Source organism: Mytilus trossulus, chromosome 5 (assembly GCF_036588685.1).
Source record: "Mytilus trossulus isolate FHL-02 chromosome 5, PNRI_Mtr1.1.1.hap1, whole genome shotgun sequence".
NCBI classification, from domain to species: domain Eukaryota; kingdom Metazoa; phylum Mollusca; class Bivalvia; order Mytilida; family Mytilidae; genus Mytilus; species Mytilus trossulus.
In genome coordinates, this window is record NC_086377.1 from 26,406,383 (window position 1) to 26,550,561 (window position 144,179).

At 32.4% G+C, this 144,179-nt stretch overlaps 6 protein-coding genes across 6 annotated transcripts; 4 read left to right on the plus strand and 2 right to left on the minus strand.

Annotated features, from left to right (window-relative positions):
• Positions 1-14,054: 14,054 nt before the first annotated feature.
• Positions 14,055-25,872, minus strand: LOC134717794 (uncharacterized). Its single transcript, XM_063580287.1, has 4 exons — positions 25,624-25,872; positions 23,866-24,203; positions 23,138-23,334; positions 14,055-14,286 (listed from the first exon to the last, which is right to left on the minus strand). Exons 1-4 carry the CDS (start codon positions 25,793-25,795, stop codon positions 14,055-14,057), a joined length of 939 nt encoding a protein of 312 aa, XP_063436357.1. The 5' UTR covers positions 25,796-25,872.
• Positions 25,873-50,892: 25,020 nt separating this feature from the next.
• On the plus strand, positions 50,893-116,571 carry LOC134718708 (uncharacterized). The gene is made up of 3 exons (XM_063581376.1): positions 50,893-50,992; positions 53,568-53,967; positions 114,594-116,571. The coding sequence occupies exons 2-3, from the start codon at positions 53,568-53,570 to the stop codon at positions 115,802-115,804; spliced, it is 1,611 nt and encodes a 536-aa protein (XP_063437446.1). The 5' UTR covers positions 50,893-50,992; the 3' UTR covers positions 115,805-116,571.
• On the plus strand, positions 77,073-89,455 carry LOC134718704 (uncharacterized). The gene is made up of 5 exons (XM_063581372.1): positions 77,073-77,630; positions 82,353-82,466; positions 83,470-83,730; positions 84,499-84,691; positions 87,653-89,455. Exons 1-5 carry the CDS (start codon positions 77,465-77,467, stop codon positions 88,398-88,400), a joined length of 1,482 nt encoding a protein of 493 aa, XP_063437442.1. The 5' UTR covers positions 77,073-77,464; the 3' UTR covers positions 88,401-89,455.
• Positions 91,972-113,499, minus strand: LOC134718705 (uncharacterized). The gene is made up of 12 exons (XM_063581373.1): positions 113,150-113,499; positions 105,615-105,869; positions 104,637-104,866; positions 103,602-103,694; positions 102,623-102,730; positions 101,659-101,760; positions 100,557-100,637; positions 99,691-99,783; positions 98,850-98,984; positions 97,528-97,677; positions 95,631-95,697; positions 91,972-94,098 (listed from the first exon to the last, which is right to left on the minus strand). Exons 2-12 carry the CDS (start codon positions 105,703-105,705, stop codon positions 93,032-93,034), a joined length of 2,217 nt encoding a protein of 738 aa, XP_063437443.1. The 5' UTR covers positions 105,706-105,869; positions 113,150-113,499; the 3' UTR covers positions 91,972-93,031.
• Positions 116,572-121,923: 5,352 nt separating the features above from the next.
• LOC134717795 (uncharacterized) lies at positions 121,924-126,000 on the plus strand. The gene is made up of 5 exons (XM_063580288.1): positions 121,924-122,106; positions 123,100-123,175; positions 123,920-124,265; positions 124,868-125,062; positions 125,826-126,000. The coding sequence occupies exons 1-5, from the start codon at positions 121,924-121,926 to the stop codon at positions 125,998-126,000; spliced, it is 975 nt and encodes a 324-aa protein (XP_063436358.1).
• A 3,957-nt stretch (positions 126,001-129,957) lies between these two features.
• On the plus strand, positions 129,958-133,261 carry LOC134718706 (uncharacterized). Its single transcript, XM_063581374.1, has 2 exons — positions 129,958-131,469; positions 133,128-133,261. Exon 1 carries the CDS (start codon positions 130,208-130,210, stop codon positions 131,453-131,455), a length of 1,248 nt encoding a protein of 415 aa, XP_063437444.1. The 5' UTR covers positions 129,958-130,207; the 3' UTR covers positions 131,456-131,469; positions 133,128-133,261.
• The last annotated feature ends 10,918 nt before the right edge of the window (positions 133,262-144,179 follow it).

Consider the following 144,179-nt stretch of genomic DNA (forward strand, 5'->3'; position numbering starts at 1 on the left):
GATAAAAACAGAGAACTCTCAATGTCAGAAAACACAGTCAAACATCACATATACTATACACACTGATCTGTGTCCACACTTGTATTAAAAAACTTGGGAAAAAAAAGCTGCATATTTCTTATATCATCATATCGATATGGCTGCTACGTGCATCTGTGATAAAGTGTTTTGTTTAAATTCATTTTCTTTCTTTAGTACATCATTGAAATGTTTTTCGACGAATAAAATGAAAAATAAATAAGAATTCCATTTTTAATACAAAATTGTAAATCAATAACAATTACATCAAGTGAAAAAGCTACAGTACAATTATATAATTGATTAAAAACATAATATCATATTTAGATAATGTGATATATATATATATGAAGCATACAAACAATACAAACTATTTACAATTATAATATTCTTATAAAATATTTGACATAAAAAAAAATTATGGTTTAGATTAGTTTATATGTACATAGTTATAAGGAGATATGGTTTTAGTGTCAATCAGTTGATCACATACAAAAACACATATATCGTTCTTATTGTCAGAACATCAGCCGTTATTGATCAAGTGTAAAATTTAAGTGCATATTATCAGCTTCTTTCTATTTTATCGATTTTCATGTTTATTTACAGAAAATCAGACCAAATTTGAATAAATGTCATATGTTTTTTTTTCAGAATGTTGGCAATCATAGGTGTTTACAGAAAAATAAGCTTAATGTTTTAAGTGTTAAACTCGGTAAATGGTCAGAAAGTCACAGAACAATTTTTTTTGGTGTACATAAGCCTTGATTAATTAACATTTATTACCTTTTAATCATACAAAGGATATATTTTTTGACACACAATGAAGCCATTTAGGTACCAAGCCACAAATATTTAACAATAGTGACGAATTTTAGATACAAAGTTGCTTAATATATATTGACCGACTTTAGAAACGCAACACTAGATTATGTTTGAGATATTTTTGAATGAATGCGACAACGTCAAAAGAGATGACTGCCTGTTACAAACGCCAAAATAATTTTCAGAAAGGTCAACAAATTCTGTCTGACATTTTTTGGGTTCTGTTTTACACCTTCTGATTTTCCATTTGTTCAACCCATTAATTAGTTTTGGCAATTATGCGGTTTGAACTTGAGGTATTTACATGTTTTCCTTTAGTCAATTCTTTGGCAATGCAGTTCATGGGAAACATTTATGGCATGAATCTGTACTCAATGACATTCGACAATCTGGTTAGCAGTTGACGTTACGGCCGTAAACATAATTGGAAAATGACGTTGCATAATCAAATTCTGTTGATGTTTCATTGTCACTACACTTTGATCTGTTAATTGATGGCCAGCAACAAATCTTATCTACTTGTACATGTTGTATCATTGTCGGAAGGACAGTAGGACGAGTTTCTGAAGTCATACGGTATAGTTGCAGCACATTTATGTTTTCATGTTTGCAGTGTTCTTAAGGGCTATTTCAGTTTTTTGTTTTTTTTATTTCTCAGACTTGGCAAAATGGAGATGCAACTTTTAAAAAAAATAAGTAATGCAAAGGATTTAAAGAACTGTTTCACAAAGCAAAAATAAGCTGAAACAATCTTTCATGGGACCAGAATTTCGCTTTTAGAAATTCGTGCAACTTCAAAAATTCGGTATGTTCAATAACCACAGGTAAGTCAGTTTTTGATTTTTTGTAAGGAGAAAGAAGCATGATAAGCATGAAAAGTTGTTGTAAGAGAATCAAAAAAGATTTTGTAAAAAGTCGTTCAGTATATAATAGTACAAAAAAATCAACGCACATTTTCATTTTAAAACTAGTGTGTTCAAAGAAAATAATCTCAAAACTGAATTGTGACTTTTTGTACGAAACGTTTTGTCTGTGTCCTTTTCGTTCTGCGGCTTTCTGTCCTACATTCTAAATTTCATTACTAGAATAAGCTTGTATTAGTGTTTAGCGAACCATGAATTTCCTTTTAACCTACTGGATATACAAAAAACTAACGTCTAGCTTATTTCTAAAAATAGTTACAGTACGAATTCTGACAATCAACAATTCTTCAATGCTGATTGATGCCAACAAATTTGTAAAAACGCCAAAGAGCGGATAAAATCAACATAATATGAAGTTAAAGCAATTCTTAAAATCGGAACCAGATTAGTGTATGAGTGAGAAGCACTTCTGAATGTATAATGTTTTCCTTAATCAAATAATTTAAACAATAATTCTTTAACAGTATATTTCAATAACTGTGAATGACATGCACATTGATTCGAAGTGTATAACTATAAGTACTCATAGGACAAAAGAGACGAAATATCAAAGGTACCTTCAAACTTATAATTTAAAATTAAATTGGCACCATGGCAACAAAAAAAGAGAACATAGACGGAATAAAAAAAGCCCACACAAAACCGTAAACTAGACACTGAGCAATATTAGAACACTCTTAACTAGGTTTGTTCGAAGGGAAATCAGACCCCGTTCACATGTGGCGTCAGTCATTGGAAAGATGATAATAAGGGATATTTATTTTCTTGATCCAACGGGTAAACGAATAAAACTAACACCAAAATGCGTCAATTGTTTTACTTGTGCTATTTAAGTGTAATTCCACACATTAATCAATTCGCCGTTTTAGAATCTAATGCATCTTGGGTAATATTTTCAAAAGCGTACACCAAAGCGTTTTGATTGGTTTAAAACGTTACAAACAATGGCAATTCAACCAATGACGTAACGTTATTTACAATTTTGGGTACGAACAATGAAATTACCCATGATGCTCTCGATTCTGAAACGGCCAATTAAATCAAACGTTGACAGTTGGTGCGTTCCCATGCATAAACTTACTACTTAAATGTTTACCAACATTTGAGGGATTGAAACAATTTCACAAAACCTATTCGTAATTTATCTCGGATTTGCCTACCCATTACAAGATAAATAATAAAATTCGATGAGAAGCCAATAACCAAACAGATGTCATTATACTTTGTAAGTCTAATGTACAATGACAATGCATTAAGTATTTCCAAGTTACTAAGTGAATAAGCCAACTGTCTGACAACAAACACAGCCTCTGATAACAAAAATATGATACAAATGGCAACTACGGTTAACGCTGAGGTTCGGTGTCTTTTCTGGATAATTGAGCTATCAGTCCACGGGAGATTTCTCCTCATTATTGTTAACTTACATGTAATGTAGATTGTACATGCAATAACCACTAGGCATGATAAAACAATACATCCGGTAACTATAGTGTATAAATAAAGGTTCACATCATAACCACGACTGACGTATTCTAAATCAGTACAACATCTGCCATTTATCGGTTCAACATATGATAGCTTCTCGACACTGGCAATTGCCAAAAAAATACAAAAACTAAAGATAAAAATTAAAATTGAACATATTGCATTTCTTCCGTTCCTTATTTTTGATTTACTCCACATTGGAAATCGAAGAGCAACAGTTTTCTGTAAACATAGAAGTGTTGTTAAAAGAATAGACACAACATGAAAGCTATACATTGAATGAAAAATCACCATGTTAGTTAAACATTCTGAAATGTCAAAAAGGAACCACCGTAGTTCTTCATTGTAAGTGTCAACATGATGACCATATTTTTGAAAGGCTATTAATGTTAGAACGTTCATAAGCAGCGCTGTCATACTGTCAGATATAGCCAAAGCTGACAACAGAATGGTAACTGGTGTTCGGTTCTCCTTTTGTAGAAATATAAATAAAACAAAGCCGTTTACCAATATAACTATCAGTGCCACTGTTGACGTTACGTAACAAATTGTTGAAGATGGCAGAATAAAAAAGGTATCTGTGTATCGGCCCCAAGCATTGCAGCCTAAGTAGGTTTCATAACAGGCGTTTTCATGAGAAAAATTCATTAAATTATCAAAACTGAGGATAACTGTGTCATCCTTGCTCATATGCAAGCCATTCGTATAAAGGGAGTGAATAAATTGTTCTTCACATGTTTGATAGTTCAGAATGAAAAAGATATCTACTGCATATATGTGTGTCCATAAATCTGCAATTATAATACTATGTGCATTAGAAATTCTTTGCAGCGAATATTCAATGTTTATTTGATTCGTGAAGTAAATTTTATTCCTGCAGCTTTTCTGATTTTTAAAAAATCTGTAAATATCTTTATTTGTTATAACATAAGTGTACTTTTTTACAAATGTTTTGAAACTTGATGTGCAGAGGTTATCTCTATCGATAAAATATATATTTACATCGGAAAAGTACGGAATAGCGTTGTTTTCGATAAGTCTTGTGTTGTATGTTATGTTTGGGTCACATAGGTTATTCCGAATAACTATTTCATTTTGACAAGGTCTAAGAAAGTCTTTCATATATGTATCGTTAATAATTTGATTTAGAACTATATTTATATTTTCTAGTATGAGGCTTGAACAATGCTCGCTAACGTCAATTGTGACGTAATTTGAATCGTTGGACCACATTAAGAAGGACTGACCGGATTCGTGGACAGGATATAATCTTCCCCTCGAAGAAGACGATCCAATATTTGTCAAATTCATTGTCTTGCAATACTCCAGATAACCATATCCTAAAATTTTAAAAATACATTTTGACAAAAAAGAGATAAAAAATAAGTAGATGTTGTTTTATGATTACAAATGAGACAGCTATCCACAAATATTCAACGGAAAAAATATAAAATAAGCAAAAAGAAAACAATTGTCTTAACTACATGCCCGTTACACCATGGGACCTCATAACAGCTCGTGTCTCAAACTATGAAATTTATTTTCTAACTGTAAGGTTTATATGTTTTTCCTCATGGAAATTAATGATATTATGCCTTGACAAATTCAAATATAATTTGTCATGTCGGTGCTGTTGTAGTTTAATCATTGTATTAGTATTTTGATAGATGAACAGTATTTGCTTACCTGTATTTTGACAGCTTATTACATAAAGACGTTTTACGAAGGACGTTCTTATTTATATCAAATCGTTAAAGACTCTTACAATAATTTGCGAATGGCGAGCATTAGTTTATTTTTTACTAGTGGTAGATGGTCATTGCTTCTTTTTCTTTTTAACTCAACCCGATAAGAAGATTTAGGAATTTTCCATTGTATGGTATTACATGAACGATTTGTTGGTCGTAGAATCGTTTTTAAAATTGGAAGGTTCTTGGGATTAAAACACAGTTTAAAACTTTGGTTCATTGACCTGTCTCAGCAAGAAAACTTGTCAGTGGTTATCTGTTGTCAAATCGTACTAAATTTCAAGTAAATACAATGATAACAGACGCGGATCCAGGATTTTAGGAAAGAGGGGTCGCAATCTTGACGTTTGTGTTGTATCGGTAAAATGATGTAAAAAGACTTCCTCATTTATACATAGGACAACCTCTGCTTTGCAATTTTTATGATGGCCGCACACCCACTATGCCCCGCCTTAATCCGTACAAGGATAGTAACAATTCTATGGAAGCAAAACCACAAAAGTTGAAAAAGGAGACGTTTTTTTTTTGGTATTGTCAATAATACTTTTGAACTGAGACCATGCCTTATTAAATCGACCTTCATGTAATAACTTTTCTTTTATTTACGTATCCTGAATATATTTCCATAAAACATGTAAAAGTACAAGTAGAGTGCTATCATTACGAGTTGTTTGGCTGTTATTGAAGAAGCGACTCACAGATGATATTATATGTTCCTTATGTCGTTACTTCAATCCTCTCTCCTTTTCACGAATTTGACCGACCGAATTAGACTATTTACCGGCTTTGTGATGGGTGTCACATGTGGAGCAGGATCTGCTTACCGCAGTTTTGATGGGGTTCGTGTAATTTAGTCTTTAGTTTTCTATATTGTGTCTTTTGTACTATTATTTGTCTGTTTGTCTTTTACTTTTTTTACCCGTTTCTTTTTTATCTACGAGTTTATTAAACTGTCCCTCCGGTATATTTCAATCGTCTTTTTTAATTAAACCGATTGCATGCAAATATTACAAAATTCAGCATTCTTAATATTCAGAACAATTACATTTATGGTACCAATTTTCGAGCATGTGGTTCTCATTTCAACAAAAAAATGTTGCTTTAATGATTCTTATATATTTGAAAATCCAAATGTTTTTTAAAAGATGGTGAAACGACAAGCAACATAACCAAAGCCAGGCAACTTGACATGAAGTTACCTATAAAACAAAAACAATTTAACAAACAACTGATTTTATACACATGTGGTCTCTCTACAGGATACTTTTTTACACTTGGTTCTCACGATACACAATATACTTGCATTGCATATTTGTCTTGCTCTAAGAGTTTATTATTAGATTCATGTTCTCAAAAGTTATCAGGTACCAGGATTATAATTGCGTACGTCCGGCTAACAAAATATATTTAAAACGACAATAACTAAAACTGTATACATTTTCCAGCGACTTACACTAACATTGAATGGGCTTGTAGCCTTATAGTCAGGATTTGTAACGAAACAATGTTTTCTATTAGTAATGACAGAGATATACTAGGTGATTTGGTAGATTAAACATTTATTCGGATAATGGCATATATTCATTAAATTGAGTAGAATGTCATCTACTGACATAAATGCTGTTGTAAATGCTAGTTTAACAGTTTTGGCATTTATCATATAAATCTATCAAATTGTCATATGAAGAATACTTAAATTGAATGTCATGTAATTGTGTCTAAGTTCATATGTATAAATATGTTTTCTTCTTCAATTACAAAAACGACTTTGACGATACTTTTGTCCACGTTTTGAGCTAGTAAAATAAATTATTACCTCTTAGTTAAGATATCCATGCTGCTAAAAGACTTCGACAATAATACGGAAGATTTATTCTGAAGAGTAATATAACTGAGATAATGCAAGGAGCGTGAAATGAAGGATAACAGTAGTATGTTGGATACGTCCAAAGAGAATCGAACGATTCCAAAGTGAAAAAATAAGTCGAACAAAAACTCTAAACGCCATGGGACAAACTGAAAACCAACAATATACAAAACACATCACAGAAATCAAAAGACTAAGCAACACGAACACCTTAAAAAATCGCGGATGATATCATGTACTCCGGAATGGCATGGTACTTATACTCAGCATGTGGCATTTGTCGTGTTGCTAATGTCAATACAAATCTCGTGATAAAGTCTAATTCGGTAGGTTACACGCCGGAAAAGAAGGACTGGGTTGTGGCTACGTCGCAAACATAATTGTGCTATGACAATAAAACTTTCAAAATTATGTATGGCAACATAGGCAAGATATAAATTCATTATTCAAAATATTCAGAATACAAAGTAGACCAGACAAAACGACATTGTCCACTATATCTTTTTTTTTAACTGGCTGCTTTCGGCAACAAGATTTATTTTTATACATGTTTTGAAAACAGTGTAGCCTACACAAAAAAACAGTCGCGCTATTTGTGGATAGGAAGTCAGGGAGTGCGGCGAATGTGCCAGTTATATGGAATATGAAAGACATTTAAAATGTTTGAAAGCTCTTATACGGGACGAATTTGAATTAACCAGATGCGCATTATATATTGACAATTGAGGACTCTTTACTGATGGATATGTTAAAAATAACTGAAATTCTACAATCTATTCAAACGAAGAAGAACTGATAGCACAAAACAAGGATAAAAAAATGTACGAAATACGACAACTAAGAAGTAAGGAGATGTTGTATAATTGTCAATGAGACAACTTTCAGTTATACGTTTTGCCTTTTATTCTTCACGTTATTCCCATGATCCTCTATTTTGTAAGATCATCCAGGCAGCTTTTTTCCATGCTCTTTTCCCATATCATAGTGTTTTATAAAAACGGACACAAAAAGTAAATTATGAATTAGCGTGAGGAGCTTTATATTGTGTATAAATGTTTCTTGAAATTTAGAGAAAATTCTACTAGAGCAAGCAAAACTTTAAAACTAAATAAATTCAATTATTTTACAAAAGACAATTTTCATTATTTCTTTGATTCCACAAACTACATGTAGACCTTACCAATCAAAACGACGTGACAGTTACATTACAATCAATTTCAATATTCAGTTATTCAAATATTCAGATAACAAACTGCATGTAGACCATTCAAACCCACTTAAGGCTTGTCATGTTTTGGATTTTTTGTCAGATTGTCGGAATCTTCTGCTTTTATCCATTTGAATGCCTTGAAAAAAATTGTCCGATGACCCCAATTTGTCTTTTTGTAAATCTTTTAAATGTTTAACGATAAGCCATCTGTTAAAGTCTTATAAAATTTTAATTACTTTTTAACAGTTTTTGAGAACTTCAACCTATCAATGGTGAAGCTATGAAAAATCAAGAGAGAGTGACCTATATATATATTTGTTTGCTCTTAGGATTCCTTTATTAATTCCCTTTCAAAATAAACTAGTGTTTTAAAAAGTTAATTACTCTGAAACTGAGAAGGGGACTCCCTCAAAATAATATTATTAATCTGTAGCTGTTTCATACTCACTTATCTTCTCCAACGAATAATCTGTTACCCTTGATTCAGAAGATGAACTAAAGTCACGTCTGAAATCTTTGTTCTGTTCTGGATGCACATCTTAGTAAGTTGTATTGTCGAAACTAGTTACTCCATATATTGCCAAAACGAGCAAACCAAAAACTGAAGATACTTTCTCCATGACTAATACTAAAAGTCGTTCTGCTTGAATCTACAGCTGTAACATGAACTATTGTGTATATAGCATATCCCAGATATGCATTTAACTGATTAGAAAATAATTGATTGATTAGAAAATATTTTTTATCAAACTGTCAGACATGTGACAGGTTCATATTTATTTATATTATGGGGTCCAACTCTCGACGCAAATCAATTTTATAAACCGTTTTATATGAAATATAATAAAGAAACATGCTATATTATATAAGTGCAATCTAATTAAAAACCGATCTCTCATCGCTCCTGATTTCTGATATGTAGCATGGGAGATCTAACGAAACCCGCTTTTAGGTCACATTTGAGTGAACTAGAAGTTATGAATTTATAATGATATGCGAATGAGTTGAAGACCTATTAATAAGCCAATCAAAAAAGTTTATGAATTATTTTGACTAACGATTTCGTCGTATATAAAATGAGTTTCATCCCTTTACCTTACAATAAACCTTTAAGATCTTTGAAGACTCAATTTCATTGGTCGGAATTGACACACCTACGAGTTCACTCATATATGACCTCAAAGCGGGATTCGTTAGATCTCCCACGCGACATATCAGGAAAGTGGAGCGATGAGAGATCTTTTTTTAAATTAGATTGATATAAATGGTGACTCTAAAAAAATAGTTTTCGGTGATATTGAAGTATAGTTAGAGGCCATACTATGAAATATAACATAACGTTTTAACATGGTTGACTTGTGAAGTTTGCGTAATGAGTGCCGACAACATACTTCTCATTTTAGCAATTAAACTAGAACATAGATGAAGTTAACACAGTAATAACTGACCATTTTATATTCCTAAGTACATGTGTAGGAAGTATATATTGAGGGAATGGATTTATAACTTTATTTCCCCATGTTCCTCTATATTTCTTCATTTTGACAATAAAAGAATAGAATGACCTGTACTCCATGACAAAATATTACTAAAACACACATGTAAATTTCCTAAAGTGATAGACTCTGTATCTAATTTTAATTTCATGTATTTTGTAATTTCAATGTTATATATAAGATTGCAATACAAAAGGGCGACTTGGCTAGCCACAAAACCAGGTTCAACCAAATATTTTTTCTTTGAATGTTCTGAACCTAGTCAGAAAAATGACCATTATTATAGTATAGTTATTATTAGTGTGTGCTACATTTTAGTGTTCTTTTTGTATCGTTGTTCTCCTCTTATATTTGATGTGTTTCCCTCAGTTTTAATTTTAACACGGATCCTTATTATCTTAATCAATTTTATTAATTTCGAACAGTGATATATTTTACTGTTGCTTTTATTTATGCGTTTCTCTGTGAGTCTTTAATCCCCTTCCGAAATATCCCATAAAACCTAGCCATTCTAACGTTTGAACTGGCAACCAGTTGCAATTTGCATGCACAATAACAAATCCGAACCTTTGTAATCGGTTTTGATTGCTATATTTGATTCTAAAGCGTTATAAAAACTGCATTTCCCCTATGCTATCGTCTACATAAATCATACAACGATTGTCATGCCTCTATCTTTTCAATGTTTAACCACCACTCTCTTTACTTTGCTACACATATACCAATTACAGTAAAAATATAAGTTCAGAGAATATTTTAAGATGTGTTTTGTGTTCAAAAATGGATAAAGACATACAAAGTATAATCCTAATGCAAAAACGGCAGACAGAGGTGTCGTTATTAGTGTTTGTGGTTGTTCAAAGTTTGGATAAGAATAAAATGAGCATTAAGATATATTCGATGTAAGTGTAGATAACTAAGAGGATTTAGTTTTAGCAGCTAATAATTAGAAGCATTTATAGGAAAAGAAGAAAAAAGTTGACAATTCGTAATTATGTCTTAAGTGATAAACAAAACATCGAAAACTTCAGTTTTTACTAATTTAAAATCAAAATGTATAGACATTCAAACTGATGTATTCATGGATGTTAGTGTAACACATATACATTGTAGTATCTAACGAGACGCAGTTGTTAAAGTGAAAGTCCATTGCTGCAGTTAGAGAAACCAAAAAATAAAACGACACACAAAGAAACGAACTATATAATATAACAATGGCCTTTTTCCTGACTTGATCCAGGACTTTCAAAAGACAAATGGTGGGTTGAACCTGGTTTTGTGGCATGCCAAACCTCCAGCTGTTATGGCAATGTTAAATATAACATTAAAATGACAACATTACATGATAGGACTCCAAACCAAATAAATGGGTGAACATATAGGACTTAGAAATACACGAATAATAACCAACAAAAGGTACCAGGTTTAAAACTTAAAACTTAGCACACAAGACTGATCAGTGACGCTCAGATGTAAAAAGTCCAAAAGCACAAGACTAAGAGCACTGAGGACCAAAAGTTCAAAAACGCAGCGCCAAACACGGCTAGGGTTTTTCGCCTGGGATAAGAACATCCTTATTATATTTACTTACAACAATTCATACTTTTGCAAACTGAAATTATTATAAAATATCTATATAATAGATATAAACTACAGAATAAAAACAAATACATTACATGAAACAATCTAATCCAGCACGTAAAAATACACAGCCTCAACGCACAACGTGACGTCACATTTGACATTCTCAAAAATGTTTCCAAAAAGTAAGATAGAATTATGATTGATTCGAGATTAGATTTGTTATTCTGATATTACATTTATTAATAACAATGAACATTACGGTGCTTATCAATATTGATTTGTGGTAGTAATTAGATAATTAATTGTAATATGTCGGTGTTTCTTTTGAATCAAACTGTAAACCAAATATATAGTATAAATTTCGTTGAACCAAACTAAAATCTAATAACACACGAATATTACAGAAAAGACGTAAAGACAGTTGAAAAAAATCAGACATAGATTTTCATGTTAGGTCGTCCATTCCTTTTGCTATAGTCTGTATCTCTTAGGTTATTCCCCCGACACCAGTTCGTGTACCATTCCATCTACTAAAGTCGATATCTCTAATGATATAACCCCCTTTTCGACACCAGTTCGTGTACCATTCCCTACATTATAGTCTATTATATCTCTAATGTTATTTTCCCCTTTGACACCAGTTCGTGTAGCATACCCATCACTATAGTCGATATCTCAAAGGCTATTTCCTCCTTGATACCAGTTCGTGTACCTTTCCCTTTACTATAGTCGATAACTTTAAGGCTGCCCACCATCCTCTACCCAGCCTATAACACCAGTTCGTATACCATTGCGTATACTAAAGTCTATATTTCTAAGGCTATTTCCCGCCCAACAGCAGTCCGTTCGTGTACTATTCCCGTTATTATAGTCTATATCTCCAAGGCTATTTTTCCCCAACACAAATTCGTCTACCTTTTCTTATAGTACATTCTTTACCTCCAGACACCAGTTCGTGTACCATTCCCTATGCTATAGTCTAAATATTTAAGGCTTTCCCCTCTGACGCCAGTTTGTGTACCATTTTCTATACTATAGTCTATATCTCTATGGCTATATTCCCCCGACAACAGTTCGTTCGTGTACTATTCCCTATACTAAAGTCTATATTTCTAAGGCTATTTCCCGCCCAACACCAGTTCGTTCATGTACTCTTCCCGTTATTATACTCTATATCTCCATGGCTATATTCCCCAACACAATTCGTGTACCATTTCTTATAGTATATTCTTTATCTCCAAGTCTATTTCCCCAGACACAAGTTCGTGTACCATTCCTTATGCTATAGTCTATATATTTAAGGCTTTTCCCTCTGACGCCAGTTTGTGTACCATTTTCTATAATATAGTCTATATCTCTATGGCTATATTCCCCCGACAACAGTTCGTTCGTGTACTATTCCCTATACTAAAGTCTATATTTCTAAGGCTATTTCCCGCCCAACACCAGTTCGTTCATGTACTCTTCCCGTTATTATACTCTATATCTCCATGGCTATATTCCCCAACACAATTCGTGTACCACTTCTTATAGTATATTCTTTATCTCCAAGTCTATTTCCCCAGACACAAGTTCGTGTACCATTCCTTATGCTATAGTCTATATATTTAAGGCTTTTCCCTCTGACGCCAGTTTGTGTACCATTTTCTATAATATAGTCTATATCTCTATGGCTATATTCCCCCGACAACAGTTCGTTCGTGTACTATTCCCTATACTAAAGTCTATATTTCTAAGGCTATTTCCCGCCCAACACCAGTTCGTTCGTGTACTCTTCCCGTTATAATAGTCTATATCTCCAAGGCTATTTTTCCCCAACACAAATTCGTGTACCATTTCTTATAGTATATTCTTTATCTCCAAGTCTATTTCCCCAGACACAAGTTCGTGTACCATTCCTTATGCTATAGTCTATATATTTAAGGCTTTTCCCCCTGACGCCAGTTTGTGTACCATTTTCTATAATATAGTCTATATCTCTATGGCTATATTCCCCCGACAACAGTTCGTTCGTGTACTATTCCCTATACTAAAGTCTATATTTCTAAGGCTATTTCCCGCCCAACACCAGTTCGTTCGTGTACTCTTCCCGTTATAATAGTCTATATCTCCAAGGCTATTTTTCCCCAACACAAATTCGTGTACCATTTCTTATAGTATATTCTTTATCTCCAAGTCTATTTCCCCAGACACAAGTTCGTGTACCATTCCTTATGCTATAGTCTATATATTTAAGGCTTTTCCCCCTGACGCCAGTTTGTGTACCATTTTCTATAATATAGTCTATATCTCTATGGCTATATTCCCCCGACAACAGTTCGTTCGTGTACTATTCCCTATACTAAAGTCTATATTTCTAAGGCTATTTCCCGCCCAACACCAGTTCGTTCGTGTACTCTTCCCGTTATAATAGTCTATATCTCCAAGGCTATTTTTCCCCAACACAAATTCGTGTACCATTTCTTATAGTATATTCTTTATCTCCAAGTCTATTTCCCCAGACACAAGTTCGTGTACCATTCCTTATGCTATAGTCTATATATTTAAGGCTATTTTCCCCCGACACCAGTTCGTGTACCATTTTCTATAATATAGTCTATATCACTATGGCTCTTTTTCTCCGACAACAGTTCGTGTACCATTTCATTTAATAGTCTATATATCTAAGGCTATTTTCCCCGACACCAGTTCGTTTACCATTCCCTATACTATAGTCTATATCTCTAAGGCTATTTTCCCGCGACAGCAGTTCGTGTACCATTCCCTATACTATAGTTTTTTTCACTAAGAATTTTTCCCCCATCACTAGTTCGTGTACCAATCCCTTTACTAGTTTTTATCTCTAAGGCTAGTTCCCCCCGACACCAGTTCTTGTACCATTCCCTATGCTATAGTCTATATCTCTAGGTCTAGTTCCCCAACACCAGATCGTGGACCATTTCCTATACTATAGTCTATATTTCTAGGTCTAGTTTCCCCAACACCAGTTCGTGTACCATACCCTATACTATAGTCGATATCTCTGGGTCTAGTTCCTCCAACACCAGATCGTGTACCATACCCTATACTATAGTCGATATCTTTAGGTCTAGTTCCCCCAACACCAGATCGTGTACCATTCCCTATACTAAAGTGTATATCACTACTAGGTCTTGTTTCCCCGTCATTATATGTTATTCAGGTCTCAGACAGCGTATATACTGTGACATTCCCGGCTTAGATTTTATATCCCCTGAGCCGGAGGCCTGAGACCTGAATTACACATATATTACGGATTACCCCTGACTTAATGTTATTTTCCAGTGCAAGTATATGTGTTGACAACACATATAGAAAACCCAACCTGATATATTCGGCATACGTGAAGGATTTTCTTATTTGCTGTGAAAATAATTTTATCGTGTATGTTATAATTTATAATATCACTTTTAGCATTAAATATAAGTATTAAACGTGTAAATTGCGTGATATTGTATTAAAAATGTATTATTGACTGAAGCAAGCCATTATTTTCCCTCTGTGAGCCTCTGACAGTCCCATAGCTTTTGACTACGTCACATAGTAACCGGTGTTATGATGACGTTTTTGAGGTTCCAATTGGGGATAAAAACGTCGTATATACCCCGGCAGTTTTCCGAATATATACTGACATCTCTGTGTTGTTATCCAATCACAAACCTCGACACATTTGTAATCCGTAATATTAGTTAGTATACCTTTCCCTATACTATAGTCTATATCCCTAAGGCTATTTCCCCAAAAACCAGATCGTGCACCATTTCCTATACTATAGTCTATATCTCTAGGTCTTTTTGCCCCCAACACTAGTTCGTGTACCAATCCCTTTACTAGTTTTATCTCTAAGGCTAGTTTCCCCCGACACCAGTTCGTGTACTATTCCCTTAACTATAGCCTACATCTCTAGGTCTAGTTCCCCAACACCAGATCGTCTACCATTCCCTAAACTATAGTCTATATCTCTAGGTCTAAATTTCTAGGTCTATTTTCCCCGAGACCAGTTCGTGTACCAATCCCCTTTACTATAGTCTATATCTCTAGGTCTAGTTCCCCAACACCAGATCGTGTTCCATTCACTATAATATAGTCGATATCTTTAGGTCTAGTTCCCCAACACCAGATCGTCTACCATTCCCTAAACTATAGTCTATATCTCTAGGTCTAAATTTCTAGGTCTATTTCCCCTGAGACCAGTTCGTGTACCAATCCCCTTTACTATAGTCTATATCTCTAGGTCTAGTTCCCCCAACACCAGATCGTGTACCATTTCCTATACTATAGTAAAGATCTCTAGGTCTAGGTCTCCAACACCAGATCGTGTTCCATTCACTATAATATAGTCTAAATTTCTAGGTCTATTTCCCCCGAGACCAGTTCGTGTACCAATCCCCTTTACTAAAGTCTATATCCCTGAAACTATTTCCCCCGGCACCAGTTCGTATACCTTTCCCTATTGTATGGTCTATACCTCTATAGTGTATCATTGTCTTTCAAAATCCACATGAACTTTTTTTATGGTAAAGGCCGAAGCATTTCCTTTTTGCTTCAGGGGAAATTAATTGTTTATAAAAGATTTTTTTTTATTACGGAAGATTTTCCTTTCCATTTTTCTTTAAATAAAAGGCACTATCTGTGGATGATTCCTTAAAATCAAACTAAATATGTACCTTCTTTTTACTTCAAAAATCGTATTGGTCTTTTGGGGATAATTGTCTCATTGGCAGTCACATCAAATCATTATATATCATATCGATCGTGTTTTTTTCCTGTCGTTAAACATTTTAAGTACACGAAGTCTTTAAGGAATTGTAGACACTGGAAAATGTTTTTTTTTTAAACAGAAATTGTTTCCTGTTTTTTTTCCAATCGCACCAACCGTATTTCTAAGATCAAGTTAATGGTGTCATACAATAAATGCATGTATATATAGATAACACTGATAAATGAATGTATAAAACAATCAAGTAATCAATTTAACAGGCAATCGATTAATCGGTCAATTAATCAAATTATGAATCGGTATATCTATTGATTTATTCAACAAATTAATTGATCAATCGAAACTTGTATCATTAAAGAAATATTTGTTTAAAGCATTTGCTTAGAAAGAAAACTGAAGTTCGAAAAGTGAAATTTTATTTTGTATATATCAAGAAAAAAGCTGTATATTTTTTGTGTTATGGTATCGATATGACTGTTACCTGCATCTATAATAAAGTTTGTTCGTTAAACTTTGTGTCCTCCATTAAATTCAATCATTGAAACATAGTCCAGAAAAAAACCAATGAAGCTGATTTTTTTATTTTAAGATTTATTACACCATTTGATATCAATAAGAATAACATCAAGGGAAAAGATAAACTACAGTTACTACATGTACTATGATTGATTTAAAATGACAATATTATAAAATTGATGTGATATATTCGAAACATGATGACGAATGTCTTTGTATATCTATGGGATCATCAGTGATCAAAACAATTTTTTTTTAAATCACCTCTCCTGTTGTTTTTTCAATATTTATACAATAAACAGTAACAAAACGTGTGCAAGTTTACAACTTATCAATTTATCCCATTGCTTTTGTTCAAGTCATAACTGTTTTCATCACCAGTATGAATGCTATGTCAATCATATGATCAATAATCATGCTGATTTACAGAATTTCGGAACAAAATTATGGTTAATTATCATGCTTATTTACAAAAGGTTTGCCATGACTTCTCCAATTACCATGCATTTTTTATATTCAAAATAAACCATTTGTTGGTCCATTATCTTTCATATTGTCCAAAAAAAGCAACCATTGGACAATTGACATTCATTTTGTCAGAAATATCAGCTATCACTGATCAGTTATCATGCTAATGTACATAATATCACCTATTAATTGATTAATTATCTTTCATATTGGCAGAATATCACCATCATTGATCAATTATAATGGTAATGTACATCATATCACCAATTAGTTGATAAATTATCTAACATATTGTCAGAATATCAGCCATCTTTGATTAATTAATATGCTAATGTACATAATATCACCCATTAATTAATAAATTATCTTTCATATTTTCAGAATATCAGCCATCATTGATCAGTTATCATGCAAATGTACATAATATCACATATTTATTGATAAATTATCTAACATATTTTCAGATTATCAGCCATCATTGGTCAGTTATCATGCACATGTACCTAATATTACCCATTAATAGATTAATGATATTCCATATTGTCAGAATATCGGCCATCATTGATTAGTTATCATGCACATGTACCTAATATCACCCATTAATGGATATATTTTATTCCATATTGTCAGAATATCAGCCACCATTGATCAATTATCATGCAAATATACCTAATATCACCCATTAATGGATAAATGATATTCCATATTGTCAGAATATCGGCCATCATTGATAAATTATCATGGACATGTACCTTATATCACCCATTAATGGATAAATTATATTCCATATTGTCAGAATATCAGCCATCATTGATCAATTATTATGCAAATGTACATAATATCACCCCTTATTGATAATACAAGTTAAAAGTGTATAAGTGCGGAATACCAGTCCTCATTTGATCAATTATCAGAATGCTTATTTACAGAATAAAAGTAACAGTGTATCAAGAGACTACCTATTGATCACACATTAACCATCAGTCGATCCATTACCATGCTTATTTATTAAATGCAACAACCATTTGATCAATTATCATGCTAATGTTCAGAGTATTGGTTATAATGTTACCTCCTTTACATCTCTAGAAACATGATTGGTCAAAAGGGTCCGCGTGGTGACCGCGTATATTTCATATAAGGTTAGTAGGGAGGCGGGGCTTATTTCGAATCATGTTATCCTACTGTACATAATATCGGTTATTATTTCAAGGATTATTATATTTATTTACAGAAAATTAGCCACAATGAAAATATTATAACAAATAACAACAACTTTACCAAATATCAGAACTTATTACAGCAATCCTAAAGCACTTTGTCAAATAGCACACGTGATTACAGATAATCCTACATCACTTAATCAAAAATCATGCTCATTTACAGAAAATCCTACATCACTTAATCAAAAATCATGCTCATTTACAGAAAATCCTACATCACTTCGTCAAAAGGCATACAAGTTTACAGACAATCATCCTTCACTTTATCAAATATCAGTTCTTTTAACAGAAAATCCTCCATCACTTTATCAAATATCAGTTCTTTTTTACAGAAAATTCTACATTACTTTAGCAAATATCAGTCCTTTTTTTACAGAAAAAAAACCCAATCACTATATCAAATAGCAGTTCTTTTTTTACAGAAAATCCTTTATGCGTTTAACAAATATAAGTCCTTTATATAAAAAATCCAACAATCACTTTATCAAATATCAGTCTTTTTATAACAGAAAATAAAACATGATTCTTTCAAATATATGTCCTTTTTTTACAGAAAATCTAACAATCGCTTCATCAAATATAAGTAATTTTAATACAGAAAATAAAACATCACTTTAATCAAATATCAGTTCTTTTTTTACAGAAAAGAAAACAATCACTCTATCAAATGCCAGTTCTTTTTTTACAGAAAAAAAACCCAATCCCTTTATCAAATATCAGTCCTTTCTTTACAGAAAAAAACCAATCACTTTATCAAATATCAGTTCTTTTTTTACAGAAAATCCTTCATGCGTTTAACAAATATAAGTCCTTTATATAAAAAATCCAACAATCACTTTATCAAATTTCAGTCTTTTTATAACAGAAAATAAAACATCATTCTTTCAAATATCAGTCCTTTTTTTACAGAAAATCTAACAATCGCTTCATCAAATATAAGTTCTTTTGTTAGAGAAAATAAAACATCACTTTATCAAATATCAGTTCTTTTTTACAGAAAAGAAAACAATCACTTTATCAAATATCAGTTCTTTTTTTTACAGAAAATCCTTCATGCGTTTAACAAATATAAGTCCTTTATATAAAAAATCCAACAATCACTTTATCAAATATCAGTTCTTTTTTTACAGAAAAGAAAACAATCACTTTATCAAATACCAGTTCTTTTTTTACAGAAAAAAAACCCAATCCCTTTATCAAATATCAGTCCTTTCTTTACAGAAAAAAACCAATCACTTTATCAAATATCAGTTCTTTTTTTACAGAAAATCCTTCATGCGTTTAACAAATATAAGTCCTTTATATAAAAAATCCAACAATCACTTTATCAAATATCAGTCTTTTTATAACAGAAAATAAAACATCATTCTTTCAAATATCAGTCCTTTTTTTACAGAAAATCTAACAATCGCTTCATCAAATATAAGTTCTTTTGTTACAGAAAATAAAACATCACTTTATCAAATATCAGTTGTTTTTTTACAGAAAAGAAAACAATCACTTTATCAAATATCAGTTGTTTTTTTACAAAAAAAACCCAATCACTTTATCAAATATCAGTTCTTTTTTTACAGAAAATCCTTCATGCGTTTAACAAATATAAGTCCTTTATATAAAAAATCCAACAATCACTTTATCAAATATTAGTCTTTTTGTTACAAAAAATAAAACAATCACTTCATCAAATATCAGTTCTTTTTTTTACAGAAAAAAAAACCAATCACTTTATCAAATATCAGTTCTTTTTTTACAGAAAATCCTTCATGCGTTTAACAAATATAAGTCCTTTATATAAAACAATCCAACAATCACTTTATCAAATATCAGTCTTTTAGTTACAAAAAATAAAACAATCACTTCATCAAATGTCAGTTCTTTTTTTACAGAAAAGAGAACAATCACTTTATCAAATATCAGTTCTTTTTTTACAGAAAAGAAAACAATCACTTTATCAAATATCAGTCCTTTTGTTACAGCAAAAAACATCACTTTATCAAATAGCATACGTGTTTACAGAATATCAACACTAATTTTATTTCTTTTTATATAAAAGATAAGCTTGTAAAACTCGTATGCCAAAAACAAGAAAAAAGATTAAAAAAAAAATACAACAAAAAAACAGCAATGTAAAAACTAAACATAGAAAATATACACTGAGCAACAATAGCTAACTTCAATTTAAAATTGAGCACAGGTCTGTCTGAAGGGAAAGCAGATCCCGCTTCACATAGGGTGTCCCTCAAGGGGTAGGTGATAATAAAAGATATTACTTTCAAGATCCAACCAGCAAACGACGTTTTTTATTTATGTTGTTGAGGGGGTTTCCTCATATGCATTAATCAATTCTAAAAAAAAGTTGACCGCTGGTTTGTGACCATGCCAAAAAAACTGATGCTTATACGTTTACCAACATTTAAAGAATTGACACAATTTCACAAAACCTATGCGTAGTTTATCTCGGATTTGCCTACTCATTACAAGATAAATTACAAAATTCGATGAGAAGCCGATAACCAAACATATGTCATTATACTTTGTAAGTCTAATGTACAATGGTATTGCATTTACTATTTTCAAGTTGCTCAGTGTAAAAGCAAACATTCTAACGACAAACACTGTCTCTGATAGCAAAAATATAATACAAATGACAACTACGGTTAATGCTGATGTTCGGTGTCTTTTCTGAATAATTGAACTATCTGTCCAAGGGAGATTTCTCCTCATGATTGTTAACTTACACGTTATATAGACTGTACATACAATAACCACTAGGCATGCTAAAACAGAACATCCGTTGACTATAGTGAATAAATAAAGGTACATATTATACCCATGACTATAATATTCTAAATCAAAACAACATCTACCATTAATTGGGTCAATTATTAACGGCTTCCGGACACGAAAAATTGTCGTAAAAAAACAAAAACTAAAAATGAAAATTGAAATGCAACATATTGCATTTCTTCTGTTTCTTATATTTGATTTACTCCAGATTGGAAATAGAAGAGCAACAGTTTTTTGTAAACATAGAAGTGCTGTTAAAAGAATAGACACAAAATGAAAGCTATACATCAAATCATTAATCACCATGGTAATTAAACATTCTGCAATGTCAAAATGGTACCACCATATTTCTTCATTGTAAGTGTCAACATGATGACCATATTTGTGATAGGCTATTAATGTTAGACCGTTCATCAACAGTGCTGTCATACTATCAGATATAGCCAAAGCTGACATCAGAATGGTAACTGGTGTTCGGTTCTCCTTTTGCAGAAATATAAACAAAACAAAGCCGTTTAACAATATAACTACCAGTGCTACTGTTGACGTTACGTAAACAATTGTTGAAGGTGGCAAAGTAACGTGAATATCCGCGTATCGGCCCAAGTCGCTGCAGGATAAGTATGTTTCATAACAGGCGTTCTCATGAGTAAGATTCATTAAATTGTCAAAACTGAGAAGAAACGTGTTATCCATGCTCAATTTCAAGCCATTCGTATAAAGAAAATATCAGTTCTTTTTTTACAGAAAATCCTTCATGCGTTTAACAAATATAAGTCCTTTATATAAAAAATCCAACAATCACTTTATCAAATATTAGTCTTTTTGTTACAAAAAATAAAACAATCACTTCATCAAATATCAGTTCTTTTTTTTACAGAAAAAAAAACCAATCACTTTATCAAATATCAGTTCTTTTTTTACAGAAAATCCTTCATGCGTTTAACAAATATAAGTCCTTTATATAAAACAATCCAACAATCACTTTATCAAATATCAGTCTTTTAGTTACAAAAAATAAAACAATCACTTCATCAAATATCAGTTCTTTTTTTACAGAAAAGAGAACAATCACTTTATCAAATATCAGTTCTTTTTTTACAGAAAAGAAAACAATCACTTTATCAAATATCAGTCCTTTTGTTACAGCAAAAAACATCACTTTATCAAATAGCATACGTGTTTACAGAATATCAACACTAATTTTATTTCTTTTTATATAAAAGATAAGCTTGTAAAACTCGTATGCCAAAAACAAGAAAAAAGATTAAAAAAAAAATACAACAAAAAAACAGCAATGTAAAAACTAAACATAGAAAATATACACTGAGCAACAATAGCTAACTTCAATTTAAAATTGAGCACAGGTCTGTCTGAAGGGAAAGCAGATCCCGCTTCACATAGGGTGTCCCTCAAGGGGTAGGTGATAATAAAAGATATTACTTTCAAGATCCAACCAGCAAACGACGTTTTTTATTTATGTTGTTGAGGGGGTTTCCTCATATGCATTAATCAATTCTAAAAAAAAGTTGACCGCTGGTTTGTGACCATGCCAAAAAAACTGATGCTTATACGTTTACCAACATTTAAAGAATTGACACAATTTCACAAAACCTATGCGTAGTTTATCTCGGATTTGCCTACTCATTACAAGATAAATTACAAAATTCGATGAGAAGCCGATAACCAAACATATGTCATTATACTTTGTAAGTCTAATGTACAATGGTATTGCATTTACTATTTTCAAGTTGCTCAGTGTAAAAGCAAACATTCTAACGACAAACACTGTCTCTGATAGCAAAAATATAATACAAATGACAACTACGGTTAATGCTGATGTTCGGTGTCTTTTCTGAATAATTGAACTATCTGTCCAAGGGAGATTTCTCCTCATGATTGTTAACTTACACGTTATATAGACTGTACATACAATAACCACTAGGCATGCTAAAACAGAACATCCGTTGACTATAGTGAATAAAGAAAGGTACATATTATACCCATGACTATAATATTCTAAATCAAAACAACATCTACCATTAATTGGGTCAATTATTAACGGCTTCCGGACACGAAAAATTGTCGTAAAAAAACAAAAACTAAAAATGAAAATTGAAATGCAACATATTGCATTTCTTCTGTTTCTTATATTTGATTTACTCCAGATTGGAAATAGAAGAGCAACAGTTTTTTGTAAACATAGAAGTGCTGTTAAAAGAATAGACACAAAATGAAAGCTATACATCAAATCATTAATCACCATGGTAATTAAACATTCTGCAATGTCAAAATGGTACCACCATATTTCTTCATTGTAAGTGTCAACATGATGACCATATTTGTGATAGGCTATTAATGTTAGACCGTTCATCAACAGTGCTGTCATACTATCAGATATAGCCAAAGCTGACATCAGAATGGTAACTGGTGTTCGGTTCTCCTTTTGCAGAAATATAAACAAAACAAAGCCGTTTAACAATATAACTACCAGTGCTACTGTTGACGTTACGTAAACAATTGTTGAAGGTGGCAAAGTAACGTGAATATCCGCGTATCGGCCCAAGTCGCTGCAGGATAAGTATGTTTCATAACAGGCGTTCTCATGAGTAAGATTCATTAAATTGTCAAAACTGAGAAGAAACGTGTTATCCATGCTCAATTTCAAGCCATTCGTATAAAGAAAGTGAATGAATTGTTCTTCACATGTTCGGTATTTCAGAATGACAAAGATATCTACTTCATAAGTGTGTGTATATAAACTTGCGATAATAATACCATGTACATAAGAAATACTTTGCAGCGAAAATTCAATGTTAATTTGATTAGTGAAGTAAATTTTATCCCAGCAGCTTGTCTGATTTGTCAGAAATCTGTAAATATCTTTATTTGTTATAACATTATTGTACTTTTCAACAAATGAGTTGAAACTTGATGTGCAGAGGTTATCTTTATCGATAAAATATATATTTACATCGGAAAAATACGGAATAGCGATGTTTTCGATAAGTCTGGTGCTGTATGTTACGTTTGGGTCACATAAGTTATTCCGAATAACTATTTCATTTTTACAAGGTCCAAGAAAGTCTTTCAAATATGTAACGTTAATCATTTGATATATAACCATATATATACTTTCTAATAGGAGGCTGGAACAATTCTCGCTAACGTCAACTGTGAAGTAATTAGAATCGTTGAACCACACCAAATACGACTCCCCGGATTTTTTGATAGGGTACAATCTTCCCCGTGAAGAAGGCGATGCAATATTTGTCAAATACGTTGGCTTGCAATTCTCTCGATTACCATATTCTAAAATAAATAATAATAACAAAAATATTGAAAGAACAGATATAAAAAAAGTAAGGAGATGCGGCGTTTTATTGACAATCAAACACAGACCGCTGTACTAAGGAACGAGGTAATACAAAATTACAAGCAAAACCCCAACCGTATAATAAGCTCTAAACCAATCTGGCACGACACAGATGTTTTGTATGGATTTTTTAAGTTCATGCATCTTGAACGTATAGTCCTATTAAGGATGTACTGATGTGTAAATTTAAAAAAAATAAGAATCTAAAATGATAACACAAGAGTATGAGTTAAGGAACAACATGGCTTAAAATATAGATAAGAATTTATCTTAAATATATATTAGGGGCATCAATGGCCAATGGATTGGTCTAAGATGTCGAACTACTGTCTCATAACCCTGTCAATACTGAGGTTGTTAGTTCGAAACCCGCACGAGGAAGATGCCCTCAACTTGAATTTTTACTGACAAATTTTGTAAGTTTTTCTACCAATAAAAACTGACAACAACAAATAAACTCAATGAAGTTTAAAATGGCGTAAAACACCATTCAATCAATCAATAAATAAATAAAATTACACATCATAACAGTTTTATTAGCAATTTGATTCTTTAAAAACGTAACTTATAAAAATCTGAAAGATTCACATCTTGCTCTCTACAAATTCTGATCTTTTTACATATGATAGCTGAAAGCAGAGGAATTGTATTTTGTTGGGTATCACTTGCATTGACAACGTACAAAAATGTATATTTGTTCCGCCTAACAGATGATCTTCTGCAATAATACTTCCTCCTGTTGTAACATCTACCGTATTGTTTATTCCAGTGGAAATAATTTTCTAGGATATGTTTGCAATTTGGAACTTATAGTATGACAGCATTTTCATTTTATAGAGTAGTTTATTTTTACATCCTTAATTGAAAAATGAAAAAAATGAATGGTAATGTAGGCCTGATGTTACTACGAAAATCAAACTATCAAGAACGCGACCGCAATATATACTGATTAAGTCCGAGAGGGAAATATTTGGTTTAAGTGTTCACGATAAAGGTGTATCGAGACAATATTTTTAAACGCACCAGATTTATGTACTCTAGCACCTGCCAAATGATTTGCCTTTTTGTATATATCTTCTTGCACCAGATGCGCACTCTGACAATACATATCTTTAGATACAATGTATACTCGAAACCAAAATGTTTGGAATTGCTAAACTTATCAAAAAGATGACCAGGTTAAAAAACAACATTATAACCAAAGCTGGTCAACTTGACAATACCTTCATTGGAATTGTTGAACTTATTAAAGACTATTAACCAAACAAGACAAAGATTATAGCCATATCTTGTCAACTTGATAATACAAAACCCATTAAACGAAACTAATTTATGAAAAGCTGGTTTTATACTCACTCGTTTTTTCTGCAGGATACATTTCTACACTTGGTTCTGAAGATACAACATAGACCTGCATGTCATATGAGTTCTGCTGTGGATTAACACTATCGTGAATACTGTTCTCATAGCTTGCTAAACCATGTATTGTCTGAATGACGAAAACTAACACTGTAAACATTTTCACCATGACTTACAATGACACCCAATGTGCCTGTAGACTTATTGGCAGGGTGTGAATAAAACATTTTACGAAAAATAACCTATATACAGGATGTTTGGGAAAGGTCGAAAACAGTTTTAGCATTAGTCATTTTTCTAAGTGATAAACAAAATGTTTAGAACACTACAGTCTTCGCTTCATGAAACGGAATTAACTACTTAACTAATACACTAAGTTATATTGTTATACATCATAGATCCGCTTAATGAAACAAGTGTTATTTATAAAGATCTTTTGTTACGAAAACAATGAGTTTAGAACACAGGATGTGACGAACGGGGAAATCTCTGCTTCAACATTCCCCAAACAAAGTCCATTGTTATTTGTAACAATATAAATTAAGAAATTAGTAATACTGTTACAAATTAAACCCACATTTTAGAAAATTCAAAACATTAATTAATTATTTATATCGAATACAACAATAACCCTTTAAATATTCCTTTGTTTGAAGGTATCTTTATTATCCCAGTCACATGTCTCTATTCTAAACCATTGATCTTTTAAAATGGGGATTCTAACTCCCGTACATCCCTGCCCCTCGTTTTCCAGTTATGTAAGGACCGATCCGAGGATGGGGGTTCCGCGGGTTGGACCGACTTTAACTTAAAAGAGTAATGCACATTAATTGTTAAATCCACCCTTTCTCTTCGGCGTGGAAACCTGGCTTGATTAGCCACAGATTGCCCCCAAAAAGTCAGTTCATAAATTATAATAAAATTGAGAATGGAAATTGGGAATGTGTCAAAGAGGCAACAACCCGACCAAATAAAAAAAACAACAGCAGAAGGTCACCAACAGGTCTTCAATGTAGCGAGAAATTCCCGCACCCGGAGGCGTCCTTCAGCCCCTAAACAAACATATACTAGTTCAGTGATAATGAACGCCATACTAATTTCCAAATTTACACAAGAAACTAAAATTTAAATAATACAAGACTAACAAAGGCCAGAGGCTCCTGACTTGGGACAGGCGCAAAAATGCGGCGGGGTTAAACATGTTTGTGAGATCTCAAACCTCCCCCTATACCTCTAACCAATGTAGAAAAGTAAAAGCATAACAATACGCACATTAAAATTCAGTTCAAGAGAAGTCTGAGTCTAATGTCAGAAGATGAAACCAAATAAATTAAACAAAATGACAATAATACATAAATAACAACAGACTACTAGCAGTTAACTGACATGCCAGCTCCAGATTTCAATTAAACTGACTGAAAGATTATGATTTCATCATATGAACATGCATCTTTGTATGTTGAGTGTGTCTTGTAGTCGGATTTCTAATACAGACACAGCTATCCTTATGTATCTCCAAAAATGTTTGTTTATTTTCGAGAAGAAGGGGAGCTAATTTTTTTTAATGAAACCGTATGATAAAAGAAAAAAGTTATGAATACCTTTATTAGAATGCTACAGGTAAGTACTTTAAGTTATACTATTGCCTTTATTATTAGTATCTTCTACCAAACCCAACGCTTGCCACAAAATGTCGTCTGTCTTATACCATGTCCATATTGAAAACTGCAAATACCAGGAGCATGATGTTTTTTTTTGTAATAAGAATACACGAAACGGTCAACATTGACCTGCTGATCCATATTATTACATGGTTTTAACGGGAATATGCAATTGTAAAATATACGCACAGTTGAAGAGTTATATCGTAAATTATGCCTCTGGCTATGTTTATCTAGTTGTAAGGTGTTATACCACTTAGGCGGGCAAAGAATTACATAATTTACATAAAATACTTTCTACGTATGAATCTCATGTTCAAATTATTTAGGTAACTTTGGTATCAAATGATGTCTGTATAACTGGTCTTCATTCCTTAATACTCTTTGATATATAATTTGTCTGTTTGTCAGATTTGCAGAAGCTGTTTTGGTTCATCTGAAATTCCAGGAATCAGTTTTTTATATGCCGTTAAATGTAAGACGTTTTTTCAGTATAAGGCACCATAAAGAGTTGCTCTGACATGCAATGTTTGGTATTTTATTTGAAATTTAAAAAGAACTCATACATTACGATCGAATCAACAAATGTTAAAAAGGCCAAATGAAGTACAAAGTCGAAGAACGTTTAGAACCTGCATACTATTTATAGTGTTGTATGTCCTTTATCAGTTTATATGCCTTTTGTCAACAATAAAACTGTTGGTAGGTGTAAATGAACTATCCGTTGTAAAAAGAGTATATGTTAACGACACAATGAAACAATGTACAAATAAACTGAATAATCATTACATGTAATTTTCAGATTATACATATATATAGATATACGTCTAGTTTAAAGTGCCATGTTGATTTTTGAAAAATATGCATATATTATCGACAACAAAATATAGCATGTGTTTTAATAACTAGACTATGGAAATACCAAATCATAGTTGTGTGGTAAATAATTCAGACCATTCAAGGACTACAGCTATTTGTGTGGTAAATAATTAAGATCAATCGCGGACCAGAGCTATTTGCCCTGCTCTTTATCTTTAAGTGGGGAACAAACCAGTGTTTTTGTATACGCCAAAGTTTAAACCCCAAATAATCCTGAAACTGGTTATTGTATCTTTTCTTCAATACAAGAGGTAACTATTATAAGCCGGAACCGAAACGAAACGTCAAATGCTAACTATAAACATTGAAGTCCTTGACTCAAAGTGATCCTTGCTTCCTAAGGAAATAAATAATTATATTAAGATAAAGCATACTTAGTATGTATATTTTAGCAAATACTTCGTATGTAGTTTTGGATAGATACTTAAGAATATTTACCAAACGGCTGTGCTTTCAACTGTACATTGTAATTTTTTTACATTAACATTTTAGTAAGTAGCTTAAAACTAAACGTTCGCTTCTTGTTTATTTCAAAGGTACAGAAACTATAAAAAATAACATAATATTATATCTTAAACTCTCAAAATACAAAACTGTCTTTTAATTATTACAGTCGAACCACTAGTGCACATTTACGACAAAGAGGGACTAAAGATACCAGAGGGGCATTCAAACTCATAAATCGAAAATAAACTGACAACGTCATGACTTAAAATTAAAAAAAGACAAACAGACAAACAAAAGTTAGACACCACAAATTAGAAAACTAAAGACTAAGCAATTCATTCTCCACCAAAACCTGGGGTGAATCAAGTCGTGTTGCTTATGTAGGTACGAAGCCATTCAAAAGTCTCATTTTGTAGGGCACATTCAAGGAAAGAAGACGGGATAGAGGTTATGACGGTTTGAACATATCCGCTATAGTGAGTGAAACAGATATTCCATAACGGTCAACCAACAAGTCATAGCGTATGTAAAATTTACGAAGGAAGGATTGAAACGTTACCGATTCTAACTCGTGGTTTAATAGCTTGTTTGTGAGCAATACCAGTCTATCAAGAAAATCATGATAGGAAAGAAAAGGAAAAGATTCAATGCAAAAAGGAGCAAACTATTCAAATGTATCTAGGATAACCTTCCCTGAGCTAATTGAAACCTTACATTCTTATAATTTCAAAGTGTAAACGGAAAATTTTTAAATGTCCTGTTATAAATTATAATAGTACAAAAGTACCAAAGAACTGACTATTGAGCTGATGATACCCTCGGGAATGAAAGTACGCCAGTAGAGATATCGACCCAGTAGTGTATAATAAAAAAACAACACGTTCTAACTTTTATACATTATAACATTAAAGGGTTTCAAATTAAACTTGATGAAAAAAACCCATATTAGGCATGCTAATCAAATTATATTCACTTCAGTCAAAACTGTACTGATACAATATAGAAAGTCATTATTAGACGACGTAAACAGTATTGTGCAATTTAGATGTACATGTATATAACCATAAATGATCAAGTTAAACTTTTTTCTAATTCTTGAATATATAATGCTTAACTAATTCCAGCAAGGGTGACTAGGGAATAGAAATATGGTCATTTGGGCTCCTCCAACTGGTACTAAAACTTTTGCTAAAGTGCACGTGGGGTGGCCGTTTGTCTGTTTCTGCGGTATGAATCAAGTTGTCAGCCACGTCCGGTCAGATTGGGGACGTTAAATTTGATGCCTCGTGTAAAGAGGATGCCACGCTCTGTGCACTCTAAGAACCCTTTTAACAACTCTTTAAGGGGTTCGTTGGTGGTCTGGTGCTATGCAAAATTCCTCTCTTTAACCAATATACCCTAGTTGTCCAGTAGCAAGCCAAATTTTTCTACCATCATCCCGGATGACCTCTATTACAACACTCTAATTGGCAAACATACTACATCTTATTATATTTACATATTGGCATATATATTGACATATACAATGCAAGGATTTCTAATACTAATATTTTCATAAGACTTTTTGTTAAATATAAAATATGTTTTTTTTGGCAATATAACATTCATCAATATTGAAAGTTCAACAGACTGCAATACATATAAAGTTAGGAAAATATCAAAACTAATAACTGTTACAACACTTTGCAATAAAAGTAATGAAAAAGAAATGTAATGAGTCATAACCAGTTTTACAATTTCCATGTAGATGTGTTGTGAATCTTTGTGATTTATTGAATTGATGATGTTTGAAGGTATTATTCGATTACATTATTTTGATTTTTTTGTAATCATATGTTATCATAATTAATTTATTATTTTTTTATCATTTCCTTTGAGATTTCATTTAATCATTAGTTTAGAAATAGTAATTTATTAGATTTCATTGAAAGTTATCATACTAATCTCTGATATTTGTTGATCAAAGCTGCATTGTATTATTTAACCAATCGTGATCAATTCGGTATGCTTACGATCAATCTTAGTCGTAAGTGTTTTATAAGACTGACTCCAGGAGTTAGACAAAATGATTGTTGTAAAGTAACAATAGATCAAGCATCACTCAGTTTATGGTGTCGTTTTATTCTATACTTTTTAGAATCCGACTACAGTGAAGTAAACGTGCAAATTAACTAAAAAAATATCGAATACGGATTAGGTTATCTATGCCTAACAATGCATACTATCTGAAAGCCAAGCCGAAACAGCTGAACAGATAACGTAACGGATATTAACAACCAAATCCAATTTCAGCTTAGGAAAAGTAGTTTAAACCATAGATTATCATACTTTCAAAAGATGTCTGAAATAAATATTGTTGCATAATGGTAGCATAAAAGGGAGGTACTTGAATTATAGGGTTTTAACACGGAAATTTAGTTATTCACAATGGCATGAGAAACAACTTTGCATTATGTTGGATTGCTAGGGATGTTGTTGATCAATCTTCTATTATGCTCCGGTCCGATAATAATTAAACAAGTTAAATGTATGTTCATATTGTAGAACTATATGTTTACATGTAAATTGTCATGTTCATATGCATATTGTCAAATTCTTATATGGTCTAGTACACAGTAAACCTGCATTTTATATATGTCCTGCTCTGAATGTATACTATTTACAGAGATGTTGTTATTATAGATTAACCCACATAATTTCAGAATGACGAAAATCAAAACTATGTACATTTTCACCATTACAGTTGATGTGCTTATAGAGTTATAGTCATGATGTGTATCGAATAGATGCTACACACATATACAGGATGTTTGGCAGATTGAACATTTACAAGGAATATGTCAGATAGTCATTAAACTGATTGAAACTTCATCGAATGACTTTTGAAAATTTTTTAAATCAGTATTGCTGTTTCAAATGTCGGAAAACTGTTTTAGTATTTATTATACTACTCAAGCAAACTATTAAAAGAAGGACCCTTACATTGAATGTCATATTGTTTGTTATGGAGATCTGTATAAACAAAACTTGTTTGCATGCAATAAAAATTAAGTAGGAGTATTAAAATGAAAAGAAAGAGGAGAAAGTTAAAATACGTACGTCTTGTGATTAATCAAAAACTTAGAAAAACTACAGTATATACTTAATCAAAACGTATAGACAACCAAGCCATTATATTCATCAATGTTAGTCAACACATATGAATTGTTGTAACTAACAAAACGCAGGTGTTAGATAAAAGTCCATTGCAGTAGTAAGAGAAAAAACATATTGTTGTGAAGAATCAAAAGACCAAGTATCACTCAATTTTTGTCGTTTTATCTAAAATTTATTGAATCCGACTGCAGTGGTATGTGGAAGTTTTCATTATCAATTTAGAATAATCGGTCGGATGCCAACTAAGTACTATTAAACAGCGAAAAATAGCCCTTATAAAACATATTACTGTAACGAAATTTCCGTTATTTACCCTGCTTTGTCCAATAGCTGAGGCGAATAAGATAGTTCATATCTGTAAGGCTTTTTTCCCCGGACACCAGTCCGTGTACCACTCCCTTTAAGAATCCAAGTCAATTGTTATAACGGTGAAGACCAAATGATTTTTTTATTTTTTTTTAGAGTTTTTTTTTAAAATTTTTTTTAGAGGATGATTTAGTTTTATTGATCGATCTGAATATGATATTCTATATCTATCAGGTTATTTTTTCTTCGAAACCAGTTCGTGTATCATTCCTTTTCATTTAACTTTTTTTTACGTTTGTTTTTTTTTATTGATAGCTGTGAGTAGTATAGTCTATATGATTTTTTTTAAATACTGACGATGTTCCTTCACATTTTTCTCTAAATAAAAAGGCTAAACTAAATATAAAGTTTCTTTTCATTTATTGTTGTAAACTCAACTAGTATACATATATTTGTTTAGGAGACACCGAATAGACGCCTTCGGGTGCGGGAATTTCTCGCTGCGTTGAAGACCTTCTGCTGTTGTCTGTTCTATGGTCGGGTTGTTGTTCCCTTGAAACTTTCCCCATTTCCATTCTCAATTTTATAATTGGTATCTCTATATGTAATTTAAGTTATCTAATGTTGCAATTTAACATCTTTTGTTATAACAAATAAAACGTAAGGACTACCTGTGAATGATTACCTAAAACGGACCTAAATATGTACCTTCTTTTTACTTCAAAATCATAGTGTCTTTTTATGAGAATTATCTCATTGACAGTCACATCAAATCATTATGTATCATATCGATTGTGTGTTTGTGTCGGAAAGCATCAAGTACACGAAGTTCTTCAGGAAATGTAATCACTAAAAATGTTTTTTTATTATTTCAGAATTGTGTAGTGTTTTTTTTAAATCGCACCCACTGTATTTGTTAGAGCACATTAATGTTTTCCTAAAATAAATACGTTTCTCGTTTCATATAGATAAGACCGTTGGTTTTCCCGTTTGAATGGTTTTACACTAGTAATTATGGGGCCCTTTATAGCTTGTTGTTCGGTGTGAACCAAGGCTCCGTGTTGAAGGCCGTAATTTGACCTATTATGGTTTACTTTAAAAAAAATGTTATTTGGATTGAGAGTTGTCTCATTGGCACTCACCCCACATCTTCCTACATCTATGTATATATAGATGTTTTTTTTCTGTTTTCTTCTTGTGTGTAAACACTGATAAATGAGTTATGTTCTTCTAATATATGTTGTGATGGTATGATACTAAACCCCTAACGGGAAGGATTGTGTCTGATATTCATATGATGAAATCATAATCTTTCAATCATTTTAACTGAAGTTTGGAGCTGGCATGTCAGTTAACTGCTAGTAGTCTGCTGTTTTTTATGTATTATGGTCATTTTAATTATTTTCTTTGGTTTCATCTTCTGACATCATACTCAGACTTTTCTTGAAATGAATTTTTAAATGTGCGTATTGTTATGCATTTACTTTTCTACATTGGCTAGAGGTATAGGGGGAGGGTTGATATTTCATCAACATGTTTAACCCCGCCGCCTTTTTTGCGCCTGTCCATAGTCAGGAGCCTCTGGCCTTTGTTAGTCTTGCATTTTTTAATTTTAGTTTCTTGTGTACATTTGGAAATTAATATGGCGTTCATTATCACTGAACTAGTATATATTTGTTTAAGGACCAGCTGGAGGACGCCTCCGGTGGCGGGAATTTTTCGCTACATTGAAGACCTGTTGGTGACCTTCTGCTGTTTATATGGTCGGGTTGTTGTCTCTTTAACACATTCCCCATTTCCATCCTCAATTTTAATTTTACTGATAAAAAAATGTATAAAACAATCAAGTTATCGACTTATCAAGCAATCGATTAATCGGTCAATTAATCAAATTATGAATCGGTATATCTATTGATCAGTTCAATAAATCAATTTATCAATCGAAATGTGTATCATTAAAGAAATATTTGTTTAAAGCATTTGCTTAGAAAGAAAACTGAATGTGAAGTTTTATTTTGTATATTTTGGGAAAGAAAGCTGTGTATGTCTTATGTTATGGTATCGATATGACTGCTACCTGTTATCATAATAAAGTTTGTTCGTTAAACTTTGTGTCCTCCATTGAATTCAATCATTGAAACATAGTCCGGCAAAAAAAAAAACACCAATGAAGCTGATTTTTTTATTTTAAATGTTATTACAAAATTTGATATCAACAAGAATAACAACAACTACAAAGCTAAACTATAGTTAATATAATTGATTTTAAATGGCAATATAATAAAATTGATGTGATATATATGAAACATATGAAATTTCAACATATTTAACACGTTTAAAATAATAATATTTTAATAGAATAGTTGACAAAAACAAAAATAAAATAATGATGAATGTCTTTATATATCAATGGGATCATCAGTGATCTTTTTTTTTTTTAAATCACCACTCCTGTTGTGTTTACAATACGTATACAATATACAGTAAAAAAAACGTGCGCAGGCTTACAACATATCAATGTATCCAATGGCTTTTTCAAGTCATAAAAACTATTTTCATCACTAGTATGAATGCTATGTCAATCTCAATTAATAATATCAACCGTCATATGATCAATAATCATGTTTATTTACAGAATTTAGGAAAAAAATGATACATTATCATGCTTATTAACAAAAGGTTTGCCATGATTTCATGGATTTGACCAATTACCATGCATTTTTTAAATTCAAATGAACCATCTGTTGATCCATTATCTTTCATATTGTCCAAATAAAGTCATCATTGAACAGTTGTCATTCATATCGGCAGAATATTGGCCATCATTGATCAATTATGCTTTATTCTTAATATCACCCATGAATTGATAAATCATCTTTCATATTTTCAGAATATCAGCCATCATTGAACAACTTTCATTCTTATGTACATAATATCACCCATTTATTGATAAATTAACTTTCATATTGTCAGAATATCAGCCATTATTGTTCAATTATCTTTCATATTATAAAATTATCTGCCATCAGTGATAAATTATAAATCTTAAGTGTGCAATATCAGTTCTCATTTGATCAATAATCAGGATCTTTATTTACTGATGATAAGCAGCAGTTTATCAAGAGGCTTGCTTATAGACAAAACATCAATCAAATTCGATCCAATATCATGCTTGTTGTTCGGTGTGAGCCAAGGCTCCGTGTCAAAGGCCGTACTTTAACCTATAATGGTTTACTTTTTAAATTGTTATTTGGCTGGAGAGTTGTCTCATTGGCACTCACACCACATCTTCCTATATCTAATTATATACAAACCATCAATTACATTCGATCCAATATCATGTTTATTTATTGAAATGTCGACATCATTTAATCAATTATCATGTTAATGTTCTGAATATTGGTTATCATTTGATTTTTAATGGATATCAGCCACATTAAAAAGTACAAAATATCAACAATCAATTTATTACATATCAGGTTGGTTTTTTTTACCAGGAAATCCAACATCTCTTTATCAATTATGCCTATTTACAGAAAATCCGACATCACTTTGTCGAAAAGCATACGTGTTTATAGAAAATCCTACATCACATTATCAAAAATCATGCTTATTTACAGAAAATCCAACATCACTTCATCAAGTGTCATGCTTATTTATAGAAAATCCTACACACTTTTATCAACTATCAGTCTTTTTTTACAGAAAATCCAACAAGCACTTTATCAAATATCAGCTATTTTTTAAAAGAAAATCCAACATCACTTCATCAAATATCATGCTTATTTATAGAAAATCCTACACACTTTATCAAATATCAGTCCTTTTTTCACAGAAAATCATTCGTCACTTTATCAAATATCAGTTTTTTCTTACAGGAAATCCTACATTCCTTTATCAAATATCAGTCCTTTTTTACAGAAAATCCAACATCACTTCATCAAGTGTCATGCTTATTTATAGAAAATCCTACACACTTTTATCAACTATCAGTCTTTTTTTACAGAAAATCCAACAAGCACTTTATCAAATATCAGCTATTTTTTAAAAGAAAATCCAACATCACTTCATCAAATATCATGCTTATTTATAGAAAATCCTACACACTTTATCAAATATCAGTCCTTTTTTACAGAAAGTCCTCCATCAGTTTATCAATCATCAGTCCTTTTTCACAGAAAATCCAACAATCACTTTATCAAATATCAGTCCTTTTTTCACAGAAAATCATTCGTCACTTTATCAAATATCAGTTTTTTCTTACAGGAAATCCTACATTCCTTTATCAAATATCAGTCCTTTTTTACAGAAAATCCAACATCACTTAAATGAAATATCAGACTTTTTTACAGAAATTCCTACATCACGTTTTCAAATATCAGTTCTTTTATTACAGAAAATCATACAACACTATATCAAATATCAGTCCTTTTTTAAAGAAAATTCTACATCACTTTATCAAATAGCAGTCCTTTTTTATAGAAAATCATTCGTCACTTTATCAAATATCAGTTCTTTTTTACAGAAAATCCTACATTCTTTTTATCAAAAATCAGTTTTTTTGTGCATAAATTCTACATTACTTTATCAGATAGCAGTCTTTTTTTTACAGAAAATCCTACATTCTTTTATCAAAAATCAGTTTTTTTGTGCATAAATTCTGCATCACTTTATCAAATATAAGTCCTTTTATACAGGATATCCCACATTCCTTTTTCAAAATATCACTTAAGTAAAATATGCTTACAATCAACAATTCTTCAATGATAATTAATAACGACTATCAAAATGATGTAAAGTTGAAGCCATTCTTAAAGAAGGAATCAAAGTAATGTATGAGTGAGAAGTACGTCTTAATGTAAAATGTTTCCCTAAATCAAAATGATTTAGACAACAATTCTTTTACAGCATATTTCAATAACTTTGAATAACTTGCACATTAAGATGCTTTGAATACTCATATGAAAAGACAGCCGAAACACCATGGCATATAAAAAAAAACAAAAAACCAACAAAATATCTTTGACCACCTTAAATAAGGTGTATTCGAAGGGACAGCAGATCCTGCTTCCCGTGTGGCGTCTGTCACGGAAAAATTGATAATAATGGGTTATAATGTCACGATACAACGACAAACGAAAAGAAAACCCCACCAAAATGCATTTGAGTATGTTTCCTCACATTAATCAATTCAATCGAAGTTGACAGTTTGTGCGTGACCATGCATGGAATTATTACTTAAATGTTTACCAACATTTGAGGGATTGAAATAATTTACCAACATTTGAGGGATTGAAATAATTTCTCAAAACCATTGCGTAATTTATCTCGGATTTGCCTTCCCATTACAAGATAAATTACAAAATTCAGTGAGAATCCAACGACCAAACATATATCATTATAGTTTGTTAGTCTAGCGTACAATGGCATTGCATTTAGTATTTCCAAGTGACTAAGTGAAAACGCCAACTGTCTAACAATAAACACAGCCTCTGATAACAAAAATATGATACAAATGGCAAATACGGTTAATGCTGATGTTCGGTTTCTTTTCTGAATAATTGAACTATCAGTCCACGGGAGATTTCTCCTCATGATTGTTAACTTACATGTTATGTAAATTGTACATGCAATAACCAGTAGGCATGATAAAACAACACATCCGATAACTATAGTATATAAATAAAGATTTACATCATAACTATGACTAAAAAATTCAAAATCAGTACAACATTGGCCATTTATCGGTTCAGCATATGATAGCTTCTCGACACTGGCAATGGCCGAAAAAATACAAAAACTAAAGATAAAAATTGAAATTGAACATATTGCATTTCTTCTGTTTCTTATGTTTGATTTACTCCAAATTGGAAATAGAAGAGCAATAGTTTTCTGTAAACATAAAAGTGTTGTTAAAAGAATAGACACAACATGAAAGCTATACATTGAATGAAAAATCACCAAGTTAGTTAAACATTCTGAAATGTCAAAAAGGAACCACCGTAGTTCATCATTGTAAGTGTTAACATGGTGACCATATTTGTGAAAGGCTATAAATGGGAGAACGTTCATCAGCAGTGCTGTCATACTATCAGATATCGCCAAAGCTGACAAAAGAATGGTAACTGGTGTTCGGTTCTCCTTTTGTAGAAATATTGATAAAACAATCCCGTTTACCAATATAACTGTCAGTGCTACTGTTGACGTTACGTAAACACTTGTTGAATGTGGCAGTAAAACATTAACATCCTTGTATTGGACCCAAGTTCTGCAGTCTAGGTAGGTTTCATAACAGGCGTTCTTACGAGTAAGATTCATTAAGTTATCAAAACTGAGGAAAACTCTGCCATTCTTGACCACATGAAAGTCAGTGGTATAAAGGGAACGAATAAATTGTTCTTTACATGTTTGGTATTTCACAAATAAATGGATATGTGTTACATATCCAAAATGTTTGGTATATAAAATTGCATGATATTGTGTATTAGAAATACTTTGCAGCAAAACCTCAATGTTAATTTGATTAGTGAAGTGAACTTTGTCCAAGCAGATTATTTGACTCTCAAAAAATCTGTAAATATCTTCGATTTTGATACGATTATTGTACGTTTGAGCATATGCTTTGAACCTTGACGTGCAAATATTGTCTTCATCGATGAAATATATATTTACATCGGAAAAGTACGGAATAACGTTGTTCTCTTTAAGTCTGGTGTTGTATGTTACGTATAGGTCACACAATTTCATTCCATTTAGGCAAAGTTCGAGATTGCTTTTCAAATATGGTATGTCTAAAATAAAGAATAAGAATTACATTGAAAGGGTAGATATTAAAACATAATCAGATATTACGTTTGGTTGACAATTGATCATTAACCGACGGATAATAAGGGACGAGAACATACCAAACTACAAACAAAACTGAAACTATATTGTAAGCTCTGAAGTACTCCGTCAAGACAAAGATTGTTTGTAGACGTTTTTGTTTTGCTTGTTGCATCTTTTACATATATAGTCCTCATAGGTTAAAAATTATTTTAAATATATTAAAGAGGCCTTATTGGCCTTAACGTTTGTCTAAATAGTCGAACTACTGTATAACTACACAGTTAACCCTGAAGTTATAAGCTTCAATCCCGAATCAACGAAATCGCGCAAACATGACAAAACTCGGGTTGAACACCAATCAATCAATCAATTAATAATATAAGACAACGGGACAGTTATTTTACCAATTTATTTCTTTTAAGATGAAACTAATAAAATTGTGAGAGCAGTAATGTAGTGCTTAGTGCATCGGACTTATATCATAAAGTTTCCTGGTTCGATGCCCGTCACGGGATGAAACACCAATTGCGAGTATGGTATGAGGAAACGATGATAGTCCGTCGGAAGGGAACGAAAAATCGCTGACCTATGTTTAGAGAGAGCCATATATCTTGCACGTTAAAGACACTCTTGTAGTTTTTGAAAAAAAAGCAGGCTGATGCCGTTATAAAGCAGCACTCGCACCCGCAAAGTGGAAAGGGATTAATATAAGTAGCAAACATGTTTCCCCGATCCACTTTAAACAAAAATGTTTAAATTAAATAAAGTAATTACAAACCTGATATATTCTCATATTGTTTCGTACAACATCTGAAAATTTGTTAGATCTTTTAACATTTGATACAATGTAGATGCAAGGAGAGGGATTGTTTTTGCATCTTCATTTGATAGAGAAGCTCTATTGTGTAGGACCTATATGCTTAATTGACAATTGTAAAATTAATGAATGATAATGTAGGCCTAATGTTACTTGGAATATCAAACTATCAAGCATGCAATCGAAATATTGCTGAAGCCAGAAAGAGTCCGAGAGAAAAATGTTGGATTTTAGTATTAATAATAAAGGTTAATTTAGACAATAATTTTGAACGCACCATATTTATGAACTTTCTAGCACTTTTCAAATGGGTTGCCGATGTGTACACATATCAATTAGAACGTGATTAAAAGCAATACTGCTCATTGTGTCATTGCATTTAATAATGATTTTGGGACAAATAACTTCCAGATTTTTGCAGACTTAAAAAATGCTATTTCCAAAAAGTCCGAAAACAACTTTCAAACTTGCTAACAAAACTTAGAGCTTAGTTTCTATAGTTGTGCGCCATGTAAGTTGTACTTAAATACGTCAATATCACATCCTGTTTTAACAAAATGCTTTATGTATACAGTTGTTTTAACATGCTTAAGGGGAGACAATTGCTTATACTGCACATAATATTGTAATTTTATGTAAACCCATCATCTCATCTGGAGTAGAGATGATGGGTTTACATAAAATAATCACAGATGTTTACAGAATAAGATGTAATGTATTTGACATAAATAAAACTCTACAAAAGAAATCAAATTCACACAATCTCCATATAGATTAAAAAAAACCAATTAAACAATAATTTAAAATTAAATGTTCAATTCTAACTGTTAGACTCACATACACAAACTACATATAACCTAAACAAGAACAATTAAACAACAATGTTCATTTTGAGCTTTTTTATACTCACAAACACAAACTCAAAAATCGCAAAAAACAAATAACAATACTGACCTACCTTTTTAGTGATTGCAATGTGATAATCCTGACCTTCTGCAAACAGACTAAATAATGCCAATTAAACAATATTATTCATTTCAAGCTGTTTTATTCTCACATACACAAACTACATATAGACTAGACACAACCAATTAAACAATAATCCTCATTTCTAGCTGTTTTATACTCACAAATACAAACTACATATGGACTATACACGACCAATTAAACAATAATCCTCATTTCTAGCTGTTTTATTCTCACAAACATAAACTACATATAGACTAGACACGACCAATTAAACAATAAAATAAATGTTCAATTCTAACTATTTTAGACTCACATACCCAAACTATATATAACCTAAACAAGAACAATTAAACAACAATGTTCCTTTTGAGCTTTCTTATACTTTCAAACACAAACTACATATAGACTATAGTCGCCATCAGCTGAAATTCGTAGCGGTTATTGGTAAAAATATTTATCAACCACGTTCACTCATGAAATAGTTTTCACATTCCATTCAGAAATCGCAAAAAGAATAACACTACTGACCTACCTTTTTAGTGATTGCAATGTGATAATCCTGACCTTCTGCAAACAGACTAATCAATGCCAATTAAACAATATTATTCATTTCAAGCTGTTTTATTCTCAAATACACAAACAACATATAGACTAAACACGACCAATTAAACAATAATTCTCATTTCTGGCTGTTTTATACTCAGAAACACAATCTCCATATAGACATAACAAAACCAATTAAACAATAATTTAAAGGTTCAATTCTAACTTTTTTATTCTCACAAGCACAAACTACATATAGACTATACACGACCAATTTAACAATAATCCTCATTCCTAGCTGTTTTATACTCAGAAACACAATCTCCATATAGACTAAAAAAAACCAATTAAACAATGTTCAATTATATCTGTTTTTTACTCACATACACAAACTACATATAGACTTCACAAAACCATTTAACAATAATGTTCATTTCTAGTTGTTTTATACTCACAAATACAAACTACATATAGACTAGACATGACCAATTAAACAATAAACCTCATTTCTAGCTGTTTTCTACTCACTTATTGTCTCTACAGGATACATATCTATACTAGATTCTGACGATACACCATAAACCTCATTTCTAGCTGTTTTATACTCACTTATTGTCTCTACAGGATACATATCTACACTAGATTCTGATGATACACCATAAACCTTATTTCTAGCTGTTTTATACTCACTTATTGTCTCTACAGGATACATATCTACTCTAGGTTCTGACGATACACCATAAACCTCATTTTCAGCTGTTTTATACTCACTTATTGTCTCTACAGGATACATATCTACACTAGATTCTGATGATACACCATAAACCTCATTTCTAGCTGTTTTATACTCACTTATTGTCTCTACAGGATACCTATCTACTCTAGGTTCTGACGATACACCATAAACCTCATTTCTAGCTGTTTTATACTCACGTATTGTCTCTACAGGATACATATCTACACTAGATTCTGATGATACACCATAAACCTCATTTCTAGCTGTTTTATACTCACTTATTGTCTCTACAGGATACATATCTACACTAGATTCTGATGATACACCATAAACCTCATTTCTAGCTGTTTTATACTCACTTATTGTCTCTACAGGATACATTTCTACACTAGATTCTGATGATACACCATATACCTCGTTTCTTTGTGTTTTATACTCACTTATTGTCTCTATAGGAAACATATCTACACGTGGTTCTGATGATACACCATAAACGTCATTTCTAGCTGTTTTATACTCACTTATTGTCTCTACAGGATACCTTTTGACACTTTGTTCTGAAGACTCACCATAAACCTGCCTTGCATATCTATCCTGCTCCGGATGAATACCATTTACAGTGGTGTTGTCATAACAGGCTGATCCACAAATTTTCAGAACGACGAAAACCAAAATTGTATACATTTTCATCATTACTTAAAGCGACAGTTGATACACTCAACGACTTATATTCAAGATGTGCGGCGGAATAAATATTTCTATGGAATAAGCGAGATATATAGGATGTTTCGCAGATCTAACTTTGATAAGGAATATGTCAGATATTCATTAAACTTATTCGAATAACATAAAATGACTTTTTTAAATGTTAAATCGTCATCGCTGTTTCAAATACCAGAAAACAGATTAAGCATGTATTATATCATTCAAACGAATTTTATAGGAAAAACTGTCAAATTGAATGTCATATCATTTGCTCGATTAATCTGCAAAAATATATTTTTTTCTTTCACAAAAATAATATTCGTCATACTTTTATTAAAACAAAATCTTTGTCGATTAATATTGTCTCATGTTTTTGAAATGGCTAATAATCCATTGAAACACTAAAATACGGGCTACAAAATCACGTACTACTTCATACTCATGTTGCTCAAATGTGAAGAGAAGAATTAATTGACAATACATCCAAATGAGTTGTTAAAATGCGTTAAAATCCTTAATGCACCTCAAAGTGAAGTACCAATGAAATATAAAGAGAATTAAAACAAAATGTATCCGATATATATTGGACATAATGGCTTTTTTTATTTATTGGCTTAGCATTTATGAAAAGCAGACGATTGTACAGTCAATAAAAATGTAAAACATATTTAAACAAAACAGTACTTTAGATATCTTTTGTTTTAGAACTATTTTCACTCGCTGAAGCAGTACTACGTAGAACGGGGTTGTTCAATTTGTGAAATTTCAAATCTCAATCAGTACCCCTATCTGTGAAATTCTTTTTCATCACACAAATCCTTGTTTCCGATCATAGAAGAAGATAGCTACAATTGTCTCCTAACTAAAGTGAATTGCGCATCTTCACCCAAATGATGACCTCGCCATAATAGTACAGTGCCATTAATTCTCTCTCTTCAAAGAAATGTCAAGGTAACAATACAATTACATTAAAGTTCACACTATGATGTCCAATATATCTGGGGTTTGTTAGTTTAGTTTAAACATATTTATTTAGAGTGGATTGGGAAACAAGTTTTGCAACTTATATTAATCCCTTTCCACTTTGCGGGTGCGAGTGCTGCCTTGTAGCGGCATTAGCCTTTTCTTTTTCGAAATCTACAAGGGTGTCTTTTACGTGCAAGATATATGGCTCTCTCTTAACACGGGTCAGCCATTTATCGTCCCCTTCCGACGGACTATCATCGTTTCCTTAAGACCATACTCGCAAATGGTGTCAAGGGAGAGCCGAAAACTGAGTTCCTGAAATTTTCATCCCAAACGGGAATCGAACCAGGAACCTTTGGACTAGTAGTCCGATGCATTAACCACTACACCACGGCTCTGTTTTGCATGGGGTTTGTTAAACAACTCTGTTTATTTGCTTTTTATATCTGCTGTGAACACAAATTGAAACAGGCTATATTGACCATTGCTGAAAAACGAACAAATACACATACTGATGACATTGTACACTGTATCAAATAAGACTGTCTCCCTTCTTGTGGGTTCTATGTCAGGGTATGTGGCAACTGTACCATTTATATGGAATGCACAAGGCATTACAAAATGTAATAAGATACGATTTTTATCTCACCATATGTTTCAAAATCATTTTCACAATAGAGTGTCCATTTGGTGACGCATTAGGTAAAAATACCTTATATTCAACAATATTTACAAAGTTTACAAAGTTTGAACAACTGATAAAACCAAAAGGGAGCAAAGCGTATGTACTGAATATAATAGCACAGAAATAAGGACACGTGGTATTGTTGCAGTGAGTAAACTCTGCTTCCGAGTCCCGTTGTCATGTGGTATTTAAACCCCCAAAATAGTGAACCCGGGGTCAAAATACCATGCGGGGTATTTTTTTCCCATATGGTATTTTGACCCCCTCCCCCTTTTGCGGTATATTGCACCCTCCTCTTTTAGACAATTAAGATTACAGATTATCTAGTTTACAATTTGTTGACTATTTTTTAAATGGAGGTTTTTAGGAAGGGGTTCAATATACCGTAGGGGGGTCAAAATACCATGGCAAAGTAAAATTTCATAAAATCTTTTCCAGCATGTCAAATATATACATACTACTTATTGTAGTATCATTACTATATAAATGAGTTAGAACAGTTAGAATTTTTGAATTGGAGGGTGTATTAAGGGGTTCAATATACCGCAAAAGATTGGGGGGGGGGGAGAAATTCAATGGATAAGTAAAATTTTCAAATGTCTTTTCCAGCATGTTAATTACATACAAACAACTTATAAAGTATTATTGACTATATAAAGGAGTTAAAATAGCTTGATTTTTTTTTGCATAAAAGATCGATAGTTTGGGAGTTCAACATACCACAAAAGATCAAAATACCATTGTTCTCAATCTCTCCATCAAAGTTAGAATCGATAAAAGCATACCATTATAAGTCAAAGTACATATGGAATAGACAAAACCAACTAACCAATTATGTGAATTTTTAGATGTTTTATACTAACAAACACATATAGAATGAACAAACCAGTTAAACAATAATGTTCATTTCTAACTGTTTTATACTTACAAACACAAACTACTTATAGGGGGATGTCACATATCGACTAGACAAAACCAAGGAAATAATAATGTTCATATCAGCTCTTTTATACTTACAAACACAAACTGCATATAGACTATACACAACCGATTAAACACTAATGTTCATTTCGAGCTGTTTTATACTCACAAACAAAATCTTCATAGAGACTAGACCCAACCGATTACACAAAATGTTCATTTCTAGCTGTTTTATATTCACAAACACAAGCTACATATAGACCAGACAAAAACTATTAAACAATAATGTTTATTTCCAGCTGTTTAATACGCACAAACACAATAGTGAAAGACTAGACACAACCAATTAAACAACAATGTTCATTTCGAGCTGTTTTATACTCACAAACACAATCTTCATATAGACTAGACACAACCGATTATACACTAATGTTCATTTCGAGCTGTTTAATACGCACAAACACAATCTCATAGAGACTAGACAAAACCAATTTTACAATAATGTTTATTTATATCTGTTTTATACTCACAAACACAAACTGCAAATAGACCAGACAAAACCTATTAAACAATAATCCTCATTTCTAGCTGTTTTATACTCACAAGCACACACTACATATTTGGGATGGGTTTGGGGGTTGGGGGAGTCGGGGGTAAGAAGGGTCTTGATTCCGAAATCCCAGGCTTACAAATATGAAATCCGAGAATCTGAGGTCCCAAATTTAAAAAAAAATAAATCCCGGCATCCGAAAATTCGAAAAAAGAATTCCTTGATTCCGAAATGGTCAATCCCGAAATCCTGAGCTTAAAAACATCCGATCCCGATGTCCAGATAAATGGCCTATTCCCCCCTCATAAACCTCAAAACCAATTAAAAATAATGTTCATTTCTGGCTTACTTATGTCGCTACAGGATACCGATCTACACGAGGTTCTGACGATTCACTATAGATCTGCATTTCATATGTTTACTGCGCTGGATGCGCATTGTAGTCAGTTGTGTTCTCATAACAGGCTAACCGACATATTTTCAGAGAGAAGAAAACCAAAACTGTTTACATTTTTATCATGAATTAAAGCGACAGTTGATGAGCTCAAAGTCTTATATTCAGGAGGTGTGGTGAAAAAGATATCTATATGGTATATACGAGATATACTGGATGTTTGGCAGATTTAACATTTAGAAATATATGACAGATGTTCATTAAACTGATTAGAATATCATCAAAAGACTTCTTTTTTAATGTTAAACCGTTATCGCCGTAACAAATACCAGAAAACAGATTTAGCATTTATAATATCATTCAAACAATTGTATAGGAAAAACTGTTAATTTGAATATCATATTATTTGCACGATTAATCTGCAGAAATATGTTTTTATTTTTCACAAAAAAATCGTAGGAACTTTTATTAAAACAAAATCCTTGTCGAATCATATTGTCATATGTTTTTAAAGTGTCAAAAAAAACTTTGAAATACTAAAATACCCGTTAAAAAAATATGTATTACTTCATACTCATGTTACTCAAATGTGACGATAAGAATTATTTTACAATACGTCCAAATAAGTTGTTCAACTGCGTCAAAATCCGGAACGCGTCTTAAAGTGAGGTAACAATGAAATATAAGACATTAAGTTATAATTTTAATAAATGACTGAGCATAATAGTTTATGTTTTTATGAAGAGCAGAAGATTGTAAAAACTTTGGAGTGTATAATTGTTTGAACAAACTGAAGTTTACCAATTGTTTTTTTTTTTTTTAGATATTTCCGGTTGCTGTATTGCCCCATTGGAGATCTTTTTCATCACACATATCTTAGTTTACGATATTGACAGAAGAAATACTTCATAAGCTACCATTGTCGCCTACTGAAATGAATAACTCATATTCAACCAACTACTGACATAGCCAAAACAATAAATAGTACAGTGCCAAGTAACAATACAAATACATTAAAGAACACAATACGATTCTGTCCAATATATCTGGTTTTTTTATACAAAAAAAACTCTGCTTTTTATAGATGCTGTGAAAACACATTGAAACAGGCTATATTAAACATGGCCGAAAACGACCAATACAAATACTGTTTACATTGTACCCTAAACAAAATAAGACTGTCTCCCTTCGTGTGGGTTCTAAGTCAGGGTGTGTGGTAAGTGTACCATTAATATGGAATGCAGAAGATATTCATAAGATACGAATGTTATCTCACCAGTTTTTTTAAAATAATTTTGACAAATGAGTGTCCATTTGGTGACGCATTAGGTAATAATACTTATTATCATATACTTAGACTAAATAACATATGATTTTTACCGTATGATAATAGCATTAAATTAAAGTATTTTCCATATTTTTCGAATTGGTGCTTAGCGGGCTGATATGAAATGTTTATCACATGCTTCGATTGTTATCACATGCCTTTCCGTAACGTTATCACATGCCATTCCGGTGATACTCGGCAAATTCCGGAAAATACACTTCAATGCTACGTTTTCAGTGAAAAACATTACAAAGGCGTCGTTTACAAAACAATTATTTGAATACTGGAAATTATATTGTGTAAAATAATAAAATTGAATTAAAAAAATATATATTCAATAAATGCATTTTAAAGTTTTTCTGAAACATAATTTAGAAAGTTACTTTAAAAAAGTTGACTTTTCCAAACAATGTTCATTATGTATATTGTTGAATTATGTTTTTTGTCGATTCGTCCATATTACAATGTGTTTTTTCTCTGTTGAGGCATATGATAGAAAGATTTCATATTGAATCTTACAAATTTTGGGTCCGACGGCCGTGAACTTTTTACTCTTTCAACTTCTTTTCGGGAACCACGTAAAAGGATCAATATATGAATCTGTTATTTTTCTCTACTGATGAAGCATATTATGATAAAAAGATCATTACATGTCATTTTTCATATCACATGTATTATCAGCCCTCGGTCAATATCAGCCCTCGAGCCATGCGGCTCTTGGGCTGATATTGAACCTAGGGCTGATAATACATGCGATATGAAAAATGACATGTAATAATCTGATAATATTCAACAATTTTAACAGAGGTTGAATAGCTGATTAAACCAAAAAGGAGCAAAGCGTATGTATTGAATATTACTTCACAGACGTTATGACAGTGGTGGACAGAACTAGTCTACTTAGTAAAACGCACAAATAATGACTTTATTGAGGGACTTCTTTTCTAAACAAATTACCACGTCCGGCCAGTTAACAGGTTAAAGAAACAACGAAAAGAAAGAAATTAAAACAGTCTATGTAGATATATTTAAGTACCCTATTATTCTCTATCCTTTTTTCCGGGGGGGGGGGGGGGGGGCTCTTTCTTTACATATTTTTTTTTTTTGCCTTTTATTGTGCATTTTTTTCCCATTATTCTCTTTTTTATAACCCCTTCAAGACCCACATTTACCTTTGACCTGCAGAATTAGATTATTTATCGGGTTTGTAATGACACAAGTAACACGGTGGGTGCCACTTGTGGAGCAGGCTCTGCTCACCCTTCCTGGGCACCTGCGATCACTTCCAGTTCTTGTCGCTTAGTCTTTAGTTTTCTATGTTGTGTACTATTATTTTGTGTTTCTCTTTTTCTTTTTAGGTCATGGCGTTGTCAGTTTATTTTTGATCTATGAGTTTGAATATTCTTCCGATATCCTTCGCCCCTCTTTTACCCATTACATAGCGTTATAAAAAATGAATACAAAAAGTAAATGGGGAACATGCGTACGGAGCTGTATATTTTGTAAAATAAAATCACGAACTTGAGCCAGAACTCTTACAGAGCAAACAAGCCTTTAAAAATAACTGCGCTTAATAGTAACATTACAATTACTTTTATAAACTAAAACATGTAAGGAGTTTCAGGGAATATAGTGTTTAATATATAGGCTAGCATAGTAAGTAAACAGACTGTTTCATTTGATCTCTTGGGGAACGTTGTCTCTTTGGCAATCATACAACATGTTCTATTTTATTTAACCCAACATATTGCCAAAACGACTAATACGTAAAACTGAAGATACCTTCTCCATCAATAACAGTCGTTCGAATAAAATTAACATTTTACTATAATCGTTTAAAAAACGACAAAAGGATGGGTATGATTTTTCTTCTAAAATTATAATCTGATCTCTAATTTTATGAAAAAATTATTACGGTCAAGCAGATAACATTTTTTTTTATTCTGAATCCAGATTTTCCCAGTACCTTAAATCGTTATGTACTGCAAAAAAACTTGTAAAAACTAGTTCAAAAATTCTGACTCAGACAAAAGCAACACATATTGAATATGCATATATATAACTGACTGAGAAAAATAATTATTTATTTTAAATGTCATCATACGATTGGACACGTGCATGTTCTAACAAATGTCTAACTAACATTTATATTGGTTATGAATTTTCCCTACAAATTGATATGATATTTTTCATATGCAATATTCTCAAGGTACATGTAATATTAATATATTCGAGGCCAATTCAAACAGGTTCAAAGTTTCTGTCTTCGGGGAAACAAAAGTGGCATTGTGCACTTTAAAGACATATTGTGAACATAATTAATAGTTCAAAATTTGATTTACATATTCTTTTCTTTTGTCCGCTTGTTTTTATAACTTAACACCAAACAACATTCTGCGCCTAAGAACGCGACATCACCAAAATAAGGAGATGTTCTTATGCTGAACTGTTATACCACTGTCCCAGGTTAGGGGGAGGGTTTGGATCCCGATGACATGTTTAACCCCGCTACATTCTGTATGTATGTGCCTGTTTCAAGTTAGGAGCTTGTAATTCCGTGTTTGTCGTTTGTTTATGTGTTATATATTTGTTTATCGTTCATTTTTTTACATGAATTAGGCCGTTAGTTTTTCTCGTTTGAATTGTTTCACATCGTCATTTTGGGACCTTTTATAGCTGACTATGGGGTATGGACTTTGCTCATTGTTGAAGGCCGTACGGTGACCTATAGTTGTTAATTTCTGTGCTATTTTGGTCTCTTGTGGGGAGTCTGATTGGCATTCATACCACATCTTTTTGTTATATATATGTTTTGATTTTTAGTTAGACAATAATCTTCAGGGGTAAGTTAAATCGTACTGTTTGGAGATCAACGAAGACGAAGTTGTGAAATATGTAAGCAATGTAATTGTCTCGGCTAAATATATCAACTGACTGTATAGTCTCAATTAGGGCGAATTAGTTATTTTTCTCTTATTGACGAACTTATGATCACTTATGGCCTTCGTTTTCTGTTTGTGTAAATATCGTCTTTTTGTCTTGTTTTTTTTATGTTTTAATTATACACTACCCACACCTCCTTCTACACATACATTGTACATATACAATATAACTGTGAAATAGGTTTAAAAATAGAACAAAATCAATATGCTTATTTGATTTTAAGGATCGACCATACACCTTAAAGTTTTGTAGTTTTTCCATTTTACTTTTTTTTTAATGATAATATTTTTCATGTAGAATTTTGTATTTAACAACATTCTTAGTTTTAAAAAATAATTAAATCATTCGATCAATAATTTAAAAATAATAAACTGTAAAATCATTCATGCAGGTAGACGTGATTTAAATAAATAGGTTGAAAACACATCTACCGGAAACTACCCAAAGGTGGGATTCCCCTACTTTTGTTTTCAAATGTAAGCTGTAAGGAGTGTAAGGAGATTTTAAGGTCACTGTCAACATTGATCAAGAAGGTTGAGTATTTATAATCTGCCTAAATCACATATAGCTTTTTATTTCCGTGTATGGTCAAATACAAAATCATTATAAAAAGAAAAACGAGAGGGGTTATATACACTTACAGTTTGTATCACGTAACAGAAACGAAGTTCGTGACCTGCAAGTCAAGTCGAACTTTATCATACATTCTACCTGACCGCAGGCACTTGTCTCAGAAAAAAGAAATCAAATTTATCGTAATATTTAAGTATATATTATAGGATTTTTTTCTGAGACAAGTGCTTGTGTACCTGGCCTTAACTTGTATTTTAGAAATTGTAAAGGAAAATTGATTTATCCAGTATTTTCTCATGGTGAACAAATGAAAGGTCCCTCTTTCAAAAGTTGCTCATTGCGGTTCATTTCAATATGAATTATAATGGCAGTCAGATAAGCAACATTTGCACTTCTTTGATATCAGATACGCTTAAAATGGATGTGTTACAGTACTGTATTTATTTTACATTTTCAATACTTTAAAAAAAGATTTCTTCCTGGCGAAAGGGAGATCATCCAAATTTGAAACGCGGCCCAACGCAAATCTGATACTTTAGAAAAATGGTACGCTACATTTTATTTATCTTTTGCTGGGTGATTCAACGGAAACCCATAGGCAGATCCAAGGGGCCTAAGGCCCGCCCCCCCCCCCTTTTTGTGGGAAAAATTTGGTTGATTATATAGGGAATCACTGAAGTATGACTGGAGCGGCCCCCCTTACCCTCCCTTACCCACTTAGGTCAGTCAGCGGTCTCCCCTTATGAAAAGTTCTGGATCCGCCACTGACACCTGTAATATGTGAATTTTATTAATTGAAGGATTAATAAGCTTAATTATTTTTAATCATTTATTATATTGGATAATAATCCGATTTGTAAATTTTACGTGTAAAATCTTTAAACCAAACTATATTTGAATGTATATACAGAAAATGAAATAGGTACATGATGTAACATTATTTTTTTGCATAAAATTTATCAAAAAGTCTGGTTGCATCGTTTTCCTTCGTTTCTTTATGATTTACTAGTAATGTTTTTATACTTTTTCTCCTTTCTAATATTATTTTGCCCTTTTTGAATATTCTGCACCTTTTGTCTGTATTCTCGATTCTATAATCCCTAAGATTTTTAGGAATCGTTTAAGATTTCATACACATGTAATGGAGACAGTGCGAGATGTTAAAAAAAGTTAAGTATGTACATATAAAATTTGATACTAGGATGAAATTTGAAAAAAATAGGCAGGACAGGAGTTTTGAGTAAAAAAAAAAGGCAGGATGAGACACTTGCAAAAAAAAAAAGTCAGGGCGACAATTTAGGTAAAAAAATTCAGGATAAACTAAAAAAAAAAAAAAGGCAGGACCGAATAGAGTGAAAAATAAAAAGGCAGGACAAAATTTTTCATCCTAGCCCCCCCCCCCCCCCCCTCCCCCATAAAAATCAAATGGTAGCTCCCTTATCAACTGCAAATGATCTCTAAATATAACCAGTCTAAATACCTGGAAATAAAATTCTTTCCCGTTTCCGAAAAAACAAGGTATAACATCTTGTTGGATATTTCTAAGTTTAATATACATAGCAGCTAATTCTGTTGGACAATTTTCATTTCTGTGTTTAAGACTTGTTTTATATCCAGTAGTAAAAATTTCATACATGTGCAGGACGATTGATCATTTGGTATCCAACTTTAAAAAAATATATAATTATTTGATCCTTTTTTTTTTAAACAAGATGTACAATGTACCTGTGTGCTCTTTTCCAACACGCACTTGTCTCTGAAACAAATCCTATATAATACATTAATATAATACGATGTAACGTACTTAACTAGCTCTTTGAAACTTATAACCCGTAGTCGCTATAAACTTCCGTTATATTTTGATTTGTTGGTTGTCTGTCCCTCTTAAACTTGTTTATATGCCTTAATTGTTAATTTAAGAATGTACACACTCATGGTATATACAAGACATACAGTTGTTGTCGGAATATTTCATAACAGGTATCCCTAAGTATGCCAACCGTATTTGATACTCACAACCGATTGGAAACATAAGTCTCGCAGTAAATAAAGTTTGTGTTACTGTGACTTATCCCCTTTCATATTTCTAGAAGGCATAACTACTAGTTTAATTGCTAAAATATACCGAAAAGGTTTTTTTCTTATGTACAAGACATTCTATATGTGTTTTTGTAAATAGTATATGAATGGAACTAAAAATGTGTCGCAAGGTATCATAGTCAAAATCCTCGAAGCTTGGAGATAGATATCAAGAACCTTTGAAACGAGGTTATAATTATTGTTTATTTATAGTAGGCATATACAGCAGTGGTTGACCCTGCTTTTTTATTTTTGGTCAAGAATTTTCAAGGTCTTTTCGATTAAATTATTCAAATTTTGTCTGGACTTGGTGTTGTGTCTGTCTTTTCTTTTTTACAAACGTGGTCCAAATGAGAGGGCATTCTGGTTTACCTTTGTCCGTTCGTCTGTGCAACAGACCTTTCGTCAGTGACGAATTGATGAATAAGTATCAATTGATTTTTTTACCATTTTTAGATGTCTCTTCATTTTTCTAACCACTGCGGAGAAAATATAGTCATCCAGAATGGTGAAGCTGAATGGAAGACTGTTTATTCTGGAGGACTTTGCTTCTCTGAACGGCCACTAGGACGAGATCCACTACAGATTATAATATCGGGAAGCAGTCATATCACTCTTGGATTCTTGGAAAAGAATCCTAATGGGATAAATATTAGAGATGTTCTTCAACAGATGAAAATAACAAACGATATCCGAGTTCATAAGTCAACATTTAATATATCCATGAAAACTTCCAAAAATGGACGAGAAGTTGTCCTTGACAATGACGACAATCCAAAAGATCGGTTTCCTCTTGAAAATGGCAGTGCTTGGCTTGCTGTTTATATACAATTTGGTTCAGCTACTGTTTATCTGAGTAGGTATAATTTAACACAAACCAGTTGTGAGGGGGGGGGGGGGGACAGGAATAAGGATCAGGGTACGGCAGCGGTGCACTTCCTCAGAACCATTACTTGTGCAGAACCGGAATACGCTCTCAGAACCTATATAAGACTTGCGCAGATATGTCTTTTTTGATATCTCACTCCCGTAAAATTAAGACAGATAACCACGACCCTGAAATAAAACATCAATTAAGTTAATTCAACTTTGCATCATTAGAGCCGGAGTGTGTTAAAGTGGTGATTACTTTACCATGTTATGTTTTATAAGCTATATATATTTATTTATGAATTACACATTATTGTTTCAATGAAATAAGCAGCCAACAAACTTTTTAAATTTTACTAATATAGATTTAATTTTAAGTTGATTAGAAAAAGTTAAACCGAAGACATATAAAAAAAAAATCAGTGATAAATAACTCCAACATTAATAAGGTCAAATTCAATATGATATAGCTCTCTTATTTTACATTCGGTAGCTGTAAACGAAGATATATTTTGACTGATGTTAAGATTTTACTAAGATAAACAATCCTTAAAGTTTAATTAATTGACTTGTATGGATGTCTGTATCTTTGTAACTTCCCCCTAGGGAAGCTTAATTGGAACGAACACACATCGTATTGTATTGAATGAATTATTTAGTTTTTTTGTATTTTTTGTAATTTTCTCAGTAAAATTTTTAGAGTTTTTTTCAACCGTTTGCGAATTTAAGAACGATACACCCGAAAATGAAATATTAAGTGATTTTTATTTTTACTTTTCAAGATTGCCTTGCCATTGGGTCCCTTCCAAATATTAATCTCATGAAAATGTTTCTGTTGAATTTCTTTCAGTATCTTTCACCTGCACAATCTCTTAAATAATTAGTTTAAGTGACAGTAATTTGAGTTTTACGGCCGAAATCACATTAAACTGATACATTTTGTATTTTAATATTTACATGTTTGTCACAGATCATGTTTTTGATTTATATGGCAATACAATTATTTGATTTAATTTGATTAAAACTAAAGTGTGCATTATTCAATCAATGAAAAATATTTGAACAAGATTTTGTGTAGTCTAGCTAACATATAATTCATTAAATCATCAAACGCGGCAGTGGCGGATCCAGAAATTTTCATAAGTGGGGCCCACTAACTGACCTAAGTGTGGACCCGCTCCAGATTTTTTTCCATAAAAGGGGGGACCGGGTCCCCTGCCCCCCTAAATCCGCCAGGCTCTGCGCGGTAACGAATGAAACGGTATAACGTTGGTTTTTTTTTAGTTATACTGATTATACATGTGTGTGTAAAGCATTTGGTTTGCTTGGTTATTAGAATACTTTTATATATGTGTGTAAACAAATGTATGTTCTGACAAGGCATACTCGTTTCTACTGTAAATAACGATTGATTCGTAAGTCTGCATAAACAGAAAAAAGGTATAATTATATTTACTAAAAATAACCTTAAACGAACAAATTTCTAGGTAGGAATTTGGGTTATACAAGATATTATTTAAGCGGTTTGTTTTGAAAAAAAATCAAAGAAAGTCTACTTGAATGAAAATTATTCCCAAAAGTTTTTTTTTATATTTACTGGAAAAAAAGCCGGTCTGTTCTGAGATGGTAACAATCTAAAGTATAAATGAAAAAGGATTTTGATAAAGTATTGTTTTTAGATCGGAAAAGTTGGTTATGAAGAGGTTTCAATTTAAAGATTAGTCAATAACATTTACAGGGGCGGATCCAGGATTTTGGAACGGGGGGTGGGGTCGAAGTAGTAATGTGTAAAATGCACTTCTTTGACGGATTTTTACGTGGGACATGTACATTTGATTGTTAGGGTTAGACTTTTTCATGCCATATTCTCCCTATTAATTATCTATTAAAAATTAATTGGAGGGTTCCAAAGCTATGTATTAATGTATTTTGATGTGGGACTGTCGTTAAAAAATGGACATGGAAAATTCTCGTTTGTTGTATGTTTAGTAAGCATAACCTCACAAATGTCTTGTTGTAAACAAGATATACACCGAGCTATTCAATGATATTTGAAATACGATCGACACGAGATAAGAAAGACAAACAAGCAATTTTATCTAAATGTTTGTTTGAAATGTTTCACTCAACAAGGAAAGTGAGAGTTCCAAATCAACCAAAAGCTACGAATAAATCTGAAATGACAACGTTTTTATGAATGACGGTCGACAAAAGGAGACATAAAGGCCACACCCAGCAGGCAGGTTGCAGTCGAACCTTGAAACAAGTATTCAATATCTCAGTTTGGCGAAACAGACATTCCGGTCAGATATGGGATTTACAGGCACCCCCCCCAAAAAAAAAAAAAATTAAAAAAAATTAAAAAAATAATAATAATAAAAAATACATCCGATTTTTTATTCATCATGATCATTTAATGCTAAATGACTGTTGAAAATGTTTGTTTCTAATAGCTGAAATCCAGATACGACCAATATTTTTGTTTAAGTCAGACATTAGAGCCAGATTTTTTTCTCTCAAATATCTCAGACTGCCCCCTCAAATCAAAGAGTCCGCACCGTAGATTTTAAATCTATCTAGAGCTTACTTACTGGGAATCATTATTCAGCTACTAGTATGTTATTTATAGGCAATGAATACGTTCTTGCTCAATCCTTTGTCGCTTTGAATGTGTCATGATTGACATCTTCAGCCTATTGAAGCAATCAGTATGTGTTACTGTAATTTTGATTTCAAATGACTGAGTGACGTTTAAAAATTTTCAAGGAGGTTCCGACAGTCAATTTACTTAGAAAATTTTGTTCGAACAAGGAATTGTTGACTTTAATATAAATAACGGTCGGTTCTGAGTAGGTACCGACAGTCAATTTACTTAGAAAATTTTGTTCGGACAAGGTATGGTTGATTTTACTATAAATAACTGCCGGTTCTGAGGAGGTACCGACATTTAATCTACTTAGAAAATGTTGTTCGGACAAGTCATTGTTAATTTTACAATAAATAATGGCCGGTTCTGAGGGGTAACTGACAGTCAATTTACTTAGATATTTTGTTCGGACAAGGTATGGTTGATTTTACTATAAATAACTGCCGGTTCTGAGGAGGTACCGACATTTAATTTACTTAGAAAATGTTATTCGGACAAGTCATTGTTAATTTTACTATAAATAACGGCCGGTTCTGAAGGGTAACTGACAGTCAATTTACTTAGATATTTTGTTCGGACAAGGTTTGGTTATTTTTTTTCTATAAAACTGGGCGGTTCTGAGACAGTCAATTTACTGAGAAAATTTTGTTCGGACAAGGTATGGTTGATTTCACTATAAACAACAGCCGGTTCTGAAGAGGTACCGACAGTCAATTTACCGTTTAAATTTTGTTCGGACAAGTTATGGTTGATTTTACTTAAAAAACGGCTGGTTCTGAAGAGGTACCGACAGTCAATTTACTAAGAAAATTTTGTTCTGACAAGGGATGGTTGATTTAACTATAATAAATAAGTGTCGGTTCTGAGGAGGTACCGACAGTCAATTTACTTAGAAACTTTAGTTCGGACATGATATGGTTAATTTTACCATAAAAAAGGCGGTTCTGAGGAGGTACCGACATTCATTTCATTAAGAAAATTTTGTTTTCAGACAAGGTATGGTTGATTTTACTATAAACAACAGCCGGTTCTGAAGACAAGTTATTGTTAAGACAAGTTATAATTGTTGATTTTACTATAAATAACGACCGGTTCTGAGGAGGTACCGACAGTCAATTTACCTTAAGGTATGGTTGATTTTACTATAAATAACTGCCGGTTTTGAGGAGGTACCGACAGTATATTCACTTAGAAAATTTTGTTCGGAAAAAGTATTTTGTTCATTTTACTATTTATAACGGCCGGTTCTGAGGAGGAACCGACATTCAATTTATTTAGATTTTTTTTCGGACAAGGTAGGGTTGATTTTACTACAAATAATGGCCAGTTGTGAGAAGGTACCGACAGTCAATTTTTCTAAGAAAATTTTGTTTGGACAAGGTATGGTTGATTTTACTATAAATAACAGCCGGTCGTGAGGATGTACCGACAGTATATTCACTTAGAAAATTTTGTTCGGACAAAGTATTTTGTTCATTTTACTATTTATAACGGCCGATTCTGAGGAGGTATCGACAGTCAATTTATTTATATCTTTTTTCGGACAAGGTACTAGGGTTGATTTTACTACAAATAATGGCCGGTTGTGAGGAGGTACCGACAGTCAATTTTCTAAGAAAATTTTGTTCGGACAAGGTATGGTTGATTTTACTATAAATCACAGCCGGTTCTGAGGAGGTACCGACAGTATATTTACTTAAAAAATTTGTTCGGACAAGGTATGTTGTTAATTTTACTATACATAACGGCCAGTTCTGAGGAGCTACCGACAGTCAATTTATTTAGATTTTTTTTCAGACAAGGTAGGGTTGATTTTACTACAAATAATGGCCGGTTGTGAGAAGGTACCGACAGTCAATTTTCTAGGAAAATTTGTTGAGACAAGGAATGTTGATGTCAACTATAAATAACGGTGGGTTCTTAGGAAGAACCGACAGTCAATTTACTTAGAAAATTTTGTTCGGACAAACTATTTTGTTCATTTGACTATTTATAACGGCCGGTTCGAGGAGGTACCGACAGTCAATTTACTAAAATAAAATTGTTTGGACAAGGTATGGTTAATTTTGCTATAAATAACGGCGGGTTCTGAGGAGGAACCGACAGTCAATTTACCTAAAAAAAAATGTTCGGACAAGGTATCATGGTTGATTTTACTATAAATAACGGCCGGTTCTGATGATGTACCGACAGTCAATTTACTTAGAAAATGTTGTTCGGACAAGTCATTGTTTATTTTACTATAAACATGGAAGTATTATATTGACGTCAATATAATACTTCCATGTTATAAATAGCGACCGGTCCTGAGGGATAACTGACAGTCAATATATACTTAGATATTTTGTTCGGACAAGGTTTGGCTATTTTTTTCTTTAAAACTGGGCGGTTCTAAGGAGGTACCGACAGTCAATTTACTGAGAAAATTTTGTTAGGAAAAAGTATGGTTGATTTTACTATAAATAACGGCCGGTTCTGAGGAGGTACCGACATTCAATTTACTTAGAAAATTTTGTTCGGACAAAGTATTTTGTTCATTTTACTATTTATAACGGCCGGTTCTGAGGAGGTACCGACAGTCAATTTATTTATATTTTTTTTCGGACAAGGTAGGGTTGATTTTACTACAAATAATGGCCGGTTATGAGGAGGTACCGACAGTCAATTTTCTAAGAAAATTTTGTTCGGACAAGGTATGGTTGATTTTACTATAAATAACCGCCGGTTCTGAGGAGGTACCGACAGTCAATTTACTTAAAAATTTTGTTCGGACAAAGTATGTTGTTAATTTTACTATACATAACGGCCAGTTCTGAGGAGCTACCGACAGTCAATTTATTTAGATTTTTTTTCAGACAAGGCAGGGTTGATTTTACTACAAATAATGTCCGGTTGTGAGGAGGTACCGACAGTCAATTTTCTAAGAAAATTTGTTGAGACAAGGAATGTTGATGTTAACTATAAATAACGGTGGGTTCTTAGGAAGAACCGACAGTCAATTTACTTAGAAAATTTTGTTCGGACAAATTATTTTGTTCATTTGACTATTTATAACGCCCGGTTCGAGGAGGTACCGACAGTCAATTTCCAAAAATTAAATTGTTTGGACAAGGTATGGTTAATTTTGCTATAAATAACGGCGGGTTCTGAGGAGGAACCGACAGTCAATTTACCTAAAAAAAATGTTCGGACAAGGTATGGTTGATTTTACTATAAATAACGGCCGGTTCTGATGATGTACCGACAGTCAATTTACTTAGAAAATGTTGTTCGGACAAGTCATTGTTGATTTTACTATAAACATGGAAGTATTATATTGACGTCAATATAATACTTCCATGTTATAAATAGCGACCGGTCCTGAGGGATAACTGACAGTCAATATACTTAGATATTTTGTTCGGACAAGGTTTGGCTATTTTTTTTTCTATAAAACTGGGCGGTTCTTAGGAGGTACCGACAGTCAATTTACTGAGAAAATTTCGTTAGGAAAAAGTGTGGTTGATTTTACTATAAATAACGGCCGGTTCTGAGGAGGTACCGTCATTCAATTTACTTAGAAACTTTTGTTCGGACATGAAATGGTTAATTTTACCATAAAAAAAGGCGGTTCTGAGCAGGTACCGACTGTCATTTCATTAAAAAAATTTGTTCAGACAAGGTAAAGTTGATTTTTCTTAAATAACGGCCGGTTCTGTAGAGGTACCGACAGTCAATTTACTTAGAAAATTTTGTTGGGACGAGGTATTTTGTTGATTTTACTATAAATAACGACCGGTTCTGATGAGGTACCGACAGTCAATTTACTTAGAAAATTTTGTTCAGACAAGATATGGTTGATTTTACTATAGATAACTGCCGGTTCTGTAGAGGTACCGATAGTCAATTTACTTATAAAATTTTGATCGGAAAAAGTATTTTGTTGATTTTACTATAAACAACAGCCGGTTCTGATGAGGTACCGACAGTCAATTTTCTGAGAAAATTTTGTTCGGACAAGGTATTTTGTAATTTTACTATAAATAACGGCTGGTTCTGAGGAGGTACCGACAGTCAAATTATTTAGAAAACTTTGTTCGGGCAAGGTATGGTTGTTGTTACAAAACATTAAGGCCGGTTCTTTGGAGGTACCGACAGTCACTTTAAATAGATTTTTTTGTTAAGACAAGGAATGTTGATCTTAACTATAATTAAAGGCGGGTTCTGAGGAGGAACCGACCGTCAATATACTAAGAAAATTTTGTTCGGACAAGGTATTGTTGATTTTACTTTAAATAAAGGCCGGTTCTGAGGAGGTACCGACAGTCAATTTGCTTTTGTTCTGACATGAAATGGTTGATTTTTCTATATAAAAAAGGCGGTTCTGAGGGGTACCGACAGTCAATTTATTAAGAAAATTTTGTTCAGACAAGTTATGGTTGATTTTAACTTTAAATAACTGCGGGTTCTGAGGAGGAACCGACAGTCAATATAATTAGAAAATTTTGTTCGGACAAGGTATCATGGTTGGTTTTACTATAAATAACGGCTGGTTCTGAGGAGGTACCGACAGTCAATTTACTTTTGTTCTGACATAGTATGGTTGATTTTTCATAATAAAAAAAGCGGTTCTGAGGGGGTACCGACAGTCAATTTATTTACAAAATTTTGTTCAGACAAGGTATGGTTGATTTTACTTTGATATAGATAACGGCCGGTTCTTGGGAGGTACCGACAGTCAATTTACTAAGAAAATTTTGTTCGGACAAGGTATTGTTGATTTTACTTTAAATAACGGCCGGTTCTGAGGAGGTACCAACAGCCAATTTACTAAGAGAATTTTGTTCGGACAAGGTATCATGGTTGATTTAACTATAAATAACGACCAGTTCTGAGGAGGAACCGACAGTCAATTTACTGAGAAAATTTTGTTCGGACAAGGTATTTTGTTAATTTTACTATAAATAACGGCCGGTTCTGAGGAAGTACCGACAGACAAATTATTTAGAAAAAAAATTTCGAGCAAGGTATGGTTGTATAGTCAATTTATTTAGAAAAGTTTGTTCAGACAAGATATCATATCTTGTCAGAACTAGCTTTTCTAAGAAAAAAATTGTGTTTGTACCTCCTAAAAACCAACCTTTATTTACAGTAAAAGCAACCATACCGTATCAGAACTAAATTTTTCTAAATAAACTTTGTGTATGTACCTCCTCAGAACCAACCTTTTTTACAGTAAAATCAACTTTATCTTGTCAGAACTAAATGTTTTAAGTAATCTGAGTGTCGGTGATGCCTCCTCAGAACCCACGTTTATTAAAGGTAAAAACAACTATACCCTGTAAGAACTAAATTTTCTAAGTTATCTGAGTGTCGGTACCTCCTCAGAACCAACCTTTATTTACAGTAAAATCAACCATATCTTTTAAGAACTAGTTTTTCTAAGAAAAAAATTGTGTTTGTACCTCCTCAGAACCAACCTTTAATTACAGTAAAACAACCATACCGTATCAGAACTAATTTTTCTAAATAAACTTTGTGTATGTACCTCCGCAGAACCAACCCTTTTTTTAAAGTAAAATCAATCATATCTTCATCTTGTCAGAACTAAATTTTTTAAGTAATCTGAGTGTCGGTACCTCCTCAGAACCCACGTCTATTTAAAGTAAAAACTATACCTTGTAAGAACTAAATTTTCTAACTAATCTGAGTGTCGGTACCTCCTCAGAACCAACCTTTTTTTTACAGTAAAATCAACCATATCTTGTCAGAACTAGATTTTCTAAGAAAAAATTGTGTTTGTACCTCCTCAGAACCAACCTCTATTTACAGTAAAAACAACCATACCTTGTCAGAATTCAATCTTCTAATTTATCTGAGTGTCGCTACCTCCTCAGAACCCACGTTTTTTTTACAGTAAAACAACAATACCTTACAAGAACTAAATTTTCTAAATAATCGGAGTGTCGGTACCTCCTCAGAACCAACCGTTATTTTCAGTAAAATCAACCATAGATTACCTTTTCAGAACTAAATTTTGTAAGAAAACATGATGTCGGTACTTCCTCAGAACCAACCTATATTTACAGTTAAACAACCACATCTTGTAAGAACTAAAACTTTGTGTCTGTACCTCCTCAGAACCAACCTTTATTTACAGTAAAAACAACCATACCTTATCAGAACTAATCTTTTCTTATTAAACTTTGTGAATGAACCTCCGCAGAACCAACCTTTATTAACAGTAAAATCTTATCTTGTCAGAACTTAAATGTTTTAAGTAATCTGAGTGTCGATGCCTCCTCAAAACCCACGTTTATTTAAAGTAAAAACAACTATACCTTGAAAGAACTAAATTTTCTAAGTAATCGGAGTGTCGGAACCTCCTCAGAACCAACCTATAATTAGTAAAAACAACCATACTTTTTCAGAACTAAATTTTCTAAGAAAACTTTATTTCGGTACCACCACAGTCAGAACTAACCTTTATTTACAGTAAAAACAACTACACTTTGTAAGAACTAAAACTTTTTGTCTGTACCTCCTCAGAACCAACCTTTATTTACAGTAAAAACAACTATACGTATCAGAACTAATTTTTTTCTAAATTAACTTTGTGTATGAACCTCCACAGAACCAACCTTTTTTTACAGTAAAATCAACTTTATATTGTCAGAACTAAATTTTTAAAGTTATTTGAGTGTCCGTGCCTCCTCAGAACCAACCTTTTTGACAGTAAAATCAACCATATCTTGTCAGAACAAGTGTTTCTAAGAAAAAATTGTGTTTGTACCTACTCAGATCCAACCTTACTTTACAGTAAAAACAACCATACCTAATCAGAACTAATCTTTTCTTAATAAACTTTTGTGTATGAACCTCCGCAGAACCAACCTTTTTTACAGTAAAATCAACTTTATCTTGTCAGAACTAAATGTTTTAAGTAATCTGAGTGTCGGTGATGCCTCCTCAGAACCCACGTTTATTAAAGGTAAAAACAACTATACCCTGTAAGAACTAAATTTTCTAAGTTATCTGAGTGTCGGTACCTCCTCAGAACCAACCTTAATGAGTTTATTTACAGTAAAATCAACCATATCTTTTAAGAACTAGTTTTTCTAAGAAAAAAATTGTGTTTGTACCTCCTCAGAACCAACCTTTAATTACAGTAAAACAACCATACCGTATCAGAACTAATTTTTCTAAATAAACTTTGTGTATGTACCTCCGCAGAACCAACCCTTTTTTAAAAGTAAAATCAATCATATCTTGTCAGAACTAAATTTTTTAAGTAATCTGAGTGTCGGTACCTCCTCAGAACCCACGTCTATTTAAAGTAAAAACTATACCTTGTAAGAACTAAATTTTCTAACTAATCTGAGTGTCGGTACCTCCTCAGAACCAACCTTTTTTTTACAGTAAAATCAACCATATCTTGTCAGAACTAGATTTTTTAAGAAAAAAATGTGTTTGTACCTCCTCAGAACCAACCTCTATTTACAGTAAAAACAACCATACCTTGTAAGAACTCAATCTTCTAAGTTATCTGAGTGTCGCTACCTCCTCAGAACCCACGTTTTTTTTTTTAAAGTAAAAACAACTATACCTTGCAAGAACTCAATTTTCTAAAGCATCGGAGTGTCGGTACCTCTTCAGAACCAACCGTTATTTTCAGTAAAATCAACCATAGATTACCTTTTCAGAACTAAATTTTGTAAGAAAACTTGTTGTCGGTACTTCCTCAGAACCAACCTTTATTTACAGTAAAACAACCACATCTTGTAAGAACTAAAACTTTGTGTCTGTACCTCCTCAGAACCAACCTTTATTTACAGTAAAAACAACCATACCTTATCAGAACTAATCTTTTCTTAATAAACTTTGTGTATGAACCTCCGCAGAACCAACCTTTTTTACAGTAAAATCAACTTTATCTTGTCAGAACTAAATGTTTTAAGTAATCTGAGTGTCGATGATGCCTCCTCAGAACCCACGTTTATTAAAGGTAAAAACAACTATACCTTGTAAGAACTAAATTTTCTAAGTTATCTGAGTGTCGGTACCTCCTCAGAACCAACCTTTATTTACAGTAAAATCAACCATATCTTTTAAGAACTAGAGTTTGTAAGAAAAAAAATGTGTTTGTACCTCCTCAGAACCAACCTTTATTAACAGTAAAACAACCATACCGTATCAGAACTAAATTTTTTTAAATAAACTTTTTGTATGTACCTCCGCAGAACCAACCCTTTTTTTTAAAGTAAAATCAATCATATCTTGTCAGAACTAAATTTTTAAAGTAATCTGAGTGTCGGTACCTCCTCAGAACCAACGTTTATTTAAAGTAAAAACAACTATACCTTGTAAGAACTAAATTTTCTAACTAATCTGAGTGTCGGTACCTCCTCAGAACCAACCTTTTTTTACAGTAAAATCAACCATATCTTGTCAGAACTAGATTTTCTAAGAAAAAATGTGTTTGTTCCTCCTCAGAACCAACCTCTTTTACAGTAAAAACAACCATACCTTGTCAGAACTCAATCTTCTAAGTTATCTGAGTGTCGCTACCTCCTCAGAACCCACGTTTTTTTTTTAAAGTAAAAACAACTATATCTTGCAAGAACTAAATTTTCTAAATAATCGGAGTGTCGGTACCTCTTCAGAACCAACCGTTATTTTCAGTAAAATCAACCATAGATTACCTTTTCAGAACTAAATTTTGTAAGAAAACTTGATGTAGGTACTTCCTCAGAACCAACATATATTTACAGTAAAAACAACCATACCTTATCAGAACTAATCTTTTCTTAATAAACTTTGTGTATAAACCTCCGCAGAACCAATCTTTTTTAAAAGTAAAATCAATCATATCTTGTCAGAACTAAATTTTTAAAGTAATCTGAGTGTCGGTACCTCCTCAGAACTCACGTTTATTTAAAGTAAAAACAACTATACCTTGTAAGAACTAAATTTTCCAACTAATCTGAGTGTTGGTACCTCCTCAGAACCAACCTTTTTTTACAGTAAAATCAACCATATCTTGTCAGAACTAGATTTTCTAAGAAAAAATTGTGTTTGTACCTCCTCAGAACCAACCTCTATTTACAGTAAAAACAACCATACCTTGTCAGAACTCAATCTTCTAAGTTATCTGAGTGTCGGTACCTCCTCAGAACCCACGTTTACTTACAGCAAAAACCTTAATACTTTGTCAGAAACATTTTTTAAAATTAAACTATATGTCGGTACCTCCTCTATACCAACCTTTATTTACAGTAAAAACAACATAACCTTATCATCAATAATGTTTTAAGTAAAACAGAAAGTCCTCAGAACCATACGTTATTTACAGTAAAAACAACAATACGTTGTTAGAATAAAATTTTATGTTAGTACCTCCTCAGAAGTAAACTTTATTTGCAATAAACACATTTAAAATAACTTGTCAGAACCAATTTTTTTAAGTAATTCATGTCGGATCCTCCTTAAAACCAACCTTTATTTACAGTTAAAACAACACTATCTTTATCAGTACTTATACCCCAGTCCCACTAGGCCACGATCGCACTACGATCTGTGAAAAAAACAGCAAATTTTGATGATCGTAGTAAGGTCGTATCACGGTCGTGGTGAGGTCTTCCAGATCGTTATGAGCTCGGCAAACTTTGAACATGTTCAAAACAATCGTGGTGCGGTCGTGGCGAAATCAGGTCGTAGTAGAAGCGTAGTGAGAGCGCACTAAGATCGTAGTAAGATCGCAAAGGTCGCTGTACCATCGTAGTGAGAGCGTAGCGAAAGCGTGATTCTATTCGGAGAAACTGCACTACGATCTCATTGCGACGTTATTACGACCTCACTACGATCATCACGTTCTCACCGCGACCAAACTACGCTTCCACTACGACTACACCACGCTGTTCACGACCATAGTACGATTCTAGCACGCCCTTGCTGTCCTCATCACGCTCTTCTTACGACCTGACTACGTTAATACTACGATCATTATTCTCATTGTCATTTTCCAATAAAATATATTAATTCTCCCCAAGTTTTGTTTGTATGTAATTGGGACTTCTTGTCCATTTTCACTAACGGCTCAACCATACTTTTTGTTTTCATATAGATTAGACCGTTGGTTTTCCCGTTTGAATGGTTTTACACTAGTAGTTTTGGGGACTTTTATATCTTGCTGTTCGGTGTAAGCCAAGGCTCCGTGTTGAAGGCCGTATCTTGGCCTATAGTTGTTACTTTTAAAAATTGTTACTTGGATTGAGAGTTGTCTCATTGGCACTCATACCACATCTTCCTATATCTATTGACGCACCTGTTTTATATCTGCTATCGTTCAATAAACTATCGTCATTTCAGCTTTATGGACCAGCAATAGGTTATAATTTAGGTCGGATTGATCGGCCCGACATCTTTACTTGATCAAGATTCGTTTCTATCAGAGCTCCATCTGTCTCTTCATCAACCCTAACACTACGCCCACGTGTTCTAGTATATTTAGGTGGCATGACTGTATTTTTTCCGAGAAATCTACGTATTTATCAGAAATAGAACTGAAGGAATGATATAGTTGTATTGATATAGAACACGATGTTGACGTTATTGCTGAGGAGAGCGTAGTAAGATCGCGGATTGAACGTAGTGTAGTCGTGGTAAGAACGTGCTATAATCGCAGTAGAAGCGTGGTAAAATCGTGTTGCAATCGGATAACTCGTGGTATGGTCGTAGTGAGAACGTGATGAGCGTAGACAGATCTTGATAAGTGTAGTAAGGTCGCAGAATAAGCGCGGTGAGAACGTGTTATAATCGTAGCGGGATCGTTATAGGAGCGTAATGAGGACGTAGTAGCATCGTGAAATTAACGAAAATTTACATTTTCATGCCGCTCATACCGCGACCTCACCACGATCTGAATTTAATTTAGATCGCGGTGAGCGTGGTTCGATCGTGGTCTAGTGGGACTGGGGCTTAAAGTTCTAAGTGTACTGAGTGTCGGTACCTCCTCAGAAACAACCGTTATTTATAGTTAATGCAACCATACCTTGTCAGAACACAGATGATTCCCCTGTTTGCATATAATAACTCAAAAAATTATATGTGACGCTACCCAATTTTGTACTTGATCAGAGTTATGAGGTAATAAGCACTGTGCATAAGCTTCATAAACGTAAGTTGGATAACGAGAACGAAAATTTTAACAATTTTCCATAAATTTATAATTGGGCACAACTCTTGCAAATAAAAAGTGACGCCACCCAAATTCAACTTTGATTTGTGATTTGTGCTTATAAGCATTGTGTATAAGTTTCATAACATTTGGTTGCGGCAAACTAAAGTTGGAGAACGGAAACCAATTCAGGGACGTACGGACGTACGGGCGGACATAAAGACTGACAAGGGTAAAACTAAATGGCGACCGGGGCTTAAAAATATATAAAAGTGACCTTGTCAGTACCAATAATATGTTTATAGGTATAGGAAGATGTGGGATGAGTGCCAATGAGACCACTCTCCATCCAAATAACAATTTTTAAAAGTAAACCATTACAGGTCAAGGTACGGCCTTCAACACGGAGCCTTGGCTCACACCGAACAAAATATAAAGTGCCCCAAAATTACAAGTGAAAAAAAAACCATTCAAACAGAAAAACCAACAGTCTAATCTATATTAAAATAACATTTGTAAGGGTTCCGCGGAACCCAGTGTCTCGCCTACTTTAGCTGTAACTCCCAGGCTCAACAAAAATGAGGAAAACAATCAATAAAAATATGCCTCTTGATACTATCTTTTGATTGTAAAAAGCTTCTGTCCAAGTTTTGTAAAAATTTCAGGATAGTTTATGAATCGAATAAATGTAAACTGCAGACTGTATGTAAAGTTAACTAGTAGTTAAAAGTCCATTTAAAAGTAAAATACAGATACACAGGGACCAACTATTAACAAAATTTCCATTGTAGATACTAGCTTTTGATCATAAACAAGCTTCTGTCCAAGCTTGGTACAAATTTAAAATAGTATAAGAAAGTTATTATTTTTTTTTAAATTTAACCACAGAGTGAATGTGATGTTTCTTGGCAGAAAATCTAAGTCCATTTGAAAGTATAATACGGAAAAAATGGATTTATTTTTTTACAAATTTTACTTCTGGATACTATCCGGATACTATCTTATGATTAGAAACATGCTTCTGTCCAAGTTTGGTACAAACCCAGAATAGTTAAAGAAAGTTATTAAAATTTAAAAAACTTTAACCACAGAGTGAATGTAATGTTTCCCCACAGAAAAACTAAGTCCATTTATAAGAAAAAAAAGAAGAAAAAATGGAATTTTATTTTTGCAAACTTTACTTCTGGATACTATCTTATGATCATAAACAAGCTTCTGTCCAAGTTTGGTAGAAATCCGGTATAGTTTAAGAAAGACATTCAAATTTTGAAAACTTTAACCACAGAGTGAATTTAATGTTTCCCAGCAGAAAAACTAAGTCCATTTATAAATAACATACAGAAAAAAATAGAATTTTATTTTTACAAAATTTACTTCTGGATACTATCTTATGATCACAAACCAGCTTCTGTCCAAGTTTAGTAGAAATCCAGTATAGTTTAAGAAAGTTATTAAATTTTCAAAAACTTTAACCACAGAGTGAATATTTGTGGACGCCGCCGACGTCGACGACGACGGAATGTAGGATCGCTTAGTCTCGCTTTTTCGACTAAAGTCGAAGGCTCGACAAAAACGAGAAACGAGAAACATGTATAAACTACATAAAGAAAAGACAACTACTGTACATTAGATTCCTGACATAGGACATGTGCAAACATGTGCAGCGGTATTAAACGTTTTAATGATACCAAACCTTCTCCCTTTTACTGAGACAATAGTATAACTTCATATACACTCTTTATGAGCCTGTCTTAATTCTGGCGAACGTCATAAGAAACAACTTATATATAAAGTGCTAAAATACCTTGTAAGAGTCGTGATTTTTGTTTTGTTTATGATATAAAAGACGCCACCTATCCAGAACTAACCATAAAGTATTAAAAATTAATTTTAAACAACACCTTGTCAGAATTTAAAAAGTTGTGAAGTAATACATTGTAATATAAGTAAGTCAAATGCAATCATTTTTTTACAGGAAAGTATATACACCCTATAAGAACCTACTTCTGTATTTAAAATTGAAATATAGAACGAAACGTCTTTTGAACTTATCTAGCAAAACCTTCTCGGAACCAAATTGTCTTCATTAATATAAATTGTTACCTCCTTACATATTGACCTATCATATTTTTTTTACTTATTTTTGAAGTGAAAATTCAGCATTTACCATGCTCTATATTTTCAGCTTTCAAATATTATTTTTTCAAGTTATGTAATGAGTTGATGAAAAAATATTTTAATTGTATATTGAATCATCGATCTTTGATTGCCGAATTAATATTCTACTTCCTAAAATTAAGTAAAAATGGATAGACGCACAAATGTATCGAGAAACATCTATGTCCACTTATACCAGCTGTATAATGTGACATAAATGTTTATTTTGCCGACTCCATTTAACTATATTTAAGAAAACAAGTGTATAAGAAGAAATATGAATTGTGCGTGTAGATTTGGACAAACCTATTGAGAAAGAAAATAAACCAAAGACTAATCAACCAATTATATAATATTCATATTTTGTTAAGTGTAGGATACACTATCTAACACATAAAATCAAATCAAAATATGTATCTTGGGAACAATAGATCATGAAGTGTATATATCAGATATTTCTAATATATAAATAACAAAGATAATAAATTATAAAGTCCTATAAAGTTTACCATAGACTTATCTAATTAAGGACGCATGTCAGTACATATATTTACATGTGTATATCAGTTATTTATAAGCCTCTGAATGAACCAAAACATCGGCTAACATGTAGTTAAGGAAGTCTTTAAGTTCTGTATTTTATCATTTAATCAGATATACAAACGAAACGTGTATAATTATAATCTAAGACTATACTGTCATTACAATATTATATTATGTCGTGTTTATTGGTGTACATTCAGATCATAGTTGTTTGTCGGTAATTAGATAACAAGTGTTGCGCATGACTTTTAAATGGTTCTGGAGACGTATTCCGGTGCTGCATTCGTACGGTTCTGTGACGGTACCAGCTGCCGTATATTGATGGGAATAAGGGAGACAGGGAGAAAGGGGGTAGGAGAAGGGAGAAAGGAGGTGGGAGATAGGAGCAGGGGTAGGAGAAAGGAGAAAAAGTTGGAGAAAAAAATAAAATATGAAAAAATTAAATATCTCTTTTTTCCGGTAAATTAAAAAAAAATAAGGAGAAGAGGGGTAGGAGAAAGGAGAAGAGGGGTGGGAGAAGGGAGAAGGGTACCCCCTGTCCTTCCCTCAGTTGTATAGTATATATGAATAAATGATGTCCATTACACATTTAGTAAACGACATAAAAACCATACAGTAATCTACAGGTCAACATTCGGTCTCAATCTCACATGCAGAGTTATCGGTTCCTGTTCTCTCTTGAGGAAGTACACCACTAATTCATGGTCCCATTACTTTCTATGTTAAATTCCTCCATTTCAACCAGGCACACCTCTTTCATTTTAAGTTCAAATAAAGTGGCAATCATTGCATGTCAAAGCAACACTTTATGGTGTCTTCTACTAAATAAATCATCATACCTTACATTAGTCTCGATAACCCAGACGCATATTTAAATATAGCGTCTGGGGTGATTAACCGGACTGGTCAGATATTTATAGGGGGCGTAACAAATAATTAAATATAGAACATATCTATAAATAGCACTTCCGTTATCCCCATTATATTTAAAAACAATTATTACAAACGGTAAACAGTGTAACGTTACATGTATAAAAATTATGTGATTATAAAAACTGACATTTTGTAGTTGACCATATTTTGCCCAACTTGCAGATGGGCAATCTTAAAAGAACGATCAAAAACTGTAATTAGCGGTGGTCTTCTTTCCTGAATTTTGTGACACATCCAAAAAAAAATTAAGAATTAAGACAGGATTTTTTTTCGGGGGAAAAATTTGGTTCATTATAAAGGGAAACAATGTAGCATGACTGTAGAGTGCCCTCCTTATAACAAGGTCTGGATCAGCCAATGTTGGTGAATAGGGGATACCACGCTCCGCTGTGCTCTCAGAGAGCCCAGGGATCCGTATAGGTGGACCGTTGTACACAAAGCCATACAATATACCCTTATTTTCTGGTCAGTTATAGTTTCTCCGACATGTATCCCGAACGGCCTATAATCTAGAACCTTATCTTTATATTTATTGTCATTTTTCCGTCCTGAACATTACCATTTTTTACCACAAGACTATATATAACCAAGCAACCCAAAATCAATCTATTTGTATATTATAACACACCACGTTAAATATTCTCTTATCTTCATACTATAAAATGCCATTTTTCTATATTTTTGTATTATAGTATACACTCTCTATTCTATGAAACATTTGCCACTGGACGTTAAGCAACCAACAGTCGGTATGTTGATCTATAGTGTATCCACATTAGTCTGTATTCTTTATTTTTTCCCTTTTTTCTTAGTTTTGTCTCGTTATTCTTATTTCTGTAAATTCTTGTTATCATTTATGCTTTCCTTTTTATATAATCTTCCAGATATCTGAAGCACTTACCTTACTCGAAAAGCACACATCAAGTTACGTTTATGGAGAAAAAAACCTCATACAAATACTAAGATTTCAATGTAGAAAATCCTCCATAACAACTTATCACTGATAGATCAGTGAGACCAATCAATGAGCCAACTCACTTTTTATTTACAAAATTAACTGATCTTAAAATTGCAAACGACAGAATAGTCTGAATGTTTCACAATAATCTATATCGCCTAATCATTTTGGGAAGAAAACATTTAGGGACCAATCTTCACACAATGCCACTTTGCCAGTCTCCGTGTCCATGAAGAAATGCATAAGTTAACCAGTCATTCATGAAACCCAATTTAATACTCTTTGAATATGTTTGAATAAATCACATTGAAAAGATGGAATGGGATTTATCCCATACTGCGCGCATGATAACTTGTAAAAAATAAATAACTGAAAAGTGTATTCTCCTGCTACAAACTATTATGCTGAGTTCACACGATATACGAATTCGATTCCAATATCCATCATGTATTAAAGGGCAGCTTCACAAAAATTCTCCTGTACATGTGAACCTTTATATAAAATAAGGAGATTGGTATGATTACTGATGAGGCAACAACCTGGATGTTCGCAAAATCACTGCTCGGCCTTCAATATTAAGAAAACTCCATACCATATTAATAATTGAGAAGGGCCTGACATGTAAATGAGATATAATTCAAACGTGAAAACTGTTAAATTTCTTATATGATTTTTAATTTGTTTAATTCTCTGACATATCTTACAACATTTTTGTTTTATTTACTTTAATGAATGTAGACATCTGTGTACCTTTTTTCGCTGTATGGTTGCTGTCAGAATAATGTTTATACTGTGATTATAATGATTGCTGGCAGCTTCAGTAATTAAAAACAAATCTTTGAATTTTTTTTTTCTTATAAAATTGGAGCTGTTTATTGATACAATGAAAATTCAAGTATTATAGATTTTTTTTTAATTCTTCACATTTTACACATACTATCTGTGTCCAGAAATCTTCATCGGTTTGTCTACAAAAGAAAGTAAAATGTTAAAAACATATTAATTTTTGGTCACTAGCATAGCATATATGAAAAACAAAATGTTTGGAAAAAACATCTTATATAAATATACATTTTAAAATGTCTTGGTGCAAACTGAATCCAGCTACGGCATGCGAGATTATCTCGCTGTGTTAATGACTCAACATTGGTGGCATTGGGTTGTTTCCTGTTCTTTTGTCGGGTTGATGTCTCTTTGACACATTCCCTGTTTGTATTCTCTATCAAAATCATGCATGCATTTTTATCATTATTGAAGGCCATACAGTTGCCTATAATTGCTCACACCCACCTCGTTTGAACTTAGGTTGGATAACTGTCTCATTGGTATTCATACCGCATCTTCTTATTTGTATAATGTTGACCTTTTGGTACTTTTATTCTCAATTTTTGTTTTAGTCTACAGTATGACCTCTTAATCATCTTGATGTTTACTTTTGGTAATGCATGTTATTGGGTCCACCAGTTGCTGCCTCATTGACACCTCCTTTCATTGATGCTGGATCTATTGTTTTGCATAAAATCGAATTTTCAGTGTTTTCCTCATGTCATGGTTTTATTTCAAGGTCTAGAAAGCCAATTGGTATTACCGTATATATTCACCGACAACATTGCATGTATTCTGTTATGATTTTTTTTTTAGTGTGGAAAAATGCCGTATTGTCCAGTTGACCAGTCAAGACTTTGTTTACTAACAGTATATTTAAATCACTTTTTATAACTACGTGTCCCATTTTTTGTATGTTTGTATATAAAGCTAAATGCATTTGTTTTTAAAAAAAAATCGAGCATAAATCATTTTGACCTTTTGGTGTATGTTCAAATTGGCATCTTTTAGATATACTTTGTTTGGTTTTCTTCTGCTAATGGTTTTGGATTGCGTTCCCTCTTTTAAATGTGTACAACATTGCGCATCCTTCCTCCCCCCTTTTTTTTACACATATCTAAATGCGCTCCATTATACACTGCAGACAGATACAACACACTTATCCTGGACGAAGTTCATATTTCATAACACTTTTCAATAAAAGTATTTATAAAGTTAAAGATACAACAAATCAACCACAAAATGTATTTATAGCGTACACACGACTGTTCGAGTGGTCCCAGTCAATACAAAAAAATACCATTTATTGTATATAATTATTAACTTGCTTGCGTAGCACGAACATGCATGAAAGAATAACTACTCGGTGTTTCAGGTTGTATTAAAATTTATGTAACAGTGTGTGTTGTTATGTCATCTTACCAAAGTTTGATATGCTGTTATTTTCTTTCGCTGTGATGAAAGCCATGCTGTCTGGTGTTTTCCACGACTTGTATGTCGTCACAAAAAAAAGTATAAATAGCTTTAAACAACAATCGGTACACTCGGGCTTTTCAATAGTATTATCGTAATATAATTTCTTCCGAAGTCAATAACCAACTTCTTGGTTATTCGTCTTGGACATTATCTTTAAATACAAGCTAAAAAATCCGATACTATTCCGAATGTCATAAATTACCATTTTTATATCACTTGTCATCCAGACGCTCTACTTTGAAAAATAAAGCGGCTGGATGATCGAGACTAACCTTACATGGCATATAAGAAAGAACTGGTTCCCGGAACTTCGGATGTACCAAAACAGGTACTTCAGATCTGACAAACAGACCAAATGTACCCTCTTTTTAAAATTTGCTGCAGTTTTTTAAATATTTAAAATTAAAAGTCCAAAAGTGTTCTACAATACACCTATCCATTCTCCTGCCAATCATCAGTTAATTGACCAATCACATGTGGTCAATTTACCACATGTGTAAACATTTGATAGCAGCACGTGATGTCGGACATAACCTCGGTCAAGCTTTCTTATCTGAACAGTTAATTTGATAGAAATTTTTTGAAATTTTCGCAATTAAATCATTAGTAATATTATTTTAGGGAAAGTTATCAAAGTAAGAGGGTAGAGGAAGGTGAAGTTGTTAATTTCAAACAAAAAAAGGTTATTTCAATAAATGAAACTAATTAATAAATCAATTAAAAAGGAATAAGATGGCAGTGCTTATTGATCTTAAAATATTGTTTACCTGCTAATAGTATTTAAAACAAAAAATAATGAAAAAATATATTTTTAAACACTTCGATTGTTTACAAATTAGAATTCAAATTCATTCATTCATTCATGTCTTTATTTCCTCATAATTGAGATACAATGAATACATACAATTAACTAAATATCAGACAACAACAAAAAAATAAACGAAATAGGTACACAACAGCTTTTCTCATATACAGACAAATATATACACTTTGGTCTCTCAGTATTAAGGCCTTCTATAATCTCGATTGATGACATATCATGTATCACTGTGTATCATCGCCACCGGAAATTGGGTACTAACGAAGCGGAGAGAAATAGAAAAAAAAGTAAACAAGTTAGGAATTCGTTCAATTTAAAGCATTTCCACTCATCTGATGAGGGTGCCGCTTAAGAAATGATTTTCTGATATACAATTCTTTAAATTATTAGGCCGATAAGTACAAAATAAATACAAGATTTTGTGTAATACTCCAAAACTTGTCACTTAGTACTGGAAAATTTCGAGGTCTATCGTCCTCTGTAGCCCCATTCTCAAGATATTGAACTGTTTTTCATTATTTTTCCATACACGATTTTAGATTATTATAGTGTGGCATCATATTTAATGAAATTTGTTGTCAAAAACATGTTTTTTGCAGAATATGGACAAAAACATTGTTTGTTTGTTGTACGGCGAATTGCAGGACGTTGTACGGCGAATTGCAAAATAACAACTTTTGTCTGTACGGCGTCTTGCAATATATTATAATTTTAAGAGGAAATTAATCACTGTTTAGATAATATCAAGTGACGATATTTTGTTGAAATCAAAGCTTTACAGGCTTACAAACATACAACATTTCTTACTTATCAAATATTATTAAATATATGCCGTTAATTCAGTTCAGGAGGCCTCGTTGCCTTCCGCTTTTCGATTTTGTAAAAAAGTTGTTTTTTTTCAACCATATTATCCTAAATACATTAATATATATATCGTTATACTACTAACGACTGTAAATGTTGTCTTATTTGTTATTAGGGTGAAATTAAAATAAACCGTCCACTCATCTTTTGTTGGTGCTATAGTTAATTTTTTTTATTAGATAAAAACAGTTAAGATGTGGTATGATAGCACATAAGATAACTATCCATCAGGATAAAATAAACTCTATGTAAGCAACTATATTCTATTGTACGGCCTTCAACAACGAAAACTTGTCCCTTATAGTCGGCTATACAAAGCACCGACCGAAAAATGTGGAAGGACTCAACAAGAAAGCGAACGGCCTAACTCATAACAAAACAATTTATGAAAACAACAAATAAGATAGAGATGAAGCAACGACAACCACCGAACCACAGGATCGAGAATTCGGACAGACACATAAAATTGTTTAATTATTTAATTTCTGAAATGACTCATTTGTAAAAATAAACTTTGAATTAAGAAAATACTTTGTTTTCATCGAAAGTAAGGAGAAACAAATCGTGAATTTCATTTCGAATTAATTGTTTTGTCTGTTTCTATCTAATGCATAATTATATGAGGGGGAGGGGTCTGTTTACATGTTAACAACGCCTCGATTTTGGCAAAAACAGTTAACAACAAATTTTAAATGCTGATAAGTATGGCACGCGGGAACCACATTAATGAGATAATCACAGATTATCGGCGACAATGATAGATTATCGGTCGACCATTATAGATGTACGGCGTAAAGTATACTTTACGGTTGTAAATGCATTTACGAAATTATCGTCGACAATCTATCATTATCTATCATAAATGCATTAACGATCGACAATCTATGATAGATTAAAGCGAGAACCACATTATTGGATAAGAACAGTTTAACGGCGATTCGTAAATACATTTACGCCTTGTTTTCAGTAGCAATTCATATGTACCCAATCACAATGCGTTATCGTCCATGCTAATTAATTCGGACCAATCATATCCATCGATACAAATCACAACACAATTCGGCCGCCATTTACAAACAAACTGCGGGTACCCACAAACTGCAAAATGGATCGTCTAGCTCGTTCTCATCAACCATCAATTGACAGTGTGTTAGAGCGCGTCTCAACAGTCCTTCTTCAAACACAAAGAAAAGCTCAATGTGGGACACTAGATGCTGCCAGCACAGATAAAGAGCTTTCAGAATTAATAACAAATCTATCACGAATAGAAGGTACGTACATTTGCTTATCTGTACAGTCTTTATTTACATCATAATGATAAATATAAAAATTCTATAAACAGAGAATTAAATCTGTTGCTAGACGATAATGTTTAACTTTTAAATCTAATATGAACCTCGACGTTATAAGATAACAAAATTAGAATACATGTTAAAATAAATCTATAATGGTTTTTTTTTTAGATTTTATATAAACATATAATGAGGAACCTCGTTTGATAAACTTTTTATCAACACTGCCATAGATGAACCATAAACATATTTTTATCTTTTAATAAGTGGACTCCTATATTCTTATTAACTTTAGGTTTTATCCATTTTTTAAATTTTAAATCTAAATAGTGTTTTAATCTTGTGACAGTATGCTATGTACAGTGTAAATACAAGTTTTTACCTTTTATCCTTATTATTTTGTTTTACTAAAACTAACTACATATTAAATCCTAACAATTTTATTTTTTTTATAAATAACTACGCATTTAAAAAAAAAATTAACCTAAAACTAGGATATTTTTAATGCGGTGACCCTGCAAATAGGGTGGTCTTCCGAAGAAGAAGAAGATAAATCTGCAGTCAGCACCGGGGGAAATTTTAAAGATCGCACACGTTAATAATTTTATGGATAAATTTTATTTCAATGTTGATCTGAATATATCTCGAATATATACAAGAGTACTTACATTGTTACATTCACATTGTAATACAGTTTTTTGAAAATTAATAGATCTACGAAATAAAACTACAAAATACAGCATCCAGGTTTAAATGTACAGTATCTGGCCAAAAGTATTGAATAAAGTATTCATCACCTACATTTTTTGGCTATATAATTCATATAAAAACACAATTTCATCAAAAAATATTTTGGGAGCATATTTATGGTTGGATTCTTATTAACAAGGTCTCAAAAGGCGTAGACTTGTTTAAAGTATATTTATAGGTAATAGTTTTGTGTTCAGGTGTTTTTGTTTTTCTCTTGATGTGAACACATACAATACATTTTTATCCTATATAAGGATTTCTGAACAGCAATGAACAGAAAATAATAAATTTAATTATGTCATTATGTTTAAATTGAGAAAAAAAGAAAATGATCCACAAAAATAATATATAAACAAAATAAACCTGTGACAATTCTGCTTCTAATGGTACCAAGGAAATCTGTACGAAGTTGATAAAAATCAAACGGAAAATGACCCCAAAATATTTTTTTGAAAAAAATGTAAATTTATATACAATCAAGGATTTGTATAGTACAAATACAAATCCTTGAAACATTTATAATGAAAAATCTCAAGTGACGAATACTCATGACCACACTATATACATTTTTGAGTTTTACATCTACATCGTTGAAATGCAAAGGGTCTAAGACCCATCTGACACACAAGTTCTTATTTGGTCATTCAATATGGTGCTCATTAAAAAACATATATATTTAAATGTGAAAATAAAATCAAATGTTTGTTGCATGTCTACTTTGAGTTGGATCATATAATGATTTCACATTCTGGTGACATTTAATCATGTTAAGAAATGCCTGAAACAGGTCAGAACTCTAAGATTTCCTGAAGTCAGAATATATTTGAAAAGTACATTATGTAATTTCTAAAACACAAGGACTAGGCCTTGATATCCTAACCAATTGACTCAATGAACTACAATGCAAACTACGAGTTTACTACAGGTGTAATACCACCATTGATTTTCCCCTATTAGTCTTTGTTAAATTTGCACTTTTCTGAAAATTGTGCAGAATTTATCTTTGTTTCAAATAAAGAAATACTTGGCATGAGTAAAGTTTTATCCTGTACAGTTCTGTAGAAAAAGTTTCGCATAACATTTCATTGCATATAAGAAAATAACCATCATTGGAAGTTAACCAATCAAATTTCTTCCCTTATTCTATCTGTGTACAAGGTTTAGTCACCATGTAACCACAAGATTACAAAATTTCATATAGAAAATTCAAATCACGAATAAAAAATAATGGTGTTTTGAAATAGCCAAGACACATGTTTATGACACAGAAATAGTTTTACTGCAATAAAATGTAGGATTAATTACAACAATGTACCTACAACGGTCAAATTCAAGGGAATATTTTTTTAGACCTACTTTCGTATGCAACCGGATGTGACGTACCATGATTTGGTGGTATTACACCTAAAGAAGACCTTTTTTGTTCAATAAACTGAATGTGACTTTTTACCTTTGTAATACTGGTTATTTCAAGCATTTCTGTCAAGTTTTGTCATAATCAGTTCAATAGTTTGAGAAAAATCTAGTATATTGAAAGACGACATCTACAGCGATTCGAGCAAAATTTCTTCGACAAATCCAAACCAAACCGCATCAAGATAGAATAGAGTGTGGACCAATAAATGATCAAATATCTATCTTATCTGCCTACAAACAGTTGAAAATGATACACAAGATGATTTTAGGAAGATAAAATACCACTATTAAACCTCTTTGTCTCTTTGGGTCAATTTATACTCTCATTTCCTCAAAATTTCAACTTTTCAGGCCAATAAATAAAAATATTGGGGTAACTTTCACTCATTAATGGTAGAAATGTTATAAGAAATAACTAATTGAAGCATTTTAGCAGAATGAACAATCCATATAAAAGTTTACCGTCTCTATGGAGCTTTCAATAAGTCCTTACGTAAAAATTAAATTTACACCGCGTTCCAAAGAGGGACATAAAAGACTTCTCTTTTAGTGAATAACTTGGTGTTACAACATTAAAAATAATTTCATCTACTTATAACTATATATTTATTTAAGTATTACCTAGGAAAATGTTATATCATAGCAAAATATAAGAAATAAGGAGAAAAAGCCCACCCCGCTCCAAAAAAATAAATATATGCACTTAGTTTTGCTTGTTCTGTCAACTGAATATTCATGGTACAGTCCTATTTCAAGACAATTTTCTCATAAAATGAGCTCTCGCCGCGATATAGCCTTTTTGTGCTAATGCGGCGTTAAAGCAACCAACAATCAATCAATCAATCTCATAAAATGTGTTTATGAGACTCAATCTACTCAGAATATTTCATTTTTTTTTATTATTTCACTTAAATAGCAAGACATTTTAACACATGAGATTACTCACAAGGCAAAAGGTGCATGTACAGCTTCCTATATTAGGTGTAATACCACCATTGATTTTCCCCTATTAGTCTTTGTTAAATTTGCACTTTTACAAAAATTGTGCAGAATTTATCTTTGTTTCAAATAAAGAAATACTTGGCATGAGTAAAGTTTTATCCTGTACAGTTCTGTAGAAAAAGTTTCACCAAAAATTTCATTGCATATAAGAAAATAACCATCATTGGAAGTTAACCAATCAAATTTCTTCCCTTATTCTATCTGTGTACAAGGTTTAGTCACCATGTAACCTCAAGATTACAAAATTTCATATAGAAATCACAAATAAAAAAAAATGGTGTTTTGAAATAGCCAAGACACATGTTTATGACACAGAAATAGTTTTAATGCAATAAAATGTTTTTTTTTAGACCTACTTTCGTATGCAACCAGATGTGACGTACCATGATTTGGTGGTATTACACCTACACTGGAAAACTGTCAACATATATATTGTCTGGGACTTTCACATTAAATGTTTTTGGTCTGCACATATCTTCAATTTGCATGCGAAGATTAATAATGTATATATTGCTATACTGGCTGCACGGGTCAACTTTCTTTTTTTGCCTTGTATAAGAAGTTAACAAGTTTTTTTCCAAATGTAATACTCTTTAGTCAATTAAATCCTCTAGATCATATATATATTATAGTGTTAACATTGTCAGACAAAAATTAAGAAGGCCTTGTCATGGGTTGTGCAGTTTTGATGAAATGCTATGGATGATAGACAATTTTAGCAATGAGAAAAACTGATACTGTATAATCAGCTATAAATGGCCTCGATTGGTGATAATACATTGTTTTGTAGAAACAAATTAGTAAATGTGATTCTTTTCCTTCACTAGCTGTCAAATTCTCATGAAAAACATTTATCCAAACTAAACTCTGCATTTTTATCAGGCTGCACTCAGCAAAGCATTTCATTTAGCTTATTGTGACAAAATTGAACCATATTGGTTGCATAATTTAAACAAATTTATTTTAAAGTGGATTGGGAAACAAGTTTTGCAACTTATATTAATCCCTTTCCACTTTGCGGGTGCGAGTGCTGCCTTGTAGTAGCATTAGCCTACTCTTTTTCGAAATCTACAAGGATGTCTTTAACGTGCAAGAGATATGGCTCTCTTAACACAGGTCAGCCATTTATCATCCCCTTCCGACGAACTATCATCCTTTCCTAAAGACCATACTGGCTGCTGCTTAAAGTGAATTATTATTGAACAAGTTGCTTTTCATTAGTCATGTTAGTTAGGGTGGTAATGGGGTAACCTAGGTAAAAATAAATTGCTTCATAATCATACGGTACCTAAATAATCAGAGGACATAAGTATGCTAATTTAAGCATATCCTTACAAGGAAGTGTTCCTGACCTGTGAAACTTCTGTTTGTTATAAGGAATTGTTGGCTAAACATTCTATTAAACCTATTGATATTTTCAAATATATATCTTGCATACATGTACATGTATTTTTGATTTCCAAAAAATATATCTACAAATCACTTTTTTTTCCTTTATCATTTATATTACATGTTTTCTTTTTAAACTTTCAGGCAGTGGGACCAACATTCCAGAAGATTTGATAAAAAAGTCAATACAGTCAATAAATGATCTAAAGCAGAATCTTCCAAATCTGATACCAGAACAAGACCTTATTAACAGATATGGTAAGTAAAAGTGCTGATATTTTTAATCAAACATTGCATAAAATAATTTGTTTTCAGCTTACCTGACCTGAAAGGTCAAGTGAGCTTTTCTAATCACTCATCCGTCATTGTCGTCTGTTTACTTTTACAAAAATCTTTTCCTCTGAAACTACCAGACTACTGGGCCAAAAGTAAACCAAACTTGGCCAAAATCATCACTAGGGTATTTAATCTAAAAAATGTGTACAATGACCCAGTCTGCCAACCAAGATGGCCACCATGGCTAATAATAAAACATATCCATGGGTAAAATGCAGTTTTGGCTTAAATCTCTGAAACTAAATTTAAAGCATTTAGAGCAAATCTGACAGTGGCAAAAATGTTCATCAGGTTAAATACTATCATATGACCCCATATAGAGTTATTGCCCTTTACAGTCATTTTTTTTCTACATTTTTGTAAACTACGGAGATAAATTTATCCCAACTTGTCCATAATCATCATAAGTATGATTAGGTATCTAGTTTTAAAAAAAAAGTCAGATGACCCTACTTTACTTCCAACATGGCAGACAAGGGTAAAAATAAAACATAGGGGTAAAATGCAGTTTTGGGTTTATATCTCCGAAAGCAAATCTGACAGGTTGCAAACAATAGTTAATTAGATTATTATTTATTTACCCTTAAATTTTCAGACACGTCCTAAACCCTGTGTTGGGTTACTGCTCCTGAGTTAATAATTTCATTGAAATTTTGTAGTTTTTTGTTATTAAAAACGTATATATATTAGATATCATTATAGTATCTAATAATATCATATCTAATACTACGATTGATTATGTCAGTACATTTTTATGTAAATACCATTGAGCAACACCGTCTCTTGACAGCCTCTAGTTAAGGAGTACACACCACCTAAGAAAGATAACTCTTTAACTCATTGTCTGTTTCATTGCAGCATTTAAAAATTACATAATATAAATGTCATGAATGTACATGTACAAATAAAGTTTTATTTTCTTCAGACCAGACAAATCCAAACCCTCATGGAAAAGGAAGACACCAGTTAGATATTGATGTAAATAAGCTTCAGCAATTGATGTCTTTGGGATTTACAGTGAAGAAGATTGCAGAAAATGGTTTGCTTGGCGGAAAAATTCATCCAAACACACTGTACAAGCTATTGAAGGAGCATGATCTTCAAGTAAGGTCATCATATAGTACCATTACTGATGATCAACTGGAAGAGAAAGTGGCAGAATACAACAGAGAACATCCAAATGCAGGTTTGTTTTAAAACTTATTATTTTCTTCTTGCCAAAAAGCATAAATACTTTCAGTATTTTTAAAATATATCCAACTCTGTCATGTGCCATGTGTCTGTGACTGTTTTTGATATTTTTTAAAACACTTCTAAAAGTTGGAACCCTGGCAATAAGTTAAACATGCGTTTCACATACTTTCCAAAAGGTTAATTGATATTTCTCACAAAAATTCTATATATCATGTATATATTTTGTTTGAAAGGATGTACTTTGGTGAAATATGAAAAATCTAAAACTGAGCTACATGACATCAAAAATTATAAACCATGATTGTGCTTTATTTGATTAAAATATATATAGTCATGATAGTCATAAATGAAGGACATGAAGATGTTATCATATATACATGATATATGGTAATAAGATTTCAATTTTTACAGCCAATATGGTTCAGTTTTGTCAAAACAGCTAAGAAATATAGCTGATGAATTATCCACTTACCAGTGAAGAATTCAACCTTATTTAACCCCTAAGCTTGAGATGTGTAACAAGTGCATGCATTGGGAATTTTAATTATTAAAAGGAAATAAAGGTCAAAATATTGATTGAAATTGAAACAAATGTTAAACCATTTGATTGATGGAATGGATCCTTAAAAACTCATTTTTATATAGATAAAAATGATGATTAACATTTATTTAACCTATAATATGAGATATGAAAACCTCTATTGCACAAGCTTGCTATTTTTCAATTGAAAATAAAATTTGTTTTCTTTTGTATTCATAGGTGCCATGGAGGTCCATTCTTATCTGAAAACCCAAGGCATTTCCATACAACGTGACCGGTGCCGAGCAGTGTTAACTAGAGTAGATTCAGCAGGTGCGGCAAAAAGGTGGTCATGTACTATTCAGCGTAGACAGTATAAAGTACCCACAGCAAATTCTATTTGGCATCTTGATACCCATCATTCTTTGGGCAGGTAAGATTACTTAAAAGATAGTCAACATGATACATGTGTTTTAATTGTTCTGGAGGTATATGTTTTAGACTCAAATTGATATCTTTCTCTTATCATGCTTATTGAGTTATGTTTCTCAAATGGTGTTCTAATGCAACATTATTATTGAATAAATGACAAAGAAAGTAACAATTATAGGTCACCTCACAACCTTCAACAATGTGCATTGCCCTAACTGCATAGTCAGCTATACCAGTCCTCAAAATGATGAATGTCATGAATGTAAAACAATTTAAACGAGAAAAATGACAGATTTATTACTGAACAAAAAAATGAATAGAAAAAAATAGGTAATACACCAACAAAAGACGACCACTGAATATCTAGAGTCATTTCACACAAAAAGTATGACTTGTTCATGACTTAAAGACCAATCTTAGTCCTAAGTTTTTTTGTGAAACGAACTCTAGGCTCCTATTTGGGAGAGTCACATACATACAGGCAGAACATTTTTTAGAGATCCCACTCCTCCCCCTAACCTGATAAATAAATATTCAGACAGATATTTGAGTCCCTGAGTACAAATACATTTTAAAAATGTACATATATATTGTTTTTATCCAGAAATTTACTCCTAACATTTGAAGCTTTAGTGATTAAAATCAAAATCATGCTCTCTAATTCTTTAAATAAATCAACATAGTGTAAACCTGGACTGCAAAGAGGGATCCAAAATGAACCTGTACAGAAATAGAAGTATCCACATTAGGCCATTCCAGTTAATTTCTGACAGGTGGGGATAGGTTGGGAGATATTTTTTTTTATACGTATCAGAAAAAAACATCATGAAAAACTACCTACATGTATCAGATCTATAAATTATGACCTATCAGAAGTAGAGTTTATGTTCAGATTGGGTGGATGGGCTTTCATGGGGAAAAAGACCTATCAGAATTGATTACTGCAAGGATTGTACCAAACAGGACATTTCTAGATAATGCATGATACATGTAAATGTATGCAACTGCCCACATTCCAAATTTAACGCACTCATAAGATCTGACATAGGCATTTTTGTAACCCCCAAGATTTAATTATTTTTAATTATTTACTGCTTCAAGACCCTCGGAAGTTTTTATAAGTGTATGTGTCAGATGAAAAAACCCAAAATTTCACTCCCTAAGATGTATAATTTCACACCCCTCAGAAAGGACCATCAATCCCCCTTAAACAGACATTTACTGGAACGGCCCATTACCACTTGCTCAACATGGAAGCAGGGTAACAGGAGACTTTATTTGCACCAGTAGCAAAAATTAATTTGGGTGCCTGTTATTCGTACAATACAAGGCTAGTGCTGATTGCATGAAATTTGATTTTTAAAGGAAATTAATAAAATAATCATGAAAATAAATTAGATCTTAGTTTCGTAAGAATACTAAGTTTATAAGAAATTCTTCAATATTACAATGCAATCATGAGTATTAAATCAGTACAATGTTATAATCATAAGTAATCTAAAGTTATCATGATTATTCTAAAGAAAAGTAATCTTATGTAATCATGATTTCTTTAAATTGGCAAAGTAATTGTAAGTTAATTGATCAACCCCATCTCTGGTTATAAGCAAGCTATTTCTCACAGCTCAACTTGGATTTCCTCTTCCACCACTTTTAAAATGAACTCTTTCACAGTGGATCTCCGAAAAGGCTTGTCATATTTTCTTAGGATTATATAATATGTTAGACTAACATGTCTAGGGGAGTCATCTATCTTTTGTTTGTGCATTGGGGTCTGTTAAGGGGTATTTTGAGGGGCAAAAAGAGGGAAGGGTTGTATTATAGAACCCTATGGGATTTTATTTAAAAAAAAATTCAAATGACTATCTTAAAAACTGTAAGTGCTATACACATGCAGTCTTCAGAAATGATCACAGGACAATAAAACAAATCAAATGAAATAGAGGGCGAGTCCCTTGGGGTAACCACCACTCCCTTCAATTTGAGAATGTGCTAATATCTTGTAAACTATACATATCCCCACCCCTAAACCATTTATATATTCTTATACATAGGACAAAAAACAAATCAAATGAAATAAAAGGTAAGTCCCTGGGGGTCACCCCACCCCTCTTGTTTGAAAACTTGTAAACGATCAATATCCTCGCTCCTAAACCATATATATTCTTGCATGGGACAATACAACAAATCAAATGAAAGAAATGGGAAGTCCCTAGGGGTCAACCCCACCCACTCTTATTTGAGAACTTGTAAACAGTCAAGATCCCCACCCCTCAACCATATATATTCTTGCAATGGAAATTAAAACAAATCAAAGGAAAACAAAGGAAAGTCTCTGGGGTTCACCCCACCCCTCTTGTTTAAAAACTTGTAAACCGTCCAGATCCCCACCCCTAAACCATATATATATTATTGTATGGGACAAATAAACAAATCAAATGAAATAAAAGGGAAGTCCCTGGGGGGTCATCCCCACCCCCTCTTGTTTGAGAACTTGTAAATGATTGAGATCGCCACCCCTAAACCATACATATTCTTGCATGGGACAGTTAAACAAATCAAATTAAAAAAAAAAGGAAAGTCCCTTGTGTTCACCCCACCCCTTCTTGTTTGAAAACTTGTAAATGGTCGAGATCCCCACCCCTAAACCATATGTTTTCTTGTATGGGACAATAAGACAAATCAAACCAAATATAGGGGGAGTCTATGGAGTCACCCCACACTCTTCTGTCAGAGAACTTGTAAATCGTAGAGAGCTCTACCTCTATACCTTACATATTCTTGTATGTATTGGATAATAAAAATCTAATAAAATATTGGACCATGGGAATGGCTAATTATGGGTGCTTTGTTTGGGAAACTTAGTAACAGCTTCCTGTTACTATTACTTTTTGTTTATTTAATTTTAGTTTATCATGGTTTATAATAAAGACTATAAAATCTTTTCTATTCATCATTGTAGATGGGGAATTGTAGTTCATGGTGGAATTGATGGTCATTCCAGACTGATGCCTTTTCTACGAGCTTCGACATTCAACACAGCCAAGGCTGCAGCATGTTTTTTTGTACAAGGTGTGAACCAGTTTGGTTTACCAAGCAGAGTAAGAGCAGACCATGGAACAGAATATGTTGACATTGGCCGATTTATGATTGCTGTGAATGGAGAAGAAAGGGGTAGTTTCATCACTGGTCCATCTGTCCATAACCAGCGGATCGAGAGACAATGGAGGGATGTGTTTTGCAAAGTCCTTGACACATACTACAAACTGTTCTGTTTGATGGAGGAGCACAAACTGTTAAATATAACTAACAATGTACATAGATGGATCCTTCATTATGTTTTCCTGCCACGAATTGATTTGGCACTAAGAGAATGGACAGAAACTCATAACAATCATAAAGTGAGGACTGAACACAACCAGTCACCTAACATGATGTGGTTTCAATCTTTACTACTAAGTGATCCAGAAAAACACACAGGGGTCCGTAACATTGAACAACCTCCACAAGAAAGAATCCAGCAAACCATGCAGAACCTAAACATTGACTTTCAGGACGAACAATATTTACATCCAAGAGATCCATGTCCATTCTCTGTAGAAAGTTTAGCAAATCTTCACCAAAGTATAGATCTCAAACGCCATTCCCTATCACATGGCATGGATATATATGGGGAAGTTTTGCAGCTTGTCAGTAATCAAACCAATTGAATATCATTTAATGTACATTGAAATATTGCATGACATGTTATATACCCTTTTACCCTTTGGGCATGTTCAATAAGAGATGAAATTTGTTGTCATGACTGCCTTCATGGCCTTGTGTTATTACTTTTAGGATTTCATAATACACTGTAGAAAATTTCATTTTATTTTTGCTAAGTAGAGTGGTATTACATGATAAAATAGAAACATTAAGCATTATACATGTAATAGAAAATGCTATTTGAGTGAAATATTTGGATTTGTATGAAAATGTTTAAACAAGGCATTACATTTTCATGTATTAAGTTGTCTCTATTATCTTTTGACTCTTGCCAGTTTTATGTAAATACTTTTCTAAGATGTATCAATTATCATATTTCAATCGATTTATTTATACTGCCCTTCATTTACTGCATGTTCCCCCATGAACAACAAGATGCTACATGTATCTTGATTTAAAATAATGCAGGAGTGAAAACATGTGTATTTTAGTTTGGTAAAAGTTGTAAAAAAGTTTTGATGTAAGAGCATGAAAGCCTCTAGTTTTGAGGGGAATATTTTCATGTCTTAAATTTATATAATTATATTTTATTTTTCAAAATCAGAACATTTAAGAAAATTTATCACATTTATATCTTAATTACCATTTTTCATTTATTTAAAAAAAAATTAAATCAATATGTTTTTTAAATTACTCTTTTTCAAGTACAATACAAACCTTGTGCTATAGATCTTTCAGCAAGGTATTTATTATTATACATGTTTTTATCTCTCACAAAGTTGTACATGTAATTTAAAACAAATCTTCCTCAATTTGTTTCTTCAGTATATTTATGTTTTTAGTTGCTACTTTCATTAACAAAAATTAAATATTGACTCCATTATCATCTTGGGATTTATATTTAGTGATGTTCAATGTCCAAATTTAGTAATATCAAAATGTACATTTGCAATTGTGATTTAGGTGTATATTTCTAGTGTCAATAACCTCATTTATGATTCGGCAAAGGATGATAATGCCAAATTGTTTGATCCTTTAATAAAAATTATGATTTATTATATTGAGTGTCTTCTTATTTGTACATTACAATTATTGCATACACCAATATATTCAGTTCATGTTTGTATCTAATTATATAAGAGACCTAATAAGGAAGACATGATGTTAACTAATGAAACATAGAAAGTATGTCAATGTCAGAATTATCAACCTTGCCAGCAAACAAGTTCATCATACAAACATTGATACAACTAATTACAAATATAAACATACAGCATCTGCAAATAAGACTTGACCAACCACAACGCATACATGCCACTGGAAAAACCAAATGCTTCAATACATGAAATAACAGAAGAACAAGAAAACACATGTCATATTGCTGTCGTGGTACTGGTACAGACATGGTTTTTTTTCTTCAGTAAAAAGTAGGTTAAAACTGGCAATTGTTGAGCCTACAGCTGTTGTCACAGAAAGCTTGACATAGGGATACTGGTCCAGCAGCACCTTTGTTAGCTTGATTCTTAAAGCTTTATAATTTAGAAGGTGGAAGACCTGGATGCTTCATACTAAGTATAATGATGCCTTATGTTATATAGTTTCTATTTGTCACATGTCAATTGTCCTTGACCTCATATTCATGGTTGAGTGACTACTTGAAATAAAGGGTTGATTTTTTGGGGGAATGTTAATTTCTCTCTCATCATGAATAATAGTATTTGGCATGTGTGTACCTTGCAAGGCCCTCTTACCTATCACATAGTTTTAATTTGAACTTGACTAGTACCTTTCAGTGAACAAGGTTAAGTTTTGGTGGTAAAGTCCGTATTTAAGATACTATAAGCATATAGTAATAGGTCTAGTATATTCAGTGTATAGAAGGACCCTCAGGTGTTGATGTCCAACTGACAATTGTCATCTGAGCTTGACCTCATATTTATGGTACAGTGGTTAAAGTTAAGTTTTTGTGTTTTGGACTGTTTTTCTTATTCTGTAGAAAGTACACCACTAATGTATGGCTTTCTAATGTCAAATCCTTAATTTCAAGCAGACACAGATGTTTCATTTTCAATTCCAATAAAGTGACATTCACTGGATGTCAAAGCTACACTTTATGGTGTCTTGCACTGAAAATATCTACATACCGTTAATGGCATATAAGAGAAAACTTGGTTAGTTAACAGAACTTCAGATGTACCATAACAGGTACTTCAGATCCAACAAACAGGCAAAATGTACCCTCTATTTAAATTTGGTGTATTTTTTCAAGTATCCAAAATTATAGGTCATCAATTGTTCTACACTGATCACCAGTCATTCAGCTTTCATTTGATACCAAAAATACATATATATATATATATATATATTCTACATATTTAGATAGCTACATTCATGTGTAGTCACTATTTTGTGTTAAATGTGTACTACTTCCTTGGTATGTGCTGTAAGTAGGGCTTGATCTAGTGGTGTTACACAGTGGTATATGCAATGTCTACTATATTTGGTGTATGGAATGCTTTTTTATCAAATACTATATATATGCCAAAGGTCAACTTTATTTGGTGTTTGAAAATTGTTATGGTGAACATGTCACTCATGCAGGTTTTATTTGACCTTGACCTCATTGCTAAGTGGTAAGTTTTTTGTGCTTTTGGTCTCATTTTTATTTTAAACTAGAAGCAATAGGTCAACTCCATTTGTTGTGTGGAGGAATTTTAAGGTCTACATCTCTGCCAGGCTTGGTTCATCAGACCTTGAATTTATGTGATTTTGTCAATTCTGAAATTGTTGCGTGATTTCCTAATTGTGATTTTTTTTATTTGAGACTTCAATGCGATGGTTTTTTTTTATATGATTTGGAGAAAAATCCTGTTTAATTCATATAAAATAATTCAAAATGCGTGTTTAAATTCTTGTGTCATTTTCATTATCTGCAATAATAAAAACCTCACAATAATTTCTTAATTTGCGTTAGTCGAAGTATAAAAGCTTGATATTTAGGTCTATCAACATAATTCCAATGATAAGTAAAGAACGCGAGACATTTCAGCATGTGCACTCTTGTATAATTAAGATGTATAATACTGTAAGCTATCCCGAAAGTTTCATGTCCTATACTGGGCAGTTTACACGAGAACACTCATAAAATGCATTTTCTGCTTACACAAGAACACTCATAAAATGCATTTCTGCTTACACGAGAACACTCATAAAATGCAATTTTCTGCCTTCACGAGAACACTCATAAAATGCATTTTCTGCTAACACGAGAACACTCAAAAAATGCATTTTTTGCTTCCCTGGGCATGCTATATATGTGTAAAACTATGTCAGTCATGGTGTTTAATATATAGTTTCTCTGTTTGATTAGTTTGTGTACTATATGGCTTTCCTGGTATTTGTTTGTTGCTCAACTAACTGTCCTATATGTGTTACTAATGGCTTTCCATACTTTTTAATTTTGAACGAGCGTTCACTTGTTCGGTTACCAGTGTAAACGTCTATTACTTGTTTAATGTATTCAAAATTAATAATAAAAAGAATTTCATTTCAATGTTAAAAGTTTTATTTGCTGATCTGTTTGAATATATTTGATATAATAAATACTGACAATTCTAATACTTGCATACAGTACAAAATATCATAGTGCATAAGAAATATACAGTTTAAATTCTCATTTGTGGTGTCCAATGTGTTGGGAGATAGCTCTCACTGTACAGAAAGACTGCTACTAATATTCAATTATTTATCCTTATGCTCACCTTAAGCTTATTTTACTGCTTTGTTTATAATTTTATGGATAGTGAACGTTGGGCTATCTGCCATCAATTTATGCTAGCAAGTTTATAAATAAAAATCATAAGTGTCAGGTGACACATTAATCCAATAGTTACTTTTCATTTCTGGAAAGCCAAAATTACACACAATTACAAAATTGAGAAACATATAATTAAAATCAATAAAAATAATTTGAAATATGCAATCATACATTGGACACCACTCAGTGTTTGCAAGTACATAGAAAAAAACTACATAAAACATAGATCATCACAACCATCTTAATATTTACAAACAATGTTGTCCAGCAGAATGTAACCATTAAATATATTAAAAATATTTGGTATAAAAAGCAATAATAGATCAGTTTTCCAGGGGAAGAATTGATATGAAGAGAGATAAAAAAAAAACTACACCCATTCCCTGCCATGAGACATATGTCATGCCTGTACAACAAATGTAAAAAAAAATTAACTCTTTTTTACTTCAAGTGGTTTACATATTAAAAAATAAATTTACTGGATAATTATCATCATTTCAAACCTTGGTACCAAAATGACCTAGAAATTTATGTATTAGTTGATGCTTTCCCCTTATACTTGGTAAAACCTTAAATTTGACTGATAATAATTGAAAAGTGGATTACTGCCATATTTGTAAAAATCAGTATAAAATATTTGTCAAACTTCTAGGAATAAATTTTGTATTTAATAAAAATACCCTGCACAATTTAAATTTTATTTCTTTCTATATATATATACATTCCCCAACCTTACAGTACTGTTTATAACTAATACCTTTTTCACAATACAATAATGCATGAACATACAGATATTTTCAATGAAATCAAACGTTAATTTTACACTGAATCAAAAACCTTAGAGGATGAATCACTCAGATAAATGTCAAATTCTTGAGATAAGTCTTCATTTGAGAAGTAAAGTCTACTTATTTGTAAGGTTGCTGCACAGGTGTTTGCTATTGGTCTTCTTTGTAGTCCTTCTGTTGAATTAAAGGAAACTTCCAACTGTTCAATACATAGGGTATCAGCTGAGGTCCAGAATCTCAAAAGTGCATTAATCTGCGATTTATTTAATTGCATTATATAATGTTCGAAATAATTTTTGGCACGTTCCTCGAGTAGGTTTAGTGTTGGTTCTTCTGAATGGTTGTAATGTATTTTGTTAATGATCTTATCTGCAGTTGGATGGTATTGCTCTAATAAATTCACAACTACTGTTTCTGATGCACCCTGCCACAGTAATGGATAGCAGTCCATACCTTTCTTTATGCAAGAAATTGGATAAAGTGGAGCAGCAATCAGTGTTGTTCTTGCAATGTCTGTTATGACCCTTTTAAAGTTGGCTGTTGTTGGCAGCTCCCGCCCACCATGAGATGACACTAGGTTGAAAAGTTTCTCTTGCATATTAACAAAGTTATTAGCTGACATCAAATGTTTAATCAAGTTTTTTTCTGCTTCATTCACATGTTGCATGAAGGATGTTAATAAAAGTGCATCAGAAACACAACCTGTACCTGCCAAGATATAGACAACAGGGGATAAAGTTGTAGGAATATAGTTGCATAAGATGAAGGCATGGCTGATGATCTTACCAATTACCTCATAAGTCCCATTAAATAAATGACGATGATCCATTGTTGGAATTTTGTGGCAGTGTCCAAAAAAGAATTTGACAATCATGGCATAGAAGAAGCACGAGAACATCTCCCTTGTAACACCTTGCACATCTAAGGCAGCCTCCTCTCCTTCAAAAACAACCTCCAGGCGGTGGTGGACTGTGTCGGGATGTAATCTGTATTGGTCCATTAGATCTTCAACTATGTTTTCTCGCTTTACAGTAACTTTCTTTGAAGGTAGTAGAGCGGACTGCACTCTTTTTCTTCTCTCCTCTAAGTCAGCAATATCTGAAAGGTTAAGAAAATATATTGTTTAAAGTGAAAAGGTTTTATTTATTTTTTAAACTAATAAATCATCCAGACACAAAAAGATCTTTTGCTTGGCTCCATTTCTTTTTACAGATTAAAATGTCTCATTGACAATCATATCACATCTACTTACTTATCTTTGAAAAAGTAAATGTTAATGTAAATTTCACACATAATAAGTTCTTTTTTTAGAATGACATGAAATCCAAACACAGTTAGAAGTAGAATTCTTTTATTCTCATTAAGTTTGAAACATATATCAATTTTTATTTCATATCGATTAAGAATAAGCTTCTCTTAATGGATAAAAAGGAACCACCTGAAATTGATTACTCTTCAGTAATAAATTCCATTGGTCATTAACAAAACAAAACAGACCAAAAAAAGATCATTAAAGAATCTTAACATGATAAATTGCTTTAAATGGCAGTATTACTATGACTAGTGTACAATCTTTGCCATAGTAATCGCACAACTACTCAAGTTTACTTTGGACATTTTGAATTTATGAGAATTTTTAAAAGCATAGTTCCTCAATGAAATAAACATAATAGTTTTTGAAGAACTGGTCATTATCGTGATACACGGACTACCCGTAGGACAGTCATTATCACTATCTTAGTCAATACCGGTGTCCTGTGGGCAGTCCATATATCACAATAATGACCAGTTTTTCAAGAACTATTATGTAATTAACAGTTTTTTATGTGTTAAAGAATTTATCTGAAAGCCAGGGTGTAGCGGTTAAGGCATAGGCTCTCCCTCCACACCATTTGCGAGTATGGTCTTGGGGAAACGATGATTGTGCATTTGAAAGTGACAATTATGGCTTACCAGTGTTAAGAGAGAGCCATATCTCTCGCACATTAAAACACCCTTGTAGATTTCGAAAACAAGTAGGCGAATGCCACTACAAGGCAGAACTTGCACCCACAAAGTGGAAAGTGATTAATATTAGTTGCAAAACTTGTTTCCCTAATCCACTATAGATAAATATGTTTAAACTAAGCTAACAGTGGCGGATCCAGAACTTTTTCTAAATGGGGGCTCCAGTCACGCTTCAATGATTCCCTATATAATCAATCCCAAGAAAGGGAGCTGGGCCAATGAACACAAAACTTCCTGTTTGATTCTCATACTGCAGAGAAAATTTCAGGGGCTCTCTTAACACCATTTGCAAGTATGGTCTTGCGAAACAATGATAGTCTGTAAAAAGGGGACAATAATTAACAGGCCAATTAAGAGAGAGACCAATATCTCTTGTACATAAATGAAACCTTTGTAGATTAAGAAAAAGAGCAGGGTAATGCCACTACAAGGCAGCACTCATACCCACAAAGTGGAAAGAGATAAAAGATGCAATAACTTGTTTCCCAACCCACTCTAAATACATATGTTTAACAATAAACATTTTGAATTGGAGTAGCTTTGTCCTTTTCTACAAAAGGCAAGATTTTTGAAATTGGAAAAAAAAGTAGAAGAATTTCTTAACATTATAAAAAAAATCTCACCAGAAATGTGCAAAGTTTTCACTGGCTCAGCTTCTAGTACCTCATCAAAATCACTTTCATCTGATTCCTGAAAGAAAGCAATTAAAAAGTTACAACCAGGAAAAAATATATTTCACTTTTATGATATAGTGGTCTATTGATTTATTATGGTTCAATGCTTTTTTTTGTACTTTAACATCCACCAACAGGAAGTGACTATTATAAACTTACAAATTTAAAATTTATATAATATAGCTTGCTTATCAAAATATGAAATTATTCCTACAAGACAGGTTTTACAAATACATTTGTGTATGTACAGTGAATACAATTTTGATGATAGTTAGTCTCTTAGGCTTGTTTTTATCTTTGACCATGCAAGCAAAAACAAGCATTAATTTCTCAACATTGCAATGATAAAACTCAGTTTTGTATAACCTGAAGTTACTGACCCCCTACGGTTCATAGAGGGTGAATAATCAAAGTGCTGGATAGCACCTGTGGAAAGTTTGCAACGGTAGATTGTAATATTTCAAATATGTAGTGTGTAGATTGCATGGTTAACTTTTTTTTCCTACTTAAAAAAGAAAAAACTTTATCAAGAAATAATTGTAACAGGATGCTGCTACGAAGTCTCCCAAATAAAGCTCTCAAAATTAGTCATTCCCACGGGTCGCCTGACATTATGCAAAGTCCAATACAAATTAGTCTGGTCTAGTAAAGTGATATTCATGATTTGGGGGTGGGGATGTAGACAATTTACAAGTTCTCAAACAGACAGGAGGTAGGGTAAGAGTGGCCCTAGGGGACTAGCCTTTTATTTCATCTGATTTTTTTTTATTATTCCGTACAAGAATATATGTTGTTTCAGTGTGGGGATTTCAACAGTTTTCAATTTTTTCCGAAAGGGGGTGGATCTTGACTGTTTACAAGTTCTCAAAACAGGATGGGGTGGGGTTCAAGTAACACAGAGGGACTTAATTATATTTTACTTTATTCGTTTCATTGTCAAATACAAGAATATTTATGATTAAGGGTTTGAGATCTCAACCGTTTACAAGTTCTCAAAACATGAGGGGTTGGGGATGACTCAGAGGTACTCCCACTATATTTCATTGGTTTTGTTTTGTTGCCCCATAAAAGAATATATATGGTTTAGGGGTGATCATCTCGACTGTATAAGTTTTCAAAAGGAAGTTGGTTCTGTCACCCCTGTGGACTTCTTCTATATTTCATTTTGATTTATTTTATTTTCTCATACAAAAATATATATGGTTTGTGGGTGGGGATCTCAGCCGTTAACAAGTTCTCAACAACAAGGGGATGGGAGTGACCCTAGGGACTTGCCTTCTTTTGAATTTGATTTGTTTTATTGTCCAGTACAAGAATATATATGGTTAAGGGGTGGGAATCTTGACCATTTCCAAGTTGTCAAACAACAGGGTGTGGGGCTGACCGAAAGGGACTCCCACTTTATTTCATTGAATTTGTCTTGTTGCCCTATACAAAAATAGATATGGTTTAGGGGTGGGGATCTCAACCGTTTACAAGTTCTTACACATGAGAGGGTTGGGCTGACCCAAAGGGACACACACTTTATTTCATTTGATTTGTTTTGTTGCCCTATACAAAAATAAATATGGTTTAGGGGTGGGGATCTGGACCGTTTACAAGTTCTCATACATGAGGGGGTGGGGCTGACCCAAAGGGACTCCCACTTTATTTCATTGAATTTGTTTTGTTGCCCTATACAAAAATAAATATGGTTTAGGGGTGGGGATCTGGACCGTTTACAAGTTCTCATACATGAGGGGGTGGGGCTGACCCAAATTTGGGGAAAATCCAGGAAAAGGTGAATGTTAATATTGTCAGATCACAGTTGCCCGACCTCAGTCTTCATAAGTAACATATCAATTACCTCTAAAACTGCTTCTTCTACATTCATACGACAGCTACCAGTGATGCCAAAACTAGCAAGTGGTTGTTGTTGTCTTCCTAGCACCTGACCACAATAAATCAATTTTGCTGACACTATCTCTGTTGTTGCTTCAACATAAAGATGTAGAGTCTGAAAAAAAAAATACCTTAGTATAATTTCTAATCCTACATATTGAAAAATTAATTTTATGCCAAACAATCTAGTTAAAGACCAACTGAATGAAGAAAACACCTGTTATATGAGTTTAGGGGAGCTGAATTCTTAACATCTAGAAAAAATGGGGAGTGTGTTCATGGGAGGCAGAAGATACCAGGCTTGCATAATATAGGAACACAACTCAAGAACTGTAAAAGGGACTTTATCAAATTAGTAATTGATGTTAATAAGCATTGTTTAAAAGTTTCATAACATTGAGTAGGGGCAAACTTATGTAAGAGAACAGAAACAAAATTAACAAATTATTCCATTTGTAAAAGGGCATAACTCTAAAGCTGTAAAAAGACAAGGGTAACAAACACTTAAATTCTCTTTGATATGGCAGGTGTATACAAATCTATAATTAGCAAAGAGGAAACAGCATGTCTAAAGATGCTACTGCAACTGTTGGTCGTTTGTAAAAGAATTCATCCTGTGCTAGCATTAAGATAAGTTAGTTCAAATATCTTCCTTGACATTTTTTACCATTTATATATATGTTATCATGTAACAAAACCAAAAGCTATTCATGATTCTTATTGTATATATTTTGGGGATGAATTATAAAGAATAATTATTTAGATTTTGTTTGTATTATTGATATAGAAGATGTATTTAATATTATACAATAATTTTGCATTCTAAGTACACCTATACTAAAACCAGACATCTGCATTCGATTTTGTTCTTCAATGATGATCATTTTATAGAATTACTACACAGTAGTGTTATGTTTATTACCTACTGTGGATTCATTATTATTCGTTGGATACCAATTTTCGTGGATTTCATGGGAACAGTTGAACCACGAAATTAAATGATCAACGAATGACAAATTTTCTTATGGCTTGTATGCAGACTTCGGCAAAACCACGAAATCAAATATCCACGAACATGTTCGTTTTCCTGAATTCACGAAAATTGGTACCCACGAAAATAAATGAATCCACAGTATATTTGCCTAAATTTCAACATTTTGTTTTTGTAATTGTTTCACTAGCAATCAAGATCACCCAACCTATTAACTCTTTGAGACATGGCTACACATAGCCAAAAATTTAATAAATATTTATAAAAGGCTACCATTATATATTTGGAAATAGTACCTCAGATTTTGTCTGCTTTGAAACTGTTTTTCTGATTTCTTTCTGATCTGGGAGAACTAGAACAATAGTGACAAGGTCATCAACTGTTGACTGTTGTCTCAACTGGGAAATTTCCTCTATAACCTCAAGATGAATCTACAAATAATATTATTTACATTTAAATCACTTTCATGAAAATGAAATATTATTTGGTATCCAAAATTCAGTTCAACAAGCCTTGATGCTGTTGTCTAAGTGAGTGGCAGAAAGTGAAATAGAACATTATTTTTTAAAACACTGACAATGACATCTAGAATAGGACAAAAACAAAATTTTTTTTTAAAAAATCACCAAATCATCTTAATTAAAATCTTAATGTAAGCATAGAATTGATAAAGTGTTGGCTCTAAGAAATTTGATATTAATGTCAGATGTGCATTCAGCTACACTACATGACAAGGCAGATTTACAACAATTTGGGCAGTCATGTAAATGTTTGATAAATGAAACTGCTTTTCTGCCAGATATATATTTGTGAACCTACTAATGTATATGTAAATGTATTATTTCTTTGACATTATTATGAACATCTTAAAAGATATGACAAGGATAATAATTCTATTTCCATAGCTTACATATATTTTAGAAAAGGGAATGACAAGATTTCCATGATCAAAGTGACATTCTTGTCCCAAATCATACTTAGTCTAGTATATGGTTATCTAACGGTACATATTAGCAAATAACCTCATACCAATACTTGTAAAGCTTTTCAGAAAGGAAAAGAAACAATTACATTGAAATATTTTGACTACATAACCAGTTATTAAACATTTGGTATTTAAGAAAAGGAGGAACATACCTTCTCCAGTTCTTCCTTCCTTGTATCCCTCAGACGCTGTCTTTCTGTCCTTTGTAAAATTCTGCGTACTCTTGCTTGTTGTCTGGAGTCTTCCTATAGAGAAAATACCAAAAAATTATGAAAATATTCTGGACATAAATACATAGGGTTGTAACCATCTTCAAATGACTGGTAATTTTAAAGTAAGAAAGCTAAAAATAAATGAGAACTTTAAAATTGTGAAGAAATTAGTAAAAAAGGTCAATAAGTTCATTTTGTATCATGTACCTATTTAATGGTTTTTATATGTATTTCTGAGTTCAATTTTCGAGATATCATATAAGTTTGTTATCATTCAATAATATGTATAACATAACTTAACAATACTGCATACAATGTTGTGCTAAGCTAAATCTAAGCCAAGATAACTGTTAGATAACTGGTGACCTAACAGACCAATAGATCAGGAGTTTGAAATTTAAGTGTGAGTAACTGACATTCGTTTAACAACAGTCCTTCCCCAAAAAAGATTTACCAAACAAGGCAACTACATGAACTACTAAAGCTCCTAAAATTCTTTAAAAGCATCAAAGTCACAAACTACTCTTAAGATACCCATATCCTTTTAACTATCCTTAATGATAAATTACTGATGTGATGGCAGATATAACTTTAACAACAGTCCTTCCCCAAAAAAGATTTACCAAACAAGGCAACTACATGAACTACTAAAGCTCCTAAAATTCTTTAAAAGCATCAAAGTCACAAACTACTCTTAAGATACCCATATCCTTTTAACTATCCTTAATGATAAATTACTGATGTGATGGCAGATATAACTTTAAAAATCAGATTTTTTACATACATTTGCAATATAGATAACTTACCTTTTCTCTGTCTATAGCAAGGGAAGCGGCAAAATCTATATCCTGCTCCATGATAAGTCTTGACCGGGGATTTGCTGAGATCTGAAAATGAGTTTCTAACATGTATAAGGAATGTAATACTTTTAATTAAGTTTTAGTGAACTTAAAGGAACATGCCAAATTCAAATCAACACAGATCTTTAATGTCAAATAAATCATCTTGCGCTATTTAGCATTGGATAGTAAGATTTTGGGTATGATGCAAAACCTTTTTCACCCCAACAATAAGTAACACTAAAGTTGATAAGTGAAGGCAATGAAATCACTTTACACAGTAAAGCAAAGCTGGATAAGTCTTTGAGCCAAATATAAAGAGTGTGCTATATTTTATTGTTGAGAAAATGACAACTCAGATCCCTATATGTCCATTCATATGACATGAAATGCAGTTTCCAAATGAATAATTTTAAGGTCAAAATTCATCAATTACTCAATTGGATTGTTTCCCTATTTCAACATAGATTTGATATTCAGAATATATATGCCAACATCATATAATGAAAGAATATCATGGACCTTGTATTATTCAAAGTAATATATAAAAATAAAACTAATCAAAGCTTATAATTATCTGAAACAGCAGAAAAAAATTTCAAATTGCTGTTTTAAAGCAAATGGAGAATGTGTCCAAATAAAGGCACATATGAGGCCTTTATAATTTGCATATTAGGGTCATAACTCAATACAAATACAGAGAAACCAATCAAATTTAAGTTTGGTCTGTGTTTTGTGGTAATTAGCATTCTTCATATCATTTGAATAATGCAATTAACATTTAGAAATAGGAAACGATGAATTCATCAATTTGTCTTAACAAATGGGCATAACTCATGAACAAGGGAAGACATTATCAAAATTTGAACCTAATCTATGTTTTCTGGAAATAAGGATTTTGCATAAAATTCCAAATATTTGGTTGAGGCTAACTAAAGTAAAGGAACAGAAACAATTTTTGGATGTACAGCTGTACAGACAGAAGGACATGGGTAAACCTTAACAACCAGTTCCTGTGGGAGAGGGGGGAGGGAATTGTATCTAAACATATTGTAAAAAAAATAATTACCAAGGGTGTGCCAGATGAAATCCATTCATCTGGTAACACTGATGAAGCTGAAGGAGTAGACGTCAATCTTTGTGGAGTTCTTGGTCTATTCTGTTCTGTGTTCTGCAAAAAAAAATTATGATAAAAACCATGTCCATAACACTTGAATAATACAAAATCAATATATTTCCTATGTCATATCAAATAAGCATTGTTATAAAGAATTCTTGGAAAATAGATAATTGTTAAATTACATTATTTATTTATTTCTGATATTAACAACTCAAGAAAACCAATATATTCAAACATGTTGAGTTAAGTGATACTAAATGAATAGACAACTTTCAGAAAGAGGGGATTGCCAGTATCCGTGCACTATTATATTACCATTCACCAAGCAACTTAGTGATCGTCATTGTGCAGGATAAAATCGAAATAAAGTTTGTTTTGGTATTAAGTACTTAATCACAATCCCTAATTGACAGCAGTGCTGATTGTCAATTATGAGAATTTATTTTGACAATAAATTTGTGCAATATAGAAATTTTTTGTTTAATTATTTTTCTTACAACATTGGAACAGAAGTGACAATGCCCCATAACACACAAGTGATGTTCACTAAGACCCATTTTATTTTTCAAGCCAGTCTTTTACATGACATATATATAAAAAAAAAGTTAAAAAAAAAATAAAAACAGGTGTTGTGCATAGGGCCTTGTCAGGCCAATAAAATGATTTGTGTTAATAACAAGATCAACTTGTTTTCACATATTCAAACTTCTAAAAATACCTCTTTTTTCTGTCACATCCCAAACGCATTAACAATGTGAAGTTGATAATTTTCCATTCTAGGAAAAAGAAAAAGAAAATGTCCAAAAAAATGTTTGACATATATAGTCTTTAAATATTGCACTTTCTACTCAAAGGGGACTGTTAACCTTTGTTTTATTCATACATTATATATCCAGTTAAATTTGCTAATTACCAAATTGATTCCAGATTGTGTCTGGTTAGCAGTTGTCACTGTGGCTGCTGGTGTTGTTGCAGTTGCTTGTGTGGAGGCACGTGGAGTTCTTGGGTTTGGGTTGTTTCTCTGTAAAATAAAATTTCAAATCTTATAAAATATACATAATATACAATAAGGTAATCATTAAATTTTCAAACTTTTCTTTGTGAAGACCACTTTTATTGCTCATTACAAATAATTTTGAAATCATTTAACCAGATGAATTTATATTACCGCAAATTTTGATCTGAGCAAGACATTAAAGAAAAATTGTAGAGCTATTTTCCCAAGGCTAGTAGTATAAAGTTTTGATTGCCGATTGGATTGCTGTCTTTGTTTGTATAAATGCTTGCTCAATCATCATAATCAAAATTGACAAGGGAGACCTTTTTTGCAATTTTAAATGAAAAAAAATGTTTTAAAATAATTTTACTTTTTCACACATGATAAATCTAATATTTTAAATAATGTGTGAAGTAGTCTGGCATATTTTTAGACTCTGATGACTAATGTTAGAGGGTGGTAAAAGGGGGCCCTAAACATGGAAAATGCAGGACAAGCACGGGAAATTAAGAGTACCTGATCGAGTAATACTTGTCTTTTGATTATGTTATTTATACATGTTTCTAGCTTTTTTATATAGGTTAGACCTTTGGTTTTCCGATTGAATGGTTTTACACTTGTAATTTTTGGGACCCTTTATAGCTTGTTGTTCAAACTCTGTGTTGAAGGCTGTACCATGACCATTAATGGTTTACTTTTTTAAATTGTTATTTGGATAGAGAGTTGTCTCTTTGGCACTCATACAACATCTTCCTATGTCTATAAAGGAGAATATGAGAAATAAACAGCAAAACACAAACATGTGAAATAAAAAGGCCAAAAATGTTGAGGGAAAATAACCCTTTACCACCCTCATGTAACAATAACTGAAACACAAGTCAGCTTAATTACATACTTGAATAGGAGGTAAGTCTGGTAGAGAATTCATGCTGTCTGCTGTCATGTCTGTTTCTGTATCAATAGGGACTTGAGGTTGAACAACTACATCCTGTAAGAATTAAAGATTTTCAATATTTTGTTATTTATAATAAGAGGTATATATTAAGAAAAATGACAGGATCATACCAAACATGACAATCAATGTGGTTATTACATGAACTTATAAACTAATTAAGTGTTTGATAAAGTGGTAAAATGGAAACAGCAGATTAATATTGGCAAAAGACTATTTTTGTCAGCTTAAGTTTTCTACTTGTCCAAATAAAAATGAAAATAGATATCATTGTGATGTGAGTTCATTTGCAGACAAGATTTATGAAAAAGGTCATTTGTTCAGAATATCATAATTTAACATTTAAGGAATAACAGAACTGTAGTTGGAGAGTTGCCACTGTCAATTGTAGATTTGATGGTCACAAAGGCAGTTTTACTTGTGAAGTGTAGAAATCGAACATTTGTTGATTCAAACAATTCAAAATGGTGGTTCCCTCCGTAGTTAAATAAAAGTTATATTGAACGAGTGACCAGTGAAGAATAATGTTATCCCATTTCTTGACTGATTTTATTGACAACATTATCCAACAATGGTTGAATAATGTTGAAATAAGATGTTGAATTCCAATTTTCATAACAGCTGTGTTAGAGTTTATAATTTTAAAAGTGTGATTGTTAAAATATTTCTGTATCTAAAATCATGTATTTACACCATACCTTTAAAATAGCAAATAATTTATGATTTTTTTTAAAAATTTATAATTAAAACCACAGCAGTTGATTTTTATGCCAATTATAAGTCAGGTTAAATCCAACTTACAGAAAAAAATTAAAGGAATGATTTTGAAGATAAACAAAAGCAGACAGATTCTAGAAAAATATGTCAATCAAGGGCACTTAAACCAGATTAATTTATCTCATTCTTCTGAAAAATTCTGCCTTTATAATATGGGTACCCAGTATTGAGAAAAATAATTAATATTGAAAAAAAACAAACCAGAATCTTTATAATGACGGTTCCTTGGTACTTCTGTTCTTTATAAAATGGTGGGTTGAAGGGAGCTGCTGCTAACTCTCTTTGCTGACTAACAGTGAAGATTTCAAAGTCTTTGTTGGCTAGTCTTGTGTACAGGCTGCGGATCTTCTCTTTGAAGTCAACTTGGCTTAAATCTAGTTGAATTGGCATGCTCTTTCCTTTGAAGTCTTCATAATGGGTTAAGGGGTACCCTATAAAACATAATCTTAAGTTACAATCAATTATAATATGACGAGCTATTATTGTCAACCAGTATAATCACAACATATCTACTTTTAGAAAAATTACAGTAATGCACAAAAATGACTGTTCTTGTTTATTAACTGCCAGATATTCTCAATTTTCGACATCAAAACCCCCAGTTTATGTAGACCAAGATTCAGATACAAGATAATTAACGAATGTAAATGAGGAGCATTTTAAAGCTTCTTATGCTTCAGAACGAATTAAATAACATTTGAAGAAAATATATAAGAGAAAAAGGATTAAAAAATAATAATCATTGAATGATATAAATATTACTAATAATATCAAAATTGGGTAAAATTGAACAGCAAAACAGTATTGTATGTATTGGGCTTTCACAGATAACAAAATTACTGAATTTGTCCTATTGGAAACAAAATAATTCATCCTGGCAGCTGTAGATTTGTTTTCATTTAATACTTGTTGGGCCTTTATATTTGTATTATACCACTCATTTCCGCATTGGGTAAAATAATCAAATTAAATCTTCAATTAAGGTGAAAGTTGAAGATTATCTTTGGTTAAGTTGTGCAGTTTAGTCCTTAATTTAATCTGCTTTTTTAGTTCCTTTATTTATAAAATATAAATTTATATAGCTTATTATTTTGTAACAGATTCTAGTAATTTAGTATGAAACAATTTCTGACATATTTTTTATTCTTGTCAAATGGTAACAAATGTCAGTATACATACCATAACCAATACTCTGGTGTCTTTGGATCACTGGGTCTTTTCTTGATAGTTTAGGTAGGTCACAACCATCTGGTAGCATGTAGAACTTCATCCTTACAATCTTGGCTTTAGGTCCTGGTTTCTGTTTTGTCTTTTGTCTTTTGTGTGGTCTTGTGTAATCTCTAAGTGTGTGCACACTAGCAAGAGCTGCCTGCAGTCTGTCTTGAATGACTATTTGTGGTGCTGTATCTTGGAAGTCATCATCTGAGTATTGAACTAAAAAAAAGAAAGACATCATTTAATTTACTATTACGAGTACTTAGTATATATTGAATACAATTGATATACTGCCTCGGCACAAAATGACTATATCGCTTGAGAACTAATTAAAATATTTGTTACAATTCTGCATGTGCTATGGCATAAATGCTATATAATAACTATATATATATATATATATATATATATGATCAAGATGTCTAAACATTTTGTTGACACTTCAAAAAAGAAAGATGTTAAATGCAAAGTATGTCGAGTTGGAGATTAAAACAAACTAGAGGCTTTATAGAGCCTGCATGTGTCGCTAAGTTTGGTCTATGTGCATATTAAACAAAGGATGGATTCATGACAATTTTTAATTAATCAGTTGGTAGTAAAAGTGAAAATACATTGTATATTGTATAAAACCATGATTTAAGTTGATTCAACTACTATTCTGGACAAAGAAAGACAACTCCAATTGAAAATTTCTTGCTATTGCCCAATATTGTGCAATTAGATATTTCTTGCTATTGCCCAATATTGTGCAATTGACAATACTTGCTATTGCACAATACTGTGCAAATGAAGATTTCTGGTTATTGCTGAATACTGTGCAATTGAAAATTTCTTGCTAGTGCACAATACTTTATATAATAATTTTGAATCCTGATTTGGACCAACTTGAAAACTGGGCCCATAATAAAAAATCTAAGTACATGTTTAGATCAGCATATCAAAGAACCCCAAGAATTTAATTTTTGTTAAAATCAAACTTAGTTTAATTTTGGACCCTTTGGACCTTAATGTAGACCAATTATGAACGAGACCAAAAATTAAGAATCTACATACACAGTTAGATTTGGCATATCAAAGAACCCTTATTATTCAATTTTTGATGAAATCATACAAAGTTTAATTTTGGACTGTGATTTGGACCAACTTAAAAACTTGGTCAATAATAAAAAATCTAAGTTCATTTTTAGATTCAGCATATCAAAGAACCCCAAGGATTCAATTTTTGTTAAAATCAAACTACTTTTAATTTTAGAGCCTTTGGACCTTAATGTAGACCAATTTGAAAACAGGACCAAAAATTAAGAATCTACATACACAGTTAGATTTGGCATATCAAAGAACCCCAATTATGATGAAATCAAACAAAGTTTAGTTTTTGACCCTTTGGGCCTCTTATTCCAAAACTGTTGGGACCAAAACTCCCAAAATCAATCCCAACCTTCCTTTTATGGTCATAAACCTGGTGACTAAATTTCAAAGATTTCTATTTACTTATACTAAATTAAGTTATGTTGCGAAAACCACGAAAAATGCTTACTTGGACCCCTTTTTGGCCCCTAATTCCTAAAATGTTTGGATCTCAACTCCCAAAATCAATCCCAACCTTCCTTTTGTGTTCATAAGCATTATGTTTAAATTTCATTGATTTCTATTCACTTATACTAAAGTAATTGTGCAAATAAAAAACCCTTTTTGGCCCCTAATTCCTAAACTGTTGGGACCAAAACTTACAAAATCAATCCCAATCTTCCTTTTATGGTCATAAACCTTGCTTCAAAATTTCATAGATTTCTATATACTTAAACTAAAGTTATAGTGCGAAAACCAAAAAAAAATTTTGCGTTGTATAAAAAGGACATTTAGTAAAATGAATGCTTCTTTCAAAAGCACATTGTGAGCATAAATGAACGGTGACCCCATTTTTTTATTTCATTTTTCTATTAAGTATAAGATAAAGTTGCGAAATCCTATATTGAATAAAAAAAAATGATTTATACCGGCAACCCTCATGACAGGCAATATTCCTCTTGGTCATGTTAATTTATTTGTCGATATTACTTTTCTGAACATTATTGCTGTTTACAGTTTATCTCTATCTATAATAATATTCAAAATTATAACCAAAATCTGCAAAATTTCCTTAAATTAAAAATCAGGGGCAGCAACCCAACAACCGGTAGTCTGTTTTATTTGAGATGTTCAGGGCAGATAGAAATTGACCAAAGATAAAAACCAAAATCTATATTTTACCAACTATGTTCTATTTTTAGCTATTGCAGCCATCTTGGATGGTTGGCCAGGGCAATGAACACATATTTTATTATACTAGATTTTTTAATGTGCGTATTGTTATGCGTTTAATGACTTTTCTACACTGGCTAGAGGTATAAGGGACGGTTGAGATCTCACAAACATGTTTACCTCGCCTCATTTTTGCACCTGTCCCAAGTCAGGAGCCTCTGGCCTTTGATACAGGGTTGGCAAAGTATTACCCGCCCGGGAATTCAAGGGTGGGAAAACACAGGTTTTCCCGGGCTGGGCAATACTCTCAGAAATGGGAATTCTGGGCATTACTGGGCAATATGATTTTTTTAGCTTATTTTATCACAAAATAGTAAATTTTGGTGTAGTTTCATAGTATTACAGCTAAATATATACTTTTATACAGATAACCATTGACAGTCATTTCTAAAATAAAGAAAAAATCAATTTTATTCCTTTCTATGTAGACAGAATACAAGATTTGCACATTTAAGGAAACCTTGTTAATTACCAAGCATTGTTTCAATATTAATCCATACTTTGAAAGGAAAAAAACATTGCAACATATTAGTGCATTGTAAATTTCAAATGTTTTACATTCATATTGCTAAATAAACACCCTATGGGGTCATGCCATTAACACTTATAGAATTGAAAGGGCTGATTATTGTTACATAAACAAATCAGCATTCTAATCTGAATAATTACTTGCTTAGGGACAGTACATAGACATTATTTAAATATAATTTTTCTTACATGTAATTGTTAATCCTTAAAAGGAGTTATATTTATTTAAAAAAAACAATTTTTGCTTTATATTTACAGTTTTACCAATCCAGACAAACAAATAAGGTTATTTTAAATATATATCTTGAATGTATAACATTTGTGTTTGATCACTGAATTCTCTATAAAATTCTGACCAGTATTTCATATTACCCTGTATTGCCCAGTATTACCCACTAAAACCCAGTAAAACCCGGGTTTTCCCAGTATTTCCCACTGGGCTGGGCAATACTCATAAAACCCGGGTTTTTGCCAACCCTGCTTTGATAGTCTTGTATTATTTTAATTTAAGTTTCTTGTGTACAATTTGGAAATTTGTATGGCATTCATTATCACTGACCTAGTATATATTTGTTAAGGGGCCAGCTGAAGGATGCCTCTGGGTGTGGGAAATTATTGCTACATTGAAGATCTGTTGGTGACCTTCTGCTGTTGTTTTTTCTATGGTCGGGGATGTTGTCTCTTTGACACATTCCCCATTTCCATTCTCAATTTTAGATACAACAATGATGATTATGGCCAAGTTTGGTTAAATTTGGGCCATTAGTTTCATGCGAAGATTGTACAAGTTAAAGACAACAGACGTTGGGCCAATAAGTGCGATAATAAAAAGGAATGGAGATTTGAAACACACAAGACATATATTTTCATGACTATTTTTTACTGCAATAAAATATAGGATTAATTTAATTTCATATCGAAAGGAATATTTATTTAACCCATTTACATATTTTCAACCACATGTGTCACCTACTATGTTCTGTGAGGTATATACTATTTTGTCATGCGTATTGAACTGTAATTCTGTAAATATAGACAACGTAATTTTCCAAAGAAACTCCATATGTGGCAAAATGTTTAACACTTTTACCATGAAGTTAGTTATAAATGAGGAAATATATATATCCCAGAACCCAAAATTAATATGCACTACTATTTTATTCAAAGGTGAAAATATAGGGATTTGCAAAATATTTTCAACGTTTATTTGCCCTGTCATAACTTCTAAGACTTTTAACTTATTCTAAAATTCTATAGTACCCCTACGTAAACTTTTGGAACTCCTGTATAAGAAAAAAACTTTAGGCACTACCAAGTTTTTGTGTACTGATAACATTCTCAAGATATGTCTTAATGAGAGGAAATACAAGGATCATATCTGGGAACCAGTACATTAACAAATTTACATATCTACGAATATCATATACCTCCAAAAGCAGCTGAACTTACAAAGTGCAACCTCAAAGATTAATATTGGAACTAAAAATCTGTGAAGTTTCTTTCTTTAAGTTAAAATTTAAAGAAATAATGCAACTAATATTCTTCCAAATTAAAAGTCAACAAGTAAGCCTTTGAAATATTAAATTCAGTAATTATAAAGAACTGTACAAGAGAATACAATATACCGGTACACTGCCTTTTTCAACATTTTCAATAAGGTCGATATTTACTTAATTTCCTAATATTCCTAACACCTCTGAATTCAGTTTGTGAATTTGTCACAGCATAGGATTAATTCTGACACAGAAAGAATGTGCTTTAAGAACCTATTTTTTTTTAATTGGACATTAACCTTTTTAGTTCAAAGACATATGGTTAGATTCACCATATCAAAGAACCCCATGCAAGAATTTAATTGTTGATGAAATCAAATAAAGTTCAATGAGTAAAGTATAATTTTTGGCACTTTTGACCTCAATGTGATAACGAATCACAAAAATTAAAAATCTACACACATGGTTTGATTCAGCATGTCATTGAAATCCATATATTTTTGTTGAAATCAAACAAAGTTAAATTTATTTTGGGCCCATATATGGACCAACTTAAAAGCTTGGCCTATAACAAAAAATCTTAATACATGTTTAGAATCAGCATATGAAAGAACCTGCAAAAGTTCCAGAAAAAACCCATTGAAATTGGTCAAGAAATAAGCAGCAATTTATACAAAGTATTAGAAAAGAATTGATTTGACACCTTATTCCTCAACTGTTGGGGCCATAATCCCCAAAATCAAACGAAAACCTCCCTTTTTAGGTATCATAAAGATCCATACACTTACACACAAGTGATGGTCTGGAAACTAGAAAAATGCTTATTTATACCTTTTTAAGCCCTAAATTCTTCAACTGTTTAGTTTAGTTTAAACAATAATTATTAATAAACAATTTCAAGACAAATATTACAATGTTACATAAAGTACAAAGTCTTCAACTGTTTGGAACATAAGCCCCAATATCAAACTTTCTTCGTAGTTTCAAACCTTGTATTAAAATTTCATAGAGATCCACATCTTAAACTAAAGTTATTGTACCAAAAGTAAGTGTCTTCGGACAACACAGACATTGATGGCAATGTGATACCAATATATGACCGTAATAAATATAAAATTTAGATTATTTGATTATAACCAGATGCTCTGCAGGGCACAGCTTTATATGACTGCAGAGGTAAAACCCAGAACAGTTAGGGCAAGTATGGACACAACATTTATCAGCTTGATGCAGCTCTGAATTTGGAATGTGATTAAATAGTTGACACAACATAATTTCTGACACAGAATGAACGTTGTCTAAGAACTTAAGCTTAACTTAAAAAAAATTAAATTAGACATTTACCTATTATGGGTTCAATATCCAAAATCTAAATACATCATTAGATTCAGTATATCATAGAACCCCTTAATTCAATTTTTGATGAAATCAGATAATGTTCAAATTTAGACCCTTTAGACCTCAATGTGGACCAATTTGATAAGCGGGCCAAAATATTAAAAATCTAAATACATGATTAGATTCAGCATATTGAAGAACCCCATATATACCATTTTTGTCATGTCATGTGTGTTTGTGTTATGTTATATGACTTTTGATGAACTTCTTTGTACCATTGTATCTTTATGGTGTTTAAGTGTAGTCGCACTATCTGGGCGTAAATAATGGTAGTTTTATAGGGTTCTGGATAGTTTTATTAAATTGAATGAAGCATCAAAAGAATCTTGAATCTTGAATCTTGAATCTTGTAAGATGAAGATATGCTGTAAAGAGCAATAATAAAGAGCAAAGCAAGATATGCAGATAAGTCAAAATAGCCTTATTAATCAATCAAAATCTGATTGGTATAATTGTCCTTAACAGCCATTTTTTGCAATTTGTTGATAATTTGAAAAGTCTATACTCTTAATTCAACAACTGGACCTCAATAAACCAAACTTTGCCACAATCATCATGATCATAATTAGTGTAACTGATATTATTTGTTAAGATTTTAACCTTATTTTACATGATCATGATGATACCCAAAAAGAAATAACAAATTAAAGGTTTGATCCACTGAACATAGAAGATGCAAGTGCAGGTGGTGCATGTTTTTGGACAATAAAATATGTTTAAACTAAATTAAGTGGTACATCAGTGAACTATGGACACATTCTAGATTATTCCTGTGATGCCCATTTTTTCTTGTGATTTTTTTAGAGCAATCTGTAACCCATTTTATTTTACACAGAATATTTTAATTTCTATTAGATATTGATATATATTTTTTTAGTAAATATTGCTACAATATTTCATACATCAAGGTGCATAATGTTATTATTTCCAATATATCATGTATATATATATCTGTCTAAAACACAATTTAATTCAATATATCATCAGTGGTGGATCCAGAAATTTTCGTAAGTGGAAGCCCACTGATTGTATAAGAGGGCCCGCACCAGTCATGCTTCAGTGATTCCCTATATAAGCAACAAACTTTTTTCTCAGAAAGACCCTCCCCCCTTAATCCGCCTCTGTTCATTAAAGTCTCACCACATACAAAATAATTAAAACACTAAAATATCTTTATGCCATTCTTATTTAAAAGAATTATGAGAAACTTTTAAAATACATATATCTATATGTATTCATGTTACAAAATACTAACAAATAGTTAAAAATATGAATTACTGTATCTATCTACATGAACTATAACATGTATATAAGGCGAACAGACCTGGATTTGCATGGTATAGAAAAACGACTATGTTCTCCTGCATTTTATTTATTTACAAAACTGTTTCATGCCTGACATGTCTAGTATGCTGATCAGTTTATCCGTTTACTTATTTTTGGAAATCACTAGTATAAATTGACAACATCGATTATTGAACTTCAAAACCCACTTCCCCAACACACAAACTCAATTTTATTATTTTAAGGCACATGCCATGCCTATGGATGATGGGTTCAAAAGGTAAATGCTGGTTATAGTTATTTCAGGAATACTGCTAGAGCCGGTCCCAGCTTGTCTGGCAAAACAGTCGTTGGACGTCAGAGTAATCTCGGACTTAGAAATTATATCGCTTGATTCAGACCTATATCTATAAAACTTACAAGATATAAGTTTTACAAATAACAGTAAATATGTCCTTAAATAACATAAGATTAGTAATAACAACTGTCACTCACCTTTAAAGTCATTGTATCATTTTTCAAAACCGTTTCTTCATCATCATGATCCTAAGTTTAAAAACGAAAGTAGAAAAAGTTGACCGCCAATCAAAATTGATTTAACATTCGACAAGTATTTCCGGTTTTATTTATAATTTACGGATTTACGACTCGTATTTTAATTCACTTGGTCGACGTTAACTATCATTGTCGAAACAATTCACCTTGTCGACTGTAAATGCATTATCAAAGAAGTAACTATCATTGTCTGCGCGCGAGTCACATTAATTCGACCATCTATGATGGTCGACCGTAAAGTATACTTTACGCCGTACATCTATAATGGTCGACCGATAATCTATCATTGTCGCCGATAAACTGTGATTATCTATTAATGTGCTTTACGCGTTCCATAGATAAGAGTTAACAGGAACTTTAAGTACACATGGACAGACAATTGGAAACAGATGGAAAAGCAGACTATGTCATGAATAATCGAAAATGCTTCAAACACCAAAAGGGAGGCTTCTTCTGGTTATGTATATTGTTAAGTAAATGTTTTGAGTGAATACTATGGGCGCGAACTGTCCGGAGTGTGATACGAAAAAGTGATACGGAAAATGCGTTAATTTGATTGGCCAACGAAACCTCCTGAAACGATATTGCGGCATTTTCATTGGCTATTCTTTAGGTCATTGTTGACAGTTAAAGGTCACAATGATGTACATTTCCTCCATTGCAACGGAGATAAGCGATTTCTTCAATAATATAGAAAATACGCACACTTTTCACCTTATTATATATTCTTATTCAAATATTATTACATTCTGAAGCGTACAAAATGTTTAAAAAAGTCTTATGTTGAAGATTGACGTCGAACAGGACATATGACGTCACAATGCAGTTATGTTCAAGCGACTGGGTCGACGTTTCGCGGATTTTTTTTATTAAGCACAAAAAGCATGTTTACCATAAGAGAAATAGGTTTCACAACTGGGGAGAATTAGATATCGTTTGATATCAACTCTCTTTATTTAATTTAAATAGTAATAACAAACTCGCCACAGGCTCGTTTATTATTATATTGAAATTAAATAACTCGAGTTGATATCAAGCGATATCTAATTCTCACTCGTTATGAAACCTATAATAACAATCGACAAACTATAGAAAAGTATAATACCAAAAATAAAGAATAGAGAAACGGAAATTGATAATAGGCAAAAACTAACAAGATTAGAGAAAAAAAGATGTTTTTAAAATTAAATAAAGACTTCAGAAATTAATGACCCCATAAACAACCTCTTAAATTTTCATACCGCTTATCAGTCTTATGAAAATCAGGATATTACTCCACACATCACATACACATGTTAATCAGACCTATATATTTATGCATGTAATACTTCCTGTTGGACGTTTAAAAGTAGTCATGAATACAATTATGTTATTTCCATTGCAGTGTCTTCCAATGCAAAGTTTCTACAATACAGCGGTGAAAATATCAAACTGACAGAGAACGATAAAAAGGCTTCGTTGATAAATGAGAACCCAGCAGCACTATGTTATATAGACCGGCCTTTATATAGCGGAGAGGCTATAACGATGCGTGCTAATCCCGTAACAGACCCGAATAAGATAAAAACATGTTCCGTACCCAGTCGATACTACATAAAAATCGGCTTTTATGAAGAAAACCCGACGTCGTTTAAAGACAGTTTCTCTAGTTTGTTAAAAGTTACTAGTGAGAAACGGAATAATGTATGGAAACCAATTTTTGTCCTCGAAAAAAGTAAAAGTCAAGGTAATATACAAATTAATCTGTCTAAGTCGGGATCTTTCAGTTTCTCATCTGAATCTGGCGAAAGTGGAAATTTTGATATTCCGAATTACGAAAAGGCAAAGGGAGTAATTTGTGTATTTGAACTGTTCCGTGTTAGGGTAAAGTTGCTGAAGGTAGCACGTTATCCAGCTTACGACTATGCTTCTCCAGCGACCATTTCGCCAAAAGAACTTTCAGCGACAACGTCACCAAGAGACCCTGCAGCGATTACTTCGCCAATAGACATTGCAGCGATATCGTCACCAATATCGTTAAATGATATTCTACATATAAATCAAACCTCGTTGTTTGATTCCAACACAGGCCTTCAAATTTTCAAAAGTAATGATACCTCTTCAGAAAATGGTGACTGCGAAACTAAAACTAAAGTTATAGATGATGTTGATATTAAATCTTTGAATGATCATTCTGAAAATGGCATCAACCTCCTCGTTGATGAACAAACACAACCGAAAGTTCTAGGATTGTTTAACGACTTGCATTGCAATCTAATTAATGGAGACACACTTGTCAAAGAAAATCCGGGACATGAACATACATGTAACAATATTAATGGAAATCCAAAGAATTACAACATAAGTCCAGAATCTTTTTTGACAACAGATGACAATTTTACAAGTCGTTGTAATTTTACAGCAATCGAAAACGGCACAGAAGATACAATCAAACAATTTACAATTAGGAACGCATGCGCGTCTTCCACAGGAAGAACTTTGAATTTACCGGTGTGTTCTAATAGACAACGTATGAATTCTATCACAAGCGATTCAATCCATTTGTGTAACAAGATACCCGGTGATAAACAAGATGAGGAATTTAGAAAAAAATGACTAGACAAAATACAGAACTCAAAACAATAATAGAAAAATTACAAACTGAAAACGATGAGTTAAGATCAGAGAACTTACAGCTAAATCTTAGAAACGAAAAACAAAGTGAAAAGTCAAAACTCCAACTTACATTTGAAAATCAGAACACACAAACACAAGACGAACATCTGATATTTAAAAACACACATAACAACTCGTCATCAGAAACGACAAAATTAAGGTGGTAGACCTGGGGTAAGGGGAATAACTCGTACACATACACTTGGTGTCATTGATGCGTTTTATTACGGCCCTTAATTTCAAGCATCTGTGTACACAGATCGTTTACCTTGGATACTGTGACAGACGCTGATTAACAACAATGAGAGGTTTGTTCCAATCGAAAATAAAATCTAAACGCTCGAACTTTAAAAAAAATTTAAACAGGTCTATAAACTTACAAAACACTAATGACCATACTTATGTAAAACATAATTACATCGATATCGGGGCTGAAGAGGAAGTGGAGGATGAAATCGAAGGAATGGTGATAGACAATGATTGGCAAGTTGGCAGACGCATCGTAGAATTGGGTGTCCTGGCGGAAAAGATGTACTGTTGTAGGTGCAATGTTCCTTTGCACCTGCATGATACCATCCATGAAAGAACAACAGGATTTGGCAGTTATCTCCACATAATGTGCACCAACCAAGAATGCCGCACAGTGACAGATGTGCCAACTGGAAAAGTCGGTCCAACTGGATCATTCAATATCACTGCCAAGATAGTTATAGGTAGATAATTAAATATATCAATACTTTTTTAATCAAAACTTATTTCTATTTCTGTACACATAAAGGACATACCCCCAATGCATGTAAACAGCGTACTACGATAAGCACACCTTTTTTCCCGTTTTATCGCTATCTGTTTATTACATTTAATACAACTCTTGTACATTATCGTGTACATTTCCTATTTCACCCCACAAAAGTAGAAAAATGTTGCATACATATCTATTTATGTTAGATTGTATCTGTAGATAATATTTTAGAGAAGATGAGATTGACTTCTATAAATTTTAAATACATAATTGTGTGTATAGTTACTTCCCCTGATTTTTTCCCATTTGAAATTGTCTTCCAAATTATGTTTCGTTTCAAAAAAGTCTTTTACAATAAATTATCTATAAGAAAAGATATTTTCAAGTATCAAAAAGATAAAATGATTGTTCAAAGTTTATATTTAAATTAATAATTGCAATGAATGTGTGGTAGACTGTATTTTATAGGTTTTACAGTAATTGTGTATATTTTTATATTTAGTTTATTGTGTTATATTTTGTATATTATATGACTTATATTGGGTATAGTATAATAATTACAGATTGTAATTAGTTGATTAGTCTATATATATATGCTTTGTTCATTTTATTTACGTATTTGACAGTTGGACTTATTGACATACGACATTTTCTACTGGTTTGGGTAACTTTGGTTTGACTGTAGTTTACTTCAAAGGTTTTCTTTTTATGCTTCGGTGGACCGCACACTTTCTTTATTTCTATTGGTCATTATATTTTGGCGCTATATTTCTTTTGTTTTTTTATGCTGGTCATCACTTTTCTATATACTGGTGGAGATGTTGATATGTACTTGATGAAATTCTAAGTTTGAACCTTTATTCGTTCTTAGTTTTCTTTCTATTCCATATTCAGGTCAGTTATATTTCTCTATTACTAATTACACGTTAATAGTTAATAGTCCAGATATTTATTATTTTACCTAGAATGACTGTTTAGAATGAAAAGGTCGATGCGTAAATGTTGAATGCGAGATGAATGCTTTAAAACGACATAAAATAGATAAAGTACAGTAAAGTATTATCTGTTTGATTAAATTGTTTAAGAGACGTTATTTTCATATTTTCATAAATAAAGTACTTTTAACTAATTTGGTAAATTATTAATCTAATACACATTGTATGAGAATTCGAGTGTTCCGGAATGTATGTGTTAAATACTTTTAAAGGTAAAGATAGAAACATAATAACAGTTACGTGTATTGATTGATTATTTAGCTAAGAGTACAAATCGTAAACAGGTGCCTTATTACAGTAAAACATGGATTACAATTTGTTTATTTGTTATACAGGTATATTTTATGTAATCCTGGGATGATGTAAATCAATTTCCATAGATATAAATCAGGAGGCCTTTGCACCTCATGCGAGGTAAGCTAAGTGTTATTTTTGTAATGTTCGTATTTTTAGCTCACCTGGCCCGAAGGGCCAAGTGAGCTTTTCTCATCACTTTGCGTCCGGCGTCCGTCGTCGTCGTCCGTCGTCGTCGTCCGTCGTTAACTTTTACAAAAATCTTCTCCTCTGAAACTACTGGGCCAAATTTAACCAAACTTGGCCACAATCATCATTGGGGTATCTAGTTTAAAAATTGTGTCCGGTAACCCCGCCAACTAACCAAGATGGCCGCCATGGCTATAAATAGAACATAGGGGTAAAATGCAGTTTTTGGCTTATAACTCAAAAACCAAAGCATTTAGGGCAAATCTGACATGGGGTAATATTGTTAATCAGTTGAAGATCTATCTGCCCTGAAATTTTCAGATGAATCTGACATTCTGTTGTTAGGTTGCTGCCCCTGAATTGGTAATTTTAAGGAAATTTTGTTGTTTTTGGTTATTATCTTGAATATTATTTCAGATAGAGATAAACTGTCAAAGGCAATAATGTTCAGCAAAGTAAGATCTACAAATAAGTCAACATGACCAAAATGATCAGTTGACTACTTTAGGAGTTATTGCCCTTTATAGTCAATTTTTAACCATTTTTTGTAAATCTTAGTAATCTTTTAGAAAAATCTTCTCCTCTGAAACTGCTGGGCCAAATTATTTGAAACTTGGCCACAATCATCATTGGGGTATCTAGTTTAAAAATTGTGTCCGGTGACCCCGCCAACTAACCAAGATGGCCGCCATGGCTATAAATAGAACATAGGGGTAAAATGCAGTTTTTGGCTTATAACTCAAAAACCAAAGCATTTAGAGCAAATCTGACATTGGGTAAAATTGTTAATCAGGTCAAGATCTATCTGCCCTGAAATTTTCAGATGAATTGGACAACCTGTTTTGGGGTTGCGGCCCCTGAATTGGTAATTTGAAGGAAATTTTGCTGTTTTTGGTTATTATATTGAATATTATTATAGATATAGGTAAACTGTAAACAGCAATAATGTTCAGCAAGGTCAGATTTACAAATAAGTCAACATGACCAAAATGGTCAGTTGACCTCTTTAGGAGTTATTGCCCTTTAAAGTCAATTTTTAACCATTTTTTCGTAAATTTTATATATCTTTTACTAAAATCTTCTTCTCTGAAACTGCTGTGCCAAATTGATCCAAACTTGGCCACAATCATCTTTGGGGTTTCTTGTTTAAAAAATGTGTGGCGTGACCTGGCCATCAAACCAAGATGGCCACCACGGCTAAAAATAGAACATAGGGGTAAAATGCAGTTTTTGGTTTATAACTCAAAAACCAAATAATTTAGAGAAAATCTGACATGAAGTAAAATTGTTAATCAGGTCAAGATCTATCTGCCCTGAAATTTTCAGATGAATTGGACAACCTGTTTTTTGGGTTGCGGCCCCTGAATTGGTAATTTTAAGGAAATTTTGCTGTTTTTGGTTATTATATTGAATATTATTATAGATATAGGTAAACTGTAAACAGCAATAATGTTCAGCAAAGTAAGATCTACAAATAAGTCAACATGAACGAAATGGTCAATTGACTCCTGTAGGAGTTATTGACCTTTGTAGTCAATTTTCAATCTGCTTCCTTTGTTTAATATTTACATAGACCAAGGTGAGCGACACAGGCTCTTTAGAGCCTCTAGTTGTTTGTTGCTATTTTATGCTTACGGCATTCATACAGCATGCAGCTATTGCTTTTAGTTTTGTTAATTTGCTTTGTTTAAATTTGTGTTAACCGCTTTAGTTAATTTTCGTATATTTGACTTGTTTATTTAATACGAGTCGTTAAGTGCATTTGTACTAGACTTTGTCAGTTACGTTCAACAATATAAGCATATTGTTGTAAATACATGCAGAACAGTTTTATGTATATTTCTAATAGTAAAACATTTGTTTGTCATAATACATGGATAGAGACCTATGTAGCAGATTATTTATTTGATGAACGGTCAGAATCTTACTATTGTATTTAATTTGTAGGGTATTTTTATATATATATTTGTTATAATCCTGAAACTAGTCCAGAAATTAAAGGAACCACCTTAAAGAAAATATTGTGTTTACTAAGCCCTAGAAAGTGCTACTACAAATGTTATTAATGTGCAGTATATTGTTTACATAAATGAAAAAGTTATAAATTTCCTTTGTCAAGTCGGGAAATTTAATGACCGTGTAAGTCAAGGTTGTTAAAAACTTCCATTTGTCATTCTTATTTATGTCTAGCCATTCTAAAATGTAATCCCTAGTCTACTGTTTAAATTGTGTAACAGCATAACATAACACTAGTTATATTGTAAAATGAAAAAAGGTGAAACTACAAGGAATTTTATTTTTAAAGTTTGAAAAGTTAGGTACTACAAGGAATTTTATTTTCAAAGTTTCAAAAGTTTCAAAGCTTACCAAAATTTATGTGCCAGTTCTCATACTACTATTTATAGTAGTCTCAGGCCAGTTTCAACATTTTTTGAAATTTGTTACTGCCAGTTTTCTTTTAATACTCTTTAAAACTTTTCCTTTTATTTTGTTCAAGTTTCTAAGTTTTTATTAAATCAGGAAAATCAATACAAGTATAATGATGTCTTCCCCCGCATTAACATGATATTACATCACATAAATAAATATATATTATGTATGACAAAATATCAAATCAAGGTTAAATGTTGCAAACAGTTAGTACATGTAAGGGACCACATCAAAAGTTAAATGTAGGATAAAAAACTTAATTTACATATTTTTTTTTTCATCCCTAAGTAATTAGTAAGTAATTTTTATTTGTTTGAAATTCAAAATTACCGGATTGACACCAAGCAATACAAAACATACAAACATATATATATACATGTATATCATATCAAATTCATAAACATTGTATACATATAAAATAGAATATGTGGTATTATTGCCCATGAGACAACTATCCACAAAAGACCAAAATGACGACAAACATTAAAAACTATAGGTAACCGTACAGCCTTCAACAATGAGCAGCTTCTGAAATAAAACTATGTCATTTTCTGATAGTTTTGACACCAAAAACTTAATCATGTAAAATTTGGAAACACATTTATATTATACAAATATTTGTATTTATTCTTGCCTTTGATATAGATGTTCTCATTTAATTTGTATCAAATTAATTGGTATTATCAATGAAATGCCAAATGAGGATTCAGAAGGGGGGGGGGAGGCCTTTCATGGGAAACAATTTGGTTGATAATATAGAGAAGCACTGAAGTGTGACTGGAGTGGTCCCCTTATGTAAGTCAGTCCTCCCCCCCTCTTGCATAAAGTTCTGGATCTGCCACTAAATGCTATTGTACTTATTGCTAGTCTTATGAGAATAATTATAAAAATTAGAAAATGTGGTATGATTGCCTAAAAGATAACTTTCAATCAAAGACCAAAGGATGTAAAAGTTAGCCACTGTGGGTCACTGAACAGCCTTCAACAATGAACAAAACCCATAACACATAGTCATCTATAATCTAAAATGTCAAGAAATTACAATAATTGTAAAATATATGAATGCAAACTTATGTATGAAGTCCATTATTACTGAACTAGTATACATGTACATATTTGCTTAGGGGCCAGCTGAAGGACGCCTCCGGGTACAGGAGTTTCTCACTACATTGAAGAATCATTGGTGGCCTTCGGCTCTTGTCTGCTCTATGGTGGAGCTTTAATACATTCCCAACTTCATTTCTCAATTTTACATTTTGTACAAAACAAAGAGTTATATGTAATCAGGTAGTATTAATTCAAAATGAATCAATTTCCTTCTTTTTATGTTATGAAATTACTCATGTCATTAAGCTAAAACCAATTTAAATGTAATTTTTGTTTCATAAAATTTTTTCTTTCATGTAGTAATGATACATGCTGGCCTAGGATATGCACAAATAAGAAACTTTCTGACAGAATGTAACTTGCCAGTGATGAGTAAATCTTGCTTCCAAAAACATGAGAAGAAAATTGGAAAAATCTTTGTGTCTGCTGCTGAAGAATCATGTAAGAATGCCCAACAACTGGAAAAGGAAATTTCTGCAGATAAGGTAATACTACATGTATATCATATTATAATAAATTTGACTTTACATTTTAATCTACTGCTGGACCTCTTTCAAAGCTGACTTATACATAATATCAAAATAAGAAAAAGTTGTAGCCAATGAGACATCTCTCCACAGAATACCAAATTACACAGGAATTATCAACCATAGGTCACCCTACGGCCTTAAACAATGAGCAAAGCCTATACTGCAAATATCTTGTACACAAAAAATATAAACTTATAATTTTTTTCCTTATCTGCATAGTATCGTCTATTCTAGACGATCTGGTACAATTCAGAATATTTACTGGTTGGTCTTTTTTTTTTTAGACTTCTATATATAATAAATATATATATACAACTCGTCTAAACATCAACCCAACAATGTTAGATCTGTAAATTTGCTTTCGCAAATTTTTGGTTCTTCCCTCGCCGGGATTCGAACCCATGCTACTGTGATATCGTGACACCAAATCGCCTGCACTGCAGCCGTCCCGCTAGACCACACGACCACTAGAGCCCAGGTGGTCGTGTGGTCTAGCGGGACGGCTGCAGTGCAGGCGATTTGGTGTCACGATATCACAGTAGCATGGGTTCGAATCCCGGCGAGGGAAGAACCAAAAATTTGCGAAAGCAAATTTACAGATCTAACATTGTTGGGTTGATGTTTAGACGAGTTGTATATACATTATGTACACAGCCATGTATCACCATCATTGATGGCGATCCGATGGATACATCTGTTGTAGGGTTGTCACTGACTCAGACGTACTAATAAATATATATATATATATATGTTAAATATTGGGCTGAAACAGATCAATAAATTTATTTCAAAAGGATTAATAAAATTTGTTATTTTTTGACTGTTTTTTTTTTTTTTTTATAATTCTTTTATATGAAGCTAAAATGAACAATATAAATTTAAGAAATTTAAACAATTTGTTAACTACCTTATTGCAATGACTAATTTAAAAAAAATCATGAATTTTAGGAGTTGGAGCTTGAGGTCAGTTTTGATGCAGGTTGGCAGAAAAGGGGATCCGGATTTAATTACAATAGCTTAACAGGTAAACTTGACTTTGTAAAAGAGGGATGAAAGATACCGGAGGGGGACATTAAAACCCATAGATCAAAGATAAACTGACTACGCCATGGCAATGATGGCTAAAAAAGAAAAAGTTCTGCACTTTATTTAACTTTGTATTATTTATATTTGTTGGTACAATTTCATTGGTGAAATTGTCTAACAAGATCAAAACCTGTTATCACAATCCAATACAAATACTATAGTATATATATAAATTTCAATTATTAATGGACATTGGGGTATCCAGGGGTTGGAACCAATTCCCCCCCTTTTTTTTTAAATGGCTGTATCCGCCACTGATGGGTATACAACAAACTACATGTTCATTCAATATTTCACATTATATGACATACAATATATATATGTTTCATGTATGAGATTCTCACTTATATATCAGTATACTAGTAGTACTACCAGCTGGTCAGATGCATTTAGATTCAAGATCAAAATATTTAATACAGAATCAGATGTTATATACAAATTTAGACTATTGATTCATGTTGACAAATATTTCTACTGTTATAGAGAATTTCTATATTTCATAGAAGTACTAAGTATATATACATGTATAAAGTCTCTATTTTAGATTTATTGAGTTTTATTCTTTCCCAGGCTGACTGATCCAATCCTACATGATTTTCTATTCATATTTTAAATAAATATTTAGTCTATTTCTAACAAATAAAATTTCTACCAAACTATGTAATTTCAAATTGAATTACAGGACATGCTTCAATGATAGGAAAGCAAACAGGGAAAGTGACCTGTTATGATATCAGAAGTAAAAGTTGTAAATTTTGTGAGCATCATCAGGGAAAGAAAGACACAGTTCCAAGTCATGACTGCTGTAGAAATTGGTATGGGTCTAGCAAGTCTATGGAACCATATATGGCTGTTTCCATGGCACATACGATGAATGATAATGAAAGCCCGATTGATGTAATTCATGCTGACAATGATTCTACTACCATGTTAAAACTGAAACTGGACTTTGAAAACTTGAAGAAAGAGGACGACCAAAATCACACTACAAAGGGAATAACAAAATCACTGATTGAATTGTCTAAAAGGTAATTAAAGTTATGTTTTCAGTCATATTGGTTTTTTGGGCTCTTGTCTTAGCTATGAGGATCTAAAAGGGGATCCTTCAATTCTGTATTCTTTTTTTTATGCAATTTTCTCTATTATCTGATCTTTAATTTTCAGCACCTCATTATTCCCTAATCTTTATTATTTTGTCCATTCCTCTCTATTCTTTTATTTTTTGGCCCATAATTTTCTATTCTATAAGCCCTCATTAACACCCTCACCTATGTTGAGCAAATCATATTATAACATTTATTGTTGAGCACTTCATGTATAAATGTTAATGTTCACTGGATTGGCATTTCAGTGGGCCAGTGGTGGATCCTGAAATTTTCATAGGTAGGGGACCACTGACTGCCTTAGAGGGGACACTCTGGTCATGCAACAGTGATTTCCTATATAATCAACCAAATTCTTCCTCTCAGAAAAAAGGGGTTCTATTTAGGTTCAATCAATCAATATTAGATAAAAAAGAGATTTTTCATCCCTGTGCAGTTTTAGTCAAACTAACTTTAATTTAATTATTCATTAAACACCCTGATTTTAAGTTACAACTGATGTAATGATAAATTATATGATTTTGTAGGCACAAGGAGCTGAAGCCAGGAGAAGTAATTCCCTATTTGAACCGATGTTTCATGTATGCTATAACACAGAACAGCAGTAGTGAACGTGAAATTGATGAGGGTCTTTCCAGAATTGTTCCCCATGTCTTTGGAGATCATGAATTGTGTGGTGCAGTAGACTGGTGTACATTTAAAGATGATCCTATATCTTTCAAGTATGCATGACTCAATGATTTTTTATGGTTCTTTTTATATTGTAACATTGCTGTCTCATTCACATCTAACCACATCACTTTTTTACCTGAAAACATTAATATTTTCAGGCGTGGATCCAGCCATTTTAACAATGAGGGGTTCCCAACCCAGAGTAAAGGGGGCTTCCAAGTATATGCCCCCATTCAAATTCTTTGATCTGCCAAAAAAAGGGGGTCCAACCCCCGGAACACCCCCCTTGTACTTGAGGTTTTCTGCTAGCAGTTAGGTCATTTAATTTTTGCAAATTTTTAATTGTTATGAAAATTAAAAAAAACAAAAACTAGTTCATATAAAAATAACTTTAAAAAAAATAATTATAGTTCAACTGTACAAACAAATGCTAACATAATTAAATATGTAAACATTTATTGTATATAAGATATAAGAAGATGTGGTATGAGTGATAATGAGACAACTCTCCATCCAATAACAAATTGGAGAAAAAAACATAATATGTAAAAGTATGGTCTTTGACACAGGGCCTATACACATTTTTACCTAGTCATAATGTAAAAAAAATAATAATCATATTCAGCTAAATGACATATGTCATCTTAATCTGTTATTACAAACTATAAGCAGATAGGGCATATATCCTTATGCAATACAAACTTTACATACATTCATGTCAATACCAACCATATTGAACACATTAGTAATACTTGTGTAATAGTTTAGCTTGATTAAATTACCTTAAGATTTAAAGAAATTTTGTTTATTTAGATATAAAAGTCTTCCTAATGGAAAGCCTCTGATTAGTGAAGATTTGAGGAGAGATTTAGAGAATCTTATAGAGAAATATAAGAGCAAAGCATCTTCACTCAGAAATTTAGGATCCACACAGGCTAATGAGAGCTTCAACCATTCTGTAGCAACGAAAGCTCCGAAATCCAAGTGAGTAAAGTTTCTATAATATTGTTAAGTTAAAAATAGAAATAACACATGTTTTTATTATGGCCAGAACTATTATTAGGGTTGCTCCTGAATAAGAAATTTTAAGGATTTTTTTTTCTGTTATTATTTTGAATATTATTATAGATAGTGATAATTTGTAAACAGCAATATATGTTAGCAAAGTGAGATTTAAGGAATAACAGTACTGTAGTTGAAGAGTTGCCACCGTCAATTGTAGATTTTACGGTCGCAAATGCAGTTTTACTGGCAACTCTTCAACTACAGTACTGTTATTCCGATTCTAATGCATTACAAAAAGAAAAAAATACGATAAAACTTGAAAAAATGTCTAAATTTGTCAAATAAAAAAAAATCCGCAAAACTTCATGAATAATTTTGGCACAAAGACGTCATGGCTAAACGTGACGTCATACAAACGAAAATATACAAACTGGAGGTTATTTCGTTACCTGTACGCTTCAAATTTGGATAAAATTACATTAAAACGTCAAATTCGAGGTAGGTGTTGTTTTATTTTTTATTATATAGTAGTAATCGAACATTTGTTGATTCATCAATTCAAAAATTAGTTACGCCTGGTCAACTGTGGATTTGACGGCAACTGTTAGCCAATGAAAAATATTGTTACATCCAAATTGCATTAGAATTAAAAATAAGTCGCCGTTACAAAAATGCACATGGTCAAAGTTAACTATTTCTTGTAAAAAAAAAAAAAAAAACTTTTACAAATGTCTTCTCCTGAAACAACTGAGACAAATTTAACGAAAACTTGGCCACAAATAATCATTAGAGTATTTAGATTTTTAAAATATATCCATTGACCCTGCCTGCAAACCAAAATGGCAGACATGCCTAAAAATAAAACATTGGGAAAAAATGCTATTTTTTACTTTTAATTTCTAAAACTATAGCAAAAGTATAACGGCTGTATTATTGGATGCATCAATTGTAAATGAAAAATATCATGTGAGTGACACATGTTTTTATATTTCAGACACTATGGTGGTTCACAATCCCTGGCAAGTAGAGTGTCATCAGCTGTGCTTCAAAAGAATGAAGGTTACAATTACTTAGAACAGGTAAATGTGAATTTTTGTAGGTTTTCATAATTCTTGATAAATCTAAGAAAAGCCATTGCTACCTTTTGTAGCCGACTATACAGTTTTGGTATCCTCATTGTTGACAACTGTAAAAATGCCTATAATGACTTGAATCCACTTTAATGTTTACTAGTTAGAACAGGGTTTCATTTGGCATAGTTATATTTAAAGGTAAGTCAGTAGCCCCCAGGGATACCATGCAGCAAACTTTTGCTTTTGTATAAGCATATGATTCTTACTAACTGCGACTTTTTGAGGTTAACCTTTAAAATATTTACTACATAATATTTTTTGCTTTGTTTGCATCAGTTTTAATAATCATTACATTTGCCTCTCATACAAATGTGTCAGTTATAAAAAATTTAATCTGTAATTCTTACATCATAATATTTCAGATGAATGAAGCTGCACTTCTTTCACCTGGAGAATATACAAAAAGTATTGCAAAGAAACTTGATTCAGAAAAACTCGAAGAGAAAGATTAAGAGGCAAAGTCGTGAGTTCAAGAAAAAAAGGACTGAACTAAAGAAAAAAAGGAATAAGAAAGAAAGGCGACTAAATATTCATGAACCGGTTTCATATCAATCTGAAGTTGCAACAATAGGTTTATCAGAAACTGAGGCCATTACTATACCATCGCCATTGAAATTGGACGGCACAGAATCCTTCACATTTTTTTATCTTGAAACCACAGGTTTAAGTAGAGTAAGTGATATTACTCAGATAGCAGCTGTACATGATAAGAAATTATATCAATTTTACGTTATACCTAGATGCGATATTTCATTTGAAGCCTCAAAAGTAACCGGAATAACCTACTGTCTGGCCAAAAATAAAATGTATGTGCACGGAAAAGAAGTGGATACTAAATCCCAATATGAATCATTATTAGATTTTATTGAATTTTTAAAAACAATTCCAAATCCAATCCTTGTTGGACATAACATATGTAATTTTGACATGGCAATTTTGTCAAACAAATTGAAGGAATTCAATTTATTTTCTTCATTTTGTAATGTTACTTCAGGATTTCTTGACACACTTAAATTAGCAAAAAAGATTTTCCCCCGAAATGAAGTAGACAATTACAAACAATCAACTCTTATTTTAAAGTATGTTGGTATGGAATACAGTGCACACAATGCCACAGAAGACGTACAGTCCCTTCAACATTTATTTCACCAAAAAATGAAGAATAACTGTAAACATATCGATCTACATAGCATTTACTATTGCAGTTGCAAATCTACTTATGACAGTTTAGTGCAAAACAAAACTGTGAGCAGAGATACTTGTATGAGACTTGCAAAGAATGGAATATCTTTATCCCACTTACAGATAGCTAACAGTAGAGATGCAAACGGAATTAAATTATTGTTTCAAGAGTTCAACATTCCTACCAAAACTGCCTCTATATTTGTTTCTGCTTTTGCAACTGAACAGTAAATTTCAATAGTCATGACGAAAGAAGTTTTTGTTACAGGAATGCTGTTATCAGATTAACATGCACAGAATGTTTGAACTTGTCATAATGTACACCATCAGGTTTATAATGTATCAATTTATATTGTGTTTTGTCTTGAAAAGATATATTGGTTATTCTTTTCTATGAGCTAAATATCTTACTTGATTAATCTTTTTTATAAACTACATTTGTAGTAACAGCACTTTAATTCGAAGCATACATATTTCAAAACAAAAAGATCTATCTGAGAAATATTCACATTAAATTTTCTATACAGCTAATTCGGAAACCTCAGAACTAGAATTCATTGTGATAGAACACCATTAATACAGTAAGATTTGTATGCCCCACCTAAAATAGTAGAGGGCCATTATGTTTACTGGTCTGTAAGTCTGTTCGTCCCTCGGTTCATTCGTTTGTTAGTCTGTCTGTCCCGCTTCAGGTTAAAGATTTTGGTGAAGGTAGTTTTTGTATGAAGTTGAAGTCCAATCCACTTGAAACTTAGTATACATGTGCAATATGATATGATCTTTCTAATTGTAATGTCTAATTTCGAAAAATTAAAAGTTTTGTTAACAGAAAATTTATAGAAATGAGCATATAATTGATATTCATGTCAACACCGAAGTGCTGACTACTGGGATGGTGATACCCTCGGGGACGAAACGTCCACCAGCAGTGGCATCGACCTAGTGGTGTAAATTGTGAAAAGTCGGATCAAAATCTGAACTGAAGACTTCAGATTCAAAACTGTTCAAGTCCTAGCAATTATCGGCCTATGGCAGGTTGTGCTCTTGTGGGTAATATCTCAACTACTATCAAAATACTAGCTAAGCTAACAATTTACTCACATTAGCACACAGAAAGTATTTTTAAAGGGAAGGATTGGGTACTGGGCTGGTGTACACAAGTAAAAAAAATATGACGGAGCGGTTGTAGTCCAGGGGAATGAAACCAATGTCATTGTGATGAAACGAAATTTTACACTATTTATGTTTGGGCCTATGTAACTTAGTTAATACATAAGTGGAAGAAGGATGTGTCACAAACAAACTCACTTACGGAGTAACTTATACGGTAAATGCATAGACTTTATCAAACTTCCACTCAAGACGTTTCTTTCTTGGCACCCTCCCCCTTTTTTTCTACGTCCGGGGTCCGCATCTTGAAGATAAATACTATTTGAAATGAACAACGGAGTTATCATATATATATATTCATTGTGTTAAGCAACATCTTTAACTGTTATACCATAAATTATGGCTATAAGGGTTTATAGATGTCAATTTTGGTTATTTTCTTCAAAAAACCCTATTTTAGGGGGTCCATTAGGTCACTTCGATCAAATTTTATTTCGTTGTAACACTTCCGGGACCAAATGAGATTGTGCTGCGCATGTGTGAACTTCAGTGTGCTGATAGCTCTTGGGCAGTTCGGACGTAGTTTGAATTGTCCTAACTTCAGATTAAATATTAAACCAACGTAGTTGGTATTCATTTTATAATTAATAAAATTTGATATAAGATATAAATAAAAGTTAGTAATCACCGGATGTAATTCGGTAAAAATTTACGACTTTCACCTGTTTTCGGCACTTTGCCGTAAACCGGTTATAAAGAAAACACATGGCGGAGAAAATGATCGAAAAGGGGTCCGCCTCTAAAAGAAAGTCTTCACTTGAAGACATCAGTAATACGGACGAAGAGGAGCTTCTGTCCGAGAAGATAAATTCCGTTTCCAGCGCGGCTGGTAAAAGGAAACATGAGTCGACAAAGTCGAAAGCTTCCGCGAGTGGCGGAGCAAACACTTCAAGTGTAAAGGGTAAGAAACCAGCGAAGGTTAATAGTAATGAAACTCAAAACCCTGGCCCTTCTACCTCTGCAAAAGTAGACAATCATGATGCAATCATGTCAATGTTAGTCTCAATCCAAGAAGGTCAGAAAAGACAATCTGACGATATAAGGTCTTTAAAAGACCGGGTACAAGACATTGAAGAATATGACGAGGGTAATAATTATGATGATAATTATGATGAAGGTGAAGAAAACCCCCATGATGATGGGGAAAATGTAGACAATGAAAGTGAACCACCTGCTAAGAAGCAGAACAAAGATGATAATAGGTTTTCATCAATGTCTAAGAGATGTAAGGTTCAAGAACTTTGTGATGTCAAAATTGATGAGGTCTTGGCAAATAATGTCAATGAGTTGTTCAGGAATGGTATGAATGAGGAACAATACTCTGAGTTAACAAAAGATGAAAACAATGCAAGACCTGAAAATTGTGAAGGTTTATCTATTGTAAGAATAAACCAACTCATGTGGAATGTAATTTCACCAGGAGCACAATCTGCTGATAAAAAATTACAATTTCTTGAAAGAACTATTGTAAAAGCAGCAACAATTCTAACAAAAACTGTCAACAAAATGGCTATTGACGAAAACAACAATGCCAATGGTAACTCTGGTAGTGGAGAATACATTGACAAATGTAATGATGTATTGGCTTTGTTGGGCCATGCAAACCGCCAATTGAATATGACTAGAAGGGATTTTTTAAAGCCCGAAATGATGGCAGAATATGTGCCTCTCTGCTCACACTCTGTTCCTTACACAAACAACCTTTTTGGAGATGATGTCTCTAAAGTTGCAAAGGACATTGAAGATTGTTCCAAAGTTGGAAACAAGTTGAAGTTTGGTAGTGGCAGAGGTAGAGGCGGAGGCTTCTTCAGAGGTGGTAGAGGAGGCCACAGAGGTACTTTTAGCAGAGGTGGCTACCGTGGAGGAAGAGGTGGCTTCCGAGGAGGAAGAGGTCGAGGTTCCGGCCCTATTCCAAAAAACTCCCAGAGAGGAGGAAATCCACAGAAATATTAGATACATCAAATGAAGTAAGTCATTGTTTTAAAGCTGGTGTATTGAAAAAGTTTTCCGATGAATGGGAAAAAATTACCTCTGACAAATTTATTTTAGATATAGTAAGCCATTGTCATATAGAGTTCATAGATAATGTTGAACCTAAGCAAGACATTTTTAATGTAAAATCTGTCTTTAACTCAAAAGAAAGTGATATTGTTTCAAATGAAATTCAAAAGTTACTGGCAATTGATGTTATCAAAGAAGTTCAGTCAATGAAAGACCAGTTTTTATCGCCTATATTTTTAAGGCCAAAAAAGAATGGAGAATATAGAATGATTTTGAATCTTAAGAAGTTGAATGAATACATTGAGTATCATCATTTTAAAATGGACACTTTTGAAAGTGCCATTAAACTTGTAACTAGCAAATCATTTATGGCTTCTATTGATTTGAGACATGCTTATTATAGTGTTCCAATTGCAGAGGAACATCAAAAGTTTTTACGGTTTTATTGGAACGGAAAACTTTTTCAATACACATGCTTACCTAATGGGATTTCCTCCGCACCTAGAATATTTACTAAATTATTAAAACCTGTTTACTCTAGTCTTAGAGGTTTAGGTCATGTGAATGTTGGTTACATAGACGATAGTCTTTTATTAGGAGAGACTATAGAAGAATGTAATAAAAATGTAAATGACACAATTGAATTAATGTCAAAATTAGGATTTGTCATACATGAAGACAAATCTGTTTTTCAACCATCAAAACAAATTATATTCTTGGGTAATATTATTGATTCAGAAAATATGATTATAACCCTTACGGCAGACAAAAAACAAAACCTAGTAAAAGAATGTAAATGGTTACTGCAGAGAAACTTAGCTAAGATTAGAGATGTAGCTAAAGTCATTGGACTTATAGTCTCCTCTTTTTCTGCCGTTGAATTCGGTAAATTGTTTTATCGTAACCTTGAAAAGGAAAAAATTATAGCTTTAAAAAACTCAAAAGGAGATTTTGAACAAAGCATGCTTATTTCTAATCAGATGAAAGGAGATTTAGAATGGTGGGTTGCTAATGTGTCTACTGAATTAAGACATATAAGCCATGGTAGTCCACAAATTGTGATTCAGACAGATGCCTCATTATTAGGATGGGGTGGCATATTAAGTGATAATGAAATTGGAGGTAGATGGACAGATGAAGAATCAAAAAATCACATTAATTATTTAGAAATATAAGCTATATATTATACATTAAAATCCTTTCTGCATCTGATCATAAATAAGCATGTGAAGGTTCTTACAGACAATACTACGGCAGTGGCCTACATATCAAATATGGGCGGCACAAAGTCCATAGATTGCAATACAATTTCAAGACAGATTTGGTTGTTTTGTAAAGATAATGACATCTGGTTGACATGCACTCATATAGCAGGCAAAGAAAATCTAGCAGACAAAAAATCTAGAGAATTTGATGACAAATTAGAATGGAAATTGAAAAGGTCTGTTTTTGACCAATTATGTACTTTGTGGCAAAGGCCAGATATTGATTTGTTTGCATCTAGATTAAACTTCCAAATAGAAAATTACTGCTCTTGGAAACCAGATCCATTATCTGCATTTATTGATGCATTTAGTATAAATTGGTCATATTTTCAGTTTGTCTATTTGTTTCCTCCTTTCAGTTTATTGAGCCGGTGCATTTTCAAAATCAGAGAGGACGGTGCAAGAGGAGTAGTAATAGCTCCATTTTGGCAGACACAAACTTGGTTTCCGAGACTAATGCAGTTGTTAACAGACAATCCAATCGTTCTTCCAAAGAACAAGAAGATTTTGAATCTTTCTCACGATCCACAATCTGTTCATCCTTTACACAAGAAAATGAAACTAATTGCATGTCTAGTGTCAGGAGTAGCTTCAGAGAACGAGGATTTTCTAAAGAAACAACCCACATACTCATGTCGTCTTGGAAATCAAGTACAAAGAAACAGTACCAAGTGTATATCAGGAAATGGTTCAAATATTGTAACAAAAAACAAATTAATTGCTTTCAAATTTCTGTAGGAACAGTGCTTGAATTTTTTACAACTTTATTTAAGGAAGGTAATTTAGGCTATAGTAGTTTAAATCTAGCTCGAGGAGCTCTTTCGTCTTTAGGACTTACTATTGACAGTATTCCAGTTGGACGTCATGCAATGGTGATAAGATACATGAAAGGAATTTTTAATCTTCGTCCACCCAGACCTAGATATGAATCTACATGGGACGTTAGTAAAGTACTACATTTTTTGCGTAGCTTATCACCAGTGAAATATTTAAAATTGAAAGATTTAACATTAAAACTTACAATGTTAATAGCTTTGACAAATGCAGCTCGAGCTCAATCAATTCATTTCATGAATGTTAATCATGTACATAAAGTGAAGGGAGAATTTATTTTTGTTTTGAATGAACTTGTTAAACAAAGCCGTCCTGGTTATAAGGAGCCAACTGTAAATATAAAGGCTTACCCTCCAGATAGGAGACTTTGTGTATATACTGTGTATAAAGAATATGTATTTCGTACCAAATTGTTTAGAGGGAAACATGAACCGTTACTTTTAAGTTATGTGAAACCACATCAGCCTGTTTCAAGAGATACAATTTCTAGATGGATAAAAGTAGTAATGGCAAAAGCTAATATTGACACAACAATTTTCAAAGCTCACAGTGTTAGATCTGCATCAGTTTCTAAAGCAAAGATGAATGCAGTGCCTATTTCTCGTATCTTACAAAAAGCGGGATGGTCAGATGCAAAAACATTTGCAAAATTTTATAATAAAAAGATTGAAAAAGATGAAAATTCTTTCAGCTTTAATGTGTTGAAGAATTAATCATAAGGTAAGACATTATATATTCTTATCTTGGTATTCAGTTTTATCATTATGGCTTTAAAGTCTCATTTGGTCCCGGAAGTGTTACAACGAAATAAAATTTAACAATTAAACGAGTCTTGCCTTGGTAAAAGGCGAAGTTTAATTGTAATTTTATGAGTTGTGTAAACACTGAAGGGATTAAATGCCACACCCTCCCTCCCTAGTTAAGGGAGACCTATATGTAGTTATTGTGGGTCATATGTATATATGTATTTCGTTGTTTGTCATATTGATAAAACTTTACTTTGAAGACTGAAGTTCACACATGCGCAGCACAATCTCATTTAATCCCTTCAGTGTTTACACAACTCATAAAATTACAATTAAACTTCGCCTTTTACCAAGGCAAGACTCGTTTAATTGTTAAATTTTTCGTACAATTTCAAACGGTGAAAATTTATAAAAAGTTGTCATATGAAAAATATATGACTGATAAGTGTTCCAGTAGTTTTATTTGCAAATTAAACGACAAAATGTTTTTCCACATGTATTTATTTATAAAAAGTGTCAAATGAGACTTAACAAAGTTTTGCATGTATCTGTAAGTTCCTACCTTACATTTCATTAAAAAATATCACATATGCCAATTATAGGTTATATTTACTTTAGAATATGATACCATAATACAATCAAATGGTAACAGTCATAATTTAGGCAGTACATTTTCTCAAATATATGAATATATTTACCTATTGGTATTTTGGACTGGCTTAAATGATGGCCGAAGTTGACCATATTCAATCAATTCTAAAAATAGAACTAAACGGTCAATTTTGTTTAAACTTGTCCAGAACATGTATTGAGGCATACCTATTCATTGGTATAAATTTAAAAAATATTAAACGACGGGAAAATTTTGGGGTTACTGAGGCCTACCCCCTTAAAGGTGATGGTAATGATAAAATAGGTATTCACAAGATATGCAAATGGTTGAAAAAATCAAGATGATTACAGTTTACAAAGGCCAATTCGTAAACGATCGCAGACCTCAGGGATAAAATATGTATGAATTAATCATCTTCAAATATAAATAAATATTCATAAATATTTGGGTGTTTTCTATTTAGTTTGAATGGGAGTTTTAAACGTGCCCTCAATGACCTAAATTCTAAGACGTCAGAAGGCATTTTTTTAATTGACTGGCTAATATATTTAAAAATACTTCTTGTGGCATTCAAAGTTTTACATTTATATTTGATCATACTGTAAAACCAGTTGTAATGGATGCTTTTGAAATTTTAGGCATGTTTGACACGAGGAAATGTTATAAAAAATCAGTGAAAATATATTAGATTGATTGTTGGTTGTTTAACGTCCAGTGGCATATATTTCATGCATATTTAGGACGAGAACAAGATCACAATAAATACAAAAGGTAGGTTGGTACAATAGAGGTCATCAGTTGTTGCAAGGGTTCTTAACGTGCAAAGAGCGTGGCACTCTCTTTACACGAGGCATCGGATTTAACACCTTTTGGTGTTGTGTCGTTGTTCTCCTTATATTTAATGCGTTTCCCTTGGTTTTAGTTTGTTACCCCAATTTGGTTTTTGGTCCATGAATTTGTGAGTTTTGAACAGCGGTATACTACTGTTGCCTTTTTGTAACGTTTCTTCTGATCGGACGTGACTGCGAACTTGATACATCCCGGACGCCCAACTTCGGCAAGTGTTTTACTGCCGGCCGGGAGAAGACCAAGTGACCATATTTCTAAACCCCAGTCATTCTTGGGGACGAAAATATATTTGACCAGATTTGTAATACTGTAGCAATTTGAAAAGATTAATCTTAACATGTGCAGATATTTGCTGAAAGTAAATGGAAAACATGTAAACTGGCATTGTATGGTGAGCTAGGCAGTTCTCCATTATATATTGATACTATTATGTCAATAGTTTAGTACTGGATTAGATTATATAATTATAAACCTAAAGATGCTTTATTTTTAGAAGCATAAGCGGAAAATACTACTATGATTCAAGATAACCAACAATGCAGTCCTAGTTGTATTAAATGTACTTTAAATGAATGTGGATTGGCACACTTTTATAAGAATCAAAAATCGATTAAAAATATTTTTTGGTTTGTATTTAAAAAGTGTCTTAAGTGTAAATTTGAAAACATTATTAGTGAGCGTAAACATTTTACATACGGGTCCTTTTTGTGTTGACACGTTGACATGTATCTGCCAGATTCAGGCGGCGTTATAAGCCTTTTTGCAGGATATTTGTGTAATTGTATCATGTTGTATGTCTGTCCAATAGTAATCAACACATCTGAGAATATTGCAAGTTTATATCCATTAAAATAGGCTTCCTTTATTTTTAAATACATTTCTGATATGAAATTCAAAAAAGGAAGGGAATATATGCGCTCATAACACCCCCTCTTTATTCATCTTGTAACCCATAATTATTCTAAGGAGATAACAAATGCCACTTTAGTATAATAACACTGTACATACTATTTTTAGGTTCTATTGTCACAGGTGTTTCATGTTCATTGTTAAGCTGCACATCGCCATTTCTTTTTAGTTCAATGTTCACCACCTCTGCATTTATAGTTTTATAGTCATCTTTATCGTTGATCATCGTTTGTGGCACCCGCAGTTTTATCAATCGTTGAAAGAGGCTTGTATGACTTGGTTATAGTTGTCTTTTTTCCATTTTGACGGACTACAAAAGTGCATGGAACCTTTCATTTCTTTATACTGATTGTTGGTTGCTTTACGCCGCATTAGCTCAAAAAGGCTATATCGCCGCGAGAGCTTATTCGAATATTTTTACAATTTAAAGCATATTTTTAAAATAAGACAAAAAGGTCCTTCAATATAGTAAAATTCTTGACTAAAGCAAATTGAGTATATAAAAATAAAAATCAACATTAAAATAACGTGATAAAAATTAAAATCGATTTAAATATAATAACATTTTTTATATTCTATAATAAATTCCAATTTCTTTTAAAAAAGCAACAATATTTGTAAATGGAACATTATTTTATAATAAATCATACATATTATTGACATTGAAATGCTTCTTACGAATATCAGCAAAGTCAATACAATTAATTAAAACATGTTTAATAGTATACTTGCAGTTCATCTTCATTTTTTAAAAGATACTCGTGTGTTATTCTAGTATAACCATTACGACATCAAGTAATAACGCACTGATCTTTTCTGCACATAATATTATTAAAAGGTTTGCCTAAATTAGGTTTAATTTCATGCAATTTATTATCATCTTTTTTACTTCATTTATTTTTCAATATATTAAAGACATATTCTCTAATATTAGATTTAAAATCGGTATATGGTATATCACAATTAGATAGAGGGTCACCCAGGGCATTCTTTGCCTCAAGGTCTACAGCTGTGTTTCCAAGGATTACAACATGACTAGGAACCCATAGAAATATTATTTCTTTCAGAAGAATTTTTAAATTCCTCATTACATATAAAATTTTCAAGATTGTTGGGTTTTTAATTTTAGTATTTCGTATAGCTTGTAAGCATGAAAGTTAATCCGAACATATAATAAATTTGGATTTATCTGAAGAAGCAATAAATTTCAAAGCCAAAATAATTGCTTCTGCTTCAGCAGTAAAGAGGGATGCATCAGATGGCAAACGGAGGGTTGCAGCTCTGTCCTTGAAGACAGCAGCAGATGCAACTCTATCACCATCTTTTGATCCATCAGTATAGACAGTTGAAAAATCTAGATAATCGGCTTTAATTTCAGCAGTGTTGCTGAATTATAAGAGGATTTGTTTTATTTTGATTGTGTTCCCGGAGATCAAATATCATTTTTGTTTTGAGAAGTTCCCATGGAGGACATTTGCAAGTTTTAACTTGAGCAACATATTTTAAATCAAAAGAAGCTAAATTGGGTTTTAAACGTATACCTAACGGAGGAATTTTGTTTTTTTATGTTTTGCAAAAATATCTTCATAAATCGGATTAAAAACACAGCTTTAGGCAGGATTATCTGAATGGACTTTTAGTTTGACAGCATATTGAAGTCCAAGCTTCGAACGTCTGTCAGAGAGTGAGTGCTCATCAGCCTCTACATAGACTCTCAACTGGTGAGGTTTTAAATGTGCCAAGACAGAGACGCAAACCTTGATGATGCACAGCATCGAGAATCTATATGTAGGACTTCTTTGCAGAGCCATACACTATATAGCCATAATCTAGTTTAGATGTAACTAGAGATCTATATAAATTGAGTAAAATGTTGCGATCAGCACCCCAGTCAGTGCTGCCAACAACTTTTAAAATATCTAAAGCTTTTAAACATCTCGCTTCATTTCTTTATATGAACCATCTTAAACATGTTTGTTCTTTCCAGCAAGAGTAAGGACATTCATTATCTGCACATAATGTGGATAAAAAAAACCATGCATTATTTTTATTGAAGATGCGGTTATAAAATATTTTTTTATATAACATTGATAGATAAAAAAAAAAATCAAAGAAAGGGATTGTCTAGGTATTAGATATGTATCGACAATAAAATAAATTTAGCGATAAGAAGCGACAATAAAACTAATTTAGCGATAAAAAGTGTCAAGAAGACTATTTAGCGACGATACATAAATAAAAAATTATCATTGCAACAACTAATTCCCGATAATTTTATACTTTATATAACTGAGACCGAAATAACTATAACGTCATACGGCTTCGCGTATAGAAATGATTTAAATTGTATAATATGCAGTATAATTCGGGTACTTATAAAGTGAGAAACGGAATCGAAACGAAACGAAACGAAATATAACGAAACGAAACGAAATACAACGAAACGCAACGAAATACACCGAAACGAAACGAAAAAATGAAGAAATGAAACGAAATGGAAATTGAAGAAACGAAATAGGCCTATATATAATATATCTTTTACATTGTTATAGGAGGTTAGGATTTTGATTTTAAACAGAAAATGTTGTATGAGTGCGAATGACACAACTCTATCCAAGCCACAGTGTAGTTTAACTTAGTAATTATAGGTTAGAGTACGGCCTTTCAATACGAACTCATGAACAATCACCGAACAAGATATAAAGGGTCAAAAATGACCAATGTAAAACTATTTTAACAGGAAACCATCGCTATAATTAAGATGTGGTTTGAGTGCCAATGAGACAACTCTCCATCCAAGTCGCAATGCATTTTAAATTAACAGTTCAATGAGCATCAACTTGAACACAGAGTCTTTGCTTACACTAAACAGCAAGCTACATATAAAGTCCGTAAAATTGCCATTGAATACAAACTTTAAACAAGTAAGTCAAAATATAGAAAACGAGAAACACCTATGAACCACACCAACCACTGAACAACAGGTTCCTGACAGTAGTATTGAATATGCATCTGGTTTAAACAGTTTAACAGGCTCGCCAACCTTCAACCTAACCAGAGACAGAAGTTAAACATAATAAAATAAAAAGACGCTATAAAATATTAACTCTATGAAAAAGACGCGATTCAAACAATAACAACACTTCAGAATATGTATGATCCGCGACACAATACAATATATACAAAACGAGAAACAGAAAACACATATGAACTACAACAACCACATGAACAACAAGCTCCTAAATAATCCAGGACAGGTGCATGCATACAAAATATACTCAATTAAGTATCTTGTAAAATCTGCATGCACGTCAGTGTTAAGTTTTCGTGGTCAAATCCATATCGCCTATATTTTAAGCATTAGGTGCACTATATTTGGTGTATTCAAATTACAGGTATCATCTGACTTGGACCCCATTTCTATAGTTCATTATAGTGGGGGTATATTATCAATAATTTGGTTTATATGATGCTAATAAGATGAACATTGCCGTTTAAAAAATGTCATCTGACCTGACCTTATTTTCATGGTTCATTGGTCAAAGTCCAATTTTTGTCATGTCACTGAGTTTGTTTCAGAGATACTTTAAGCAATTTTTCTACAAGATTTCAGGGAATGATTTTGTACATACAAAAAAGATGTGGTGAGATTGCAAATAAGACTGCAAAAGACCCAATGACACAGTTATTAACAAATATAGGTCACCGTACGGCCTTCAACAATTAATGAGCAAAGACCATACCGCATAGTCAGCTATAAAAGGCCCGAAATGATAAATGTAAAACAACAAACGAATCCACCCGCCCTTTAGAGTAGTCTAGTCTGATGAACAGAACGTTGTCTATATGTCGGACTAAACTACTTTCAAAAGTAACTACACTCAAAAATAATGATTTCATGGTTCAGTTTTAAAGCAACCTAACCAAAGATATTGGTTTAATCTACACACAAGTCCGAATTGCTGTGAGTAAGATGTTTCAATATATCTATATTGAGATAATCAGCTTGCAACACGATGTAGATATTTGTTACTCACTTAAAACATGGTGGACTCTTTCTGACCATCTAGGTATGTTGGTTTTCTTTCTCATCGACGTCAGCAGCGGATCCAGTCATTTTCAAAAGATTGAAGGGGTCTCGAACCCAGGAGAAAAATATTCCAAATGTATATCTCTATTCTAATTCATGTTTGGTAAAAAGGGAGTAACACAGAACGTTCACCTCAGATCTATTCAGTTCAATTTAGTTTTCGTTATGGCTACTCGTCAGCCGTTAGCATTTCACATTTTTAATGTCTTGTCTTGTCAAATACAACTTTGCCAATTCAAACTTAGGGAGATACCATTTGATTTTTATTGGCTAGGATGAAATTTTTTGTCCTGCATTTTATTTAGTTGTAATCTCTGTCCTGCCTTTTTATTTTTCACTATATTTGGTCCTGCCTTTATTATATAAACTATCCCGTTTTTTTGCCCAGTTGCTCATCCTGCCTTCAATTAATTACACCACCTTTTTAAAATCAAAATCCTAACCTCCTTCAACAATGTAAAAGATATATTATATGTAGGCCTATTTCGTTTATTTCGTTGTATTTCGTTTCTTCATTTTCCATTTCGTTTCGTTTCTTCATTTTTTCTTTCGTTTCGTTATATTTCGTTTCGCTTCGTTGTATTTCGTTGCGTTTCGTTGTATTTCGTTTCGTTTCGTTATATTTCGTTTCGATTCCGTTCTCACTTTATAAGTACCCGTATAATTCATGTTCAGTCGACTTTTAATTGTAATATCATGTAATATCAACGACTGAAACGATTTAAAAATATCTTTAGATCGCAAATAGAACTCGAAATCGACCCGACCTCTTTCCACACGGAATTCAAATAATGATAGTTTGTAATCAGGTTGACTGCTTATAATGCAAAATACACATTTATAAAAAGTTTTTAAAACGATCAATACACACTGATCGTTTCTTTATTTCCCAATGTAAATGAAAGAAACAAAAACCATTTCATACCACAAAAAGAAGAGGAGAAATTTAAACATTTCCGGATCTATTTCTGACCAAATGACCCCCAGCATAGATTTGTTGGATGTCGCGTAAGGAAAGATGAACCTCACGACTTGAAAGTCAGGCCTTTAAAGCACTGTCTTTAAAAATTGCACCATTTTCTCAGTAACATGTTTTCTGTAAATTTTACTACTGTTTGGATATTCTTTCAGATTTTTACCTTTAATGGTTTTTTTCAACATTGTTCTGTAAATTTTACATTTTTTGGGATAATTGTATATAATGGTACCTTAAATCGGTCATTTGATCGGTCTCTTATATAATATTGTTTTAGTTTTATTGTCATGTATTGTAATTTCAATGAAAAAAAATCCAACACAATTATTTGTACACTTTAATTTAAACTGTAATTGTACTGCTCCTCGGGGCGTCTTGATTGACAAATAAAAATTGTTGTTGTTGTTAATAGTATAAGGAGGTGCACGTCTAAATCATTACTTCTAATCTTTAGATCGCAAATAGAACTCGAAATCGACCCGACCTCTTTCCACACGGAATTCAAATAATGATAGTTTGTAATCAGGTTGACTGCTTATAATGCAAAATACACATTTATAAAAAGTTTTTAAAACGATCAATACACACTGATCGTTTCTTTATTTCCCAACGTAAATGAAAGAAACAAAAACCATTTCATACCACAAAAAGAAGAGGAGAAATTTAAACATTTCCGGATCTATTTCTGACCAAATGACCCCCAGCATAGATTTGTTGGATGTCGCGTAAGGAAAGATGAACCTCACGACTTGAAAGTCAGGCCTTTAAAGCACTGTCTTTAAAAATTGCACCATTTTCTCAGTAACATGTTTTCTGTAAATTTTACTACTGTTTGGATATTCTTTCAGATTTTTACCTTTAATGGTTTTTTTCAACATTGTTCTGTAAATTTTACATTTTTTGGGATAATTGTATATAATGTTACCTTAAATTGGTCATTTGATCGGTCTCTTATATAATATTGTTTTAGTTTTATTGTCATGTATTGTAATTTCAATGAAAAAAAATCCAACATAATTATTTGTACACTTTAATTTAAACTGTAATTGTACTGCTCCTCGGGGCGTCTTGATTGACAAATAAAAATTGTTGTTGTAGTTAATAGTATAAGGAGGTGCACGTCTAAATCATTACAGCTGAACGGACGTGATGGGCCTCATTAACCCGCTGAGATGACTTTTTTTCCAGATGATCAAGCACTTACTACTTTAATAGTGCTTAAGGTACTTTTGATTAATTTTGATATTTGCGGACCATAGAGCTACGAATTACTCCTATTGAAAACCCCTCGAAATAGCGCTATCTAAAGAGGTGCGCTACATTTCGTTCGTTCGCAGAGTTGAACAGGGAAAATAGAGCAAGTTAGCAACACAATATGTTATGTTCGTTTGAACATTTGAATTGAGAACATAGTTGATATAATGTTCCCATATGCAAATGTAATGTCCAGCAATATTTTATGAATCAATTTCAACTATCCAATCGTAAAAGAATGCCAGCCTTATCCAAAGCATGACAAATATGGTCTGTAGATTTATAGCATTAGCATGAAAGTAGTGGAAAGATCCGGCTCTATCCCATCTGTGGCTAAAGTCTCAAAAATATTAAAACGATTCTTCATGATGGTTCTGCTAAAATCTCTTATCTTGATGTGTGGGAATGTTCCTGGTAAGGCAAAACTATAGTAAGTTTCTAGAAGTCCTGCTCGACTAGGTACAGTAGGGTGATTGGAGACCTGCTCATATTGAAACGCTGTAAATTCCTAATTCTAGAATTGGATGAAACAAGTTTGTTCACGGTCGCGAAGCACGTGACTTGCTTGTGATCAATTTCACGGAAAAACGGCGCCTGTCTGAATAAAAAAGTTCGCTTGGAGGCAAATTTTAACCTAAGTATTTACATATCATCGTATTCATACTATATGACCCCCCTCATCATATGCAGCGTTTTGGTCCGAATATTTTGATGCCCATTAAGGTTTATGTACCCTTCTGTAGCCATTTTTGTACGAACTTTTCAAACTTCAATTGTATCAAAACTACAGATATAATGAATAATAGAGATAGGCAATTTTTTACATATTCCAAGGGGAAACTTGATGCAAGGCATTATTTTTTACTGTTTCATTGCAATTATTAGAAAAAGAGGACTTTGTGGCAAATAAATCAAGATTTTTTATAGAAAATATACAGCCTTTATCCTTGTACTCTCATATTTGGCAATTTGATGACTGATAGCTGTAGGATTATTGCATGCAGTGCTAGCATTGATTTTCTTCAAATAAGTTTATAAATGTAGTTATTGGTTAAAACAAATATAAATATGGCCAAAATCAAGTACAGTACTGGTAGAGACTTATTATTATGGATGCCTTAATCCGTCTAGATGTCAGAC

Excerpts from the sequence above, each read along its gene's own strand:
- LOC134717795 (XM_063580288.1), top strand. The coding sequence starts at position 121,924 with ATGATACATGCTGGCCTAGGATATGCACAAATAAGAAACTTTCTGACA. Across the intron at positions 123,176-123,919 it reads TAATTACAATAGCTTAACAG|GACATGCTTCAATGATAGGA; the intron begins GTAAACTTGACT and ends ATTGAATTACAG. Across the intron at positions 124,266-124,867 it reads CTGATTGAATTGTCTAAAAG|GCACAAGGAGCTGAAGCCAG; the intron begins GTAATTAAAGTT and ends ATGATTTTGTAG.
- LOC134718704 (XM_063581372.1), top strand. The coding sequence starts at position 77,465 with ATGGATCGTCTAGCTCGTTCTCATCAACCATCAATTGACAGTGTGTTA. Across the intron at positions 77,631-82,352 it reads AAATCTATCACGAATAGAAG|GCAGTGGGACCAACATTCCA; the intron begins GTACGTACATTT and ends TTAAACTTTCAG. Across the intron at positions 83,731-84,498 it reads CAGAGAACATCCAAATGCAG|GTGCCATGGAGGTCCATTCT; the intron begins GTTTGTTTTAAA and ends TTGTATTCATAG.
- LOC134718706 (XM_063581374.1), top strand. The coding sequence starts at position 130,208 with ATGGCGGAGAAAATGATCGAAAAGGGGTCCGCCTCTAAAAGAAAGTCT.
- LOC134718708 (XM_063581376.1), top strand. The coding sequence starts at position 53,568 with ATGTCTCTTCATTTTTCTAACCACTGCGGAGAAAATATAGTCATCCAG. Across the intron at positions 53,968-114,593 it reads TTCAGCTACTGTTTATCTGA|TGTCTTCCAATGCAAAGTTT; the intron begins GTAGGTATAATT and ends TTTCCATTGCAG.
- LOC134718705 (XM_063581373.1), bottom strand. The coding sequence starts at position 105,705 with ATGAAGTTCTACATGCTACCAGATGGTTGTGACCTACCTAAACTATCA. Across the intron at positions 99,784-100,556 it reads TTGCTATAGACAGAGAAAAG|GAAGACTCCAGACAACAAGC; the intron begins GTAAGTTATCTA and ends TTTTCTCTATAG. Across the intron at positions 95,698-97,527 it reads TAGAAGAAGCAGTTTTAGAG|GAATCAGATGAAAGTGATTT; the intron begins GTAATTGATATG and ends GCTTTCTTTCAG.
- LOC134717794 (XM_063580287.1), bottom strand. The coding sequence starts at position 25,795 with ATGGTGAAAATGTTTACAGTGTTAGTTTTCGTCATTCAGACAATACAT. Across the intron at positions 24,204-25,623 it reads GTATCCTGCAGAAAAAACGA|AATATGGTAATCGAGAGAAT; the intron begins GTGAGTATAAAA and ends TATTTATTTTAG. Across the intron at positions 14,287-23,137 it reads ATGGTGATTAATGATTTGAT|TATAGGGAATGGTACACGAT; the intron begins GTATAGCTTTCA and ends TATACACTTTAG.